The sequence below is a fragment of the Helianthus annuus genome, chromosome 4 (genome assembly GCF_002127325.2).
Source record: "Helianthus annuus cultivar XRQ/B chromosome 4, HanXRQr2.0-SUNRISE, whole genome shotgun sequence".
In the NCBI taxonomy this organism is placed as follows: Eukaryota; Viridiplantae; Streptophyta; class Magnoliopsida; order Asterales; family Asteraceae; genus Helianthus; species Helianthus annuus.
Genome location: NC_035436.2, coordinates 101,001,771 through 101,145,949, shown reverse-complemented (window position 1 = coordinate 101,145,949; position 144,179 = coordinate 101,001,771).

The following is a 144,179-nucleotide window of genomic DNA, read 5'->3' as shown; positions in this document are numbered from 1 at the left end:
CGTAAGCATCAACAGTTTAGTCGTTCGTTACAGTATCAAAGTATGCACAAGTAATCATCCAACCCATTCCCACCCTGGGAACCCATGCCTTGGCTGTGTGAACTCACCTTGGTTTGCTCGGTATGCTAGGTTATGCACTCACAAGAATTTAATCACGTCCTATTGTATGCATGTATAACAAATCAGTTCATGTTCACAATGATTCGCATGCAATTTAATGTTCACATAACAGTCAGTTTGCATATCCGAACAACGCGTATTACTTCACATTAAATCATTCAAAGTATGCTTATAACCACATATCTTTCGGTATATAAGTTATCACAGTTGTCTTTCGGATCAATTGCTATGTTTCGAACCATATGTCATCTTTCGACCAACCTATCTTTCGGTTACAACTATGTTTCGACTAACTATTATCTTTCGGCATACACTACTATGGTTCGGTAAAGTCATCCTTCGGTCAACAGCCATGATTCGAAGGACAAGCATCCTTCGGTCACAGCTATGGTTCGAGCAGCAGATATCTTTCGGTTACAATCAGTTACGTGTTTCCTAAATTTTCTGAATTTGTTACATTGTTTCCAAACATAACCATTATCAATCAACACAATTTCAGTATTCAATTACCTCAGAATCAAATCAAACGGGGAGTTTCATATTAAGTCTCATGAACCCTAACTTAACCACATGAACAATAATATCACCACCGAACCGGCCCTAAATCATTATCATGCGATTCTATTAAAACAACATCAAAGCCTCAAGTATAGACAACCAATCATACTAGCAGAACCGTTCGGATGCATCACATACGTAATCGATTAAACAGGTTAACATCATACAAACAATCCGGTTAACATACGCATCCGATTATCAACTAAATCTGATCAACATACCTATTCAATTAGCATACGTATTCGGTTAATATACAAACAACATATTGCAAAACAATCGATAAATCATGAAGTTATGCATACTCGAAGCATCATCTATTAGCATAATAATCATCGCATACTAACCGGAAATCTGGATTACGGAATGGAAATCCTTCGAACAGAGGATAGGTTTGCTATGCCGTCACACACACACGCAAGGGAACTAGGGTTTTTCAGAAAATAACCGTCTGTTTACATGCATTCACGTATATAAACATATTACAGGAATGGGCCAAGCCCATCAGAATGGCTGGGCCGAAACATGTCGAAAGATATGTTTCGTGTTCGAAGGATGAAGTCTTTGGCCGAATGATATGTTTCGGGAACCTTTAATTCGAAGGTTGATCCTTCGGATTGAAAGTCATCTTTCGTGGTCCTTCGAGTCTTTCGAACTGTGTGCCATTTTCGAGTGATCTAGACTAAGTGTTCTTCATAATAGTTATAATATTATTTTCCATTTCAGCAAGTAGTCACATATACGCAAAATGACAGTACGCTTCATTAAAACACAACGTGTACAATTACAAGTTCACAATCCAAACAACTAAACAGTCAAAGTCAACGCGCATTTAATGCGAAAGTGAAAGTCAGAAACTCGAGTTGTCACATTATCCCCAACTTAAAAGAAATTTCGTCCCGAAATTTGGTACGCACTCACTGAGGAAGCTAGGTAAGTTACATCGTTCACTGGTTTTCCTGGGGTGTCACATCATCCCCCCGTTGATTTGGAATTTCGTCCCGAAATTCAGTAGTAGTAGCTTCAGCCTCAGAAGTGGATGCATTGGTTTCGAATAGCTGGGGGTACTTTTCTTTCATCTGATCTTCGCGTTCCCAGGTATACTCTGGACCACGCTGGGAGTTCCAACGAACTCGAACAAGAGGGATTCTCTTGTGTTTGAGGACCTTAACATCCCGGTCCGTGATTTCAACTGGTTCCTCGACGAACTGCAACCGCTCGTCGATAGTGAGTTCCTTAAAAGGAATGATGAGGTTTTCATCTGATAGGCATTTCTTCAGATTCGACACGTGGAATACATTGTGAACTGCACCGAGTTCAGCTGGTAGGTTCAACTTGTAGGCTACCTTGCCAATCTTTTCTGAAATTTCGAATGGTCCGACGTACCGCGGATTCAGTTTGCCCCGTTTGCCAAAACGTACCACACCCTTCCAGGGTGAAACTTTCAATAAAACCCGGTCCCCGACCGCAAATTTCAATGGCTTTCTACGCTTGTCCGCGTAGGCTTTCTGACGGTCGCGTGCTGCCGCCATGCGTTGTCGTATCTGTGCTATCTTTTCTGTGGCGTCCACAACAATATCTGGACCCGTAATTTGACTATCCCCCACCTCTGCCCAACAGAGAGGTGACCGGCATTTACGTCCGTACAATGCCTCAAATGGAGCGGCTTGAATGCTGGTATGGTAACTGTTATTGTACGAGAACTCCACCAAAGGGAGGTGTTTTTCCCAGCCGTTGCCGAAGTCTATGACACACGCTCGAAGCATGTCTTCTAGAGTTTGGATAGTTCGCTCAGACTGCCCATCCGTCTGAGGATGATATGCTGTGCTCATGTCTAATCGTGAGCCAAAAGATTTGTGCATCGCTTGCCAAAGTTCTGACGTGAATCGTGCATCGCGATCTGAAATAATAGAGATGGGCACTCCGTGCCTCGAAACAACTTCTTTCATGTAGATGTCTGCTAGGGTAGAAAACTTATCCTTTTCTTTGATAGCCAAGAAGTGAGCAGACTTTGTGAGCCGATCAACGACCACCCAGATAGTGTCATTCCCACGCTGGGATCTAGGTAGGCCAGTAACAAAATCCATGGAAATTTGCTCCCATTTCCATTGTGGTATTTCTGGTTGCTGAAGTAGGCCTGATGGTTTCTGGTACTCGATTTTAACCCTTGCACAAGTTAAACACTTGCCGACGTAAGTTGCGATAAGAGCTTTCATGTTTGGCCACCAGTAAGTTGTTCTGATATCGTGGTACATCTTATCCGACCCTGGATGTACCGAGTAGCGAGACTTGTGCGCTTCATCCATCACAAGTTCGCGTAAACCGCCATAAAGCGGGACCCAAATACGCCCCGTCACATAGTAGGCGCCGTCTTCCTTTTGTTCCATTTGTTGCCTTGAACCGCGCAAGGCTTCAGCCTTGACGTTTTCGGGTTTTAGTGCTTCTATCTGAGCAGCTCGTATCTGTGCAGGAAGACTGGACAGAATGGTAAGCTGTAGCGCTCGCACGCGCTTAGGTAGAGTGTCTTTCCGACTGAGGGCATCAGCCACAACATTGGCCTTGCCTGGATGATACTTGATGGCGCATTCGTAGTCGTTCAGAAGTTCAACCCATCTTCGTTGACGCATATTCAAGTCCTTTTGCTTAAGGATATGCTCGAGACTCCTGTGATCGGTGTAAATCGTGCACCTGGTACCGTACAGATAGTGTCGCCATATCTTAAGCGCGAAAACAACAGCTCCCAGCTCTAAATCGTGCGTCGTGTAGTTCCGTTCATGAACCTTGAGTTGCCGAGAGGCGTATGCGATAACTTTATCCCTTTGCATCAATACACAACCAAGCCCTTGTATCGATGCGTCACAATAAACCACGAAGTCATCCGTGCCCTCAGGCAGTGAGAGAATAGGCGCGCTGCAAAGCCTATCCTTTAAGTACTGAAAAGCGGTCTCCTGTGTATTACCCCATCTGTAAACGACACCTTTCTGTGTAAGCATAGTGAGTGGTTGTGCGATCTTGGAGAAGTCTTTAATAAATCGCCTGTAGTAACCTGCCAAACCCAAGAATTGGCGTATTTCTGTCGGTGTACGTGGTGCTGACCAGTTTCTGATCGAATCAACCTTGGATGGATCAACATGAATCCCATCCTTGTTCACCACATGGCCTAAGAAGTGGACTTCACGAAGCCAGAAGTCGCATTTTGAAAACTTTGCATACAGTTGCTCCTTTCGAAGAAGTTCCAAGATAAGGCGTAAGTGCTGCTCGTGCTCCTCCTGACTCTTGGAGTAGATCAAAATGTCGTCGATGAAGACGATAACAAACTTGTCGAGATAGGGTTTGCACACCCTGTTCATAAGATCCATGAAGACTGCTGGCGCGTTCGTAAGCCCGAATGGCATGACAAGAAACTCGTAGTGACCATAACGAGTTCTGAAAGCAGTTTTGGAGACGTCCTCATCCCGGACTCTCAGCTGATGATACCCTGACCTCAAATCGATCTTGGAATAGTAACACGACCCTTGCAACTGGTCGAATAGGTCATCTATGCGCGGAAGAGGATAACGGTTCTTCACCGTCACCTTGTTGAGTTCACGGTAGTCTATACACATTCTGAACGTACCGTCTTTCTTCTTCACAAATAACACTGGAGCTCCCCAAGGCGAAGAGCTTGGACGAATAAAGCCCTTTTCCAAGAGCTCTTGCAGCTGCTTCGACAGTTCTTCCAGTTCGGTTGGAGCTAAACGATACGGTGCGCGGGCTATTGGTGCTGCTCCAGGAGCTAACTCAATCTGAAACTCGACTTGACGATGAGGAGGTAAACCAGGTAAATCTTCAGGAAACACTTGAGGAAAATCACGCACAACTGGTATATCCTCCAGCTTCTTTTCCTTTGCTGATGCGTCAGTGACAAGTGCCAGAATGGCAGTATGCCCCTTTCGTAAACATTTCTGCGCCTTCAAGTAAGAGATGATGCCAACCACAGCACCACTCTTGTCGCCCTGTACTTCGAGAGGTTCTTGACTGGAGCGAGGAATACGAATAACTTTTTCCTTGCATAAGATCTCTGCGTGATGTTGAGATAACCAATCCATGCCGATGACGACGTCGAAGCTACCCAAAACTATGGGTATGAGATCAATCGAGAAAGTCTGACCCGCTAGAACAATACTACAACCCTTGACTACCTGTGTGGCTTCTACACTTTTACCATTGGCTAGTTCTACGACGTGTTTGGTGTCTAGGGGTGTTGGTGTACGTTTTAATAATTTACTCATTTTCAATGACATATAACTTGTATCAGCACCCGAATCAAATAAGACAGTAACATAAATATCGTCGAGAAGAAACTTACCCATAACCACATTGGGATCATTCACTGCATCTCCTCGACCCAACACAAAAGCACGACCACGAGCTTCATTGCCGTTGTTGTTGTTGTTTCCCCCGTTGTTCTGATTATTGTTGTTATTCCCGTTGCCCTGGTTGTTGTTGTTGCGATTCTGGTTCAACTGAGGACAATCGCGTTTGTAGTGACCTTCAGCCCCACACTGGAAACACCCCCGGTTTCCACGCTGTGGCTGCTGCTGCTGATTCTGTGGAGCTGGCGGTGGAAGTTGCTGGTTCTGATTCACTGGTCGCGCGCTTCTACAATCTTTGGCCTCATGGCCCATCTTGTGGCATCTTTGACATTGACTCCTGCGACATCTTCCACTGTGGTGTTTGTTGCACCTGTTACACCACGGGTGATTTCCCTTATAACCACTATGTCCCTGACTGCCCGATGACTGCTGACTCGGACTCTGGTAATCGTTGGTGCGACGTTGCTGAGTTTGGGATTGAACAGACGCTGATCCCCTGCTGGAATCCCCGTCCCACTTTCTTTTATTCTCGCTGGGTGTGGCAGAAGTAGCAGCTGTTGGAGTGACTGAAGTAACAGCTGTAGCAGTAGCGCCGACACGCTTTGGCAGTTTATTCTGATCCACTGCCTGATCAGTGATGCGATGAGCGAGACGCTGGATCTCCTGAATGTTGTTGAGGTTAGCCGAGGTAACGTGGCTCTGAATCTCTGGTACAAGCCCCTTGAGATACAACTCAATGCGCTTGTATGGTGGGTCTACCATGGTTGGACATAGCACAGCCAACTCGTTCGACCTCTTGGTGTAAGCTTCAATCTCTGAACCCACCATCTTCAAGTTGTACAACTCATCCTCCAACTTGTGAATGTCTTCTCTAGTGCAGTATTCTCTCTTGATCAGTTCTTTGAATTCATTCCAGGGTGTGGCGTTAGCAGCTGCCAACCCTAAGATCTGCACTTGTGCGTTCCACCAAGTGAGCGCAATCCCTTCAAGTGTGCCAGTGGCGAACTTCACCCTGCGAGCCTCAGGGCATTCACACATTTCGAAAACCGACTCGATCTTTTCAAACCAGTGGAGGAGTCCGACTGCCCCCTCCGTGCCACTGAACGAGCTAGGACGACAGTCCATGAAAGTCTTGAAGGTACACGCAGGTTGTTGCTGAGCGGGTTGACCTATTGTGTACGAATAGGGCAAAGTTAAGTACGAGAATTAATGTAGGATCTAAAGATCCTAGTGTTTATACTGCAGGGTACACTACCTGCTTGGGCGGCTGCAACTGCCGCAGCAACGAGAGCCTCTAGCTGGGCTTGAGTCATGGTAATTCGTGCGGCCATTGATCTTCACATCAAAGGCAACAATAGTGAGAAAGGTTCGCAAATAGTGCGATGACAGAAGAGTGTAAGCACATAAGTATTCTCATGCAATGACAAGGTGTGAGCAAGGTAATGTAAGCATACTACGAGCAAAGTTCTATGCAAATTCTAGCATGTAGGCAATAAACATAAACCTTATTACCTAGGAAGTTGAGTCTTGCACGTGGAGCGAAGCGTCGTTGTGGATCGTTGAGAGCACTGTTCTGGTTATAGTCTGGTTTTAATAAAACGTTTTCCCATATTAAAACCAAGTTCTCTATAACCAATGGCTCTGATACCAATCTGTCACACCCCCAAAATCCACCTGCGGAGTATCACCGCTTGGGAGCGTGACTGACCAGGATCAAGCCACCAATCATACAGAACATTGTATAAAATAAAAGTAAATGCAATATAGTCCAACCCATTTCCATATGAAAGGTGTTTCCAAAACATAAGTAAGTTGTCATTGTTTAGCGGAAGCGTATTATTGTAAAACCCATAGCAATTAAGTATCAAATATCAAAAGTGTTCAATAAGATGATCAAGATCCAAGCCCCACAACGACCAGCTCCTCCGTGTGCAAGCTCCAATATGTACCTAAGGTCCTGCAAGGCATGCAGCAGATAATCAACAAACTAGTTGAGCGAGTTCACAGTTAATAGTTTAGTTTGGGTAATAGTGCGTTTGTTCAATAAAGTATCATATCGTATCAGTTCCATCGCGGCCTCACAGGCATGTGTGCGAAGATTAGGTTCGTTAGTTCGCGACCGTAGTCTTTACCGACCAGGGTGTGTGCGAAGGCAATTTATCAGTTCGTTCGCGACCATAGTCCTTACCGACCAGGGTGTGTGCGAAGGCAGTTGAGTAGTTCGTAAGCATCAACAGTTTAGTCGTTCGTTACAGTATCAAAGTATGCACAAGTAATCATCCAACCCATTCCCACCCTGGGAACCCATGCCTTGGCTGTGTGAACTCACCTTGGTTTGCTCGGTATGCTAGGTTATGCACTCACAAGAATTTAATCACGTCCTATTGTATGCATGTATAACAAATCAGTTCATGTTCACAATGATTCGCATGCAATTTAATGTTCACATAACAGTCAGTTTGCATATCCGAACAACGCGTATTACTTCACATTAAATCATTCAAAGTATGCTTATAACCACATATCTTTCGGTATATAAGTTATCACAGTTGTCTTTCGGATCAATTGCTATGTTTCGAACCATATGTCATCTTTCGACCAACCTATCTTTCGGTTACAACTATGTTTCGACTAACTATTATCTTTCGGCATACACTACTATGGTTCGGTAAAGTCATCCTTCGGTCAACAGCCATGATTCGAAGGACAAGCATCCTTCGGTCACAGCTATGGTTCGAGCAGCAGATATCTTTCGGTTACAATCAGTTACGTGTTTCCTAAATTTTCTGAATTTGTTACATTGTTTCCAAACATAACCATTATCAATCAACACAATTTCAGTATTCAATTACCTCAGAATCAAATCAAACGGGGAGTTTCATATTAAGTCTCATGAACCCTAACTTAACCACATGAACAATAATATCACCACCGAACCGGCCCTAAATCATTATCATGCGATTCTATTAAAACAACATCAAAGCCTCAAGTATAGACAACCAATCATACTAGCAGAACCGTTCGGATGCATCACATACGTAATCGATTAAACAGGTTAACATCATACAAACAATCCGGTTAACATACGCATCCGATTATCAACTAAATCTGATCAACATACCTATTCAATTAGCATACGTATTCGGTTAATATACAAACAACATATTGCAAAACAATCGATAAATCATGAAGTTATGCATACTCGAAGCATCATCTATTAGCATAATAATCATCGCATACTAACCGGAAATCTGGATTACGGAATGGAAATCCTTCGAACAGAGGATAGGTTTGCTATGCCGTCACACACACACGCAAGGGAACTAGGGTTTTTCAGAAAATAACCGTCTGTTTACATGCATTCACGTATATAAACATATTACAGGAATGGGCCAAGCCCATCAGAATGGCTGGGCCGAAACATGTCGAAAGATATGTTTCGTGTTCGAAGGATGAAGTCTTTGGCCGAATGATATGTTTCGGGAACCTTTAATTCGAAGGTTGATCCTTCGGATTGAAAGTCATCTTTCGTGGTCCTTCGAGTCTTTCGAACTGTGTGCCATTTTCGAGTGATCTAGACTAAGTGTTCTTCATAATAGTTATAATATTATTTTCCATTTCAGCAAGTAGTCACATATACGCAAAATGACAGTACGCTTCATTAAAACACAACGTGTACAATTACAAGTTCACAATCCAAACAACTAAACAGTCAAAGTCAACGCGCATTTAATGCGAAAGTGAAAGTCAGAAACTCGAGTTGTCACATTATTCCTAGTTATAATAATTGTATTTAGTTCTGGAATAATAGTTAGACAACTATTTTAGAGTTATACTTCTCAAGTATCGTATATGCGTATTTCCTTCCCAAGGATGGGGGTATTTATACATGTGCGTTCTTATAATTCCAAAAATATATTATTAAGTCTCACTTAAATAAATATATTTTAATTCGTTTATCTAGAATATTTCATCTCCAAAATATACATATTTTTCCCAAAAATATTATACAAATTTCAAAATATATATATATTTTCCCAAAAATATTATATTTTACTTCACACAATTTCCCCAAAATAATACTTTGTCAAAATACACCATTAAGAGTATTTTCCGAAAACGCGCGTGTTACATTTTAGAGTTCGCGTTGTAAAAACAATACCAATGTAACTTAAATGTTTATTGTGAAGGCGTTGGTATTATTTTGGAGTCGTTACTTCTCAGTGTATTCGGGTTATATTATTTTTACTCTAAAAATAATATATACAGTTCACAAAATGATCATAAACTCACACCAGCGTTTTATTATGAAATATATACTCTCAATATACATTTAACAAGTTTCCTTTACAAAAATTCACCTCCGACACTTGGTTATTTTGTAAAAAAACCATGGCGAAATTTATATTTTGAAACAAGTTGAAAATATATTTATAAGCACTTGTCACCAAAAATACTTTTAAGTGTTATATTTCTAGAAAAATTTCGCCAGAGTTTCCTCTGTAACTGGAGGTGACCACGCTTACTAGCGTATCATTTTCTTTTCATATAACACGTTAGATCTCTTTCAAATAACCAACCTGACATTTGGGCATGCAAAATATTACTTATATCGATTTAGTTTTAAAACACAAAACTGGGCTGTTTTCGGGTAATTTATTAAAATAGTTATCTTATTCCGAAAATTCCCAATTTTTTACAAAATGACTTATACAATCCAGATATTATTGTGTAAAAATATCGTGGTCCAAACCATCACCAATATTTTGTAGAAATTTATTTTCCGGACTGCATTCAGATTTACCTTTTTCTGACTGCAGTTCACGGAATATTTTATTAAAAATTCACCGAGAGTCCGATTTACGAAATTCTAGTTGGAGGATCACGGCGACAACAGTGACCATCTAAAGTATCAATTTTATGATCTAACTCTACACCGAATTCAAGTTATAACAGAAAATATTACTCTCATTTACTGCTGTAAAAATGCAGCTTTAGCTGCTGTTACAAATCGACGCTTTAAAAATAGTAAACGAAGTCCAAAAATTATGATTCCGGTGCCATTAGAACCGTATTTCATACTACATAAACCCAGACTTCAGAAAACACATTTTTCGTTAAGTTAAGGTTCTGTTACAGCCAGTTAAAGTCGGCTGAAAGTACAAATCAGCATGTTGTTTAAAGGTTAAACGTTACTAAAAATGCACTCATACGTTCGCCATCCTTTCTAATACGATGAAAATCAGATCATAAGTCTGTTACAGCAGATTATGGTTTGTTTATTTCAGATTTATCATGATTTCAACATCATTTAACCATATATCTTCTCTAGTTAGTTTAAACTTCAAGACTTTGATGATGTTCTTTAGAGTTCTTATGTTTTTGATCTTTAAACATCACTAACCACCTAAATAACAAGTAAAATACAAGGATCTAAGTGCTTACCACTAGCACAAAGCTAGGAGAGTTCAAGTGAAGAAATGTGGTGGTTAAAAGAAAACGAGAGAGGTCCTTGAGCTTCCGAACACACCACGCTTCATTGTATGATCCCTTACACCTTTGTGTATGTAGAAAATGGTTGAACAAGGCTTTAATGGTGGTGATATGGTGATATGGTGGTAGAATGATGGCAGCCGAGTATCAAAGAGAAGAGGGAGAGAGAGGTGAAAACTTTTGTGTTGAATGAATGAAGATGTGATTACCCGTTAAGCATACTTATAGTCCATGCATCTCTATTGTCCCTTATGTAATATGTCCTCATGATATTAGACATAGGTTAACTTAATAATCATAAAATGTAAGGGTGTGTCCCCTAAGGGGACCGATTCGGTTATGGGGGGAGGGTAATTGGTTGGTTTTGAACTAGTTAGTTAGTAACTAGTTAGTTTAATTAGGTGATTAAACTAGTTACTAGTGTGTAGTGTTTTGTAACGGGTGTTAGGGTATTCGGGGACCCTAACTAGCTCAGAAAAGGAAAAACAGTGTCATTGATAATATTTTTATGTTCCGGGTAAAGTCCGGTTGTTCGGTTGGATACTGATCCGTTAAAGTGCTATACAAGCATTTAAAGTGTCTTTAATATTATTTTTAGTGACACGATGAATTCCCGATACTTTGGAAAATGTCTAGTATTATTTTCCCATGTTTTTGCACTTTACTAGTCATATTAAATGCTGAATTTTGTATTATAGTGCAGAATTTTATATTTAACACATGTTTTAGGCACATCCGGTCACTATAACTATCACCTAGTGACGCCGTTCTACAATCCTCATCTCCCTACACTCCCTACTAGTGTAGTAAACTATTCCGGCTCATACTGGCCTTAGAGACAGTGTCTGTCTGGTGCTGGCTATGTCAGCACGTTTACTGGGTTATCCGTTCATTATGCTACTGTGCTATTGTGCATCAAGTTTGTCACTATAGTTCTGTGTAAGTAATGGAGTGACTGTTAATAAAGTATGATGCATGTATATGTATGTACCAGAATTCAAGTAGCAGTTTAACCACAATTGTAAGCAAGCACAGTAATTAAGCATTAATTAAATATTATTTAATTTGTACGGATACCTGATTTGGTGAGGGTTGTCATAACCCTCACCAAACCAGGTATCCGTACAAATTAATTACTATTTAATTAATGCTTAATTACTGTGCTTGCTTATAGTTGTGAATAAACTATGACTTGAATTCTGATAACATACTTATGCATGCATCATACTCTATTAACTGTCACTACATTATTTACACAAACTACAGTGACAAACTTGATGCACAATAGCACACAGTAGCAAAATGAACGGATAACCCAGTAAACGTGCTGATATAGCCAGCATCGCACAATAGCACAGTAGCAAAATGAACGGATAACCCATTTAACATGCTGACATAGCCAGCACCAGACAGACACTGTCTCTAAGGCCAGTATGAGCCGGGAATAGTTTACTACACTAGTAGGAAGTGTAGGGAGGTGAGGATTGTAGAACTGCGTCACTAGGTAATAGTTATAGTGACCGGATGTGCCTAAAACATGTTTTAAACACAAAATTCTGCACTTTAATATAAAATTCAGCTTTTGAGCTAACTAGTAAAGTGCAAAAACATAGGAAAATAATACTAGACACTTTCCAAAGTGTCGGAAATTCATTGTGTCACTAAAAATAATATTAAAGGCACGATAAATGCTTATTAAGCACTATAACGGATCAGTATCCAACCGGACTTTACCCGGAACATAAAAATATTGTCATTGATATAGTTTTTCTTTTTTTGAGCTAGTTAGGGTCCCCGAATACCCTAACACCCGTTACAAAACATAACACACTAGTAACTTACTTAAACTCCTAATTAACATAACTAACTCTTAACTAATTGGTTCAAATCCAACCATGTACCCACCCCCCATGAACCGATCGGTTCCCCATGTGGGAATAAACCTTCTCATTTTTTCGATTATTTTAATCTCTATTGTTGGAAATCTAGTAGGCACTTTACATATTGGATAATGATGAATTGGTTTATAAAACAACATGAAAGTCTAAGACTTTCATTTCATCTAAAACACATCACAAATTCCACTCTCTCTTTCCCTCTCTTTGTGTTGGGCCGTAAGCTCACCCACACCCATCAACACTTTCCAATTTCCATCTTGCTAAACCACATACACTCAAGTGAGCTAGAGTTCATAGAAGGAGGCTCGGTGCTTACGGAATCACAAGGACCTCTCCACGACGCCATTATCCGTCTATTTTTCGCCTAGATTCTTTCCTAGCCTTGAGCTAGTTGTAAGTGATTCTAAACACCCTCTCGATCTTGTTTGAATTGGTTAATAAGAGATTTAATGGGTAAAAATTTTGAACACCAAAGATCAAAGTTTAAAGTCTTGAAAGTGTGATGAACATGGCGGTTAAAGAATAAATAATAGTGTAAAACTCATGAATCATGTTTTGTTATGATTATTTTATGTTGTTTGATGCTAGTAGTAGTTCGGATCGTCATCTAACCAGGCTAGGTCATGTTCATGAAACATGAACTAGTGTTATGTTAAAGTGTGAAATTGATTAGATGATGAACTCTACTACTTATGAATATGAACTTGTGTAAAAATAGTTTTTCTTGTAAAATGGAGTTCTAGACTAGTAGATCTATAGATCTACAAGTGGTATTTTCGAAGAACCAAGTGTAAGATGAAACCATGTTTAAAAGCCGGATCTTTCTTGAAACAAGGGTGATTTTGTGAACAAACAAGTGTGTAGACACTTGTGTAACAAAAGGTTTTAACAAAGAAATATGTTTGTAACTTTTGACCAAGAAGTTATAAACTGGCACTTTCTTTAAAAATAAGATTTTAAAGAAACCGATTTTATTTACAAAGATAGAAAGATCTACTAAAAATATTGGAAGGTTACTACACACTTTTACATAACCCACAAGTTCATGTGTTTGCGATTTATGTATATTTTTGACTAGTTTGATGTTGGAATATTGTTTGTTGATGTTGAGAAAATTGTTGATTGGATTTTGAAAAGAAAATGATACGCTTGTAAGCGTGGCCACCTCCAGTTACAGAGGAAACTCTAGCGAAATTTTTCCAGAAATATAACACTTGGAAAATATTTTTACAACAAGTGTTATGGATATATTTTTAACTTGTTTTCCCAAATAAATTTCGCCATGATTTTATTACAAAACTTCCAAGTGTCGGAGGTGGGATTTTCGTAAATAAAACTTGCTAAAATATATATTTAGAATATATATATTTTTCATATTAGCACTTGTGTGATTTTATGATTATTTTGTGAACTACGTAAATATTATTTTTAGAGTAAAAATAATATTACTGGAACATACTGAATAATAACGACTTCAAAATAATACTAACGCCTTCACAATAAATATTTAGTTAAACCGGTATCATTATTACCACCCGAACTTTAAATGTAACTTACGTATTTTCAGAAAATACTTTTAGATGTGTACTTTGATAAAAGTATTATTTTGGGAAAATTATATGGAATAAAATATAATATTTTTGGGAAAAATAATTATATTTTGGAGATAGAATGTTTTAGACAAACGAAATAAAATATATTTTATTAAGTGAGACTTAATAATATATTTTGAAGATATGTAAACGCACATGTATTAAAACCCCCATCCTTGGGAAGGAATATATTTACCAAATAATTACGAAGTATAATTACGAAATAGTTGCCTAACTATTTCCCAAAGACATCAAACCTGAAGCTAAGGCATGGCCGCCCGTCTAATAGAAGTTAATACGTGTAGGTCGTTACGCAGCAGGTTGACTGGGAGATTACTATTTCGAGACGCACTTTAGTGAGTTCATGTCCCCCTTTTCTCTTAACTGTTTTCAGTTTTTAAACTGCAGGGGTAAAATACATGTTACTATGATTATGAGTACTTTTACACATGGTATGATTAGCGTAAGGAGGGTTACTACTTAGATCATGTGAGTGGGTAGGCGGGAACTGGAGGCCATTAATCCTCATTGTAGGACCGAGGGACAATAGCGGTAGATCTATCTGGGTGTAGCGAGCCCAGCCCCAGGCCCAACAGTACAGACCTCGGGGTGACTTGGTGCCCGACGCAAAAATCTGCTAGGTTTGAGTCTTCCTACTGCACTTCACCCATATCAATGGCCTTGCAAACCATTGGTGATCTCTTTATTTCCTTATTTGCTACATACCAGGGATTTTTATACTTACAAAGGTTTACATACTCACTACACATGAACTCGCTCAACATTTTTGTTGATTTTTTCAACTTACATGTATTTCAGGAAACTAAGGATCTAGCACGGTATGCTACGTTTTCACGCTGCGTTAGAGTTATGGGATCATCCAAGTTTAGGAGATGTGGCTTTTACCTGGACGAGTCATAGTTCTTAAACTACGTCTGTTTTATGTTTGTGTCCTCTAAACAATGTAGCGCTGTAAACTTGATGCATGTGTCAGCGTATCAAACAATGTTGTGGTATTTTGTTTTTAAGACTTTAATCAATGGATGATCTGCATGATTTTACTTTCATATAGCTTTGTTGTGATTAAGCTATGGTATTAAGAAGTCACACCAAATTAACCCACACTTCCGCAAAGCCAGGGTGTGAGAGCTTGGTATCAGAGCTCTGATCATAGCGAACTAGGATTCTTTCTCGAGTCTAGACTGTGATCACTAGGGCTCTCACGAAAACATTTTTACATTGCATACCACTTAAGTCCAGATCCAGGTCTGAAAACGTTTTTACAAACAAAAGTTGAGCACAGTTTATTTGTTAGTTATGGCTCAGTCTGGGAGGCTGAGGGAGTTGTCTAGTGGGACAAGGGAGTCAGTCTGGGAGGCTGGGAGAATTGTCTAGTGGGACTAGGGAGTCAGTCTGGGAGGCTGGGAGAATTGTCTAGTGGGACTAGGGAGTCAGTCTGGGAGGCTGGGAGAGTTGACTAGTGGGACTAGGGAGTCAGTTTGGGAGGCTGGGAGGCTAGTGGGACTAGGAGGTCTATTTGATTGCTTATTATTGATTGACGTGCTTATATGACTATATGATTGATTATTTGTGCATATGTGTGTTTGTATTACAGACGACATGCCTTCATCCGGCACTAGAGAGTCGGACACCACAGAACCCATGCCTATAGTATCGGACGACCTAGTGTCATCAGAGCACGAGGTGTATACCTCAGATACTACCAGCACGGACGACGATGATTTTCAGCCATTTGCGCTGCCCGATGTCGTTGCTGAGCCCGCTGATGGCCCTATCGCGGGGGATTTGCCGCTCGCGGTGATCCCTGCCCCTGTACCCCTTGCCGCTTACCCTATTGTTGATATGCCCCTTGACGTAGTCACTGACGACGACGTCGACTTGTTTGATGAGGACCCACTCGAGGATGACTTTGAGGGCGAGGCCCACATTGCTGCTGGTGATCTCCTACTTCTAGCTGATGCTCCTATAGAGAAGGCACCCATCCATTCACCTATCCCAGACTCCTTTGAGTCTGTGGCATCTGCACCATCGCACGCGCATGGAGTGCAGCACCATTCGCATGACACAGACCTTGATAGAGCGTCATCCGCTGCACCTGCCCTTGCCCCTAGCTTTGAGTTTGGCCATGATGTTGATGACGATTCGGATCCTGTTTTCCCGTCGGGCTTCGATCCAGATCATGACATTGAGTTTATTCATTTAGATCAGCCCATGGAGGATCCCGTAGCCCCTGTTGACCCTATGTTTGCTGATCCCGCTGATTTCGAGATGGAGTTTGATGATCCGGAGCCTGCAGTGGCCCCCGAGCCAGTAGTTGCTCCTGTTCTCGCACTCGAGCATGACCCTATTCATGCTGATGTACCCGCTGTTGCTCCTTTGGTCGATGATGTACCTGTTGATGATGCACCCGTTTTGCACCACCCATCGTGGGCCTACCTGTTGATGCTCCACCATTGGTGGATGATCATGCTGTTATTGCTCATATTGATGCTTCTCATGTTGCTGATATTCCTGCTGATCCTGTTATTGCCCCTCTTCCTGACCCAGTGCCTGTGGAGCCCGATCATGCACCCTTTGCGACCCATGTTGACCCTCGATATGCGCACACCTGAAATGGGTGGATAGACGATGATGATGACTACCCGCCTTTTGTGGTACCTGTTACACCTACTTCAGCACCTGCTACAACTCCTATTGATGCACCATTGTTTCCCACACTCACCGCTGATGTTCACCGCACCGACTTGCCTATCACATTTCTCCAGGACATACCCCCACCACGTCCTGGGGAGGGTTTATCCCGTCAGCCATTTGGTCAGATACCTTTCATGACTGGAGGAGATCAGTTTGTACCACAGATCTCTCATCATACTGCTGTTCCCCCTGTTGCACCATTTGCTATGCCATCCTTTACTCCATCTAGTGAGCCTTTCTCTGGACTTCGCTACCCATTATGCCACCATCTGATCCTTATCATCCTTATCACATGGGTTATTCTACAGAGGATATTCTCAGGTCTTTCATGATACAGCAGGAGGCACTGACACGTCGTGTGCAGGAGCTTGAGAGAGCTCAGCGATCACATGCCAGTGCCAGGGCCAGACTCACCCTGCGATATCACACCCTCCTCGTCCGTTATCTCCCGCCTCTGCTGCTCGTTTTTGGACTCAGGAGCAGCAGATAGCATATCTGTTGCGTTCTCATCGAGCCATAGAGGAGGATTGGCTTCACATGCGACGTTTGCTCTTTTCTCGTTTTCCCCCTCCTCCACCGCCATCAGCTTAGGGCCATTTCGTACGACACGGGTAGACTTTTGTTGAGAAGACGGCGATTGCACAGATTGCACAACTTTTGAGAGACTGCATTTTGATGATGACTTTTGTTTTTATGTATATTGGATATATTGACACTGATTTGATAGTTTTGGACTAGGGCAATGTGGCCCTTAGTCATGGATGTTGTATGATACAGTTGTGTACTTGTAAACCTTACATTGTGGTCTCGATTTATGACAGTGCAATGGCAGTATTCTCATCATATGTGATGTTTTGATTGATTGTTTATGTTCTTTAACATGAGACGTTATGTGTATGATTTATAACATGAGATGTTATGTGTTGATATTGTTGCTAGATACGTATAATCCTTCTATTTATTACGACCTAGCCAACGTGAACATATCTTTTAGAAAATGCCACCAAGACGCCATACACGCATGCCTACCAACGAGGCAGAACTCCAACAGGTCATCGCTGCTGCCATTGCGTAGTATGCAGCCTCACTAGGAGGAACTAGCGGGAGTAATTCAAACAACAATGGCAATAACAATCCACCTCATGGTAATATTAAGTTGTTGAGACACACCACGATACATTTGGATATCTCTAGCGAGTTTGCTAATACCATTTGTATATTCTAACGTATGTGCAGGGTGCACCTACAAGCAGTTCCTAGACTGCAAGCTAGTAAACTTTGATGGCACCGGAGGTGCTGTTGTCTTTGTCAGATGGGCCGAAAAGACAGAGTCTGTTCTCCGAATGAGCAAGTGCGCTCCAGACCAACAAGTTACTTACATTTCTGGGCTATTCTTGGACGGAGCCCTGTCCTGGTGGAATTTACAAGTACAAACCCTTGGTGAAGCCGCTGCATATGCAATGACATGGAACGAGCTAAAAGAGCTTATGCGAAGAAAGTATTGCTCTCGCGCTGAAATTCGAAAGTCGGAAACTGAGTTTTGGCATCGGAAAATGGAAGGACCCAAAATTGCGGAATATGTTCAAAGATTTCACGACTTGTCTCATGTGGTACCTTATATCGTTACACCAGAATTCAAGCGAATCGAGCGCTTCATTTGGGGATTAGCTCGACAGATCATGAGTATGGTCACTACTTCAAAGCCTGCGATAATCACCGAGGCAATCAATCTGAGCGTAGCTCTTACTGAGGAAGCTGTCCGTTTAAACAAGTTTTCTGATGTTGAGCAAAACAAGAAGGAGACTCACGTAGAGTCGTCCGGGGGTAATAAAAGGATGTTCTCGAATTTCAAACAAGGAACAAGCGGGGTTATTAAGAAAGGAGAGTCAAGCACGCCGGTTCAAGCAACAACCAGTGCTGGGAAGAAAGGAAAAGGGTATATGGGTACACACCCCAAGTGTAACACCTGCCAGCGTCACCATTCTGGCCGGTGTGGGTCAAGAGTATGCGAAGCTTGTGGAAAAACTGGACACTTGAAGGATAACTGCTGGGCTAATGTTGGCTGGGGTGGCCAAGGAGGTTTTGGGAATAGAAACAATAATCATGGAGGAAATGGAAATCGTCCACAGGGAAATAATGGAGGAAATGGAAACCGAGGCAACGACGCGAATCAAGCTGGTAATGCGAACCGAAACAACAATGCACAAGCTGGGAATGGAGCACGAAATGGTCAAAAATGGGTTGTTTTAACTGTGGTGACATTGGGCATTTTAAGAGAAACTGCCCAGAATTAAACCAAGCGCGGGGAAGAGTCTTTAATATCGAAGCGAGGGAAGCGCGCCAGGATCCCAATGTTGTTACTGGTACGTTTCTTATAAACCAACGCTTTGCATCCGTTTTATTTGATACTGGTGCCGATTATAGCTTCGTGTCGTTAGAGTTTAAGAATATGCTTGGGTTAGCCGCTAGTAAATTAGATACCTCGTACTCAATCGAATTGGCAAATGGAAAGTTAGTAGAAGCCAATGAAGTGGTCAGAGGTTGTGTAATCGAGTTGGGAGAATGTGAGTTTTCTTTGGATCTACTACCGGTCAAGTTGGGAAGCTTCGACGTGGTAGTAGGGATGGATTGGTTATCGAGTAACAAGGCAGAGATTGTTTGTCACGAAAAGGTTGTTCACATCCCAACAGAAGATGGGGAAATGATTGTGGTTCATGGAGAAAAGCGCGATACACCTTTAAGAATCATCAGCTGCCTGAAAGCCTGAAAGTGTTTACAAAAGGGATGTGCTGCCTTCCTGGCACACATCGTGGATAAGAAAGCTGCAGAACCAAAGATCGAAGACATCCCTGTCGTGAGGGAATATCCTGAAGTATATCCTGAAGTTTTTCCATAGGACTTGCCAGGATTGCCACCCCAAAGGCAAGTGGAATTCCACATTGACTTAGTTCCAGGCGCCGCGCCTGTGGCAGAGATGCAGGAATTGTCGACACAACTTCAAGAGTTGCTAGACAAAGGATTTATCAGACCAAGCTTCTCACCTTGGGGAGCTCCGGTCCTGTTTGTCAAGAAGAAGGCGGTAGTTTTCGAATGTGTATCGACTACTGGGAATTGAATAAGTTGACGATCAAGAATAGGTACCCTCTGCCAAGGATTGATGATCTATTCGACCAGTTGCAAGGTTCAAGCTTTACTCAAAGATCGACCTTCGATCAGGATACCATCAGCTAAGGATACAAGAGGAAAGTATCCCGAAGACAGCCTTTAGGACTCGTTATGGGCACTACGAATTTCTAGTTATGCCGTTTGGGTTGACGAACGCACCTGCTGTTTTTATGGACCTAATGAACAGAGTTTGCAAGCCATGCTTGGATAAGTTCGTGATTGTGTTTATCGATGATATTTTGATTTATTCAAATACAAAGGCTGAACACGAACAGCACTTAAGAGCTATTTTGGAGTTGCTGAAAAATGAACAGTTGTATACCAAATTCTCTAAGTGCGGATTTTGGTTGCGTGAAGTCCAATTCCTTGGACATGTGGTAAATGGATATGGGATTCATGTGGACCCCACCAAGATTGAAGCGATCAAGAATTGGGAGACCCCAAAGACGCCAACCGAGATTCGACAATTCTTGGGTTTGGCTGGCTATTACCCAAGGTTCATCGAGGATTTTTGAAAAATCGCTCAACTACTGACACTCCTCACGCAAAAGGATAAGAAGTTTGATTGGGGAATCAAACAGGAAGAAGCGTTTCAGCTGTTAAAAGACAAGCTCTGCAATGCGCCAATCTTAGCTCTACCAGAGGGTACAGATGATTTTGTGGTATATTGTGACGCTTCGCGTCAAGGATTGGGTTGCGTGTTGATGCAGCGCCAGAAAGTAATAGCTTACGCTTCGCGCCAGTTGAAAGTTCATGAAAAGAACTATACCACGCATGACTTGGAACTAGGCGCAGTGATATTTGCGTTAAAGATCTGGAGACACTACCTATATGGTACGAAATGTACAATCTTCACAGATCATAAGAGTCTGCAGCACATATTCGACCAGAAAGAGCTGAACATGAGACAAAGAGGATGGGTCGAGTTGCTGAACGATTACGACTGCGAGATAAAGTATCATCCAGGGAAGGCGAATGTGGTCGCCGATGCCCTAAGTCGAAACGAAAGGATCAAGCCCATAAGGGTTAGGGCTTTGGAAATGATCATCCAGACAGATCTTTCCTTGCGTATTCGTGTCGCGCAGAAAGAAGCTCTTAAGGAGAGGAACCTTGAAGAAGAACATCTCCGTGGGATGGAGAAGCAGTTGATACCAAACGAGGAAGGAACATTGTGCTTCATGAAAAGGATTTGGGTTCCTCTATTTGGTGGTTTGAGAAGGGTTATTTTTTATGAAGCTCACAAATCACGGTACTCTATCCATCAAGGAGCGGATAAGATGTACCAAGATCTTAAAGAATACTATTGGTGGCCTAGGATGAAAGGCGATGTTGATGTTTATGTGAGTAAGTGTTTAACGTGCGCCAAAGTAAAAGCGGAATTCCAGAAGCCTTCAGGACTTCTGCAACAACCCGAGATTCCCAAGTGGAAATGGGAACAAATTTCCATGGATTTTATGACGAAGTTGCCAAGAACGCCAAAGGGTCATGACACTATTTGGGTAATAGTGGACCGATTAACGAAATCAGCGCACTTCTTACCTATCAGAGAGAAGGATAACACGAGTAAGTTGGCTTAAATTTACATGAGAGAAATTGTTGCACGTCATGGAGTGCGTCTTTCGATCATCTCTGATAGAGACGGAAGGTTTGTGTCAAGGATATGGAAATCCTTCCAAGAAGCTTTTGGCTCGCAATTGAATCTGAGCACTGCGTTTCACCCGCAAACCGTTGGACAAAGCGAACAGACTATTCAGACATTGGAAAATATGCTGAGAGCATGCATTATGGATTTGGGCGGTAGCTGGGATAAACATTTACCATTGGTCGAATTTTCATATAACAACAGCTACCACACCAGTATTGGTGCCGCGCCATTTGAAGCTCTATATGGCCGCAAGTGCAGATCACCGCTCTGTTGGTTTGATGCGGGTGATAAACAATTGGTTGGTCCTGATGTAGTCTAGGAAACCACAGATAAGATTTCACAAATCCGGGATCGCATCAAGGCGGCTCGCGATCGTCAGAAATGTTATGCGGACCAAAGAAGGAAACCTCTAGAGTTCGAGGTAGGCGATATGGTATTGTTGAAGGTGTCACCCTGGAAGGGTGTGGCACGCTTCGGGAAGCGTTGAAAGTTGAATCCGCGGTATATTGGTCCATTCCGGATTCTAGAAAGAATTGGGTTAGTAGCATACAAGTTGGATTTATCTGCCGAGCTGAACGGTGTTCACGATACATTTCATGTATCAAATCTAAAGAAAAGTCCAACGCAAGATGCTGTTGTCATTCCTGCAGACGAGATTCATATTGACGACACGTTCCATTTTGTTGAAGAACCCGTTGAGTTTACAGATTGGAAGGTGAACAAAACCCGCCGGAGCAGTGTCAAACTCGTCAAGGTTCGTTGCAACGCGAGACATGGTCCTGAATACACCTGGGAGCGTGAGGACCAAATGAAAGAAAAGTGTCACACCCCGACCATGTAAAACATCAAATCGTGGCGGAAACGTCGGGGAGTGTTGTAACAGAATTATTGTTCCACAACCAGGTTAATTTAAATAATATTTTGTTCATTACCCAAGGGTGGAATACATTGTTTCAAACGAGAACCCACAAGTTACATTGTCTTAAAATAAAAAAAAAGAAACAAAGTACATAACAAGTTTTAACTAGTCTAGATCCATTTTATCGTCACTAAGGCCCAAGTCCACCCTAGTGTATCACGATCATCCTATGCATTTGCTCCTGAAACACATGTGAAAATAGGTATGTCAGCATAAAAATGCCTGTGAGATACATAGGTTTTGTAAAAATAGGATCCATGACTTAGGTTTTAGAAAAAAAGTTTAATGAAATGTAGTCATGAACCTTGTTGATTGTATTGTTTGTAAATTATTTGAAAAACGATGGTAAATATGTATTTTTGAAAGAATAATGTATGGTTAAATGAATAACCAAGTAAAATAAGTTGTATAAAACAAGTTGTTTGTAAAACAATGTATTGTGAAAAATATGTTATATAGCTAAACTGAAATGATTTAAACAACACTGCGATGCGTAATATCTTACAAACACTTATATATAGGAAGTACCAGCGGCGTATCCACCATGTTTGTATCATATTACACACGCCTCGTTACTTAAATCACTTACCCAAACAAACCACCAATGTAAACATGTTTATGTTTAACCAAAAGTCAAAGTGTTTAAGCGAAAAACCATGTCTAACGTCAAGTGTAAATCATGTAATGTGTGTAACCATGTCAAAATGTCTATGTCAATGTCAATCATGTCATGTGTAAACCATAGGTGAAAATGCACAAAACAAGTATTGAAGTAAAAATCAGTTTAAATCAACATTATGTTTTGTGGAGATGCATGCTATATTGAATACAAATATTTATGCGGTATTGTGAAAATGCATACATTCAAGCCTTGTGACTGTGGTGATAAACCTTTAAACAAATTAAAGGTCTATCGGTTTTTATGTTTAAATCGAATTCGGTCATTCCTTTCATCCAAACATACCCAGGATGTCAGGAACGGGAGTTGTCAATTCCTATGGTACCACTACCTACTAACAAGCGGCGTGATCAAAGTTAATGAATGTATATTGTCCCACTTAAACAAACCAAATGTCATACCCAAAATATAAACATGTGAAAACAATGCACTAAGTATGTAATCAAATGTACACACATAGCGTGAAATATCATGTTAAAGCAAATGTACTAAGTATGATGAACATACATAGCATGAAAATGGTAAATCAAATGTACTAAGTATGATGAACATACATAGCATGAAAAGGTAATGTAAAACAATGTACTAAGTATGATGAACATACATAGGATGAAAATGTCATGTAAAACAATGTACTAATGAATATAGCAAGTATATAATGCGAAAACATGAAAGCATGAAAGTAACAAGTAGGCACATGTGTTTCACCCCAAAATGTTTGAAAAACAATAAAAGAGAACTCACTTGAGATTGCTTAGAAGTCGTAGGATAACCACCAAGCAATGCTAGAAGATCACGGAATCAAACGGCACCTATATAGGTATCTACATTAATAAACGGACCTATCGGAGGATCGGGTAGTACGAGGTTTTGTAAACCAAATAAGTGTGGGAACTTATGTAATATGGTCTGACAAAGCCTACGTACTAAAACAAAACCTATCCTAAGTGCTCTTGACCCGTTACGACCCGCTTAGGTAGCTTATGCTACTTTAACGCGTCATTCGCGTAAAACGCGTTCGGAATGCCTAACTAGCCCTATGATAAACAAGATATGCCTTAACATGTTCAATATTGTTGTTAAATCAGCTTAGATACCAAAAATTATGTTACATAGGCTTAAAATGATTTTGGCGTAGAAAAGGGTATTTTGGTAATTTACCTAAGGCACATATGTTACCTCTCATACAACTAGTTAAACGATGTGACCATAAGGTATAACCCCGGAAGGTTATTCCCTATACAACTATGGTCACCTAAAATGTTTGGTCGGATCCTAATGATCGACCAAATGGGTCGGGTTCGTAAGCATAAGCGATTGATTAGATCGCTTACCTTACGACCCTTAGACAAGCACAAACTAGAAGCGACGAGCTAAACATGCTAGAACATGTTTAGTGAAGTTAGAAAACAGGTTTGGCATTAAAACAAACGGTATTAAGAACCTAGAGTAGTTTGGTTACAAAATACGCGAGAAAACGCATTTTGGCCGAAACTACGACTCGTCACTGAGCCTAGATAATGTGGTAATCAGTAGGTATAGTCACTAGGGACTATAACCATCGTGATTACGCTCACGTTATGAAGTTCAAACGAACTTCGCGTTGACCATAAACTAGTCAATGCAGAAAGTCAAACACAGTTTGACTTAAACGCTAAAACGAACGAAAAACGCGAAAGAATACTTACAGAAGGTCCCCGCAAGATTGATTTCCAAGTATTTCTCAGGTATGAAGTGGTAATCACTCCAACTTAGAGAAAATCTCAGAAAATCAAGTGAGTTGGAAGTGAATTCATGGGGGGTATTTATAGATTTCGTAGAACCGTTAGGATCGTTTCTTGAAATCTGAGCTTCAATCTCCACCCTCCATGTGTGCCCATTGTTTCAGAAAACCATGGGACATCCAAAACCAGCCCACAAGATGCAAGAAACCATGGGTAAAGGTGTGTAACATCTGGAAATGGCTGGAAATCACATTCTGCTGATCTGGGGAGGCTTTACGGACCGTATGAGGTCCCTTACGGTCCGTAAGGACCTCTGGTGCTGGCAGAAATTTTCACAAAATGGCAGAACAGGCCCCTGTGACTTCGAACTTGATTTTTGATGCGATTTGACACGTGTAAGCCCCGTTAACCTCATTTTAAGGCTCATATATGAAGTTAAAGTATAGGGAACTTAAAATGTGCTCAAAAATATGTCAGATGTCGGTTCGTTTGGCCGTACGATTGTGTTGTTCGGTTAATTACGACGGAAGTCGTAATGGACACAAAAACGGTCCAAATTGCGCGACGAATGGATTTTTGACAAGCCAAACACTAAAACATAATATTTTAATGCTTACATAAATTTTTGGATGTCCGGAAGTGTTCAGAACGTAAGTTATGCGCGAAAATGCAAACTTATGCACTTTTTGACGCTTTTAGTCCCTGAATGAGCATAAAGTTTATTTTAGCACACCGAACCCCTCAAAGCCTATTTCTAAGCTATGTAAAGGATATTTAGGGTGTGTTTAACTTATGATCATGTTCCGGAATGTTCGTTACAGTTCAAATCGGCATACTTTCGCAGTTTGTCAATTTTAGTCCCTGTAAGCGAATTAACTGGATTTTGCCATACCAAAGCCTTCAAAACTTATTTCTAAGTTATGTAAAGATTATTTAAGGTATGTTAAGCATAAATTGATGTTCCGAAGTATTTGTCGCTTTTAACTGATTATGTTTACGCACCAGTTTGTGTGTAATTCTCCAGAAAGCAATATAGAGTTTGAAATCGAATAAAAGTCAAAACATGAAAAACATCAAACATAAATAAACAAACATAGGGATCAAATAACTTTATTTTATTGATAACTAAACTGTTTACAATGATTATAAGCGCAGATGTCACAGTCTCCCCTACTTGTGGGAATTTCGTCCTGAAATTCGTTTAGAGGAAACTCGTGGGAAAAGATGTGGATACTTCGCTTTCATTTGATCTTCACGTTCCCAAGTAAACTCAGGTCCACGTTTAGATTCCCATCGAACTTCAACCAACGGAATGCGCTTGCGTTTAAGCCATTTGACTTCACTATCCATAATTTCCATAGGTTTCTCAACAAAATGTAGTGTTTTATCAACACGGATTTCGTCAAGTGGTATGTGGAGGTTCTCATCAGCTAAACACTTTTTGAGATTGGATACGTGGAAAGTTGGATGAACATTTCCAAGTTCGGGAGGTAATGCAAGTCTGTAGGCTACCTTACCAATTCTTTCGACGATCTTGAATGGTCCAACGTATCTAGGTGCAAGTTTTCCATTCTTTCCAAATCTGATCACACCTTTCCAAGGTGAGACCTTAAGTAATACACGATCACCGACTTGGAATTCTAAGGGCTTGCGTCTTTGGTCCGCGTAACTCTTTTGACGGCTTCGAGCTGCCTGTAAGTTATCACGAACTTTCTTAACCTTGTCAGTTGTCTTTAGAATGAGGTCAGGTCCAGTAAGCTGAGCCTCACCTATTTCATTCCAGCAGACTGGTGAACGACATTTTCGACCATAGAGAGCCTCGAAAGGAGCCATATTGATGCTGGAGTGATAACTATTGTTGTAGGAAAATTCAATCAATGGAAGATGTGAATCCCAACTACCACCAAAATCGATCACACAAGCTCTAAGCATATCCTCTAAAGTCTGGATTGTTCTTTCAGTTTGGCCATCTGTTTGTGGATGATATGTTGTGCTCAGATTGAGTTGGGTCCCCATAGCAGATTGCAAGGTTCTCCAAAAACGAGAAAAGAAACGAGCATCTCTATCAGAAATAATGTTCAGGGGAACACCATGTCGAGATACGATTTCATCCACATAGATTTTAGCCAGATCTTCAGCAGATAGATTCTCACGGATCGGCAGGAAATGCGCTGACTTTGTAAGACGATCAACAACTACCCAGATGGCATCATGACCTTTCTTAGTGCGCGTGAGTTTGGTAATGAGATCCATAGCAATGTTTTCCCATTTCCAAACTGGGATATCAGGTTGCTCCAAAAGACCATAAGGATGCTGGTGTTCAGCCTTAACCTTGAGACAAGTAAGGCATTTTGAAACGTACAAGGCAATGTCTTTCTTCATACCAGGCCACCAATACTGAGTACGAAGATCCTTATACATTTTGTCTGAGCCGGGATGAACAGAATAACGAGACTTATGGGCTTCATCCATAAGCAAAGTGCGAAGATCATCTTGGCTTGGGACCCACAAACGGTCCATGAAATAATATGATCCATCTTCCTTCAGCACAAGATCAGGCTTAATGTGATAGGGTAATTCCTTACCCATCAAGTCTTGTGAAACACAAGCCTGTTGAGCCTGAGTAATGCGTGCTTGGATATCAGATCGAGCTTGAACAGCATATTGAACACGAACACAATGAAGCATAGTACGTTCCTTACGACTTAATGCGTCAGCCACAACATTCGCTTTACCAGGATGGTAGCGAATTTCGCAATCATAGTCGTTTAGGAGTTCGACCCAACGTCTTTGCCTCATGTTGAGTTCTTTCTGATTGAAGATATGCTGAAGACTTTTGTGGTCTGTGAAAACCACTCATTTTGTACCATACAAATAGTGTCTCCAGATTTTGAGAGCGAAGACGACTGCGCCCAACTCAAGATCATGAGTGGTGTAGGTTCTCTCATGTACCTTCAATTGTCTTGATGCGTAGGCTATGACTTTATTACTTTGCATCAAAACACAACCAAGACCCAATTTCGATGCATCACAGTAAACAACAAAATCATCATTGCCCTCAGGCAAAGTTAGAATAGGTGCATCACAAAGCTTCTGCTTCAAGGTCTGAAATGCTTCTTCTTGCTTAGAACCCCATTCAAAGGGTTTATTCTTCTGAGTTAGGGCAGTTAGAGGAACTACAATCTTTGAGAAGTTCTCGATGAAGCGGCGGTAATAACCCGCAAGACCGAGAAAAGAACGAATCACGGTAGGAGTAGTAGGCGTATCCCAATCCTTAATCGCACTGATCTTGGAGGGATCTACATGTATACCTTGTTCGTTGACAATATGTCCTAAAAATTGAACTTCCTTAAGCCAAAATTCACACTTGGAGAACTTGGCAAAAAGTTGCTCTTTCTTTAGGAGTTCCAGAGTAAGACGAAGATGGCGCTCGTGATCAGCTCGCGTCTCAGAATAAATCAAGATGTCATCAATAAAAACGATGATGAACTTATCCAAATAAGGCTTACAAACCCTATTCATTAAGTCCATGAAAATAGCAGGAGCATTGGTCAAACCAAATGGCATGACTGTGAACTCATAATGCCCATATCGAGTGCGGAATGCTGTCTTGGGAATATCCTCTTCATGCACACGAAGTTGATGATACCCAGAACGAAGATCGATCTTCGAGAAGCAAGTAGCACCCTGTAACTGGTCAAAGAGATCATCAATGCGAGGTAGGGGATATCGATTCTTGATAGTAAGCTTATTCAGCTCACGATAATCGATACACATTCTGAAGGATCCATCCTTCTTCTTGACAAAAAGGACGGGAGCACCCCAAGGTGAAAAGCTAGGACGAATGAAACCTTTGTCAGAAAGCTCTTGAAGCTGCTTAGATAGCTCTTGCATCTCAGATGGTGCAAGACGATATGGAGCTCTGGCAATAGGATTTGCACCAGGTACAAGATCAATACGGAACTCGACTTGGCGTGCTGGAGGTAGACCAGGCAACTCTTCAGGAAACAATTCCGGAGAATCCTGAACAACAGGAATATCTTGCATAGACTTACCTTGGTCTTTATCTGCTGTAACATGTGCCAAGAAGGCCACATAGTTCTTTCGCAGATACTTTCGAGCTTGAAAACAAGACATAAGCTTGAGGCTACTAGCAGGTTTTTCACCACGAACCTGTATGTCACACCCCCAAAAATCCACCTGCGGAGTATCACCGCTTGGGATCATGACTGACCAGGATCAAGCCACCAATCATATTGAACAATATAAATAATTGAAGAAATTCATAAACCCAATTCAATACAATTGATGTTCCAACAAAACATAGTTTAAGTAGCGGAAGCAAGTAAGTAACCCAACATAGTTAATAGTTTTGAATGTCATAACAGTTCAACGTAGTAATCACGATCCTTGTCCACAACGACCGCACCTCCATTGCAAGCTCCATAAGTACCTAACGTCCTGCAAGGCATGCAGCAACGAGTCAACAACTAGTTGAGTGAGTTCACAGTTAACAGTTCAGTAATAGTATAGTGTGAGTAGTAGTATGTCCGTTCGTTATGTCATGTATCGTATTAGTTCCATCGCGGCCTCCCAGGCAGGTATGCGAAGATATTAGGGGATGTTCATCCCGAGTATTCTAGACTAGGTTTATCTGTATCGCGGCCTACCAGGCAGGTGTGCGAAGATTAGGAAATTTCAGTTCGCGGCCTTCCAAAGGCAGGTGTGCGAAGTCAGTCATAATATCGCGGCCAACCCTTGGCAGGTGTGCGAAGATCAGTTCAATAAGTGTCACTAGTCTAGTCGTAGTTCTATCAGCGGAGTATGTACAATAGTTCATCAAATCCCATTCCCACCCGGGAACCCCAAGCCTTGGCTGTGTGAACTCACCATGATTTGCTCGGTATGCTATGCTCTAGGGTTTTATCAAACGTCTAAGTCCGTTACACACGACCTAGGATATGTTGCATATGATACGACGTAAGTGTTTGCATCAAATTAGGGTTTGCAAATCATTGATAATCAAGTAACTGTGTGTTGTGTGCTTATTGTGTACATGATGATACCACATAGAATGTTCACACATGCAGGATCATACAGTTGCATTCAATATCATACAATCATTTACATAGAATCATACATCATGTAAGCAGTCAATCCTATTCACATAATTCATGCGTAGCATCCCTGATTTCACGGTTTAATCTTACGTGTATATTAATCTAGTGGCCACTGTTAACACACTTTATACATTTAACAGTGTAAATAACTTCACATGTTTAACGAAGTCAGGAAATCTAAGTGTCATACACAGCTTAACAGAATTAACATTATATATCATGCAGCTCGTTGTTTCAAATTGATCATTACACAACATCAGACAGGGCCTTGCCCTTCATAAAGCTCAGACAAGTGTGGGGGGGGGGGCTTCCCCTATTTAAAAGTCGGACTAGAGGGGTTTGGGGATTAAAAGTCGGACAACGTGGGGTTACAAAGGGCGGACATGGGGTTGGGATTAGAACTCGGACTCCCCATGTCTTCTTGTCAAACTCGGACAACATGTCCTCACCCCTAAACTCGGACCACAAACAAAAGCTTAAGAAACTCGGATACACCTATGCATGAGGAAGCTCGGACCAACATATATATACAAAGTCGGACTCATGAATTATCAATAAAGGTCGGACTTCACAACTCAATAAAAACTCGGACCCCCCTATGCTTATACAAAACTCGGACCTAATATATATATCAGATAACTCGGATCTAATATATATCAAATAATTCGGATAACATGTGAACATGATTAAAGTTCGGACATGATCAAAACTCGGACCTATTGTTTCTCCAAAGTTCGGACAAGACATTTATTTACACAAAGTCGGACTAATGATCATCATGAAAAACTCGGATAATATGCACCACAAAGAACTCGGATTATATGATGTATGCATAAACTTCGGACTATAGCATATGTCAAAACTCGGATCAAGCATGCTCCTTTTAAAACTCAGACAATTATATTCACAAAACTCTGAGTAACATTAATCATACGATCGTAGAGATTATAGCAGTTAGGTTTTCTATGTTCCACAGTTACGTTCATCATTCTAAAAACCCTAACTTCATTCACCTAGATGGCAGATTCACAATCAATTGATCGATGTTTAACAACAGTAATCATCACAAGAACAATCTATCAAATATGCAACTACTCATCATCATAATCACGATTATCCAGAATCAAATCAAAATCACAGAATATAATATGAGGAACTAGGGTTTTCATGCATCAATCAATCAACAATTAATCACAAACAATGATTAAACAATTACCTTGATTCGATTCTAGATGGATTGGTAATCAAACTTGATGCAAAAGAACTTGTGAATCCAAGAGTGATGAGAAGATGGTTGTAGAGAGGATTAGAGAGTACAGTGCTTTTGTTTTTGTGAAAATGATTAGTGAAAGGGATTAGGGTTAACAATGATTAGAGTTTCACTAATTGCTCTATGCATCCCTAAGTATCATATTTTACACATGTACACCATCTCCTAACAATTTCATAGCTTCACCACCAAGTTTACATATTTGACAAGTTTATCACAATTAACACATAACCATGCACAATCACACAATACACTTCATTGTAACAAAACGTATACAATTCCATAGCAACTAATTGTACAATTAATCAACTAAACAAGACAAGAACGTGCAGTAAATGCGAAATAGAATCTTGGAAATTCGAGTTGTCACATTATCCCCAACTTAAAAGAAAATTCGTCCCGAAATTTGGTACGCACTCACTGAGAAAGCTAGGTAAGCTGTATTGTGCACTGGTTTTCCTGGGATGTCACATCATCCCCCCGTTGATTTGGAATTTCGTCCCGAAATTCAGTAGTAGTAGCTTCATCCTCAGTAGTGGTTGCATTGGTTCCGAATAACTGGGGGTACTTTTCTTTCATTTGGTCTTCGCGTTCCCAGGTGTACTCTGGGCCACGACGGGAGTTCCAACGAACTCGAACAAGAGGGATTCTCTTGCTTTTGAGGACCTTAACATCCCGGTCCGTGATTTCAACTGGTTCCTCGACGAACTGCAACCGCTCGTCGATAGTGAGTTCCTTAAAAGGAACTATGAGGGTCTCATCTGATAGGCACTTCTTCAGATTCGACACATGAAATACATTGTGAACTGCACCGAGTTCAGCTGGTAGGTTTAGCTTGTAGGCCACTTTGCCTATTTTCTCAATAATCTCAAACGGCCCGACATACCGCGGATTTAGTTTGCCCCGTTTGCCAAAACGAACCACACCCTTCCAGGGTGAGACTTTAAGTAAAACCCGGTCCCCGACCTGAAATTCCAAAGGCTTCCTACGCTTATCTGCGTAGGCTTTCTGACGGTCGCGTGCTGCCGCCATGCGTTGTCGTATCTGTGCAATCTTTTCCGTGGCGTCCACAACAATCTCTGGACCCGTGATCTGACTATCCCCCACCTCTGCCCAACAGAGAGGTGACCGGCATTTACGTCCGTACAATGCCTCGAATGGAGCGGCTTGTATGCTGGTGTGATAACTATTATTATACGAAAACTCCACTAACGGGAGATACTTTTCCCAGCCGTTGCCGAAATCGATAACACATGCCCGAAGCATGTCTTCAAGAGTTTGGATCGTTCGCTCAGACTGCCCATCTGTGACAACTCGTATTTCCAAATCGACCTCTGTACTTTGATGTAACGTTACGTGCCTATGTGATACTTTGATTTAATGAATGTTATGTTATTATGTGCATCATGTATGTATGTATGTGAATGTTACACGAACCGAACCGCACAACATGTATCAATCGCACAAGGCCATTGGGCCGGATTGATTGTGACCGAACTCTTAAGGGCGGCCCATGCATGGGTTCGGCCCACCCACCTTATACACAACACCTAGGGTATTGTAACCATTCCACACTTTTCATCCTCACACACTCAAACCCTACTTGATCTCTCTTCTCTCACGAAACTGACGGCAAGCATACCCTCCTCACCGAAGCTTTCTTGTAATCGGATCACCCTCTATCTTTCGGTTAGTGTCTTGTTTCATGATTTCGTGTTGATTGATGTTACGATTCCATGTTAGAATGTATTTATAATGATAAGCTAGAACCGATTGATGATGCTTGTTAAACTATTTGTTATCGTTCATGTTGTATGAAAACTAAATGGATACATGTAATCGGTTCATACGTGTGCTTTGAAATATGCTCTTTGGATGTTATTCTATAGATCCGAATTGTAGTATTGATCGGCTAGGGGGTCATTATGTTTAATCTGATTGAACGATTATTAAGTTGTGTTCTTGGACTAAGATTAGAGTTCGTATGAATTACATGTCACAAAGCTTGTTTGAATCGATTAGTTATTGTTCATGCTGCTATCATATTAGGGTTCATATGAAACTGTGATGGAATGGCTTGTTTGATCGATTATATGCTAGATGAATGATTGGAAACTTGTTAATTGAGTGTTATGATAAGTTTGGAAACTTGGATAAGAGTAACCGATCTGCATGAAATCAGGAAATCTGTTACAATTTGATAGTCTCGACACGGTTGCGAGTCGAGACCGTGTGATCTTGACCTGAGCATGATAACCCGAGACCGGCGTTGCGAGTCCAGTTGCGACTCGAGACCAAACAGTCTCGACTGGACCATGACAAACCGAGACCCGCCCTGTTGCGACTCGAGATCTCATTCGTTGCGACTCGAGATCTCGACACCAGCATAACTCGAGACCGATAGTCTCGACTCGAGACTGACTATGTTGCTATTGGACTTTTACTTGGAAATTGTTATCTGATCTTTATTGGACTGTTTAATCTTATTGGGCCGAGAAGAATATTGGATTGTTTTGGGCCGGGTATAATTGGGCTTAGATTTTAGAACGCACAAGTATGATTATGTTGTGCTCTTGACTGTTAACGTGCAATACGTGGTTGCTATGATTAATACGTGCATTACTTGAAGTCAAAACCTGACTTGTGTGGTAACCCTGTTAGGACGTGGTTGACCACTCATAGTTCAAGAAACCCTTTTTGTGTATCTGCCGAGCAAACCAAGGTGAGTTCACACAGCCAAGGCATGGGATTCCCGGGTTGGGAATTGGGTTGGAATGTTTGATATGGAATGATTACTCGTACTTACGCAATCACTAGGCTATAGACCATCGTCCTCAGGATAGTCAGGACACTTACGTAAAACCTACGTAAACTAGTATCTACCATTGTCTCTCGGGTCGGGAGGACACTTACGTAAAACCTACGTAACCTAATACCCACTACTGTCTTCCGGGTCGGAAGGACACTTACGTAAATCCTACGTAAACCCCACGCGTACCACTGTCCTCAGGGAAGGGCACTCACGTAAATCCTACGTGACCTTGTACGTATTCCTGTTCTCGGTTTAAGAAGAACACATGGTTGCAAATAGTCTAGTAAGTACCATATTGGGAAGCCCCCATTAGTAAAGATAAACGTGGGAATCCCCCACTAGTAATACATATATAAGCATGGGAAACCCCCACCATTAGTACATACATGCATGGGAAGCCCCCAACTAGATGAACGTATTCATTACTATTACGAACTTATTTTCTGTGAACTCGCTCAACTAGTTGTTGACTCTCTGCTGCATGCCTTGCAGGACCTTAGGTACTTATGGAGCTTGCACAAGGAGGAGCAGGTCGTTGTGGGCATGGATCGTGAATGCTTAATAAAACACACATGACATTTCATACATTATTATTTATGTTGGGTTTACTTACATGCTTCCGCTACTTAAACAAAGTTTGGTTTTGAACATCAATCATGTCGGGATGAATTACATTATCTACTTTTATTATTAAATGCTATGTTCGATATGATTGGTGGCTTGATCCTGGTCATGTCACGCTCCCTAGCGGTGATACTCCGCGTGTGGGATTTTAGGGGTGTGACAGATTGGTATCAAAGCCATTGGTTATAGAGAACTTGGTTTTAATATGGGAAAAACGTTTTTATTAAAACCAGACTATAACCAGAACAATGCTCTCAATGATCCACAACGACGCTTCGCTCCACGTGCAAGACTCAACATCCTAGGTAATAAGGTTTATGTTTATTACCTGCTTGCTAGATCTATATAGAACTTTGCTCGTAGTATGCTAGATTTCATTGCTTGCTATACGTCGTTACATGAGAATACCTACGTGCTTACGCTTTTCTGTCATCGCCCTACTCGCGAAACATTCTCACTTACGCTACTTTTACAATGAAGATCATGTCTGGACGAATTAACATGACTCAAGCCCAGCTAGAGGCTCTCGTTCAAGCTCAAGTTGCTGCGGCACTTGCAGCCGCACAAGCCGGAGGTATATCCTGTGGTTATAGCACACACTAGGATCTTTAGATCCTACACCCTTAAGATAGCTCTCGTATTTAACTTCGTCCTATTCATACACAATAGGTCAACACGCGCAGCAGCCTGTCTGCACTTTTAAGAACTTCATGGACTGTCGTCCAAGTACTTTCAGTGGCACAGAAGGAGCAGTGGGACTACTCCATTGGTTTGAAAAGCTCGAGTCGGTATTTGAGATGTGTGAATGCCCTGAGGCTCGCAGGGTCAAGTACGCCACTGGCACGTTGGAAGGGATTGCACTAACTTGGTGGAACGCCCAAGTTCAGATCTTAGGGTTGGCAGCTGCTAACGCCACACCCTGGAACGACTTCAAGGAACTCATTAAGAGGGAATACTGCACGCGTGACGACATCCACAAGTTGGAGAACGAGCTTTATCACTTGAAAATGACGGGGTCAGAGATTGAAGCTTACACGAAGCGGTCGAACGAACTGGCCATCTTGTGCCCAACCATGGTAGAGGTTCAGCAACAGTTCACCCCAAGTGTAATAACTGCAACAGACATCACAGCGGCTAGTGCAACAAGGGTCGTTGTCAAAGATGTCTCAAGATGGGTCACGAGGCCAAAGACTGTAGGAGCCCACGGCCTGCAAATCAGAACCAGCAACCGCAACAACCCGCTCCACAGAACCCACAGCAGCAGTGTGACAACTCGAATTTCCAAGATTTCTATTTCGCATTTATTGCACGTTCTTGTATTGTCTAGTTGATTATTTGCACAATTAATTGCTATGGAATTATATACGTTTTGATGCGATGAATCCATTGTTTGATTGTGCATGGTTGTTTGTTAATTGTGAAAGACTTGGTAAATATATGAACTTGGTGGTGAAACTAGGAAATGGTTATGAGGTGGTGTGCATGGTTAGAGAGTAATTAGTGAAATCCTAGATACTTAACCCTAATCTCATTTCACTAATCATTTGCACACAAAACCAAAACACGTACTTGCAATTCTCTAATCCTCTAGCAATCATCATCACCACCATCATTGGCACAAGGCATTCATCACTTTCGATTCCTCTTTTTCTCTAGAATCATTCAAGGTAATTGTTTATTGATTATCGTAATACTTGTAAACCTAATTGATTGTTTGATTATTGTCAATTCTTGATTGTGTATTCATGAAAACCCTAGCTCTCATATGATACTTCTGTGATTTTGTGATTTTGTTTTGATTATGAATTATTGATGATGATGATAGTGTACGTTTGATAGATTGATCCTGAAATGGCTATTGTTATTAGGCATTGATCGATTGATTGAGATTCTGCCGTTCAAGTGCATGAAATTAGGGTTTTAGAACGATGAATGAAACTATTGATCGCAGGAAACGTAACTGTTCTAATTACAAAATATCGAATGATGAAATGTTTGTCTGAGTTTCTATGAGTTTAACAAGGTCCGAGTTTTTAATATATGTGAATGGTCCGAGTTTTATAAGATGAAAGAGTCTGAGTTTGTTATCATATGAAGTCCGATCTTCTTTAAAAGTTTAGTATATGCCCGACTTTTAACTTATGATTACATATCCGAGTTTGATAAGGAGTATCATGTCCGAGTTTTATGTTAATGTGTGGCCCGAGTTTAATGTGCTTGCCCATGTCCGACTATGTTTAAGTGTTAAGTGATCCGAGTTTGTTGATCACTTCATGTCCGAGTTTAATGCTCATGTATGGGATCCGAGTTTGTTGATCACTTCATGTCCGAGTTTAATGCTCATGTATGGGGTCCGAGTTTCATTAAAAGCAAAGGGGTCCGAGTTTTTATCAAACAGCTTGTCCGAGTTTTGGCTTCACAAGCCTAGGCCCGACTTTTTTGAGGGGAGTCACCCCTTGTCCGAGTTTAAACCCCTTTTGTCTTTCTTAATTTGTTCCGAGCTTTAACCCCATACCCCTTGCCCGAGTTTTGAACCTTTGCTTATGATTATCCGAGCTTTAACCCCTCACACTTCATATCAGACCTTTAAACAGGGGAAGCCCCCCCCCCACATTTGTCTGTCTTGGTGTGATGATTACCTGAAACTGAATATATGCTATTACATGATTTAACCTGTTGAGTGTTAATTGTATAATATTCGTTAGATTGTAAAACATGCAACTGTTGTTTAGTTTGATAATCCATAAAGCGTGTTGTTGATTTACTACGTTAGACCGATGAACGTGAATTATAACTGTTAGACGTGGTATGATGATGATTGCCTAAGACACTTCGTGACATATGTTGTATGCGAAATCCTTGAGAACTTAACTGATTGTGTATACGTGCATACTATAGGACGTGATTGAGTATCCGTGAGCACATAGTTTAGCATACCGAGCAAACCAAGGTGAGTTCACACCCTTACTAAGGCATGGGATTCCCAGGGCACGGGAATTGGGATTGAAGGATTGAGATTGAATAGAACTGTACTTATACTATTACTAGACTACCATACCATCGTCCTCGGTTGTGCAGGACACATACGTGCAATCTACGTGCACATATACTTACTACTATCCTCGGTTGTGAAGGATACCTATACATATTACTATCCTCGGTTGTGAAGGATACCTATACATATTACTATCCTCGGTTGTGAAGGATACTTATACTTAATTACTATCCTCGGATGTGAAGGATACCCACATAAGACCTACGTGAACTTATACTTACTACTGTTATCGGATTGTGAAGAACACATATGGTTACGAATAGTCTAGTGGTTATACAACATGGGAAGCCCCCACCAATAGAACGTACTAACGGCCCAGTAGAGCCACCTGTTACAAACGAACTTACTATTACACATTTACTTTCTGTGAACTCGCTCAACTAGTTGTTGATCCTCTGTTACATGCCTTGCAGGTCGTTAGGTATATGGAGCTTGCACAGGGAGGAGCAGGTCGTTGTGGGCATGGATCGTGATTATCATGTTAAACACTTTTGATATTTGATACTTGTTTACGATGGGTTTTATTATACGCTTCCGCTAAACAAAGATAACTTTCTTATGATTTGAAACACCTTACATATGGAATTGGTTTGGTTTAAATGACAACTACTTTTATTATATGTATTGTTCTGTATGATTGGTGGCTTGATCCTGGTCAGTCACGCTCCCAAGCGGTGATAATCCGCGGGTGAATTTCGGGGTGTGACAGATTGGTATCAGAGCCATTGGTTATAGAGAACTTGGTTTTAATATGGGAAAACGTTTTTATTAAAACCAGACTATAACCAGAACAGTGCTCTCAACGATCCACAACGACGCTTCGCTCCACGTGCAAGACTCAACATCCTAGGTAATAAGGTTTATGTTTATTGCCTACATGCTAGAATTGCATAGAACCTTGCTCGTAGTATGCTTACATTACTTTGCTCACTACTTGTTATTCCTTAAGAACACCTATGTGCTTACACTCTTCTGTCATCGCACTATTCGCGAACCTCTCTCACCTATGTTGCTTTTGATGTGAAGATCAATGGCCGGACGTATTAACATGACTCAAGCCCAGCTAGAGGCTCTCGTTCAAGCTCAAGTTGCTGCGGCACTTGCAGCTGCTCAAGCAGGTAGTATACCATGCAGATTAGACTCACACTAGGATCTTTAGATCCTACATTAACTCACGTATTTAACTTTGTCCCATTCGTACACAATAGGTCAGCACGCGCAGCAGCCTGTCTGCACTTTCAAGAATTTCATGGATTGTCGCCCTAGCACGTTTAGCGGCACTGAAGGAGCGGTTGGACTCCTCCACTGGTTCGAGAAGCTAGAATCTGTGTTCGAAATGTGTGAATGCCCTGAGGCTCGCAGGGTTAAGTACGCCACTGGCACTTTGGAAGGAATCGCGTTGACTTGGTGGAACGAGCAAGTACAGATCCTAGGGTTGGCAGCTGCTAACGCCACCCCTTGGAATGACTTCAAGGAACTGATTAAACGTGAGTACTGTACTCGGGAAGACATCCACAAGTTGGAGGATGAGTTTTATCATTTGAAGATGACTGGGTCAGAAATCGAGGCTTACACCAAGAGATCGAACGAGTTGGCTGTGCTATGTCCAACCATGGTGGACCCTCCATACAAGCGTATTGAGTTGTATCTCAAGGGTTTGGCGCCAGAAATCCAGAGCCACGTAACATCGGCCAATCTTGACAACATTCAGGCTATTCAGTGCCTCGCTCACCGCATCACAGATCAGGCAGTGGATCAGAACAGACTGCCAAAGCGTATCAGCGCTACTGCTACCGCTACTGCTTCTACTACACTTGCTACTCCCAGTGAAAGCAAGAGAAAATGGGATGGGGATTCTAGCAAGGGATCAGCTTCAGTGCAGTCACAAGCTCAGCAACGAAAGACAGATAGTTACCAGAGTCCCAGTCAGCACTCCTCAGGCAGCCACAGACAGGGAGGATATCGAGGAAACCTCCCGAAGTGTAACACCTGCAACAAACACCACAGTGGCCAGTGTAATAAGGGTCGCTGTCAAAGATGCCTCAAGATGGGTCATGAGGCCAAAGATTGTAGAAGCCCTCGACCTGCGAACCAGAATCAGCAGCAACCACAAGCACAACAGAATCAGCAGCAGGGCAACAAAGGGTGTTTTCATTGCGGTGTAGAGGGTCACTTCAAAAGGCACTGCCCTCAGCTGAACAGGAACTAGAACAACAACAACCATAACAACAATCAGGGTAATGGCAACAACAACAACAATGGTGGAAACAACAATGGCAATGAAGCAAGGGGTCGTGCGTTTGTGTTGGGGCAGGGTGATGCCAGAAACGATCCAAACGTCGTTATGGGTAAGTTTCTTCTCGACGATATTTATGTCACTGTTTTGTTTGACTCGGGTGCGGATACGAGTTATATGTCTTTGAAAATGAGTAAACTGTTAAAACGTACACCGACACCCCTAAACACCAAACATGTCGTAGAACTAGGAAACGGTAAAAGTGTAGAAGCCACGCATGTAGTCAAGGGTTGTAACATCGTTCTAGCGGGTCAGACTTTCTCTATCGATCTTATTCCTATAGTTTTGGGTAGTTTCGACATCGTCATCGGCATGGATTGGTTATCTAGGCAGCAGGCAGAGATTCTATGTAAAGAGAAGATCATTCGTATTCCTCGTTCGGATAAGGAACCTCTCGAGGTTCAAGGCGACAAGAGTGGTGCAGTAGTTGGCATTATCTCTTTCTTGAAGGCTCAGAAATGTTTACGAAAGGGGCATACTGCCATTCTGGCACTAGTTACTGATGCAGCGTCGAAAGAGAAAAGGGTAGAGGATATTCCAGTTGTACGCGAGTTTCCTCAAGTGTTTCCTGAAGATTTACCTGGTCTACCGCCTCATCGCCAGGTCGAGTTTCAAGTCGAGCTAGCTCCAGGAGCAGCACCTATAGCTCGTGCACCATATCGTTTAGCTCCAACTGAACTGGAAGAACTGTCAAAGCAACTACAAGAGCTTTTGGATAAGGTCTTCATTCGTCCAAGCTCTTCGCCTTGGGGAGCTCCAGTACTATTCGTGAAAAAGAAGGATGGCACTTTCAGGATGTGCATCGATTACCGCGAATTGAACAAGGTCACAGTGAAGAACCGCTATCCTCTTCCTCGCATTGACGATTTATTCGACCAGTTGCAAGGGTCGAGTTACTACTCCAAGATTGATCTAAGGTCAGGCTACCATCAGTTGAGAGTCCGGGATGAGGACGTCTCCAAGACAGCATTCAGAACTCGCTACGGCCACTACGAGTTTCTCGTCATGCCGTTTGGATTAACGAACGCACCTGCAGTCTTCATGGATCTGATGAACAGGGTGTGCAAACCCTATCTAGACAAGTTCGTCATCGTTTTCATCGACGACATTCTGATCTACTCCAAGAGTCAGGAGGAACACGAGCAGCACTTACGTCTTATCTTGGAACTTCTTCGAAAGGAGCAATTGTACGCAAAGTTTTCTAAATGCGACTTCTGGCTTCGTGAAGTCCACTTCTTAGGCCATGTGGTAAACAGGGATGGGATCCATGTCGATCCATCCAAGGTAGATTCGATCAGGAACTGGCCTGCACCACGTACACCGACGGAAATACGCCAATTCTTGGGTTTGGCGGGGTATTACAGACGGTTCATTAAAGACTTCTCCAAGATCGCGCAGCCGCTTTCTATGCTGACACAGAAAGGTGTCGTTTACAGATGGGGTAATACGCAGGAAACTGCTTTTCAGTATCTGAAGGATAGACTATGCAGCGCACCTATCCTCTCACTGCCCGAGGGCACGGATGACTTCGTGGTTTATTGTGACGCATCGATACAGGGGCTTGGTTGTGTATTGATGCAGCGGGATAAAGTTATTGCCTACGCCTCTCGTCAACTCAAGGTTCATGAACGGAACTACACGACGCACGATTTGGAGCTGGGAGCTGTTGTTTTTGCGCTTAAGATACGGCGACACTACCTGTACGGTACCAAGTGCACAATTTACACCGATTACAGGAGTCTCGAGCATATCTTTAAGCAGAAGGAATTGAATATGCGTCAACGACGATGGGTCGAACTGCTTAATGATTACGAATGCGCTATCAAGTATCATCCAGGCAAGGCCAACGTTGTGGCCGACGCCCTTAGTCGGAAAGACACCTTAACTAAGCGCGTGCGAGCGCTACAGCTTACTATTCAGTCCAGTCTTCCTGCACAGATACGAGCTGCTCAGATAGAAGCTTTAAAACCCGAGAATGTCATGGCTGAAGCCTTACGCGGCTCAAGGCAACGCATGGAACAAAAGGAAGACGGCGCCTACTAAGTAACGGGGCGTATTTGGGTCCCACTTCATGGCGGACTACGGGAGCTTGTGATGGACGAAGCGCACAAGTCTCGCTACTCGGTACACCCAGGGTCGGATAAAATGTACCACGATATTAAAACAACATACTGGTGGCCAAGTATGAAAGCCCACATCGCCACCTATGTTGGCAAGTGCTTGACCTGTGCAAGAGTCAAGGTTGAATATCAGAAACCCGCAGGCCTACTTCAACAGCCTAAGATACCTCAGTGGAAATGGGAAGAAATTTCCATGGATTTCGTTACGGGCTTACCTAGATCCCAGCGTGGGAATGATACCATATGGGTGATCGTGGATCGACTCACCAAGTCTGCACACTTCCTGGCTATTAAGGAAACGGATAAGTTCTCCACTCTTGCAGACATCTATCTTAAGGAAGTTGTTTCAAGGCACGGGGTGCCCACCTCCATCATCTCGGATAGGGATGCACGATTCACGTCAGAGCTATGGCAAGCAATGCACAAAGCGTTTGGCTCTCGTTTAGACATGAGCACCGCATATCACCCCCAGACGGATGGGCAGTCTGAGCGCACAATTCAAACTCTAGAAGACATGCTTCGAGCGTGTGTTATCGATTTCGGCAACGGCTGGGAAAAACACCTCCCTTTAGTGGAGTTTTCATACAATAACAGTTACCACACCAGCATACAAGCCGCTCCATTCAAGGCATTGTACGGACGTAAATGCCGGTCACCTCTCTGTTTGGCAGAGGTGGGGGATAGTCAGATTACGGGTCCAGAGATTGTAGTGGACGCCACAGAAAAGATTGCACAGATACGACAACGCATGGCGGCAGCACGCGACCGTCAGAAAGCCTACGCGGATAAGCGTAAGAGGCCATTGGAATTTCAGGTCGGGGACCGGGTTTTACTAAAAGTCTCACCCTGGAAGGGTGTGGTTCGTTTTGGCAAACGGGGCAAATTAAATCCGCGGTATGTCGGACCGTTCGAGATCATTGAGAAAATCGGCAAAGTGGCCTACAAGTTAAACCTACCAGCTGAACTCGGTGCAGTTCACAATGTATTTCATGTGTCGAATCTGAAGAAATGCCTATCAGATGAGACCCTCATAGTTCCTTTTAAGGAACTCACTATCGACGAGCGGTTGCAGTTCGTTGAGGAGCCAGTTGAAATCACGGACCGGGATGTTAAGGTCCTCAAACACAAGAGAATCCCTCTTGTTCGAGTTCGTTGGAACTCCCGACGTGGCCCAGAGTACACCTGGGAACGCGAAGACCAAATGAAAGAAAAGTACCCCCAGTTATTCGAAAACCGCGCAACCAATGCTGAGACTGAAGCTACTACTACGGAATTTCGGGACGAAATTCCAAATCAACGGGGGGATGATGTGACACCCCAGGAAAACCAGTGAACACTACAGCTTACCTGGCTTCCTCAGTGAGTGCGTACCAAATTTCGGGACGAAATTTCCTTTAAGTTGGGGATAATGTGACAACTCGAATTTCCAAGATTTCTATTTCGCATTTATTGCACGTTCTTGTATTGTCTAGTTGATTATTTGCACAATTAATTGCTATGGAATTATATACGTTTTGATGCGATGAATCCATTGTTTGATTGTGCATGGTTGTTTGTTAATTGTGAAAGACTTGGTAAATATATGAACTTGGTGGTGAAACTAGGAAATGGTTATGAGGTGGTGTGCATGTGTAAAATATAATACTTAGGGAGGTAGAGAGTAATTAGTGAAATCCTAGATACTTAACCCTAATCTCATTTCACTAATCATTTGCACACAAAACCAAAACACGTACTTGCAATTCTCTAATCCTCTAGCAATCATCATCACCACCATCATTGGCACAAGGCATTCATCACTTTCGATTCCTCTTTTTCTCTAGAATCATTCAAGGTAATTGTTTATTGATTATCGTAATACTTGTAAACCTAATTGATTGTTTGATTATTGTCAATTCTTGATTGTGTATTCATGAAAACCCTAGCTCTCATATGATACTTCTGTGATTTTGTGATTTTGTTTTGATTATGAATTATTGATGATGATGATAGTGTACGTTTGATAGATTGATCCTGAAATGGCTATTGTTATTAGGCATTGATCGATTGATTGAGATTCTGCCGTTCAAGTGCATGAAATTAGGGTTTTAGAACGATGAATGAAACTATTGATCGCAAGAAAAGTAACTGTTCCAATTACAAAATATCGAATGATGAAATGTTTGTCTGAGTTTCTATGAGTTTAACAAGGTCCAAGTTTTTAATATATGTGAATGGTCCGAGTTTTATAAGATGAAAGAGTCTGAGTTTGTTATCATATGAAGTCCGATCTTCTTTAAAAGTTTAGTATATGCCCGACTTTTAACTTATGATTACATATCCGAGTTTGATAAGGAGTATCATGTCCGAGTTTTATGTTAATGTGTGGCCCGAGTTTAATGTGCTTGCCCATGTCCGACTATGTTTAAGTGTTAAGTGATCCGAGTTTGTTGATCACTTCATGTCCGAGTTTAATGCTCATGTATGGGATCCGAGTTTGTTGATCACTTCATGTCCGAGTTTAATGCTCATGTATGGGGTCCGAGTTTCATTAAAAGCAAAGGGGTCCGAGTTTTTATCAAACAGCTTGTCCGAGTTTTGGCTTCACAAGCCTAGGCCCGACTTTTTTGAGGGGAGTCACCCCTTGTCCGAGTTTAAACCCCTTTTGTCTTTCTTAATTTGTTCCGAGCTTTAACCCCATACCCCTTGCCCGAGTTTTGAACCTTTGCTTATGATTATCCGAGCTTTAATGTGACAACTCGAACTTTAGACTTCCTTTGATGTAACGTTTGTGCACGATATGTGATTTTATAAACCCGAATGATTAATTGATCCCATGATATATGCTATGTTATATGCATTATGTGTGTATGTATGTCGTATGTATGTGAACCGGCCACACAAAGCCCTTTGGGCCACTCCTTGTTCTCGGGTCCATTAGACAACCGAGTGGGCTCGGCCCACTCCCCACTCGCAACACACACAAAACCGGAACTAGGGGATTGTTTTACCACTTTTGCAAATCACAAACACACACACAAACCCTAGAAGCTTTGCTCTCTCTCTCTCGTTTACTTGGAACCCGGCGGCGAACAACACTTCTCGGCTCACCCTCTCTTTGATTCCAACCGGTTAGTGTACATTGTTATTTGATTGTATATGATGATATTGTGATCTATGCGTTTACATGATGATTTTATATGATTCTTGAACATTACATGATGTAATTCGGATGATGATAGTATGATGTTTATGCTTGTGTGTTAAGTGATGTTTTGATTACATGTTTAGATCGAACCGAGTAGAATTTGCATGATGATGAACTAGGGCCGGTTAGATATTGTGGTTATGTTGGTCCTCGTATTGATTGTTATATAATCGGATTTGTTGTTGATGATGTTAATGATAATGTCTTGTTGATTGGCTGTGAAGTTATGCAATTCGAGTTTAATGATCATGAAATCGGATCATAATATGATTGAGTGTTATGATTATTGTTATTGTTCATAAGTGTGATTATTAGGGTTCATAAGAATTGATGATTTATTTCCCTGTTTGATCGATGAATTCTTGAATGACAAACTGTTAGTTGATAATTGATCTTTGGAAACTGTCAACGATGATTGAATTGCCTAAATGAATTGCATGAAATCAGGAAAGTCGTTACACACACGGTTGCGACTCGGCATTGCTCGTTGCGAGTCGGAACTCCACTCGAGACCAAAACCGCACGAACCGCAACCACGGTTGCGAGTCAGATTGCGACTCGTAACCAGACCAGGATGAACCGAGACCACTTGTTGCGACTCGTATCCAGTCGTTACGACTCGAGATCCCCGTTGCGACTCGTAACCCCGTTGCGAGTCGAGACCATCGTTGCACATGCACACTATTGGGCCTTCACTGTCACGGGCCCAATGATTTGATTTATGGGCTGTTTATTAATGGACTTGTATGTGTTTGCTATTTGGGCCGATTGAGAATCTGGACTGTTTTGTTATTGGGCTGCTTATGTCTTTGGGCCGGGTATGATTGGACTTAGAACAATTGAATCACGCATGCTATGTCTTATCTGCTTACGTGCGTACATGTTTGCCATGACTATACGTGATTACTATATACGTGCTATATACGAACCTGACTCGTATAATAACCATGATAGGACGTGGTTGACCATTTACTTGCTACTTATATTCCTTGTGTATCTACCGAGCAAACCAAGGTGAGTTCACACAGCCAAGGCATGGGATTCCCGGGTTGGGAATTGGGTTGGATATGTTGAATATGGAATGATTACTCGTACTTACGCATTCTCTAGACTATAGACCATCGTCCTCAGGATAGTCAGGACACGTTACGTAAAGCCTACGTAACCCAGTATTTGCCATTTGTCTCCCGGGTCGGGAGGACACGTTACGTAAAGCCTACGTAACCCAATACCATCTACTGGCTTCCAGGTCGGAAGGCCACGCTGCGTAAAGCCTACGTAGCCCCCACGCGTACCACTGTCCTCGGGGAAGGGCACGTCACGTAAAGCCTACGTGACCCTGTACGTTTTCCTGTTCTCGGTAAAGAAGAACACATGGTCGGAAGTTAGTCTAGTAAGTACCGTTAATGAGAAGCCCTCATTAGCCAGGATAAACATGGGAAGCCCCCACCTTTAGTACACACTAGTATGGGAAGCCCCCACTAGCTATACTTATGCATGTTATGAACTTACTTTCTGTGAACTCGCTCAACTAGTTTGTTGATTATTTGCTGCATGCCTTGCAGGACCTTAGGTACATATTGGAGCTTGCACAAGGAGGAGCAGGTCGTTGTGGGATGTGGATCATGAACATTATTGAACTTATAACTTTACTTGGGTTTACTTTACATTGCTTCCGCTACTTAAAACAGTATTTGGTTTTGAAACATCAATCATGTCATGGTGACTTACGTTGATTACTTTTATTATTAAATGCTATGTTTGATATGATTGATGGCTTGATCCTGGTCAGTCACGCTCCCAAGCGGTGGTTTTCCGCGGGTGGATTTTGGGGGTGTGACAGATTGGTATCAGAGCCATTGGTTATAGAGAACTTGGTTTTAATATGGGAAAACGTTTTATTAAAACCGGACTATAACCAGTACTGTGCTCTCAACGATCCACAACGACGCTTCGCTCCACGTGCAAGACTCGACATCCTAGGTAATAAGGTTTATGTTTATTGCCTGTTTGCTAGAAACTGCTTAGAACTTTGCTCGCACTACGCTTAGATACACATGCTTTGATTACATGAGAACACCTATATGCCTACGCTTTTCTGTCATCGTCCTACTCGCGAACCATTCTTACGTATGCTACTTGTTACTATGAAGATCATGTCTGGACGAATCAACATGACACAAGCCCAGCTAGAGGCTCTTGTTCAAGCCCAAGTTGCTGCGGCAGTTGCAGCAGCTCAAGCAGGTAGTATATCCTGCAGTATAGGCACACACTAGGATCTTTAGATCCTACATTAACTCTCGTATTTAACTTCGTCCTATTCGTACACAATAGGTCAACACGCGCAGCAGCCAGTCTGCACTTTCAAGAACTTCATGGACTGTCGTCCAAACTCTTTCAGCGGCACAGAGGGGGCAGTGGGACTCCTCCATTGGTTTGAAAAGCTAGAATCAGTATTCGAAATGTGCGAGTGCCCTGAGGCTCGCAAGGTCAAGTTTGCTACTGGCACTCTGGAAGGAATAGCACTGACTTGGTGGAACGCCCAAGTCCAGATCTTAGGGTTGGCAGCTGCTAACGCCACCCCATGGAACGACTTTAAGGAACTCATCAAGCGTGAGTATTGCACGCGGGAAGACATACACAAGCTGGAAGACGAGCTGTATAACTTGAAAATGGTTGGATCGGAAATCGAAGCGTATACCAAACGGTCGAATGAGCTGGCCGTTCTGTGTCCTACTATGGTGGACCCTCCATACAAGCGCATTGAGTTGTATCTCAAGGGATTGGCGCCAGAAATTCAGAGCCACGTGACGTCGGCTAACCTCGAAAACATCCAGGAAATCCAGCGTCTCGCTCACCGTATCACTGATCAGGCGGTGGATCAGAATAAACTGCCCAAGCGTGTTAATGCTACCGCTAATGTCACCACCTCGGTTACTCCTGCTACATCTGGTGACAGTAAAAGGAAATGGGATGGAGATTCTAGTAAAAGTACAGCATCTGTTCAGCCACAAGCTCAGCAGCAGAAGATTGATCACTATCAGAGTCCTAGTCAGCAATCCTCTAGTGGTCACAGACAGAGGAGATATCAGGGCAGTCAGCCTAGGTGCCACAACTGCAACAGGCATCACCACGGCCCGTGTAACAAGGGTCGTTGTCAAAGGTGTCTTAAGATGGGTCATGAGGCCAAAGACTGTAGGAGTCCACGGCCTGCGAATCAGAATCAGCAGCCTCAGCAGCCAGCTCCACAGAACCAGCAGCAGCAACAGCAGCCACAGCGTGGAAACCGGGGATGTTTCCAGTGTGGGGCTGAAGGTCACTTCAAACGCGATTGCCCTCAGTTGAACCAGAATCGCAACAACAATAACCAGGGCAACGGCAACAACAACGGCGGAAACAACAACAACAACGGCAATGAAGCTCGTGGTCGCGCTTTTGTGCTAGGTCGAGGCGACGCAGTGAACGATCCCAACGTTGTTATGGGTAAGTTTCTCCTCGACAATATTTACGTTACTGTTTTGTTTGATTCGGGTGCGGATACAAGCTATATGTCTGTGAAAATGTGTCAACTGCTAAAACGTGCACCAACACTTTTACCCACCAAACATGTAGTCGAGTTAGCTAACGGTAAAAGTCTAGAAGCCACGCACGTAGTTCAGGGTTGTAATCTTATCTTAGCTGGTCAAGCCTTCTCTATCGACCTCATTCCCATAGTTTTGGGTAGCTTCGACATCGTGATTGGGATGGATTGGTTTTCCCAACACCAGGCAGAAATCTTATGCAGCGAAAAGGTTATTCGCATTCCTCGTTTGGGCCAGGAACCTCTAGAAGTTCAAGGCGACAAGAGTGGTGCAGTGGTTGGCCTCATCTCTTTCTTGAAGGCTCAGAAATGCTTACGTAAGGGTCACACAGCCATTCTGGCTCTTGTTACAGACGCCTCAGCAAAGGAAAAGAAATTGGAAGACATTCCAGTTGTACGTGATTACCCTCAGGTGTTTCCTGAAGACTTACCTGGCTTACCGCCTCATCGTCAGGTCGAATTTCAGATCGAGCTCGCTCCAGGAGCAGCACCCATAGCTCGCGCACCATATCGTCTAGCTCCATCGGAATTGGAGGAACTGTCAAAGCAACTGCAGGAACTCTTGGAAAAGGGTTTCATACGACCAAGCTCTTCGCCTTGGGGAGCTCCAGTACTTTTCGTGAAAAAGAAAGACGGTACGTTCAGGATGTGCATCGACTACCGTGAACTCAACAAGGTGACGGTGAAGAACCGTTATCCTCTTCCGCGCATCGACGACTTATTCGACCAGTTGCAAGGGTCGTGCTACTACTCGAAGATTGACTTAAGGTCAGGGTATCATCAGTTGAGAGTCCGGGATGAGGACGTCTCCAAGACAGCCTTCAGAACTCGTTATGGTCACTACGAGTTTCTTGTCATGCCGTTCGGGTTAACGAACGCGCCTGCTGTATTTATGGATCTTATGAACAGGGTGTGCAAACCCTATCTTGACAAGTTCGTCATAGTATTTATCGACGATATCCTGATTTACTCCAAGAGTCAGGAGGAACACGAGCAGCATCTTCGTCTTATTTTGGAACTCCTTCGGAAGGAACAGCTGTACGCCAAGCTTTCTAAATGCGACTTCTGGCTTCGTGAAGTCCACTTCTTAGGCCACGTGGTAAACAAGGATGGGATCCATGTCGATCCATCCAAGGTAGATTCGATCAGAAACTGGCCTGCACCGCGTACACCGACAGAAATACGCCAATTCTTGGGTCTGGCAGGTTACTACAGACGGTTTATTAGAGACTTTTCGAAAATTGCTCAGCCGCTTACGTTACTGACACAGAAGGGTGTTACCTATCGCTGGGGAGAGCCCCAGGAGACTGCTTTTCAGCACCTAAAGGATAGACTTTGCAGTGCACCTATCCTCTCATTGCCAGAAGGCACAGAAGACTTCGTAGTATATTGTGATGCATCCATTCGGGGACTTGGATGTGTGTTAATGCAGCGCGACAAGGTTATCGCTTACGCTTCTCGTCAACTCAAGGTTCATGAACGGAACTACACGACGCACGATTTAGAGCTGGGAGCTGTTGTTTTTGCGCTTAAGATATGGCGACACTACCTGTACGGTACCAGGTGCACGATTTACACCGATCACAGGAGTCTCGAGCATATCCTTAAGCAGAAGGATTTGAATATGCGTCAACGACGATGGGTCGAGTTACTTAACGATTACGAATGCGCCATCAAGTATCATCCAGGCAAAGCCAATGTTGTGGCTGATGCCCTCAGTCGGAAAGACACTCTACCACGGCGCGTGCGAGCGCTACAGCTTACGATTCAGTCTAGCCTTCCAGCACAGATACGAGCTGCTCAGACAGAAGCACTGAAGCCCGAAAACGTCAAGGCTGAAGCCTTACGCGGCTCACGACAACAGATGGAACAGAAGGCAGACGGCGCCTACTATGTAACGGGCCGGATTTGGGTCCCACTTTATGGCGGTCTACGCGAACTTGTGATGGACGAAGCTCACAAGTCTCGCTACTCGATACATCCAGGGTCGGATAAAATGTACCACGACATCAGCACTACTTATTGGTGGCCTAGTATGAAGGCCCACATTGCTACGTATGTAGGAAAATGCTTGACCTGTGCGAGAGTCAAGGTTGAATATCAGAAGCCAGCTGGTCTACTTCAGCAGCCTAAAATACCACAGTGGAAATGGGAAGAAATTTCCATGGACTTCGTTACAGGCCTACCTAGATCCCAGCGTGGGAACGATACGATATGGGTCATAGTTGATCGACTCACCAAGTCTGCACACTTCCTACCGATTAAGGAAACGGACAAGTTCTCCACTCTCGCAGACGTCTATCTTAAAGAAGTTGTCTCGAGGCACGGGGTGCCCACGTCTATCATTTCGGATCGCGATGCACGATTCACGTCAGAACTTTGGCAAGCAATGCATAAATCTTTCGGCTCAAGGTTAGACATGAGCACAGCATACCACCCTCAGACGGATGGACAGTCTGAGCGTACGATTCAAACACTGGAAGACATGCTTCGGGCATGCGTTATCGATTTCGGCAACGGCTGGGAAAAGCATCTCCCTTTGGTGGAGTTTTCTTACAATAACAGCTACCACACTAGCATTCAAGCCGCTCCATTCGAGGCATTGTACGGGCGTAAATGCCGGTCACCTCTCTGTTGGGCAGAGGTGGGGGATAGTCAGATTACGGGTCCAGAAATTGTAGTGGACGCCACGGAAAAGATAGCACAGATACGACAACGCATGGCGGCAGCACGCGACCGTCAGAAAGCCTACGCGGACAAGCGTAGAAAGCCATTGGAATTCGAGGTCGGGGACCGGGTTTTATTGAAAGTTTCACCCTGGAAGGGTGTGGTTCGTTTTGGCAAACGGGGTAAACTGAATCCGCGGTACGTCGGACCATTCGAAATTATCGAAAAGATTGGCAAGGTAGCCTACAAGTTGAACCTACCAGCTGAACTCGGGGCAGTTCACAATGTCTTTCATGTATCGAACTTAAAGAAGTGCCTATCTGATGAAAACCTCATCATTCCTTTTAAGGAACTCACTATTGACGAGCGGTTGCAGTTCGTCGAGGAACCAGTAGAAATCACGGACCGGGATGTGAAGGTCCTCAAACACAAGAGAATCCCTCTTGTTCGAGTTCGTTGGAACTCCAAACGTGGCCCAGAGTACACCTGGGAACGCGAAGACAGGATGACAGAAAAGTACCCCCAGTTATTCGGGAACAAGGCAACCACTACTGAGGCTGAAGCTACTACTTCGGAATTTCGGGACGAAATTCCAGATCAACGGGGGGAGGATGTGACACCCCAGGAAAATCAGTGAACAGTACAGTTTACCTAGCTTCCTCAGTGAGTGCATACCAAATTTCGGGACGAAATTTCCAATTAGTTGGGGATAATGTGACAACTCGAACTTTAGACTTGCTTTGATGTAACGTTTGTGCACGATATGTGATTTTATAAACCCGAATGATTAATTGATCCCATGATATATGCTATGTTATATGCATTATGTGTGTATGTATGTCGTATGTATGTGAACCGGCCACACAAAGCCCTTTGGGCCACTCCTTGTTCTCGGGTCCATTAGACAACCGAGTGGGCTCGGCCCACTCCCCACTCGCAACACACACAAAACCGGAACTAGGGGATTGTTTTACCACTTTTGCAAATCACAAACACACACACAAACCCTAGAAGCTTTGCTCTCTCTCTCTCGTTTACTTGGAACCCGGCGGCGAACAACACTTCTCGGCTCACCCTCTCTTTGATTCCAACCGGTTAGTGTACATTGTTATTTGATTGTATATGATGATATTGTGATCTATGCGTTTACATGATGATTTTATATGATTCTTGAACATTACATGATGTAATTCGGATGATGATAGTATGATGTTTATGCTTGTGTGTTAAGTGATGTTTTGATTACATGTTTAGATCGAACCGAGTAGAATTTGCATGATGATGAACTAGGGCCGGTTAGATATTGTGGTTATGTTGGTCCTCGTATTGATTGTTATATAATCGGATTTGTTGTTGATGATGTTAATGATAATGTCTTGTTGATTGGCTGTGAAGTTATGCAATTCGAGTTTAATGATCATGAAATCGGATCATAATATGATTGAGTGTTATGATTATTGTTATTGTTCATAAGTGTGATTATTAGGGTTCATAAGAATTGATGATTTATTTCCCTGTTTGATCGATGAATTCTTGAATGACAAACTGTTAGTTGATAATTGATCTTTGGAAACTGTCAACGATGATTGAATTGCCTAAATGAATTGCATGAAATCAGGAAAGTCGTTACACACACGGTTGCGACTCGGCATTGCTCGTTGCGAGTCGGAACTCCACTCGAGACCAAAACCGCACGAACCGCAACCACGGTTGCGAGTCAGATTGCGACTCGTAACCAGACCAGGATGAACCGAGACCACTTGTTGCGACTCGTATCCAGTCGTTACGACTCGAGATCCCCGTTGCGACTCGTAACCCCGTTGCGAGTCGAGACCATCGTTGCACATGCACACTATTGGGCCTTCACTGTCACGGGCCCAATGATTTGATTTATGGGCTGTTTATTAATGGACTTGTATGTGTTTGCTATTTGGGCCGATTGAGAATCTGGACTGTTTTGTTATTGGGCTGCTTATGTCTTTGGGCCGGGTATGATTGGACTTAGAACAATTGAATCACGCATGCTATGTCTTATCTGCTTACGTGCGTACATGTTTGCCATGACTATACGTGATTACTATATACGTGCTATATACGAACCTGACTCGTATAATAACCATGATAGGACGTGGTTGACCATTTACTTGCTACTTATATTCCTTGTGTATCTGCCGAGCAAACCAAGGTGAGTTCACACAGCCAAGGCATGGGATTCCCGGGTTGGGAATTGGGTTGGATATGTTGAATATGGAATGATTACTCGTACTTACGCATTCTCTAGACTATAGACCATCGTCCTCAGGATAGTCAGGACACGTTACGTAAAGCCTACGTAACCCAGTATTTGCCATTTGTCTCCCGGGTCGGGAGGACACGTTACGTAAAGCCTACGTAACCCAATACCATCTACTGGCTTCCAGGTCGGAAGGCCACGCTGCGTAAAGCCTACGTAGCCCCCACGCGTACCACTGTCCTCGGGGAAGGGCACGTCACGTAAAGCCTACGTGACCCTGTACGTTTTCCTGTTCTCGGTAAAGAAGAACACATGGTCGGAAGTTAGTCTAGTAAGTACCGTTAATGAGAAGCCCTCATTAGCCAGGATAAACATGGGAAGCCCCCACCTTTAGTACACACTAGTATGGGAAGCCCCCACTAGCTATACTTATGCATGTTATGAACTTACTTTCTGTGAACTCGCTCAACTAGTTTGTTGATTATTTGCTGCATGCCTTGCAGGACCTTAGGTACATATTGGAGCTTGCACAAGGAGGAGCAGGTCGTTGTGGGATGTGGATCATGAACATTATTGAACTTATAACTTTACTTGGGTTTACTTTACATTGCTTCCGCTACTTAAAACAGTATTTGGTTTTGAAACATCAATCATGTCATGGTGACTTACGTTGATTACTTTTATTATTAAATGCTATGTTTGATATGATTGATGGCTTGATCCTGGTCAGTCACGCTCCCAAGCGGTGGTTTTCCGCGGGTGGATTTTGGGGGTGTGACATTTAACCCCTCACACTTCATATCAGACCTTTAAACAGGGGAAGCCCCCCCCCCCCACATTTGTCTGTCTTGGTGTGATGATTACCTGAAACTGAATATATGCTATTACATGATTTAACATGTTGAGTGTTAATTGTATAATATTCGTTAGATTGTAAAACATGCAACTGTTGTTTAGTTTGATAATCCATAAAGCGTGTTGTTGATTTACTACGTTAGACCGATGAACGTGAATTATAACTGTTAGACGTGGTATGATGATGATTGCCTAAGACACTTCGTGACATATGCTGTATGCGAAATCCTTGGGAACTTAACTGATTGTGTATACGTGCATACTATAGGACGTGATTGAGTATCCGTGAGCACATAGTTTAGCATACCGAGCAAACCAAGGTGAGTTCACACCCTTACTAAGGCATGGGATTCCCAGGGCACGGGAATTGGGATTGAAGGATTGAGATTGAATAGAACTGTACTTATACCATTACTAGACTACCATACCATCGTCCTCGGTTGTGCAGGACACATACGTGCAATCTACGTGCACATATACTTACTACTATCCTCGGTTGTGAAGGATACTTATACATATTACTATCCTCGGTTGTGAAGGATACCTATACATATTACTATCCTCGGTTGTGAAGGATACTTATACTTAATTACTATCCTCGGATGTGAAGGATACCCACGTAAGACCTACGTGAACTTATACTTACTACTGTTCTCGGATTGTGAAGAACACATATGGTTACGAATAGTCTAGTGGTTATACAACATGGGAAGCCCCCACCAATAGAACGTACTAACGGCCCAGTAGAGCCACCTGTTACAAACGAACTTACTATTACACATTTACTTTCTGTGAACTCGCTCAACTAGTTGTTGATCCTCTGTTACATGCCTTGCAGGTCGTTAGGTATATGGAGCTTGCACAGGGAGGAGCAGGTCGTTGTGGGCATGGATCGTGATTATCATGTTAAACACTTTTGATATTTGATACTTGTTTACGATGGGTTTTATTATACGCTTCCGCTAAACAAAGATAACTTTCTTATGATTTGAAACACCTTACATATGGAATTGGTTTGGTTTAAATGACAACTACTTTTATTATATGTATTGTTCTGTATGATTGGTGGCTTGATCCTGGTCAGTCACGCTCCCAAGCGGTGATAATCCGCGGGTGAATTTCGGGGTGTGACAAGCAGCAGCCACAGCGTGGAAATCGGGGATGTTTCCAGTGTGGGGCTGAAGGTCATTTCAAACGCGATTGTCCTCAACTGAACCAGAATCAGAACCGCAACAACAATAATAACCAGGGCAACGGGCACAACAACGGTGGGAACAACAACAACAATGGCAATGAGGCAAGGGGTCGAGCTTTCGTGCTAGGACGAGGAGACGCAATGAACGATCCCAATGTGGTTATGGGTAAGTTTCTCCTCGACGAGATTTATGTTACTGTTTTGTTTGATTCGGGTGCTGATACAAGTTATATATCGCTAGAAGTCAGTAAATTGTTAAAACGTGCACCAACACCCCTAAACATCAAACATGTAGTAGAACTAGCTAATGATAAGAGGTTAGAAGCCACACAGATAGTCAAGGGTTGTAGTATCGTCTTAGCCGGTCAAGTTTTCTCTATCGACCTTATTCCCATAGTCTTGGGAAGCTTCGACATCGTCATAGGGATGGATTGGTTATCCCAACATCAGGCAGAGATCTTATGCAGTGAGAAGATTATTCGCATTCCCCGTTCTGGTCAGGAACCTCTCGAAGTTCAAGGCGATAAGAGTGGTGCTGTGGTTGGCATCATCTCTTTCTTAAAGGCTCAGAAATGTTTGCGGAAGGGTCACACCGCAATCTTGGCACTTGTCACCGATGCATCAGTAAAGGTAAAGAAATTGGAAGACATTCCAATAGTTCGCGATTTTCCTCAAGTGTTTCCAGAGGAATTACCTGGTCTACCGCCTCATCGCCAGGTCGAGTTTCAAATCGAGCTAGCACCAGGAGCAGCACCGATAGCACGTGCACCGTATCGATTAGCTCCATCAGAATTGGAGGAACTATCAAAGCAGCTGCAAGAGCTCTTGGAAAAGGGCTTCATTCGTCCAAGCTCTTCGCCTTGGGGAGCTCCAGTGTTATTCGTGAGAAAGAAAGACGGTACGTTCAGAATGTGCATCGACTACCGTGAACTGAACAAGGTAACGGTGAAGAACCGTTATCCTCTTCCACGCATAGACGACCTATTCGACCAGTTGCAAGGGTCGTGTTACTACTCCAAGATAGACCTACGGTCAGGGTATCATCAGCTGAGAGTCCGGGATGAGGACGTCTCCAAAACCGCATTCAGAACTCGCTACGGTCACTACGAGTTTCTTGTCATGCCGTTCGGGTTAACGAACGTACATGCCGTATTTATGGACCTTATGAACAGGGTGTGCAAAGCCTATCTTGACAAGTTCGTCATTGTCTTCATCGACGACATTCTGATCTACTCCAAGAGTCAGGAGGAACACGAGCAGCATCTACGACTTATTTTGGAACTCCTACGGAAGGAACAGCTGTACGCTAAGTTTTTGAAATGCGACTTCTGGCTTCGTGAAGTCCACTTTCTAGGCCACGTAGTGAACAAGGATGGGATCCATGTCGATCCATCCAAGGTAGACTCGATCAGGAACTGGCCTGCACCACGTACGCCAACGGAAATACGCCAATTCTTGGGTTTGGCGGGTTACTACAGACGGTTTATTAAAGACTTTTCAAAGATTGCTCAGCCGCTTACACTACTGACAAAGAAGGGTGTCACCTACCGTTGGGGCAACACGCAGGAAACTGCTTTTCAGCACCTAAAGGATAGACTTTGCAGTGCACCTATCCTCTCATTGCCAGAGGGCACGGACGATTTTGTCGTCTATTGTGATGCATCCATCCAGGGTCTTGGATGCGTGTTAATGCAGCGCGACAAGGTCATTGCTTACGCTTCGCGCCAACTTAAGATACATGAACGAAATTACACGACGCACGATTTAGAGCTGGGAGCTGTTGTTTTCGCGCTCAAGATATGGCGACACTACCTGTACGGTACCAAGTGCACAATTTACACCGATCACAGGAGTCTCGAACATATCTTCAGACAGAAGGAATTGAACATGCGTCAACGACGATGGGTTGAACTACTTAACGATTACGAATGCACCATCAAGTAGCATCCAGGCAAAGCCAATGTTGTGGCTGACGCCCTCAGTCGGAAAGACATTTTACCTCGGCGCGTACGAGCGCTACAGCTTACGATTCAGTCTAGCCTTCCCGCACAGATACGAGATGCTCAGGTAGAAGCATTGAAACCCGAAAATGCCAAAGCTGAAGCCTTACGCGGCTCACGACAACGAATGGAACAGAAGGCAGACGGCGCCTACTATGTAACGGGGCGTATTTGGGTCCCACTTTATGGCGGTCTACGCAAACTTGTAATGGATGAAGCTCACAAGTCTCGCTATTCGGTACATCCAGGATCGGACAAAATGTACCACGACATCAGAACTACTTATTGGTGGCCTAGTATGAAGGCCTACATCGCTACTTACGTTGGCAAGTGCTTGACCTGTGCGAGAGTCAAGGTGGAATACCAGAAACCAGCGGGTCTACTTCAGCAACCCACGATACCGCAATGGAAATGGGAAGAAATTTCCATGGATTTCGTTACAGGCCTACCTAGATCCCAGCGGGGGAATGATACCATATGGGTGATCGTGGATCGACTCACCAAGTCTGCACACTTCCTAGCTATAAAGGAAACGGATAAGTTCTCCAACTCTCGCAGACATCTACCTCAAAGAAGTTGTTTCGAGGCACGGGGTGCCCACCTCCATCATTTCGGATCGGGATGCACGATTCACGTCAGAACTATGGCAAGCGATGCACAAATATTTCGGCTCACGGTTAGACATGAGCACAGCGTATCACCCTCAGACGGATGGGCAGTCTGAGCGTACGATCCAAACTCTCGAAGACATGCTTCGGGCATGCGTTATTGATTTCGGCAACGGCTGGGAAAAGCATCTCCCTTTGGTGGAGTTCTCGTATAATAACAGTTATCACACCAGCATACAAGCCGCTCCATTCGAGGCATTGTACGGACGTAAATGCCGGTCACCTCTCTGTTGGGCAGAGGTGGGGGATAGTCAGATTACGGGTCCGGAGATTGTAGTGGACGCCACAGAAAAGATTGCACAAATATGACAACGCATGGCGGCAGCACGCGACCGCCAGAAAGCCTACGCGGACAAGCGTAGAAAGCCCTTGGAATTTCAGGTCGGGGACCGGGTTTTACTTAAAGTCTCACCCTGGAAGGGTGTGGTTCGTTTTGGCAAACGGGGCAAATTAAATCCGCGGTATGTCGGGCCGTTCGAGATCATTGAGAAAATAGGCAAAGTGGCCTACAAGCTAAACCTACCAGCTGAACTCGGTGCAGTTCACAATGTATTTCACGTGTCGAATCTGAAGAAGTGCCTATCAGATGAGACCCTCATCGTTCCTTTTAAGGAACTCACTATCGACGAGCGGTTGCAGTTCGTCGAGGAACCAGTTGAAATCACGGACCGGGATGTGAAGGTCCTCAAAAACAAGAGAATCCCTCTTGTCCGAGTTCGTTGGAACTCCAGACGTGGCCCAGAGTACACCTGGGAACGCGAAGACCAGATGACAGAAAAGTACCCCCAGTTATTCGGAACCAATGCAACCACTACTGAGGCTGAAGCTACTACTGCGGAATTTCGGGACGAAATTACAGATCAACGGGGGGAGGATGTGACACCCCAGGAAAACCAGTGAACGATACAATTTACCTAGCTTCCTCAGTGAGTGCGTACCAAATTTCGGGACGAAATTTCTTTTTAGTTGGGGATAATGTGACAACTCGTATTTCCAAACCGACCTCTGTACTTTGATGTAACGTTACGTGCCTATGTGATACTTTTATTTAATGAATGTTATGTTATTATGTGCATCATGTATGTATGTATGTGAATGTTACACGAACCGAACCGCACAACATGTATCAATCGCACAAGGCCATTGGGCCGGATTGATTGTGACCGAACTCTTAAGGGCGGCCCATGCATGGGTTCGGCCCACCCACCTTATACACAACACCTAGGGTATTGTAACCATTCCACACTTTTCATCCTCACTCACTCAAACTCTACTTGATCTCTCTTCTCTCACGAAACTGACGGAAAGCATACCCTCCTCACCGAAGCTTTCTTGTAATCGGATCACCCTCTATCTTTCGGTTAGTGTCTTGTTTTATGATTTCGTGTTGATTGATGTTACGATTCCATGTTAGAATGTATTTATAATGATAAGCTAGAACCGATTGATGATGCTTGTTAAACTATTTGTTATTGTTCATGTTGTATGAAAACTAAATGGATACATGTAATCGGTTCATACGTGTGCTTTGAAATATGCTCTTTGGATGTTATTCTATAGATCCGAATTGTAGTATTGATCGGCTAGGGGGTCATTATGTTTAATCTGATTGAACGATTATTAAGTTGTGTTCTTGGACTAAGATTAGAGTTCGTATGAATTACATGTCACAAAGCTTGTTTGAATCGATTAGTTATTGTTCATGCTGCTATCATATTAGGGTTCATATGAAACTGTGATGGAATGGCTTGTTTGATCGATTATATGCTAGATGAATGATTGGAAACTTGTTAATTGATTGTTATGATAAGTTTGGAAACTTGGATAAGAGTAACCGATCTGCATGAAATCAGGAAATCTGTTACAATTTGATAGTCTCGACACGGTTGCGAGTCGAGACCGTGTGATCTTGACCTGAGCATGATAACCCGAGACCGGCGTTGCGAGTCCAGTTGCGACTCGAGACCAAACAGTCTCGACTGGACCATGACAAACCGAGACCCGCCCTGTTGCGACTCGAGATCTCATTCGTTGCGACTCGAGATCTCGACACCAGCATAACTCGAGACCAATAGTCTCGACTCGAGACTGACTATGTTGCTATTGGACTTTTACTGTTCCAAGCCCAACTGTTTGGGCCGAATACTTGGAAATTGTTATCTGATCTTTATTGGACTGTTTAATCTTATTGGGCCGAGAAGAATATTGGATTGTTTTGGGCCGGGTATAATTGGGCTTAGATTTTAGAACGCACAAGTATGATGATGTTGTGCTCTTGACTGTTAACGTGCAATACGTGGTTGCTATGATTAATACGTGCATTACTTGAAGTCAAAACCTGACTTGTGTGGTAACCCTGTTAGGACGTGGTTGACCACTCATAGTTCAAGAAACCCTTTTTGTGTATCTACCGAGCAAACCAAGGTGAGTTCACATAGCCAAGGCATGGGATTCCCGGGTTGGGAATTGGGTTGGAATGTTTGATATGGAATGATTACTCGTACTTACGCAATCACTAGACTATAGACCATCGTCCTCAGGATAGTCAGGACACTTACGTAAAACCTACGTAAACTAGTATCTACCATTGTCTCTCGGGTCGGCAGGACACTTACGTAAAACCTACGTAACCTAATACCCACTACTGTCTTCCGGGTCGGAAGGACACTTACGTAAATCCTACGTAAACCCCACGCGTACCACTGTCCTCAGGGAAGGGCACTCACGTAAATCCTACGTGACCTTGTACGTATTCCTGTTCTCGGTTTAAGAAGAACACATGGTTGCAAATAGTCTAGTAAGTACCATATTGGGAAGCCCCCATTAGTAAAGATAAATGTGGGAATCCCCCACTAGTAATACATATATAAGCATGGGAAACCCCCACCATTAGTACATACATGCATGGGAAGCCCGCAACTAGATGAACATATTCATTACTATTACGAACTTATTTTCTGTGAACTCGCTCAACTAGTTGTTGACTCTCTGATGCATGCCTTGCAGGACCTTAGGTACTTATGGAGCTTGCACAAGGAGGAGCAGGTCGTTGTGGGCATGGATCGTGAATGCTTAATAAAACACATATGACATTTCATACATTATTATTTATGTTGGGTTTACTTACATGCTTCCGCTACTTAAACAAAGTTTGGTTTTGAACATCAATCATGTCGGGATGAATTACATTATCTACTTTTATTATTAAATGCTATGTTCGATATGATTGGTGGCTTGATCCTGGTCATGTCACGCTCCCTAGCGGTGATACTCCGCGTGTGGGATTTTGGGGGTGTGACACCATCCGTCTGAGGATGATATGCTGTGCTCATGTCTAATCGTGAGCCAAAGGATTTGTGCATCGCTTGCCATAGCTCTGACGTGAATCGTGCATCCCGATCCGAAATGATGGAGGTGGGCACCCCGTGCCTCGAAACAACTTCTTTAAGATAAACGTCTGCGAGAGTGGAGAACTTATCCGTTTCCTTAATAGCCAGGAAGTGTGCAGACTTGGTGAGTCGATCCACGATCACCCATATAGTATCATTCCCACGCTGGGATCTGGGCAGGCCAGTAACAAAATCCATGGAAATTTCTTCCCATTTCCACTGTGGTATCCTGGGTTGCTGAAGTAGACCCGCTGGTTTCTGATACTCCACTTTGACCTTTGCACATGTCAAACACTTGGCAACGTAAGTTGCTATGTGGGCCTTCATACTAGGCCACCAGTATGTAGTTCTGAGATCGTGGTACATCTTATCCGACCCTGGATGTACCGAGTAGCAAGACTTGTGAGCTTCGTCCATTACCAGCTCGCGTAAACCGCCAAAAAGTGGGACCCAAATACGCCCCGTCACATAGTATGCGCCGTCTTCCTTTTGTTCCATTCGTTGCCTTGAGCCGCGTAAAGCTTCAGCCTTGACGTTTTCGGGCTTCAATGCTTCGATCTGAGCAGTTCGTATCTGTGCAGGAAGACTGGACTGAATAGTGAGCTGCAAGGCTCGTACGCGTCTAGGTAGAGTGTCTTTCCGGCTGAGGGCATCAGCCACAACATTGGCTTTGCCTGGATGGTACTTGATAGCGCATTCGTAATCATTAAGTAGCTCGACCCATCGTCATTGACGCATATTCAATTCCTTCTGCTTGAAGATATGCTCGAGACTCCTGTGATCGGTGTAAATTGTGCACTTGGTACCGTACAGGTAGTGTCGCTATATCTTAAGCGCGAAAACAACAGCTCCCAGCTCTAAATCGTGCGTCGTATAATTCCGTTCATGAACTTTGAGTTGTCGCGAAGCGTAGGCAATAACTTTATCCCGCTGCATCAATACGCAACCAAGCCCTTGTATCGATGCGTCGCAATATACCACAAAATCATCCGTGCCCTCTGGCAATGAAAGGATAGGTGCGCTGCATAATCTATCCTTCAGGTACTGAAAAGCGGTTTCCTGGGAGTCTCCCCAACGGTAGGTGACACCCTTCTGTGTCAGTAGTGTGAGTGGTTGCGCGATCCTGGAGAAGTCTTTGATGAATCGCCTGTAGTAACCCGCCAAACCCAAGAATTGGCGTATTTCCGTTGGTGTACGCGGTGAAGGCCAGTTCCTGATCGAATCTACCTTGGATGGATAGACATGAATCCCATCCCTGTTCACCACATGGCCTAAGAAGTGGACTTCACGAAGCCAGAAGTCGCATTTGGAAAACTTAGCGTACAATTGCTCCTTTCGAAGGAGTTCCAAAATCAATCGTAGGTGTTGTTCGTGCTCCTCCTGACTCTTGGAGTAAATCAAAATGTCGTCGATGAAAACAATGACGAACTTGTCAAGATAGGGTTTACACACTCTGTTCATAAGATCCATGAATACGGCAGGCGCGTTCGTTAACCCGAATGGCATGACAAGAAACTTGTAGTGACCGTAGCGAGTTCTGAAAGCGGTTTTAGAGACGTCCTCATCCCGGACTCTTAGCTGATGATACCCTGACCTCAAGTCTATCTTGGAATAGTAACTCGACCCCTGCAACTGTTCGAATAAGTCGTCTATACGCCGAAGAGGATAACGGTTCTTCACCGTCACCTTGTTCAGTTCACGGTAGTCGATGCATATCCTGAAAGTGCCATCCTTCTTTTTCACGAAAAGTACTGGAGCTCCCCAAGGCGATGAGCTTGGACGAATAAAGCCCTTTTCCAAGAGCTCTTGTAACTGCTTCGACAGTTCTTCCAGTTCGGTTGGAGCTAAACGATACGGTGCGCGGGCTATGGGTGCTGCTCTAGGAGCTAACTCAATCTGGAATTCGACTTTGCGGTAAGGCGGTAAACCGGGTAAATCTTCACGAAACACCTGAGGAAAGTCACGTACAACTGGAATATCCTCCAACTTCTTTTCCTTTACTGATGCGTCAGTGACTAGTGCCAGAATTGCAGGGTGCCCCTTTCGTAAACATTTCTGCACCTTTAAGAAGGAGATGATGCCAACCACAGACTCTTGTCGCCTTGAACTTCGAGAGGTTCTCGACTAGAACGAGGAATACGAATGATCTTTTCCTTGCATAAAATCTCCGCGTGATGCTGGGATAACCAATCCATACCGATGACAACGTCGAAGCTACCCAAAACTATGGGTATAAGATCAATCGAGAAGGTCTGACCAGCTAAAACGATGCTACAGCCCTTGACTACATGTGCGGCTTCTACACTTTTACCATTCGCTAGCTCTACGACATGTTTGGCGTTTAGGGGTGTTGGTGTTCGTTTTAACAATTTACTCATTTTCAAAGACATATAACTTGTATCAGCACCGGAATCAAATAAGACAGTAACATAAATATCGTCGAGAAGAAACTTACCCATCACCACATTGGGATCATTCACTGCGTCACCCCGACCTAGCACAAAAGCACGACCCCGAGCTTTGTTGCCATTGTTATTGTTTCCCCCGTTGTTGTTGTTGTTGTTCCCGTTGCCCTGGTTATTGTCGTTGTTGCGATTCTGGTTCTGGTTCAATTGAGGGCAATCACGTTTGTAGTGGCCTTCAGCCCCACACTGGAAACATCCCCGGTTTCCACGCTGTGGCTGCTGATGCTGATTCTGTAGAGCTGGTGGTGGGAGTTGCTGGTTCTGATTTGCTGGCCGTGAGCTTCTACAATCCTTAGCCTCATGACCCATCTTGAGGCATCTTTGACAACGTTCCCTGCGACATCTTCCGCTGTGGTGTCTTTTGCACTTATTACACAGTGGGTGAATTCCCCGATATCCACCCTGCCCCTGACTGCCAGATGATTGCTGACTCGGATTCTGGTAGTCATTTGTCTTGCGCTGCTGAGACTGAATAGAAACTGATCCCTTGCTGGAATCCCCCTCCCATTTTCTCTTGTTGTCACTGGGAGTAGCAGAAGTAGTGACAGCAGTAGTGCTAGCCTTGACACGTTTTGGCAGCCTGTTCTGATCCACTGCCTGATCTGTAATACGATGAGCAAGGCGCTGAATAGCCTGGATATTATCAAGATTAGCCGATGTCACATGGCTCTGGATCTCTGGCGCTAACCCCTTGAGATACAACTCAATGCGCTTGTATGGAGGGTCCACCATAGTTGGACATAGCACGGCCAACTCGTTCGACCTCTTGGTATAAGCCTCGATTTCTGACCCAGTCATTTTCAAATGATAAAACTCATCCTCCAGCTTGTGGATGTCTTCCCGAGTGCAGTATTCACGCTTAATCAATTACTTGAAGTCATTCCAAGGGGTGGCGTTAGCAGCTGCCAACCCTAAGATCTGCACTTGTGCGTTCCACCAAGTTAACGCGATCCCTTCCAAAGTGCCAGTGGCGTACTTGACCCTGCGAGCCTCAGGGCATTCACACATTTCAACCACAGATTCTAGCTTCTCAAACCAATGGAGGAGTCCCACTACCCCCTCGGTGCCACTGAATGAGCTTGGACGACAGTCCATGAAGTTCTTGAAAGTGCAGACGGGCTGCTGAGCGTGTTGACCTATTGTGTACGAATAGGACAAGGTTAAACACAAGAGTTAATGTAGGATCTAAAGATCCTAGTGTGAGTCTAAACTGCAGGGTATACTACCTGCTTGAGCAGCTGCAAGTGCCGCAGCAACTTGTTCATTAACAAAAGCCGTCAACTGGGCTTGGGTCATGTTGATTCGTCCGGCCATTGATCTTCACATCAAAGGCAACATAAGTGAGAAAGGTTCGCGAATAGTGCGATGACAGAAGAGTGTAAGCACATAAGTGTTCTCAAGCAATAACAAGTAGTGAGCAAAGTAATGTAAGCATACTACGAGCAAAGTTCTATGCAATTCTAGCATGTAGGCAATAAACATAAACCTTATTACCTAGGATGTTGAGTCTTGCACGTGGAGCGAAGCGTCGTTGTGGATCGTTGAGAGCACTGTTCTGGTTATAGTCCGGTTTTAATAAAAACGTTTTCCCATATTAAAACCAAGTTCTCTATAACCAATGGCTCTGATACCAATCTGTCACACTCCCAAAAATCCACCTGCGGAGTATCACCGCTTGGGAGCGTGACTGACCAGGATCAAGCCACCAATCATATTGAACAATATAAATAATTGAAGAAATTCATAAACCCAATTCAATACAATTGATGTTCCAACAAAACATAGTTTAAGTAGCGGAAGCAAGTAAGTAACCCAACATAGTTAATAGTTTTGAATGTCATAACAGTTCAACGTAGTAATCACGATCCTTGTCCACAACGACCGCGCCTCCAGTGCAAGCTCCATAAGTACCTAACGTCCTGCAAGGCATGCAGCAACGAGTCAACAACTAGTTGAGCGAGTTCACAGTTAACAGTTCAGTAATAGTATAGTGTGAGTAGTAGTATGTTCGTTCGTTATGTCATGTATCGTATTAGTTCCATCGCGGCCTTCCAGGCAGGTATGCGAAGATATTAGGGGATGTTCATCCCGAGTATTCTAGACTAGGTTTATCTGTATCGCGGCCTACCAGGCAGGTGTGCGAAGATTAGGAAATTTCAGTTCGCGGCCTTCCAAAGGCAGGTGTGCGAAGTCAGTCATAATATCGCGGCCAACCCTTGGCAGGTGTGCGAAGATCAGTTCAATAAGTTTTACTAGTCTAGTCGTAGTTCTATCAGCGGAGTATATACAATAGTTCATCAAATCCCATTCCCACCCGGGAACCCCATGCCTTGGCTGTGTGAACTCACCATGATTTGCTCGGTATGCTATGCTCTAGGGTTTTATCAAACGTCTAAGTCCGTTACACACGACCTAGGATATGTTGCATATGATACGACGTAAGTGTTTGCATCTAATTAGGGTTTGCAAATCATTGATAATCAAGTAACTGTGTGTTGTGTGCTTATTGTGTACATGATGATACCACATAGAATGTTCACACATGCAGGATCATACAGTTGCATTCAATATCATACAATCATTTACATAGAATCATACATCATGTAAGCAGTCAATCCTATTCACGTAATTCATGCGTAGCGTCCCTGATTTCACGGTTTAATCTTACGTGTATATTAATCTAGTGGCCACTGTTAACACACTTTATACATTTAACAGTGTAAATAACTTCACATGTTTAACGAAGTCAGGAAATCAAAGTGTCATACACAGCTTAACAAAATTAACATTATATATCATGCAGCTCGTTGTTTCAAATTGATCATTACACAACATCAGACAGGGCCTTGCCCTTCATAAAGCTCAGACAAGTGTGGGGGGGGGGGCTTCCCCTATTTAAAAGTCGGACTAGAGGGGTTTGGGGATTAAAAGTCGGACAACGTGGGGGTTACAAAGGTCGGACATGGGGTTGGGATTAGAACTCGGACTCCCCATGTCTTCTTGTCAAACTCGGACAACATGTCCTCACCCCTAAACTCGGACCACAAACAAAAGCTTAAGAAACTCGGATACACCTATGCATGAGGAAGCTCGGACCAACATATATATACAAAGTCGGACTCATGAATTATCAATAAAGGTCGGACTTCACAACTCATTAAAAACTCGGACCCCCCTATGCTTATACAAAACTCGGACCTAATATATATATCAGATAACTCGGATCTAATATATATCAAATAATTCGGATAACATGTGAACATGATTAAAGTTCGGACATGATCAAAACTCGGACCTATTGTTTCTCCAAAGTTCGGACAAGACATTTATTTACACAAAGTCGGACTAATGATCATCATGAAAAACTCGGATAATATGCACCAGAAAGAACTCGGATTATATGATGTATGCATAAACTTCGGACTATAGCATATGTCAAAACTCGGATCAAGCATGCTCCTTTTAAAACTCAGACAATTATATTCACAAAACTCTGAGTAACATTAATCATATGATCGTAGAGATTATAGCAGTTACGTTTTCTATGTTCCACAGTTACGTTCATCATTCTAAAAACCCTAACTTCATTCACCTAGACGGCAGATTCACAATCAATTGATCGATGTTTAACAACAGTAATCATCACAAGAACAATCTATCAAATATGCAACTACTCATCATCATAATCACGATTATCCAGAATCAAATCAAAATCACAGAATATAATATGAGGAACTAGGGTTTTCATGCATCAATCAATCAACAATTAATCACAAACAATGATTAAACAATTACCTTGATTCGATTCTAGATGGATTGGTAATCAAACTTGATGCAAAAGAACTTGTGAATCCAAGAGTGATGAGAAGATGGTTGTAGAGAGGATTAGAGAGTACAGTGCTTTTGTTTTTGTGAAAAAGATTAGTGAAATGGATTAGGGTTAACAATGATTAGAGTTTCACTAATTGCTCTATGCATCCCTAAGTATCATATTTTACACATGTACACCATCTCCTAACAATTTCATAGCTTCACCACCAAGTTTACATATTTGACAAGTTTATCACAATTAACACATAACCATGCACAATCACACAATACACTTCATTGTAACAAAACGTATACAATTCCATAGCAACTAATTGTGCAATTAATCAACTAAACAAGACAAGAACGTGCAGTAAATGCGAAATAGAATCTTGGAAATTCAAGTTGTCACATTGTAGTATCTCCTCTGACGAAAGCGGCACATGAACGATCCTCTCAAAACAAACTACCTCTGCGTGATGCTTGGCTAACCAATCCATACCCACAATAATGTCGAAGCTTCCAAGTTGCATAGGCGTGAGGTCAATAGGAAAAAGATGGTCGTTGAGGTTCAACTGGCAGTTGCGAAGAACAAAATCAAGAACAATGGGTTCACCATTCGCAACTTCTACTGTCAAAGGCTTTCCTTGTTTCGTTCTAGACACGCGAAGCAAAGGCTCAAAAGATAACGACAAAAAACTCTTATCGGCCCCTGAATCAAAAAGAACAGATGCAGGTTCATTATTAACTAAGAACGTACCGTTCACCACCTCGTTGTCTGCTTGCGCCTCAACATCATTCATATTAAAAGCTCCTCCACGAGCCTGAGCCTGAACTGGATTTGCATTAACTAGCCTTGGACACTGGTTTCGATAATGGGTCAGGTCTCCGCAATTAAAGCACGAGCCAGGAGGATAGTGAGGTCGTGCAGCTTGTGCTTGCTGTTGAACAGGTAGTTGAGCTCCCTGTTGGGCTGGATTTCTAGCAGAACGACAAACCTCTGCAAGATGACCCGATTTTCCACAGTTGGTACAGAAACGACACGGGAGTTGCTGTTGATGGTGACTATTGCACCTATTGCACAAAGGTGCATTCCCTTCATACCGCTTCTTTGCGGGAGGCTGCGCTGGCTGATTGGGAGCCGCTTGGTTCTGTTGGGCAGTGATGGCAAAATTTTGGGAAGCCTTTCGCTTCCTGGATGTGACAACTCGAATTTCCAAGATTTCTATTTCGTATTTATTGCACGATCATGTATTGATTGCCATGAAGTTATTTATGTTTTGATTGTTTGATTGTATTTGTGAAACTTGTCAAATGTGTAAACTTGGTGGTGGAATTATGAAATAGTTATGAGATGGTGTACTATTGTAAATTATATTAGTTAGGGGTGTAGAGAGCCATTAGTAAACTTGATTATACTTAACCCTAATCCCCTCCCTAATCATTCACTAATCACTTTCACCAAAACCAAAGAACGTACTCTCATTTCTTGGGCTCTAGCAATCATCACCACCATCATCACTAAGATAATCATCACGAGTTTGATCACTCTACTCATCTAGAATCATTCAAGGTAATTGTTTAATCATTGTTGTGATTAATTGTTGATTGTTTATTGATTTCTTGATTCTTGTGTTCATGGTAAACCCTAGTCTTCACATGATGCTTCTGTGTTTTTGATTGATGATTGATTGTTGTGTTATGAAGATTATAAGTCAGATAATCAATTGATTGATGATTGTGATATGTGAGAGGTAGACATAAAGGTCATTGCTTTGATCTGTATATTGCAAATGTATGAATTAGGGTTTTCATGTTCGTATGATGCCAATACGTAACTGTTCTGATCCTATTGTTTCTGTGCAAATTGAAGTTCACGTATGTAACAGTCTGAATTTAATGATATTGTTGTCTGAGTTTGTAAATAAGAATGCAAGGTCCGAATTTAATCACTTGTCTTGGTCCGAGTATAATCATGAATTGTAAGTCTGAGTTTAATATGTAATCATGTGGTCTGAGTTTAATGCTTATGTGAGGTCCGAGTTTCATAACACCTTGCATGCTCTGAGTTTATTGATGTGGGTTGCCCGAGTTTAATAAGATACCACATGACCGAGAATAATATGATATCACAAAAGAGTTTAATATATGTTACATAGTCCGAGTTTAATATATGTTACATAGTCCGAGTTTAATGAAATGTTATATGGTCCGAGTATAATGTTGATGTACGTTGGTCCGAGTTAGTAATGTAATGGACCGAGTTTAATAGATGAAAACAAGCCTGAGTTTAATATGATACATGTCTGAGTTTAAATTCATGATTTATGTCCGAATTACCTGATGGAGGGTGTCCGAGTTTAAGCTTAGAACCCTCATGCCGAGTTTAAAGTTGTTTGGGCCGAGCTTATTGAGTGGTAATGTGGACCGAGTTTGATGAATTGTGGATTTATTTGTCTGAGTTTAACAGGATGTCATTGGGCCCGAGTTTAATTAATGGACTCAAGGGTCCGAACTTCTTGAAGCTTTGCCTGATCTTTGAATGCTTATGACATATGATCTGAATTGTTTGTATCTGTCAAACTGTTAGGTGCTTAACACTATCAAATTGGTAAACACTGTGTAGTATGTTAACGGAACAAATCTGTGCATGTAAATTCTAATAACTCTGATCAACGCTGTAACACAACTGCTAACGAATAATTAGGTCAAAGCAAACTGAGAAAACTCTTGATATAGGACCTGATTTGCATGAATGTGATTAGTTGCTTACGTGTACTATGATGTTACGTGCGTATTGTTTCGAACATGAACTGATATTATACGTGCACACGATAGGACTTGATTGAAATACTTGTGAGTGCATAACATAGCATACCGAGCAAACCAAGGTGAGTTCACACTCTTACCAAGGCATGGGATTCCCGGGGTGTTGGGAATGGGATTGAAAGGTTGATTAGATACTCTATTGACACTATGACTAGACTACCACTTTACTATCCTCGGTTGTGAAGGATACCTATAGTTACGAGTAGTCTAGTGGTTATGTAACGTGGAACACCACCACCAGTAACGTGGAACACCACCACCAGTAACGTGGAACACCACCACCAGTAACGTGGAACACCACCACCAGTAACGTGGAACACCACCACCAGTAACGTGGAACACCACCACCAGTAACGTGGAACACCACCACCAGTAACGTGGAACACCACCACCAGTAACGTGGAACACCACCACCAATAGAACATACAATCGGCCCAGTAGAGCCACCTGTTACAAACGAACTTACTATTACGCATTTACTTTCTGTGAACTCGCTCAACTAGTTTGTTGATCATTCTGTTACATGCCTTGCAGATCGTTAGGTACTTGGAGCTTGCACTGGAGAAGCGGGTCGTTGTGGACGAGGATCGTGGCTTTTCTGTTGAGCTATTATGACACTTAAAACTGTTAACTACTACTGGTTTATTTACTATGCTTCCGCTACATTTTGAAACGATGATTTGTTTGATCACCTTTTGTATTGAATGGATGGTTTTCAGTTATTTTACTTTTACTTTATACAATGTTCTATATGATTGGTGGCTTGATCCTGGTCAGTCACGCTCCCAAGCGGTGATACTCCGCAGGTGGATTTTGGGGGTGTGACAGAGTGGTATCAGAGCCATTGGTTATAGAGAACTTGGTTTTGATATGGGAAAACGTTTTTATTAAAACCAGACTATAACCAGAACAGTGCTCTCAACGATCCACAACGACGCTTCGCTCCACGTGCAAGACTCAACTTCCTAGGTAATAAGGTTTATGTTTATTGCCTACATGCTAGAATTTGCATAGAACTTTGCTCGTAGTATGCTTACATTACTTTGCTCACAACTTGTTATTGTTTGAGAACACATACGTGCTTACTCTTTTCTGTCATCGCCCTACTCGCGAACCATTCTCACTTACGTTACATTCGCTATAAAGGTCATGGCCGGATATATCAACATGACACAAGCCCAGTTGACGGCTCTCATCAACGAACGAATTGCTGCGGCACTTGCAGCCATACAAGCGGGAGGTCAACACGCTCAGTCCCCTGTTTACACCTTCAAAACTCTCAAGGATTGCCAGCTTTGTACCTTCAGTGGAACTGAGGGGGTTGAAGGCCTCCTCCATTGGTTCGAGAGACTCGAAACTGACTTCGAGGTGCATGATTGCCCCGAGTCACGTAGGGTAAAGTTTGCTGCTGGAGCACTCGAAGGTGCTGCATTTACCTGGTGGAAAGCACAGGTTCAGATGTTAGGGCTGGCAGCTGCTAATGCCACCCCCTGGAACGAGTTCAAGGAACTGATTAAGGAAGAGTTTTGTAGTCGTGAAGACATCCACAAACTAGAGGTAGAGTTCCTCAACCTACAGATGGTGGGGTCTGAAATTGAAGCTTATACGAGGAGATCAAATGAATTAGCCACATTTTGCCCTACTATGGTAGACCCTCCCACCAAACGCATCGAACTGTATCTCAAGGGTCTGGTGCCCGAAATTCAGAATCATATGACCACAGCTAACCTTGGCACTATCCAGCAAGCCACTCGATTGGCTCATCGTCTCACAGACCAGGCTGTAGAACAGAACAAACTACCGAAACGAGCTAAGACTGATACTGCATGTGCTTCTAGAGATAACAAACGCAAGTGGGATGAAAACCTGAGCACGGGATTAATTTTGGTCCAGCCTCTGACGCAGCAGCAAGAGATAGATGACTACCAGAGCCCCAAACAGCAGTTTTCTAGTGGTCATGGGCAGAAAAGATATCGAGGAATTCACCCATGGTGCAACAAATGTAACAGACACCACGGTGGCCAGTGCAACAGGGGTCGTTGCCAGCGGTGTCTCAAGATTGGTCATGAAGCAAAGGATTGTCGAAACTCACGTCCTGTAACCCAAGAACAACAACGACTGCCTCAACCTTCACAGAACCAGCAACTGCAACTACCAGCTCCACAGAACACACAGCAGCAGCCACAGCGTGGGAACGGGGGATGTTTCCAGTGTGGGGCGGAAGGTCATTTTAAACGCGATTGCCCTCAATTAAACCAGGATCAGACTCAAAACCACGACCATGGAAACAGGGATGACAACGAGGAAAGTGTTGGGGGAAGCAATGGAAACCATGACGCCGGGGCAGCGTGTACATGATTGGTCAGGGAGATGCAATGAACGATATTTGAACTTATAACTTATCTTGGGTTTTCATTATTATGTTTACGCTACTCAAACAAAGTTTGGCTCGAACATTAATCGTATTGAGTTTTATGAATTATTTTACCTACTATATTTTATGTTTGATATAATGGATGGTTGATATTATTGAACGCACCTGCCATAATTATGGGCCTTACGAACAGAGTGTGCAAACCCTATCTTGACAAGTTCGTCATCATCTTCATCGACGACACTTTGATCTACTCCAAGAGTCGGTAAGAGCACGAGCAGCACTTACGTCTTATCTTGGAACTTCTTCGAAACGAGCAACTGTACGCAAAGTTTCCAACATGCGACTCCTGGCGTCGTGAAGTCCACTTCTTAGGCCACGTAGTGAACGAGGACGGGATCCATGTTGATCCATCCAAGGAAGATTCGATCAGGAACTGGCCTGCACCGCGCACACCGACAGAAATACGCCAATTATTGGGTTTGGCGGGGTACTACAGACGATTTATTAAAGACTTTTCGAAGATCGCGTAGCCACTTACACTACTGACACAGAAGGGTGCCACCTACCGTTGGGGAGACCCCCAGGAAACCGCTTTCCAGTACCTAAAGGATAGGCTTTACAGTGCACCTATTCTCTCATTGCCAGAGGGCACGGACGATTTTGTAGTCTATTGTGACGCATCGATACAAGGGCTTGGTTGCGTATTGATGCAGCGGGATAAAGTTATAGCCTACGCTTCTCGGCAACTCAAGGGTCACAAACGAAACTACACGACGCACGATCTAGAGCTGGGAGCTGTTGTTTTCGCGCTTAAGATATGGCGACACTACCTGTACGGTACCAAGTGCACAATTTACACCGATCACAGGAGTCTCGAGCATATCTTCAAGCAGAAGGAATTGAATATGCGTCAACGGCGATGGGTCGAACTGCTTAATCACTACGAATGCGCTATCAAGTATCATCCAGGCAAGGCCAATGTTGTGGCTGACGCCCTTAGTCGGAAAGACACCCTACCAAAGCGCGTGCGAGCGCTACAGCTTACTATTCAGTCTAGCCTTCCTTCTCAGATACGAGCTGCTCAGATGGAAGCCCTGAAACCCGAAAACGTCAAGACTGAAGCCTTACGCGGCTCAAGGCAACGCATGGAACAAAAGGAAGACGGCGCCTACTATGTGACGGGGCGTATTTGGGTCCCACTTTATGGCGGTTTACGCGAACTTGTAATGGATGAAGCTCACAAGTCTCGCTACTCGGTACATCCAGGGTCAGATAAAATGTACCACGACATCAGTACTACTTATTGGTGGCCTAGTATGAAGGCCCACATCGCCACCTATGTTGGCAAATGCTTAACCTGTGCGAGAGTCAAGGTTGAATATCAGAAACCAGCTGGTCTACTTCAGCAGCCTAAGATACCGCAATGGAAATGGGAAGAAATTTCCATGGATTTTGTTACAGGTCTACCTAGATCTCAGCGTGGGAACGATACAATATGGGTCATAGTTGATCGACTCACCAAGTCTGCACACTTCCTGCCGATCAAGGAAACGGACAAGTTCTCCACTCTCGCAGACGTCTATCTTAAAGAAGTTGTTTCGAGGCACGGAGTGCCCACCTCTATTATTTCGGATCGCGATGCACGATTCACGTCAGAGCTATGGCAAGCAATGCATAAATCTTTCGGCTCACGTTTAGACATGAGCACGGCATATCATCCTCAGACGGATGGGCAGTCTGAGCGAACGATTCAAACACTTAAAGACATGCTTAGGGCATGCGTTATCGATTTCGGCAACGGCTGGGAAAAACACCTCCCTTTAGTGGAGTTTTCATACAATAACAGTTATCACACCAGCATACAAGCCGCTCCATTCGAGGCATTGTACGGACGTAAATGCCGGTCACCTCTCTGTTGGGCAGAGGTGGGGGATAGTCAGATTACGGGTCCAGAGATTGTAGTGGACGCCACAGAAAAGATTGCACAGATACGACAACGCATGGCGGCAGCTCGCGACCTTCAGAAAGCCTACGCGGACAAGCGTAGAAAGCCCTTGGAATTTCAGGTCGGGGACCGGGTTTTACTAAAAGTCTCACCCTGGAAGGGTGTGGTTCGTTTTGGCAAACGAGGCAAACTCAATCCACGGTATGTCGGACCGTTCGAGATCATTGAGAAAATTGGCAAAGTAGCCTACAGATTAAACCTACCCGCTGAACTCGGTACAGTTCACAATGTATTTCACGTGTCGAATCTGAAGAAATGCCTATCAGATGAGACCCTCATAGTTCCTTTTAAGGAACTCACTATCGATGAGCGGTTGCAGTTCGTCGAGGAACCAGTTGAAATCACGGACCGGGATGTTAAGGTCCTCAAACACAAGAGAATCCCTCTTGTTCGAGTTCGTTGGAACTCCCGGCGTGGCCCAGAGTATACCTGGGAACGCGAAGATCAAATGAAAGAAAAGTACCCCCAGTTATTCGAAACCAATACATCCACTACTGAGGCTGAAGCTACTACTACTGAATTTCGGGACGAAATTCCAAATCAACGGGGGGATGATGTGACACCCCAGGAAAACCAGTGAACGATTTAACTTATCTAGCTTCCTCAGTGAGTGCGTACCAAATTTCGGGACGAAATTTCTTTTAAGTTGGGGATAATGTGACAACTCGAATTTCCAAGATTTCTATTTCGTATTTATTGCACGATCATGTATTGATTGCCATGAAGTTATTTATGTTTTGATTGTTTGATTGTATTTGTGAAACTTGTCAAATGTGTAAACTTGGTGGTGGAATTATGAAATAGTTATGAGATGGTGTACTATTGTAAATTATATTAGTTAGGGGTGTAGAGAGCCATTAGTAAACTTGATTATACTTAACCCTAATCCCCTCCCTAATCATTCACTAATCACTTTCACCAAAACCAAAGAACGTACTCTCATTTCTTGGGCTCTAGCAATCATCACCACCATCATCACTAAGATAATCATCACGAGTTTGATCACTCTACTCATCTAGAATCATTCAAGGTAATTGTTTAATCATTGTTGTGATTAATTGTTGATTGTTTATTGATTTCTTGATTCTTGTGTTCATGGTAAACCCTAGTCTTCACATGATGCTTCTGTGTTTTTGATTGATGATTGATTGTTGTGTTATGAAGATTATAAGTCAGATAATCAATTGATTGATGATTGTGATATGTGAGAGGTAGACATAAAGGTCATTGCTTTGATCTGTATATTGCAAATGTATGAATTAGGGTTTTCATGTTCGTATGATGCCAATACGTAACTGTTCTGATCCTATTGTTTCTGTGCAAATTGAAGTTCACGTATGTAACAGTCTGAATTTAATGATATTGTTGTCTGAGTTTGTAAATAAGAATGCAAGGTCCGAATTTAATCACTTGTCTTGGTCCGAGTATAATCATGAATTGTAAGTCTGAGTTTAATATGTAATCATGTGGTCTGAGTTTAATGCTTATGTGAGGTCCGAGTTTCATAACACCTTGCATGCTCTGAGTTTATTGATGTGGGTTGCCCGAGTTTAATAAGATACCACATGACCGAGAATAATATGATATCACAAAAGAGTTTAATATATGTTACATAGTCCGAGTTTAATATATGTTACATAGTCCGAGTTTAATGAAATGTTATATGGTCCGAGTATAATGTTGATGTACGTTGGTCCGAGTTAGTAATGTAATGGACCGAGTTTAATAGATGAAAACAAGCCTGAGTTTAATATGATACATGTCTGAGTTTAAATTCATGATTTATGTCCGAATTACCTGATGGAGGGTGTCCGAGTTTAAGCTTAGAACCCTCATGCCGAGTTTAAAGTTGTTTGGGCCGAGCTTATTGAGTGGTAATGTGGACCGAGTTTGATGAATTGTGGATTTATTTGTCTGAGTTTAACAGGATGTCATTGGGCCCGAGTTTAATTAATGGACTCAAGGGTCCGAACTTCTTGAAGCTTTGCCTGATCTTTGAATGCTTATGACATATGATCTGAATTGTTTGTATCTGTCAAACTGTTAGGTGCTTAACACTATCAAATTGGTAAACACTGTGTAGTATGTTAACGGAACAAATCTGTGCATGTAAATTCTAATAACTCTGATCAACGCTGTAACACAACTGCTAACGAATAATTAGGTCAAAGCAAACTGAGAAAACTCTTGATATAGGACCTGATTTGCATGAATGTGATTAGTTGCTTACGTGTACTATGATGTTACGTGCGTATTGTTTCGAACATGAACTGATATTATACGTGCACACGATAGGACTTGATTGAAATACTTGTGAGTGCATAACATAGCATACCGAGCAAACCAAGGTGAGTTCACACTCTTACCAAGGCATGGGATTCCCGGGGTGTTGGGAATGGGATTGAAAGGTTGATTAGATACTCTATTGACACTATGACTAGACTACCACTTTACTATCCTCGGTTGTGAAGGATACCTATAGTTACGAGTAGTCTAGTGGTTATGTAACGTGGAACACCACCACCAGTAACGTGGAACACCACCACCAGTAACGTGGAACACCACCACCAGTAACGTGGAACACCACCACCAGTAACGTGGAACACCACCACCAGTAACGTGGAACACCACCACCAGTAACGTGGAACACCACCACCAGTAACGTGGAACACCACCACCAGTAACGTGGAACACCACCACCAATAGAACATACAATCGGCCCAGTAGAGCCACCTGTTACAAACGAACTTACTATTACGCATTTACTTTCTGTGAACTCGCTCAACTAGTTTGTTGATCATTCTGTTACATGCCTTGCAGATCGTTAGGTACTTGGAGCTTGCACTGGAGAAGCGGGTCGTTGTGGACGAGGATCGTGGCTTTTCTGTTGAGCTATTATGACACTTAAAACTGTTAACTACTACTGGTTTATTTACTATGCTTCCGCTACATTTTGAAACGATGATTTGTTTGATCACCTTTTGTATTGAATGGATGGTTTTCAGTTATTTTACTTTTACTTTATACAATGTTCTATATGATTGGTGGCTTGATCCTGGTCAGTCACGCTCCCAAGCGGTGATACTCCGCAGGTGGATTTTGGGGGTGTGACACTGGAGCCCTTTGATGAGCCAGAATCCTTCCCCTTCTTAACTTTCTTGCTATCCCCTTTGTCAGACGCCTGGTTCTTGCCCTTGTCACCCTTCCTATGCAATTTACCCTTTCTGATCTGCGATTCTGTCAGTGTTGCAGATAGTTCGATTGCCTGACAAATAGTGGTAGGTTTACTACCAGTAACGATGTCTTGCACAGAGTCAGGTAGACCATCGATGTATCTTTCGATAGCCTTGTCAAGTGGGGTGACCATTGTTGGGCATAACAAACACAACTCTTCATATCTATCAGTATACGCCCGGTGCTCAACACTAACCTGTTTCAGATCGTCAAACTCCCTTTCCAACTTTCGTAGCTCATGACGAGGACAAAACTCACTCATCATGAGAGTCCTCAATTCAGCCCATGTTTGTGCTAAAGCGACTTCAGCACCTCGATCTCTCATAACCCCGTTCCACCATGTTAACGGCCTCTTCTGAAAAACACTTGAAGCAAACTCAACTTTGCGATTATCAGGACACTGAACATGACGGAAAGTATTCTCAATGCTCTCAAACCATTGAAGGAGCCCAGTTGCCCCCTCAGTACCACTGAACTTGAGTGGTTTAGCCGAATTGAAGCTCTTGAAGTTACAAGGAGCGTTCTGATTGATGTTGGCTTGGATAAACTGAGCAATAAGATTCGGGAACGCAGCAGCCATATGCTGTGCAATGATTTCTGCCAGTTCGGCATTGGGTAGCTGATTTTCGCGTCGAGGAGGCATGCTAAAAAGAGGAAAACATGAGAGGAAACGAGTGAGATGATTAGATGAAAAGAACGAGACGAAACGAAATCAACAAAGCAAGGATGGTGGTCATTTGTCCGTATCACAAAGCAAACAAACGACACACAGTGACTAATCAAAGTAAATGGGCTCATAAATAATGCTTAGCGAAGACATGCTCGCCTATAAGGGAACACTCACCCCAGGAGTTCCCAGGTAAGAGTGACTGGTCCGATTATGTGGATTTGTACGAACACTCTAGCCATAGACAGAAAACCCAGGGTACAGGCATTCACCCTTCCAGTTTGCACGTGTTCACACTATTTAGAACCCAAAACTTTGACGAGATTTTGAAAACTTGGAAGGCACAAGGCCAAAAGAATCATTCAAAAACAAATGATAAAGTTTCAAAATCAAATTGAAAAACCAAAAAGGGTTCAAAACCATATAATAAATCATTTGAAAACAGAAGATTGTTTTTCAAAAATCGTTTTAGAAAACTGGGTTCTTGTTTTGGTGATCACCTAAGGATAGGTGAAGTTCATGTTTTAAAATCTAAACACAAGACAACTTGTGTTGGGGTCCTAGAAAGGTTATAGTCTAGGTCAAAGCATTACTAATAACCTAATTCCCTATAACCATTGGCTCTGATACCAACTCTTCTGTCACACCCCGACCATGTAAAACATCAAATCGTGGCGGAAACGTCGGGGAGTGTTGTAACAGAATTATTGTTCCACAACCAAGGTAATTTAAATAATATTTTATTCATCACCCAAGGGTGGAATACATTGTTTCAAACGAGAACCCACAAGTTACATTGTCTTAAAATAAAAAAAAGAAACAAAGTACATAATGTGACACCTCGGATCTTTCCGGATAACCTTTCGATGTAACAAACGTGTACGTAATCGACTAACAGTAAAAATATATGAAAAACTATTTGTTATTATGTGTTATGTGCCGATTTACTTATGTGTATGTATATATATATAAGTGTTATATATATGTGAACCAAACCTGAGACCCGACTCGAGACCACGGTCTCGAGTGAACAGTGAAGCACTTGGGCCGGATCAGGCCTTGTAACCGAGAAACCCAACCCGGAACCCCCCTAGCCCAACTCGGTGCACTATATAAACCCAACCCCACCTCCCTTATCCATTTTACACACTCTCTTCTCACACTCTCATACTCTCCCCTTATCTCCTCTCACTAAACCCTAGCAAACCAAGACCAAGGTCACCTCCTCTCCTCTCCTCCTTCTCGGAACCAAATCGGAGACATCAAGCTCTCGGATCAACTCAACATCGCACTAGGAAGACCACCCTTCACACCCTTCATCAACCGGTTAGTTTGTGGCCTTGTTGATTTTGAATAACTCTTGAATGTTGGTAGTGATTGTTTATGTTCGTTACTATGAAATGCTTGTTTGATGATCTAAGAGATTGCTTGAAGGTGATTTAGTGTCTTAATGAAAATTATCCGGTTTTGTGTTTAATGGTTTTTGTTATTCGGATAATGCTAGGTGCTTGTTAGGATGATTTTTGACCGAATGGTATGCATGATTTCTTGATCTCATGAGTTTTGATTTGTGATGAATCATGCTAGATAGGAACCGAGAATATAATGCCGATTGTGTCAAAACTGTTTGTGTTAAGAATGTGTTCTTTGATCTCAAAGTTTTGTGCTTAAATGATGAATATGGTTGAATGTTGTTTGATTATGGTATGAACATCATGAAGGAAAGTTGAATGTGTCAAATATTTTGAAAATACTGATTTTGATCCAAATTTGTGCACAAATCGACCAACAAACATGTTTTAGTGGAAATAGTACAGCAGTTACATGAAAATGCAATTTCATTGGATAGTACAAGTCTGCAGGTTCTAGAAGGGATTGCCATGCACGTTATCACGGTTGCGAGTCGCAACCTTTGGTTGCTACTCGAAACCACGCATGACCGGTCGAGACCTCCCAGTTGCGAGTCGCAATCAGCACGCATCAAACCTAGTTGCGAGTCGCAACCACACCTGCTAAGTCGCAATCTCCGGTTACGAGTCGTAACCAAAACGTGACGGACCGAGACCGCAGTTGCGAGTCGCAACCTCGGTTGCGAGTCGCAACCACCTTAGTTTCGACTGGGCTGTTCTATGTTATTGGGCCTTGACTGGTTGTCTTGTTGTTTTGGGCTTCAACTGTTGGGCCTCCTATTGACTGGACTTCACTTTGATCTGCTACTGCATGTGTATATGTTACTGTTTGTATTTCTGCCTGTAACTGTTTGTATACGTGCATGCTATACGTGTTTACTTGTACCCGACTTGACCCATACTTGGTAACCATGCTAGGACGTGGGGACCAACATACTTAACCAAGTAACGTATCATACCGAGCAACCCAAGGTGAGTTCACAACTTAAAAGCATGCGTCCCGGTGGTTTGGGACACGAGACTGAAACAACCCTATCCCCTTGTAAAGGGGATACCGTCTACATTCCTTCCCTAGTTATTGGGAAACAAACTTACTTTATCTTCCCTTGTATTGGGAAACCTTTTTTAGTTAATTACTGTTTATACGGATTGCAACTAACGGCACTAAACGCAACTCTATCACTCAAGTCCCTACTACATAATACCGATTAGTCGCCGGTGCCAGGCGAACGGGTTATTAGTTGATAGCGCTATTTAGGTTTTACCAGCCTCACACCGTGCCATGGTATGGGATCGGTCGTGAACTAATGTACTCAGGCATCCGTCAATGATGATAGAACATTGACATCGGGGCATCCTGCGGAAACGCATTCGGTTACCTAGTGTTCGGTATTGGAAAACAGTTTAGTCGCTAACTTTTGGGGTAGCTCCCCATGGCATGTATAAACGGATAAATTAACTGGTGAAACGAGTTTTTGGAATTTAAAACTGGACAACTAGTGAACTCACTCAGCATTATTGTTGACCCCTTTACTGCATGCTTTGCAGGTGGCCAGTGACTGGAGCAGCTACTTGGGATGTGTAGTGGTCGTCTGCCCGTGTGTTGGGCATTTATTATGCTTACCTTATGAACACTGTTTAAAAACTATTTAATTATGCTTCCGCTACTTGTTACTGTTTAAACTTTAAAACCTTTAACTCTGAACTTGATATTTGCTAATTTTTATGGTTAGCAAGTATTGCTTTAATATTAACCAATGCTTAGTATAATTGGTGGCTGGATCCTGGTCAGTCACGCCCCCGAAGCGGGTGATATCCGCGGGTGGATTTTGGGGGTGTGACACATAACAAGTTTTAACTAGTCTAGATCCATTTTATCGTCACTAAGGCCCAAGTCCACCCTAGTGTATCACGATCATCCTATGCATTTGCTCCTGAAACACATGTGAAAATAGGTATGTCAGCATAAAAATGCCTGTGAGATACATAGGTTTTGTAAAAATAGGATCCATGACTTAGGTTTTAGAAAAAAAGTTTAATGAAATGTAGTCATGAACCTTGTTGATTGTATTGTTTGTAAATTATTTGAAAAACGATGGTAGATATGTATTTTTGAAAGAATAATGTATGGTTAAATGAATAACCAAGTAAAATAAGTTGTATAAAACAAGTTGTTTGTAAAACAATGTATTGTGAAAAATATGTTATATAGCTAAACTGAAATGATTTAAACAACGCTGCGATGCGTAATATCTTACAAACACTTATATATAGGAAGTACCAGCGGCGTATCCACCATGTTTGTATCATATTACACACGCCTCGTTACTTAAATCACTTACCCAAACAAACCACTAATATAAACATGTTTATGTTTAACTAAAAGTCAAAGTGTTTAAGCGAAAAACCATGTCTAACGTCAAGTGTAAATCATGTAATGTGTGTAACCATGTCAAAATGTCTATGTCAATGTCAATCATGTCATGTGTAAACAAAATGTCATGTATGGTAAGTGAAATATGTATCAACTAAACCATAGGTGAAAATGCACAAAACAAGTATTGAAGTAAAACTCAGTTTAAATCAACGTTATGTTTTGTGGAGATGCATGCTATACTGAATACAAACATTTATGCGGTATTGTGAAAATGCATACATTCAAGCCTTGTGACTGTGGTGATAAACCTTTAAACAAATTAAAGGTCTATCGGTTTTTATGTTTAAATCGAATTCGGTCATTCCTTTCATCCAAACATACCCAGGATGTCAGGAACGGGAGTTGTCAATTCCTATGGTACCACTACCTACTAACGAGCGGCGTGATCAAAGTTAATGAATGTATATTATCCCACTTAAACAAACCAAATGTCATACCCAAAATATAAACATGTGAAAACAATGCACTAAGTATGTAATCAAATGTACACACATAGCGTGAAATATCATGTAAAGCAAATGTACTAAGTATGATGAACATACATAGCATGAAAATGTCATGTAAAACAATGTACTAATGAATATAGCAAGTATATAATGCGAAAACATGAAAGCATGAAAGTAACAAGTAGGCACATGTGTTTCACGCCAAAATGTTTGAAAAACAATAAAAGAGGGGACTATGTACTCACTTGAGATTGCTTAGAAGTCGTAGGATAACCACCAAGCAATGCTAGAAGATCACGGAATCAAACGGCACCTATATAGGTATCTACATTAATAAACGGACCTATCGGAGGATCGGGTAGTACGAGGTTTTGTAAACCAAATAAGTGTGGGAACTTATGTAATATGGTCTGACAAAGCCTACGTACTAAAATGAAACCTATCCTAAGTGCTCTTGACCCGTTACGACCCGCTTAGGTAGCTTATGCTACTTTAACGCGCCGTTCGCGTAAAACGCGTTCGGAATGCCTAACTAGCCCTATGATAAACAAGATATGCCTTAACATGTTCAATATTGTTGTTAAATCAGTTTAGATACCAAAAATTATGTTACATAGGCTTAAAATGAATTGGCGTAGAAAAGGGTATTTTGGTAATTTACCTAAGGCACATACGTTACCTATCATACAACTAGTTAAACGATGTAACCATAAGGTATAACCCGGGAAGGTTATTCCCTATACAACTATGGTCACCTAAAATGTTTGGTCGGATCCTAATGATCGACCAAATGGGTCGGGTTCGTAAGCATAAGCGATTGATTAGATCGCTTACCTTACGACCCTTAGACAAGCACAAACTAGAAGCGACGAGCTAAACATGCTAGAACATGTTTAGTGAAGTTAGAAAACAGGTTTGGTATTAAAACAAACGGTTTTAATACCCTAGAGTAGTTTGGTTACAAAATACGCGAGAAAACGCATTTTGGCCAAAACTACGACTCGACACTGAGCCTAGATAACGTGGTAATCAGTAGGTATAGTCACTAGGGACTATAACCATCGTGATTACGCTCACGTTATGAAGTGCAAACGAACTTCGCGTTAACCATAAACTGGTCAATGCAGAAAGTCAAACCCAGTTTGACTTAAACGCTAAAACGAACGAAAAACGTGAAAGAATACTTATAGAAGGTCCCCGCAAGATTGATTTCCAAGTATTTCTCAGGTATGAAGTGGTAATCACTCCAACTTAGAGAAAATCTCAGAAAATCAAGTGAGTTGGAAGTGAATTCATGGGGGGTATTTATAGGTTTCGTAGAACCGTTAGGATCGTTTCTTGAAATCCGAGCTTCGATCTCCACCCTCCATGTGTGCCCATTGTTTTAGAAAACCATGGGACATCCAAAACCAGCCCACAAGCTGCAAGAAACCATGGGTAAAGGTGTGTAACAGCTGGAAATGGCTGGAAAGCACATTCTGCTGATCTGGGGAGGCTTTACGGACCGTATGAGGTCCCTTACGTGTGACAACTGGCACAAAACCGGTAACTTCCGTACACTTTGATTATTATTGAATGACTACAATTATGTGCCTAAATGTCAGCATTGACTGATTACATGTTAAACAAGTGAATTCATGCACGTTGTATACTACAGAATACTGCTTTATGCATAAACAAGAGCGTTACGTCAAAAATATTAGTAAACTCACCGGTAAGACACACTGTGTGAACAGAACTGCAGAAAGCAGTCAGACATTAGAATGGAGGCCTAGGTGTAGGTCCTACGACAAGAATACATTAAAACCCAAGAATACATATAAGGGTTTAATTTATAGACATTGCGAAAGCAAAAATAAGCACAAAAAGCACCCGAAACGCACTTTAAGTGCACAATTTGTATAATTCAGCAATAATTCAGCATTTAAGCATATGAATGTTATGCAAAAATGTCGTTTTATTATCTAGAATATTTCCCTAAGTGTTGGGAATCGAAAGGGTACAAAAAAGGGGTACATAAAAGACACTAGAAAGTGTAATTTAGCACTTTAACGAACCGGTGTCTAACTGAACAACCGGATTTAACCCGGAACATAAAAATATTGACATGACATTGTTTATATTTTTTCTGAGCTAGTTAGGGTCCCCGAAAACGCTAACACCCGTTATAATAAATAACACACTAAATAACCTATCCTATTTACTAATTAAACAATCTAGTGCACTAACTATTAGAGTTGGAATCCAACCATGTGCCCACCCCCCCCCCCAACGATCGTTCCCCCATATGGGGACACACTTTTACCAATTTCGATTATTTAATTGATGTTGTCAAATATCATGGGTACACTTTACTTAGTGGATAAAGGACTTGAATGATAAATAGGACCAAGAGGTTAACCACTTCATTCACTAATCACTTAACAAAAAAAAAAGTTGCTCTTTCTTTCTCTCTTGGCTACCTACGGCCGACCACCAAACACCCACCCACCATCACTTCAAGTTTGATTCTTGTAATTTTTACATTTACACAAAGGTGTAAGGTGACATATTAGAAGGATTGGTGCACTCGGATTGCGAAGAACCTCACCACATTGCTTTTATCCACCTATTTTTCGCCTGGAATCTTCCCTAGCCTCGAGCTAGAGGTATAATGCTTAAAACTCATTCTCGAACATATCTAAGGTGGTTAATAAGATTTATAACGGTTAAAAGTCGGAAACTTGCATTTTGAATCTTTAAAGTTTACTAAAACATGAATCTTGTGGGTTAAAAGCATAATACTTGTTTAATAGTTGTAGTACTTGAAAGTGATGATTATTTAGGCCCGATCTACGTTGTGGTAGCTCGGATCACCGTTTAACCCGACTTTGTTAAGATCATAGATCTTGACATAAGCTTGTTTCGGACGGTACAAGGGTTAAAAGGTGAAACTCTACCACACGAGAAACATGAACTTGTGTAAAAGTATTTTTACTTGTAAAATAGTGTTTAAAACTAGCCGATCTATGAATCTACAAGTGGTATTTTCAAAAGACCAAGCGTCAAAAGAAACCACATGTTCTAAACCGGATCTTACACAAACAAAAGTGATTTTGTGAACAAACAAGTGTATGGACACTTGTGTAACAAAAGTTTTAACAAAGAAATAATTTTCGTAAAAACCGACTAGAAGTTGTGAAACTTTATATTCTTTAAAAATAAGGTTTTTAAGAAACTAAACTTATTTTTAAAGATAACAAGACTTACTAAATGTGCTAGTAAGTTACTATACAATTTTAGTAAATAACCAAGTTCATGAAATGGAGAAATTAGTGATATTTGTGGATGATTATTGTTGATAAGTGTTGTTGATGATTGTTGACGATTTAAAAGAAAATAAACACATGTTTTGAAAACATGGGAAACCTCCATTTTTAGGGGAAACTCTGCCAAAATTTTTATAAATTTTGACACTTAGAAAAATATAAGTTTTTGAGAAACTTATTCCCTAAAAATGTATTTAAGACTATTACCAAGGTTTCCCTAATTTTTGGTGATAAGAAATGAGGATCTCTTCAAGAATAAAAATGGATATAAGTATGTATATCTTTGAGAGAAAAATATATATTATTTTATCACCAACTTTTGTGCTAAGTGTATATAGTATGTGTTATACGTGCTAACGTATTAAGACGTAAAAATACACTAAATACTCATGAGGAGTATAAACATGAAATTACACATACAATATACAAGACACATAATTTGGGTGCAAAGTGCAAAACACAAAAGACTTATATTTATTTGTGAGAAAATAATATAAGTAAGACATTTAGTTAAAAATATAAAATATTTTTAACACAAGAAAATATACACAAAAGTGAGTGACTGAACTTGTGCGACGCAAGTCTAGTGACTAACGTTAAGAAAACGCGTATAGGTTACGACGTTAATTAAGCAAATCTGGTGAAGTTTACGACACAAGGAACGCAAAGTTGTGAGTTCATGCTCCCCCTTTTCTCTTAACTGTTTTCAGTTTTATAACTTCGGGGGTGAAATACATGATACAAATATTTTTATGTTTAACAAATGGTATGAAAATAAAAAGCACGCTTGGTGAGAACGAGTACCAAGTGTGTAGCGATATAAGAATACAAGAAACACACTTGGTGAGAAACGAGTACCAAGTGTAATGTGATATAAGAATACGGGAAGCGCGCTTGGTGAGAAACGAGTACCAAGTAGGATGCGCTATGAAAAATGATGCGAGAAATCGTGTCACGAATAGGGTACAGAAGCACCATTAATCAACAATATACCTAGACCGCAGAACAAAAGGTTAGATCTAACGGGTGCCGGGCAGCCACACTCTCGATGAGGGCGAGTATCGAGTAGTGCTTTTGTGTCTCAGAATATACCAATTAAATGCCTAAGGTTTGGTGACTTCCTATGTCGTGTCACATGTTAATGGCTTTGCAACCCATTAACAATCCTGATACATACAGGAATACTTAATCTACATAAAAACTCATACCATTCTAAAACTTGATGAATACTTGAGTACGTGGGGTACTCAAGAAAGGCATGGATTATACTTGAGTACGTGGGGTACTCAAGAAGCATTTGAATCATACATGAGAACGTGGTGTATTCATGAAACTGGATTTATGAAAACTCGATTTATTCACAAACTATGTTTTCATACAAAGTATACAAAAATGCAAACCAAAACGGCATGAATTCACACCAACATTATGTTGACGTTTTTCCAAAACTCACATGTATTTCAGGTAACTAGGATGGATGTGCGCGTGGTTTCACTTATGCTCGTGGATGTCGCTTGTGTTTGCTTTTAAATAAAGTGTAAACCTTTTAAGACAATGTTTTATGTTAACTCGCGATGTAAACGCTAACATTTCAAATCATGGTATTTGAAGTTATTTTCATGAGCATGTAGTATGTTTACCTTTCGTATGCAATGAGAACCTTTCATGATCACACCTCGTGCTTCCGCCGCAGAAAGGGGTGTGACAGATTGGTATCAGAGCTGCGATTGTAGTGAACCAGGATTCCTTCTCGAGTCTAGTCTACAATCTCTAGGATCCTATCACGAAAACAATCTTTCAAAGAGTTTTCATTGCATAAAACGTCCCGCGACATCCACTGCCTGAAACTGTTTACATGAGTCTAGAAAAGACACTTCGAGACTTAGGGTGCACGAGAGTAGCACTCGTCTGTGACTGAGAAATTACTTGCAATTATGTGTGATAATTAGCATATACTAGATGTAGAATGTCACAGGTATACGTGACTTTACCTGCAACGATGGCCCATCTGAAGGAAGAGATACGAGGATGAAACGAACTGTGCGGACTGTGCAAGGAGTTACGTAATTATGGATGCATACATAATTATGGAATTCAGTGCACAGAAATCACAGCAAGTCTTGTCACGTATAGATTCCCTCAGTACAAGCCTACTAAGTACTCTGCTAGAGTAATAATTATTTGATGTTAATTATGTGGTATATACCTGTGAATATATATACTACTACTGTCCAGTATGACGACGTCAAAACAAATGCCTAACCCTGCTGCGTTATGTTCTGTCAGAACATGGCACCTAGGAAAGCTGTGAATGCTCGCAATGATGATCAACCTCCTCCTCCCCCACTGCCAAGAACTGCTGAAGAGCTGCACGCTCTACTGGAAGACAGAATCTCTGCTGCTATCGCCCAGTACGAGGCGAACCGTACCCAAGACAGTGGAGGGCCAAGCAGTGCCAGGCGTAACAGACATGGAGATTCGTCCGGTGGAAACGCAGTTCAAGGTAACCTTAGAACAATTTACTAAGCATGAAGAAATTTATGAACGGTCTTTGTTTCATTATTTCTTCGATTGCTCATAAGTGAATTGGTTGGGTTAATTACAGGCTGCACCTTCAAGCAGTTCCTCGACTGCAAACCTATGAACTACGATGGCACTGGAGGAGCAGTAGCCTTTGTGCGTTGGACGGAAAAGACTGAAGCCACAATCCGCATGAGCAAGTGTACCGCAGATCAGCAAGTCACTTTTGCTACTAGGCTGTTTGTCGACGAAGCACTGACATGGTGGAATTTGCAAGTTCAAACGCTGGGTGATGAGGCTGCGTACGGCATGACTTGGGATGAATTGAAGGAGAAGATGAGAGAGAAGTACTGCTCTCGTGCCGAACTCCAGAGGTTAGAGACAGAGCTCTGGCACTTGACTATGGATGGTGCTGATATCACTGGGTATACTCGAAGGTTCCATGATTTGTCTAGGGTGATTCCTTACATGGTAACCCCGGAATTTAAGCGCGTTGAACGCTACATTTGGGGTCTGGCCCCAGAATTTCGTGGCATGGTAACTTCAGCTAAACCCCAAACAATCACCGAGGCTGTAACTCTGGCTGTCAGCCTTACTGAAGATTGTGTTCGTATGGAGAAATTATCGCTGAACCCCACTGAAAAGACCGTGACGCATGCCGAGTCGTCCGGTGACAAGAAAAGGAAACATGCGAACCTGAATCAAGTAACTCGCAACAACAAGGGTTCCAACAAGAAACGTGACACCAACCCCTCTAAGGAGGCAAAGACTTCGGCCAAAGGATACCAAGGCACCATGCCTAAGTGCCAAAAATGCAAGTATCATCATGATGGAGCTTGTCGCATTCCAAGGTGCGACAAGTGTGGTAGATTGGGTCATCGAACAGAAGACTGTTGGAGTAAGGGAAAGAATCAAAATGGAAACGGTGCTGGTAACAAGAATGATAACGGGAAAGGGCAGAACCAAGGATGCTTCAAGTGTGGAAGCAACGATCATTTCATGAGAGACTGCCCAAAGAAAGACAATGCTCAGGCTCGGGCATTTGTGATTGGAGCAAAGAACGCACGCGAGGACCCTAACGTGGTCACCGGTACGTTTCTCATTAACAATCACTTTGCATCCATATTATTTGACACTGGCGCCGATTATAGCTTCATGTCTGTGGAATTTAAGCGCATACTCGGAATAGAATCTAGTAGATTAGAAGTTCCATATTCCATAGAATTAGCCGATGGAAAACTTGTTGAATCGGGCGAAGTTGTTAGAAACTGCACACTCGAACTTGGAGAGCGAAAGTTTAGCATCGACCTCTTACCTATTCAATTGGGTAGCTTTGATGTAGTAGTCGGAATGGACTGGCTATCCAAGAACAAAGCTGAAGTTATTTGTCATGAGAAGATCATTCGCATCCCTTTGGCGAATGATGAAACTCTCATCGTACATGGAGAAAAGCGAGACGCGCCTCTTCGGATCATCAGTTGCATGAAGGCATAGAAGTGCTTAAGGAAAGGATGTGTTGCCTTCCTAGCACACGTTATAGATAAGAAGGCTGAGGAACCGAAACTCGAAGATATTCCTGTGGCGAAGGAATTTCCTGATGTGTTCCCTGAGGATCTGCCAGGACTACCTCCGCAACGACAAGTCGAATTCCGTATAGACTTGGTTCCGGGAGCTGCTCCTGTAGCCAAGGCACCGTATAGACTTGCGCCATCCGAAATGCAAGAACTATCTACACAACTCCAGGAGTTGTTGGATAAAGGATTCATAAGGCCAAGCTTCTCGCCATGGGGAGCTCCAGTTTTGTTCGTGAAGAAAAAGGATGGAACCATGCGGATGTGTATCGATTATAGGGAACTGAACAAACTAACGATCAAGAATCGGTACCCACTACCGAGAATTGACGACTTGTTTGACCAGTTACAAGGGCCAAGCTACTATTCCAAGATCGACCTTCGGTCTGGATACCACCAGCTGAGAATCCAAGAGGAAAGCGTACCAAAGACTGCATTCAGAACACGCTATGGGCATTACGAGTTTCTTGTGATGCCATTCGGGCTGACGAATGCACCAGCGGTCTTTATGGATCTGATGAACCGCGTATGCAAACCATATCTCGATAAATTTGTGATTGTATTTATCGATGATATCTTGATTTACTCTCGGACGAAAGAAGAGCACGAGCAACACCTCAGAACCATCTTGGAGCTACTGAAAAAGGAGAAACTTTATGCAAAGTTCTCAAAATGCGAATTCTGGATTCGCGAAGTACAATTTCTTGGTCACGTTGTGAATGAGAAGGGCATTCATGTAGACCCTTCCAAGATTGAAGCAATAAAGAATTGGGAAGCTCCCAAAACCCCGACTGAAGTTCGGCAATTTTTGGGCTTAGCGGGCTACTATAGGCGATTCATCGAGAATTTCTCGAAAATAGCTCAGCCGCTAACTGCTCTTACGCAGAAAGACAAGAAGTATGACTGGGGTGTTAAACAAGAGGAAGCTTTTCAGCTACTCAAAAACAAGCTATGCGATGCACCAATATTGTCACTACCCGAAGGCACGGAAGACTTCGTGGTATACTGCGACGCCTCGCGACAAGGACTGGGATGCGTGCTCATGCAACGCCAAAAAGTCATCGCTTACGCTTCAAGGCAATTGAAGGTACACGAAAGAAATTATACCACTCACGACATGGAGCTGGGCGCAGTGGTATTCGCCTTGAAAATCTGGCGACACTATCTATATGGTACTCGATGCACAATCTTCACAGATCACAAAAGCCTGCAACACATATTTGATCAGAAGGAATTGAATATGCGCCAGCGGCGATGGGTCGAGCTGCTAAATGATTACGACTGTGAGATTAAGTACCACCCAGGAAAGGCAAACGTTGTAGCAGACGCATTAAGTCGAAAAGAAAGGGTTAAGACCCTAAGAGTTCGAGCGTTAGAAATGACCATTCGAACGAACCTCACTGCACGCATTCGTGATGCACAACAAGAAGCTCTTAAAGGAGAGAACCGTAAAGCTGAATACCTCCGAGGTGCATTGAAGTACATGGCACCAAATGAAGAGGGAGCCTTATACTTCAAGAAGCGTATTTGGGTTCCACTCTATGGTGGCATACGAGAAGTCATCCTTAATGAAGCCCACAAATCGAGATATTCGATCCACCCAGGATCGGACAAGATGTATCAAGACTTGAAAGAGTACTATTGGTGGCCGAGACTCAAAAGCGATGTTGCTGTCTATGTTGGAAAATGCCTAACCTGTGCTAAGGTTAAGGCCGAATATCAAAAACCGTCCGGTCTACTACAACAACCAGAGATTCCCGTGTGGAAGTGGGAACAAATCTCGATGGACTTCATAACGAAATTACCCAGGACCCCGAGAGGGCACGACATGATATGGGTAATAATTGATCGGTTGACGAAGTCTGCGCATTTCCTACCAATCCGTGAGAAGGATAGCACTGGAAAGCTTGCAGAAATATACGTAAGAGAAATTGTGGCACGTCATGGAGTGCCTATCTCAATCATTTCAGACAGAGATGGACGCTTTGTCTCAAGAATCTGGCAATCATTTCAGGAAGCCTTTGGATCTCAGTTAGATCTAAGCACGGCATTCCATCCGCAAACAGACGGCCAGAGCGAACGGACTATACAAACGTTAGAAGATATGCTTCGCGCATGTGTCATGGATCTAGGCGGTAGCTGGGATACTCACCTACCATTAGTTGAGTTTTCCTACAATAACAGTTACCATACAAGCATAAAGGCCGCGCCGTTCGAAGCTCTGTATGGCCGCAAATGCCGATCGCCCTTATGTTGGGCAGATGCCGGAGATAAACGTATGGTTGGTCCTGAACTTGTTCAAGAGACAACCGACAAGATCGCGCAGATCCGAGAGCGCATTAAGGCGGCTCGAGATCGACAAAAGAGCTACGCTGATCCGAAAAGAAAATCAGTAGAATTTGAGGTGGGAGACAAAGTGTTGTTAAAAGTCTCACCATGGAAGGGCGTAGTCAGATTTGGAAAGCGTGGAAAGCTAAATCCACGATACATCGGACCATTCAGAATCTTGAAGAGAATTGGTACCGTGGCGTACAAGTTGGAGTTACCGGAAGAACTTAATGGAGTACATGATACGTTTCATGTATCCAACCTGAAGAAGAGTCCAACACAAGAAAACGTGATCATCCTGGTGGATGAAGTGCATATTGATGAAGCCCTCCGATTTACAGAACAACCCGTTGAGGTTACTGACTGGAAAGTCAACAAGACGAGGAGGAGCAGTGTGAAACTTGTCAAAGTACGCTGGAGCTCTAAGCACGGACCCGAGTATACATGGGAACGTGAAGACCAGTTCAAGGAAAAGTATCCCCACCTATTCAAAGAGAATCCTGCGAGGGTTAGTTCATCCTGAATTTCGGGACGAAATTCTTTTAACGGGGGGAGACTGTGACAACTGGCACAAAACCGGTAACTTCCGTACACTTTGATTATTATTGAATGACTACAATTATGTGCCTAAATGTCAGCATTGACTGATTACATGTTAAACAAGTGAATTCATGCACGTTGTATACTACAGAATACTGCTTTATGCATAAACAAGAGCGTTACGTCAAAAATATTAGTAAACTCACCGGTAAGACACACTGTGTGAACAGAACTGCAGAAAGCAGTCAGACATTAGAATGGAGGCCTAGGTGTAGGTCCTACGACAAGAATACATTAAAACCCAAGAATACATATAAGGGTTTAATTTATAGACATTGCGAAAGCAAAAATAAGCACAAAAAGCACCCGAAACGCACTTTAAGTGCACAATTTGTATAATTCAGCAATAATTCAGCATTTAAGCATATGAATGTTATGCAAAAATGTCGTTTTATTATCTAGAATATTTCCCTAAGTGTTGGGAATCGAAAGGGTACAAAAAAGGGGTACATAAAAGACACTAGAAAGTGTAATTTAGCACTTTAACGAACCGGTGTCTAACTGAACAACCGGATTTAACCCGGAACATAAAAATATTGACATGACATTGTTTATATTTTTTCTGAGCTAGTTAGGGTCCCCGAAAACGCTAACACCCGTTATAATAAATAACACACTAAATAACCTATCCTATTTACTAATTAAACAATCTAGTGCACTAACTATTAGAGTTGGAATCCAACCATGTGCCCACCCCCCCCCAACGATCGTTCCCCCATATGGGGACACACTTTTACCAATTTCGATTATTTAATTGATGTTGTCAAATATCATGGGTACACTTTACTTAGTGGATAAAGGACTTGAATGATAAATAGGACCAAGAGGTTAACCACTTCATTCACTAATCACTTAACAAAAAAAAAAGTTGCTCTTTCTTTCTCTCTTGGCTACCTACGGCCGACCACCAAACACCCACCCACCATCACTTCAAGTTTGATTCTTGTAATTTTTACATTTACACAAAGGTGTAAGGTGACATATTAGAAGGATTGGTGCACTCGGATTGCGAAGAACCTCACCACATTGCTTTTATCCACCTATTTTTCGCCTGGAATCTTCCCTAGCCTCGAGCTAGAGGTATAATGCTTAAAACTCATTCTCGAACATATCTAAGGTGGTTAATAAGATTTATAACGGTTAAAAGTCGGAAACTTGCATTTTGAATCTTTAAAGTTTACTAAAACATGAATCTTGTGGGTTAAAAGCATAATACTTGTTTAATAGTTGTAGTACTTGAAAGTGATGATTATTTAGGCCCGATCTACGTTGTGGTAGCTCGGATCACCGTTTAACCCGACTTTGTTAAGATCATAGATCTTGACATAAGCTTGTTTCGGACGGTACAAGGGTTAAAAGGTGAAACTCTACCACACGAGAAACATGAACTTGTGTAAAAGTATTTTTACTTGTAAAATAGTGTTTAAAACTAGCCGATCTATGAATCTACAAGTGGTATTTTCAAAAGACCAAGCGTCAAAAGAAACCACATGTTCTAAACCGGATCTTACACAAACAAAAGTGATTTTGTGAACAAACAAGTGTATGGACACTTGTGTAACAAAAGTTTTAACAAAGAAATAATTTTCGTAAAAACCGACTAGAAGTTGTGAAACTTTATATTCTTTAAAAATAAGGTTTTTAAGAAACTAAACTTATTTTTAAAGATAACAAGACTTACTAAATGTGCTAGTAAGTTACTATACAATTTTAGTAAATAACCAAGTTCATGAAATGGAGAAATTAGTGATATTTGTGGATGATTATTGTTGATAAGTGTTGTTGATGATTGTTGACGATTTAAAAGAAAATAAACACATGTTTTGAAAACATGGGAAACCTCCATTTTTAGGGGAAACTCTGCCAAAATTTTTATAAATTTTGACACTTAGAAAAATATAAGTTTTTGACAAACTTATTCCCTAAAAATGTATTTAAGACTATTACCAAGGTTTCCCTAATTTTTGGTGATAAGAAATGAGGATTTCTTCAAGAATAAAAATGGATATAAGTATGTATATCTTTGAGAGAAAAATATATATTATTTTATCACCAACTTTTGTGCTAAGTGTATATAGTATGTGTTATACGTGCTAACGTATTAAGACGTAAAAATACACTAAATACTCATGAGGAGTATAAACATGAAATTACACATACAATATACAAGACACATAATTTGGGTGCAAAGTGCAAAACACAAAAGACTTATATTTATTTGTGAGAAAATAATATAAGTAAGACATTTAGTTAAAAATATAAAATATTTTTAACACAAGAAAATATACACAAAAGTGAGTGACTGAACTTGTGCGACGCAAGTCTAGTGACTAACGTTAAGAAAACGCGTATAGGTTACGACGTTAATTAAGCAAATCTGGTGAAGTTTACGACACAAGGAACGCAAAGTTGTGAGTTCATGCTCCCCCTTTTCTCTTAACTGTTTTCAGTTTTATAACTTCGGGGGTGAAATACATGATACAAATATTTTTATGTTTAACAAATGGTATGAAAATAAAAAGCACGCTTGGTGAGAACGAGTACCAAGTGTGTAGCGATATAAGAATACAAGAAACACACTTGGTGAGAAACGAGTACCAAGTGTAATGTGATATAAGAATACGGGAAGCGCGCTTGGTGAGAAACGAGTACCAAGTAGGATGCGCTATGAAAAATGATGCGAGAAATCGTGTCACGAATAGGGTACAGAAGCACCATTAATCAACAATATACCTAGACCGCAGAACAAAAGGTTAGATCTAACGGGTGCCGGGCAGCCACACTCTCGATGAGGGCGAGTATCGAGTAGTGCTTTTGTGTCTCAGAATATACCAATTAAATGCCTAAGGTTTGGTGACTTCCTATGTCGTGTCACATGTTAATGGCTTTGCAACCCATTAACAATCCTGATACATACAGGAATACTTAATCTACATAAAAACTCATACCATTCTAAAACTTGATGAATACTTGAGTACGTGGGGTACTCAAGAAAGGCATGGATTATACTTGAGTACGTGGGGTACTCAAGAAGCATTTGAATCATACATGAGAACGTGGTGTATTCATGAAACTGGATTTATGAAAACTCGATTTATTCACAAACTATGTTTTCATACAAAGTATACAAAAATGCAAACCAAAACGGCATGAATTCACACCAACATTATGTTGACGTTTTTCCAAAACTCACATGTATTTCAGGTAACTAGGATGGATGTGCGCGTGGTTTCACTTATGCTTGTGGATGTCGCTTGTGTTTGCTTTTAAATAAAGTGTAAACCTTTTAAGACAATGTTTTATGTTAACTCGCGATGTAAACGCTAACATTTCAAATCATGGTATTTGAAGTTATTTTCATGAGCATGTAGTATGTTTACCTTTCGTATGCAATGAGAACCTTTCATGATCACACCTCGTGCTTCCGCCGCAGAAAGGGGTGTGACATTACGGTCCGTAAGGACCTCTGGTGCTGGCAGAAATTTTCACAAAATGGCAGAACAGGCCCCTGTGACTCCGAACTTGATTTTTGATGCGATTTGACACGTGTAAGCCCCGTTAACCTCATTTTAAGGCTCAAATATGAAGTTAAAGTATAGGGAACTTAAAATGTGCTCAAAAATATGTCGGATGTCGGTTCGTTTGGCCGTACGATTGCGTTGTTCGGTTAATTACGACGGAAGTCGTAACGGACGCAAAAACGGTCCAAATTGCGCGACGAATGGATTTTTGACAAGCCAAACACTAAAACATAATATTTTAATGCTTACATAAATTTTTGGATGTCCGGAAGTATTCAGAACGTAAGTTATGCGCGAAAATGCAAACTTATGCACTTTTTGACGCTTTTAGTCCCGGAATGAGCATAAAGTTTATTTTAGCACACCAAACCCCTCAAAGCCTATTTCTAAGCTATGTAAAGGATATTTAGGGTGTGTTTAACTTATGATCATGTTCCGGAATGTTCGTTACAGTTCAAATCGGCATACTTTCGCAGTTTGTCAATTTTAGTCCCTGTAAGCGAATTAACTGGATTTTGCCATACCAAAGCCTTCAAAACTTATTTCTAAGTTATGTAAAGGTTATTTAAGGTATGTTAAGCATAAATTGATGTTCCGGAGTATTTGTCGCTTTTAACTGATTATGTTTACGCACCAGTTTGTGTGTAATTCTCCAGAAAGCGATATAGAGTTTGAAATTGAATAAAAGTCAAAACATGAAAAACATCAAACATAAACAAACAAACATAGGGATCAAATAACTTTATTTTATTGATAACTGAACTGTTTACAATGATTACAAGCGCAGATGTCACAGTCTCCCCTACTTGTGGGAATTTCGTCCCGAAATTCGTTTAGGGGAAACTCGTGGGAAAAGATGTGGATACTTCGCTTTCATTTGATCTTCACGTTCCCAAGTAAACTCAGGTCCACGTTTAGATTCCCAGCGAACTTTAACTAACGGAATGCGCTTGCGTTTAAGCCATTTGACTTCACGATCCATAATTTCCACAGGTTTCTAAACAAAATGTAGTGTTTTATCAACACGGATTTCGTCAAGTGGTATGTGGAGGTTCTCATCAGCTAAACACTTTTTGAGATTGGATACGTGGAAAGTTGGAAGAACATTTCCAAGTTCGGGAGGTAATGCAAGTCTGTAGGATACCTTACCGATTCTTTCGACGATCTTGAATGGTCCAACGTATCTAGGTGCAAGTTTTCCTTTCTTTCCAAATCTGATCACACCTTTCCAAGGTGAGACCATAAGTAATACACGATCACCGACTTGGAATTCTAAGGGCTTGCGTCTTTGGTCCGCGTAACTCTTTTGACGGCTTCGAGCTGCCTGTAAGTTATCACGAACTTTCTTAACCTTGTCAGTTGTCTTTAGAATGAGGTCAGGTCCAGTAAGCTGAGCCTCGCCTATTTCATTCCAGCAGACTGGTGAACGACATTTTCGACCATAGAGAGCCTCGAAAGGAGCCATATTGATGCTGGAGTGATAACTATTGTTGTAGGAAAATTCAATCAATGGAAGATGTGAATCCCAACTACCACCAAAATCGATCACACAAGCTCTAAGCATATCCTCCAGAGTCTGGATTGTTCTTTCAGTTTGGCCATCTGTTTGTGGATGATATGCTGTGCTCAGATTGAGTTGGGTCCCCATAGCAGATTGCAAGGTTCTCCAAAAACGAGAAGAGAAACGAGCATCTCTATCAGAAATAATGTTCAGGGAAACACCATGTCGAGATACGATTTCATCCACATAGATTTTAGCCAGATCTTCAGCAGATAGATTCTCACGGATCGGCAGGAAATGCTCTGACTTTGTAAGACGATCAACAACTACCCAGATGGCATCATGACCTTTCTTAGTGCGCGGGAGTTTGGTAATGAGATCCATAGCAATGTTTTCCCATTTCCAAACTGGGATATCAGGTTGCTCCAAAAGACCATAAGGATGCTGGTGTTCAGCCTTAACCTTGAGACAAGTAAGGCATTTTGAAACGTACAAGGCAATGTCTTTCTTCATACCAGGCCACCAATACTGAGTACGAAGATCCTTATACATTTTGTCTGAGCCGGGATGAACAGAATAACGAGACTTATGGGCTTCATCCATAAGCAAAGTGCGAAGATCATCTTGGCTTGGGACCCACAAACGGTCCATGAAATAATATGATCCATCTTCCTTCAGCACAAGATCAGGCTTAATGTGATAGGGTAATTCCTTACCCATCAAGTCTTGTGAAACACAAGCCTGTTGAGCCTGAGTAATGCGTGCTTGGATATCTGATCGAGCTTGAACAGCATACTGAACACGAACACAATGAAGCATAGTACGTTCCTTACGACTTAATGCGTCAGCCACAACATTCGCTTTACCAGGATGGTAGCGAATTTCGCAATCATAGTCGTTTAGGAGTTCGACCCAACGTCTTTGCCTCATGTTGAGTTCTTTCTGATTGAAGATATGCTGAAGACTTTTGTGGTCTGTGAAAACCACGCATTTTGTACCATACAAATAGTGTCTCCAGATTTTGAGAGCGAAGACGACTGCGCCCAACTCAAGATCATGAGTGGTGTAGTTTCTCTCATGTACCTTCAATTGTCTTGATGCGTAGGCTATGACTTTATTCCTTTGCATCAAAACACAACCAAGACCCAATTTCGATGCATCATAGTAAACAACAAAATCATCATTGCCCTCAGGGAAAGTTAGAATAGGTGCATCACAAAGCTTCTGCTTCAAGGTCTGAAATGCTCCTTCTTGCTTAGAACCCCTTTCAAAGGGTTTATTCTTCTGAGTTAGGGCAGTTAGAGGAACTACAATCTTTGAGAAGTTCTCGATGAAGCGGCGGTAATAACCCGCAAGACCAAGAAAAGAACGAACCACAGTAGGAGTAGTAGGCGTATCCCAATCCTTAATCGCACTGATCTTGGAGGGATCTACATGTATACCTTATTCGTTGACAATATGTCCTAAAAATTGAACTTCCTTAAGCCAAAATTCACACTTGGAGAACTTGGCAAAAAGTTGCTCTTTCTTTAGGAGTTCCAGAGTAAGACGAAGATGGCGCTCGTGATCAGCTCGCGTCTTAGAATAAATCAAGATGTCATCAATAAAAACGATGATGAACTTATCCAAATAAGGCTTACAAACCCTATTCATTAAGTCCATGAAAACAGCAGGAGCATTGGTCAAACCAAATGGCATGACTGTGAACTCATAATGCCCATATCGAGTGCGGAATGCTGTCTTGGGAATATCCTCTTCATGCACACGAAGTTGATGATACCCAGAACGAAGATCGATCTTCGAGAAGCAAGTAGCACCCTGTAACTGGTCAAAGAGATCATCAATGCGAGGTAGGGGATATCGATTCTTGATAGTAAGCTTATTCAGCTCACGATAATCGATACACATTCTGAAGGATCCATCCTTCTTCTTGACAAAAAGGACGGGAGCACCCCAAGGTGAAAAGCTAGGACGAATGAAACCTTTGTCAGAAAGCTCTTGAAGCTGCTTAGATAGCTCTTGCATCTCAGACGGTGCAAGACGATATGGAGCTCTGGCAATAGGATTTGCACCAGGTACAAGATCAATACAGAACTCGACTTGGCGTGCTGGAGGTAGACCAGGCAACTCTTCAGGAAACAATTCCGGATAATCCCGAACAACAGGAATATCTTGCATAGACTTACCTTGGTCTTTATCTGCTGTAACATGTGCCAAGAAGGCCACATAGTTCTTTCGCAGATACTTCCGAGCTTGAAAACAAGACATAAGCTTGAGGCTACTAGCAGGTTTTTCACCACGAACCTGTAGTATCTCCTCTGACGAAAGCGGCACATGAACGATCTTCTCAAAACAAACTACCTCTGCGCGATGCTTGGCTAACCAATCCATACCCACAATAATGTCGAAGCTTCCAAGTTGCATAGGCGTGAGGTCAATAGGAAAAAGATGGTCGTTGAGGTTCAACTGGCAGTTGCGAAGAACAAAATCAAGAACAATGGGTTCACCATTCGCAACTTCTATTGTCAAAGGCTTTCCTAGTTTCGTTCTAGACACGCGAAGCAAAGGCTCAAAAGATAACGACACAAAACTCTTATCGGCCCCTGAATCAAAAAGAACAGATGCAGGTTGATTATTAACTAAGAACGTACCGTTCACCACCTCGTTGTCTGCTTGCGCCTCAACAGCATTCATATTAAAAGCTCGTCCATGAGCCTGAGCCTGAACTGGATTTGCATTAACCAGCCTTGGACACTGGTTTCGATAATGGGTCAGGTCTCCGCAATTAAAGCACGAGCCAGGAGGATAGTGAGGTCGTGCAACTTGTGCTTGCTGTTGAACAGGTAGTTGAGCTCCCTGTTGGGCTGGATTTCTAGCAGAACGACAAACCTCTGCAAGATGACCCGATTTTCCACAGTTGGTACAGAAACGACACGGGAGTTGCTGTTGATGGTGACTATTGCACCTATTGCACAAAGGTGCATTCCCTTCATACCGCTTCTTTGCGGGAGGCTGCGCTGGCTGATTGGGAGCCGCTTGGTTCTGTTGGGCAGTGATGGCAAAATTTTGGGAAGCCTTTCGCTTCCTGGAGCCCTTTGATGAGCTAGAATCCTTCCCCTTCTTACCTTTCTTGCTATCCCCTTTGTCAGACGCCTGGTTCTTGCCCTTGTCACCCTTCCTATGCAATTTACCCTTTCTGATCTGCGATTCTGTCAACGTTGCAGATAGTTCGATTGCCTGACGAACAGTGGTAGGTTTACTACCAGTAACGATGTCTTGCACAGAGTCAGGTAGACCATCGATGTATCTTTCGATAGCCTTGTCAAGTGGGGTGACCATTGTTGGGCATAACAAACTCAACTCTTCATATCTATCAGTATACGCCCGGTGCTCACCACTAACCTGTTCAAGATCGTCAAACTCCCTTTCCAACTTTCGTAGCTCATGACGAGGACAAAACTCACTCATCATGAGAGTCCTCAATTCAGCCCATGTTTGCGCTAAAGCGACTTCAGCACCTCGATCTCTCATAACCCCGTTCCACCATGTTAACGCCCTTTTTTGAAAAACACTTGAAGCAAAATCAACTTTGCGATTATCAGGACACTGAACATGACGGAAAGTATTCTCAATTCTCTCAAACCATTGAAGGAGCCCAGTTGCCCCCTCAGTACCACTGAACTTGAGTGGTTTAGCCGAATTGAATCTCTTGAAGTTACAAGGAGCGTTCTGATTGATGTTGGCTTGGTTAAACTGAGCAATAAGATTCGGGAACGTAGCAGCCATATGCTGTGCGATGATTTCTGCCAGTTCGGCATTGGGTAGCTGATTTTCGCGTTAAGGAGGCATGCTAAAAAGAGGAAAACATGAGAGGAAACGAGTGAGATGATTAGATGAAAAGAACTAAACGAAACAAAATCAACAAAGCAAGGATGGTGGTCATTTGTCCGTATCACAAAGCAAACAAACGACACACAGTGACTAATCAAAGTAAATGGGCTCATAAATACTGCTTAGCGAAGACATGCTCGCCTATAAGTGAACACTCACCCCAGGAGTTCCCAGGTAAGAGTGACTGGTCCGATTATGTGGATTTGTACGAACACTCTTGTGACACCTGTGTCACCACGAACGCCAAACAAATGCCAAACCTATGAAACATTGTGTTTCATACCTGGGATTTGTATAAATATGTGTATCCTTTGCACATATCAATTCTTGTTCAATTCCGAGCTTTAAATCGCTTTCTGGAAAGTTATATGCGCACTGGTGCGTAAACGTAATCAGTTTAACGCGACAAACACTCCGGAATAGTGAAATAGGCTTAACATACCTTAAATGACCTTTACATAACTTAGAAATAAGTTTTGGAAGGTTTGGTATGGCAAAAACAAGTTTATTCGATCGCAGGGACTATTTGCGTCAAACTGCGAAACTATAACGATTCGTATGGTGTCGAATAGTCCAGAACTTGATCATAAGTTAAACATACCATATATAACCTAATCATAGCTTAGAAACAAGCTTTGAGTGGTTCGGTGTGCGAAAACATGCTTATATGATCTTTTAGGGACTAAAAGTGTCAAAAACGGCGTAAGTTTGCATTTTCGCGCATATCTTACGTTCTGGACACATCTGGACATCCAAAATTTTTGTACACACTAAAATATTTTTATTTTAGTGATCTTCATGCAAAAATTCCATTCGTCGCTTAATTTGGATCGATTTTGCGTTCGTTACGACTTCCGTCGTAATTAACCGAACAACGCGATTTTACGATCAAACGAACCGACATCCGAGATATTTTTGAGCATGTTTTGAGTCCCCTATGCTTTAACTTCATTTTAGAGCCTTGAAATGAGGTTAACGGGGTTTAAACGCATCGAAAAAGGCTTTAAACGCGTGCAGGGACCATTTCTGCCATTTTTGAAACTTTGCTGAATCAGACACGCCGTAGCATAGCGCGAGCCCTATGGCCTATGCCGTCGCGCTACGCGAGTGCCTCATCTGGACAGAATGTTCATTTTCAGCAACAGTTTGCAAATTCAGGGGCTGTTTGTGCAATTTCTTTGTGTGGTGGGCAAGTTTGTGTGTTCACCAAGGCTCTAATCAGCTTGTAACACATGTATGGCTAGGATTAATGCTTAATGGCTAAGAAACACAAGTGGAATGATCTTGTTAATCCACTACAACTATAAATAGCCATCAACTTCATTCATTCCATGCTCATACCTCATTCTTCTCCTCTCTAATCTGCGTTGGAGCTCTCTTCTAAGCTTTTTGGGACTTGTCTTCTTTGTAGAAAAGATAGCAAGGACTATTGTGAGCCTTCTTTCATTCTTTTATTTGCTTTTTCCTTGTAGTGCAGAAAGTCAAACAGTTTGGCCAACAGTTTGACTTTCGGTTTTGACCATCAATTGGTCAAGTCAAGGTTCAATTGAACTTTGACACGTGATTGTAATCACGATAGTTATAATCCTTCGTGATTATAGCCGCTGATTACCACGTTAACTAGTTGTAGTGTCGAGTCAAAGTTTCGGTCAAAATGCGTTTTAGCACGCATTTTGCAACGGAACTACTTTAGGGTATCAAAACGCTTTGTTTTGATACCAAATCAGTAGGTTAGACATGTTTTGACATGTCTAACTCGACACTATTAGTTTGTGCTTGTTTAGGGTCGTAAGGTAAGCGGTCTAAACAACCGCTTATACTTCCGAACCCGACCCGTTTGGTCGATCTTTAGGATCCGACCAAGCACACTTAGTGATCATGGTTACATAGGTAATAACCACTGAGGTTATACCTTATGATCACATAGGATTGGTTAGTCGTATGCTAGTTAGCTTGTATGCCCATAGGAAATGACCAAAATGCCCTTTTGAAGCTAAAATCCGTATTTTGATTATGTGAACATATTTTTGACATATAATCTGAATTAGTAACATGTTTAGGGATAATTGGGCATGTAAGACTTGACATAGCACATAGTTAACCATCCGAATCTAGTTTTACGCAAACGACGCATTATAGTGGCTTATGTTACCATAATGTGTCGAAACGGGTCAAAAGCACTTAGGTAGGCCTTTCAATCAGAATGTTAGGTCTATTAAATCATGCCATATGAGTTGCAATACTCATTTGATTTATAGAACTTCATTCTATCCTATCTTCCGATTTAGGATCCGATTGTTTAACATAGTGATCCATACTAGGTGCCACTTGATTCCTTGATTTCCCGAGCTTTGTTAGGACACTTAATCAAGGATACTTGCAATCTCAAGTGAGTACATAGTCCCCTCTTTTACTGTTTTCAATTGTTTTGGGGTGAAACATATATGCCTATCTGTTATTTTCCTGATTTTAAACTATATGATTACACATGCTTAATACATATTCTTTGACAAATTAAACATTTACCTATGGTTTAAACACTGATTTTCCAAAACTTAATAAACAAATTGTTGGATTGTACCATTTTTATACATTCACCCAGCCGATTGGTAGTATGATATAGCGCTATAGGACTAGACACCCCATTCCTGTTGTATGGAATGTCAGAAACCAAATTTTAACCAAATAGAAATTGCCTTTGTGGTGTTTCTATAGTCTCCAAAGTGTAGTTTGATACACTAAGGCTTTGTTGAATACCAATCACACTCTCTTTGTATATGTCGATATACTACAAAAGTACAGTTTGATGTGCTCTCAAATGTGATCTACCAAAGTATATTTTGATATACTATGTACAAAAATCCAACATATGTTTTAACACACCTACTTTGTTATTTTTAAACCAAAGCATAGTTGATATGCTATTTTTAAACCAAAGCATAGTTTGATATGCTACTGTTTACCAAAGTATAGTTTGATATACTACCAACTTTGTTATTTTAAACTAAAGTATATTTTGATATACTATCTAAAGCATAGTTGATATGCTACTTTTAACCAAAGCATAGTTGATATGCTATTTACAGACCAAAGTATAATTTGATATACTACCAATACTTTTATTCTTAAACCAAAGTATACTTGAGATATACTACCGAAACTATTATTTTAATTACTAAAGTATATTTTGATATACTATCCATTTAACTATTTCAAAACTAAAGTATACTATGATATACTATTTGTACAAACTTTTCAAAACCAAAGTATATTTTTGTCTATACTATAAACCCGTTTTCCAAAAACGACACATTTTCAGAAACAAAACTTTTACATTAGATTCATGGCTATTTTGAAAAACATAAAACCTTTTCTCATATTATCTAAAGCCATGAATCTAATACACAAAATCCTATGTTACTCACAGGCATTTTTATGCTGACGTACCATATTTTCATATATGTTTCAGGTACTGCTATGTGATGATTGTTGATGCACGCTACATATAGGATGGACTTGTGCCTTAGCGACTTAAAACTGAGAAACAATTATTTGTTTTATTTTAAATTGTACCAAAACATTGAACTCAATAATTCAATAAAACAAAACTATTTGATCCATGGTTGTGAAACAATGATTCTGTTACAACACTCCCCGACGTTTCCGCCACGTTTTGTTGTTTTACGTGGTCGGGGTGTGACAGAAAAGTTGGTATCAGAGCCAATGGTTATAGGGAATTAGGTTATTAGTAATGCTTTGACCTAGACTATAACCTTCCTAGGACCCTATCACAAGTTATCTTGTGTTTAGTCTTAAAACAATACACGTCACCTATCCTTAGGTGATAACCACAACGAGAACACAATAACAAATCCGCTTCGAAAATTAATCATCTATCCTTGGATGATTGATTACTAGGTTTTGAACCCTTCCAGTTTGATTCATCTTTAGCTTTGTGCCTTTTGAGTTTTCAAAATCCCGTCAAAGTTTGAGTCTAAATAATGTGAACATGTGCAAACTGGAAGAGTGAATGCTTGTACCCTGAGTTTTCTGTCTAAGGCTAGAGTGTTCGTACAAATCCGCAGTATCGGACCAGTCACTCTTACCTGGGAACTCTTGGGGTGAGTGTTCACTTATAGGCGAGCATGTCTTCAGTGATACATTATGTTGACCCATTTACTTTGATTTGTCATGGTGTCATTTGTTTGCTTTAAGTAACAAACAAATGGTCACAATCCTTATGCCTTGTCGATATTCTTAACATCCAGTTTTGAATATCCAATGACATCTCACTAGTTTTTCCCTCATGTTTCTTTGCCCTTTTAGAATATGCCTCCTCGACGTGATCAAGCTCAGGATGCCGCCTTGGCAGCCTTAATCGCTCAGCAATTCGCTGCTGTACTCCCGAACCTTATCACCCAGATAAATCAGGCAAACAATAACAATGTTCAGTGCACCTTTAAAACATTCAACTCAGCTAAGCCACTCACATTTACTGGGTCTGAAGGGGCCACGGGGCTCCTACAGTGGTTTGAGAGTCTCGAAAGCACGTTTCGTCATGTACAATGCCCAAACGAGCGAAAAGTTGAGTTTGCGTCGAGTGTATTCCAGAAAAGAGCACTCACATGGTGGAATGGCATAATGAGGGATCGAGGTGCCGATGTAGCAATGGCACAAACCTGGGAAGAGCTTCGGGCTCTAATGATGAAGGAATTCTGTCCTCGTCATGAGCTTAGGGCTTTGGAACGGGAATTTGATGATCTCAAACAAGACAGCGGTGAACATCGAGCCTACACTGATCGATACGAGGAATTGAGTCTGTTATGTCCTACCATGGTTACGCCCTTGGATAAGGCGATTGAAAGATACATCGATGGTCTTCCTGACCCAGTTCAGGATATTGTTACTGGTAGCAACCCTACTACCGTCAGACAAGCCATTGAACTATCTGCTACCCTAACTGAATCTCAAATCAGGAAGGGTAAGCTTTTCCGAAAAGGCGATCTGAAACCCTCTGACAAATTGGCACAAGAAAAACCAAAGGATAAACAGATCGAGTCCTCTAAGAAGTCGAAGAAGCGTAAGGCTTCACAAAACTTCGCAGTGGTCGCTCAGAATGATCAGGTTGCACCTAATCAGCCAGCACAGCCTCGTGCTAGGAAGAACTATATTGGTACTGCACCCTTGTGCAACAAATGCAACCGTCATCATGTGAATCAAACACCGTGTCAGAAGTGTACCCACTGTGGGCGTTTGGGACACTTGGTCAATACATGTCGCCATGTTATCCAAAACCAAAATGCTGCGAATCCTGCCGTTGTTCGAGCACAGTTTCCTCCTGGATCGTGCTATAACTGTGGTGACCTTACTCACTACAGGAACAATTGCCCAAGACTTGTTAATACAAATCCAGCACGTGGACGAGTATTCAACATAAACGAAGCAAATGCAAATGACAATGCAGCAGGGAACAATTAGTCTGTTGTATTTCCTTTGTTTGTTATCTTTTGACATTTGGGACAATTCAGTTATTATAAATAAAATGGTTGTTCCAATTTTATTTCCAAAACTGATCCGATTGTATGTTGGCATACCCCTATAATACCGACACCAAAGAACCATGTTCTTTCCAGAACAAACTACTCGTATGGTTCCTTCATTCTATGATCATTTGTGATCTCCCCAAAAAAAAAATCCTAAGTACTAGTTTCTTTTAAGAAACAAAGTACAGGTGCAATCCTTAATCAGATACTTGAAGTACCATTTCAAATCTTTGATTTGATAAAGGTGCTATCGTAAGTCCTTAATTGGATTCTTTATTTATCCTAATACGAATGTTATAACACGACAGAAACAAATTCCAAATCCTTATAAGATCTTCCTATCTTCATAGTTAGAATCTTGAGGATATTTTAAAGCACTAATTGAAGTCCGTGATTGGATTTCTAGTGTACTTCAAATTCACAAACGAGCTAATAACTAAATTAACGAATACACAATTTTTGGTGATTTTGTGTTTATGTGTAATTCCAAAGCTTGTTATCTAAGTCCTGGTGGAATCTTCCGTATTTTCATATGTTAGATTCTCAGAAGGGTACTCAAAGTACTGTCTTAAATCCTTAAGGGGCTTCTATGCAAATAGTAAGAACCTTGGATTCCAAAGTGCTGATTCAAAACGATTATTTGGTTCCGAGTTATAAAGATCCCTTAAGTGGTCTATTTAAAGAGATCATACAACGGTCTAGTTAAGGAAGATCATGTGTTGATCTGGTTAAAAGGATCGTTCATTGATCTAGTCAAGTCATTTCATGGTTATTCGATTGATTTTACCCTACACATTATGAGATGAACTGTGCGGACTGTGCAAGGAATTACGTAATTATGGATGCATACGTAATTATGGAATTCAGTGCACAGAAACCACAGCAAGTTTTGTCATGTGTTAAGACCTATAGTGATAAGAATAACGAGACGGGAACAATGTAAAAAGGGCATGGTGGATACGCCGCTGGTACTTCCTATATATAAGTGTTCCTTATTACATTGCGAAGGTAGCGTTATTTAAATTACTAGAAGTCCTGAACCTTGGCCAATGTCATTTATTTTGCGATCTCCGACTCTAATTTCGAGCACACACAAGTTTCCTATAATAGTCTTCATAGGAAACGTTCTCCTATCCGTTGTTCGAAACCCCATGTTTTTGTTACTACAACAACGACATTTTGGCAGTTAACAGATTCGCTAAGAATCCAAACGTGACCTAGAGTTCTACTTTGGAAACTAAGGATTCACTTGAAAGCGAAACGATCACAGTTGTCTTCACAAGTTTCCTCTAGAATTAAATTTCGGGACGAAATTTCCTAAAGTAGGGGAGACTGTGACACCTGTGTCACCACGAACGCCAAACAAATGCCAAACCTATGAAACATTGTGTTTCATACCTGGGATTTGTATAAATATGTGTATCCTTTGCACATATCAATTCTTGTTCAATTCCGAGCTTTAAATCGCTTTCTAGAAAGTTATATGCGCACTGGTGCGTAAACGTAATCAGTTTAACGCGACAAACACTCCGGAATAGTGAAATAGGCTTAACATACCTTAAATGACCTTTACATAACTTAGAAATAAGTTTTGGAAGGTTTGGTATGGCAAAAACAAGTTTATTCGATCGCAGGGACTATTTGCGTCAAACTGCGAAACTATACCGATTCGTATGGTGTCGAATAGTCCAGAACTTGATCATAAGTTAAACATACCATATATAACCTAATCATAGCTTAGAAACAAGCTTTGAGTGGTTCGGTGTGCGAAAACATGCTTATATGATCTTTTAGGGACTAAAAGTGTCAAAAACGGCGTAAGTTTGCATTTTCGCGCATATCTTACGTTCTGGACACATCTGGACATCCAAAATTTTTGTACACACTAAAATATTTTTATTTTAGTGATCTTCATGCAAAAATTCCATTCGTCGCTTAATTTGGATCGATTTTGCGTTCGTTACGACTTCCGTCGTAATTAACCGAACAACGCGATTTTACGATCAAACGAACCGACATCCGAGATATTTTTGAGCATGTTTTGAGTCCCCTATGCTTTAACTTCATTTTAGAGCCTTGAAATGAGGTTAACGGGGTTTAAACGCATCGAAAAAGGCTTTAAACGCGTGCAGGGACCATTTCTGCCATTTTTGAAACTTTGCTGAATCAGACACGCCGTAGCGTAGCGCGAGCCCTATGGCCTATGCCGTCGCGCTACGCGAGTGCCTCATCTGGACAGAATGTTCATTTTCAGCAACAGTTTGCAAATTCAGGGGCTGTTTGTGCAATTTCTTTGTGTGGTGGGCAAGTTTGTGTGTTCACCAAGGCTCTAATCAGCTTGTAACACATGTATGGCTAGGATTAATGCTTAATGGCTAAGAAAAACAAGTGGAATGATCTTGTTAATCCACTACAACTATAAATAGCCATCAACTTCATTCATTCCATGCTCATACCTCATTCTTCTCCTCTCTAATCTGCTTTGGAGCTCTCTTCTAAGCTTTTTGGGACTTGTCTTCTTTGTAGAAAAGATAGCAAGGACTATTGTGAGCCTTCTTTCATTCTTTTATTTGCTTTTTCCTTGTAGTGCAGAAAGTCAAACAGTTTGGCCAACAGTTTGACTTTCGGTTTTGACCATCAATTGGTCAAGTCAAGGTTCAATTGAACTTTGACACGTGATTGTAATCACGATAGTTATAATCCTTCGTGATTATAGCCGCTGATTACCACGTTAACTAGTTGTAGTGTCGAGTCAAAGTTTCGGTCAAAATGCGTTTTAGCACGCATTTTGCAACGAAACTACTTTAGGGTATCAAAACGCTTTGTTTTGATACCAAATCAGTAGGTTAGACATGTTTTGACATGTCTAACTCGACACTATTAGTTTGTGCTTGTTTAGGGTCGTAAGGTAAGCGGTCTAAACAACCGCTTATACTTCCGAACCCGACCCGTTTGGTCGATCTTTAGGATCCGACCAAGCACACTTAGTGATCATGGTTACATAGGTAATAACCACTGAGGTTATACCTTATGATCACATAGGATTGGTTAGTCGTATGCTAGTTAGCTTGTATGCCCATAGGAAATGACCAAAATGCCCTTTTGAAGCTAAAATCCGTATTTTGATTATGTGAACATATTTTTGACATATAATCTGAATTAGTAACATGTTTAGGGATAATTGGGCATGTAAGACTTGACATAGAACATAGTTAACCATCCGAATCTAGTTTTACGCAAACGACGCATTATAGTGGCTTATGTTACCATAATGTGTCGAAACGGGTCAAAAGCACTTAGGTAGGCCTTTCAATCAGAATGTTAGGTCTATTAAATCATGCCATATGAGTTGCAATACTCATTTGATTTATAGAACTTCATTCTATCCTATCTTCCGATTTAGGATCCGATTGTTTAACATAGTGATCCATACTAGGTGCCACTTGATTCCTTGATTTCCCGAGCTTTGTTAGGACACTTAATCAAGGATACTTGCAATCTCAAGTGAGTACATAGTCCCCTCTTTTACTGTTTTCAATTGTTTTGGGGTGAAACATATATGCCTATCTGTTATTTTCCTGATTTTAAACTATATGATTACACATGCTTAATACATATTCTTTGACAAATTAAACATTTACCTATGGTTTAAACACTGATTTTCCAAAACTTAATAAACAAATTGTTGGATTGTACCATTTTTATACATTCACCCAGCCGATTGGTAGTATGATATAGCGCTATAGGACTAGACACCCCATTCCTGTTGTATGGAATGTCAGAAACCAAATTTTAACCAAATAGAAATTGCCTTTGTGGTGTTTCTATAGTCTCCAAAGTGTAGTTTGATACACTAAGGCTTTGTTGAATACCAAATCACACTCTCTTTGTATATGTCGATATACTACAAAAGTACAGTTTGATGTGCTCTCAAATGTGATCTACCAAAGTATATTTTGATATACTATGTACAAAAATCCAACATATGTTTTAACACACCTACTTTGTTATTTTTAAACCAAAGCATAGTTGATATGCTATTTTTAAACCAAAGCATAGTTTGATATGCTACTGTTTACCAAAGTATAGTTTGATATACTACCAACTTTGTTATTTTAAACTAAAGTATATTTTGATATACTATCTAAAGCATAGTTGATATGCTACTTTTAACCAAAGCATAGTTGATATGCTATTTACAAACCAAAGTATAATTTTATATACTACCAATACTTTTATTCTTAAACCAAAGTATACTTGAGATATACTACCGAAACTATTATTTTAATTACTAAAGTATATTTTGATATACTATCCATTTAACTATTTCAAAACTAAAGTATACTATGATATACTATTTGTACAAACTTTTCAAAACCAAAGTATATTTTTGTGTATACTATAAACCCGTTTTCCAAAAACGACACATTTTCAGAAACAAAACTTTTACATTAGATTCATGGCTATTTTGAAAAACATAAAACCTTTTCTCATATTATCTAAAGCCATGAATCTAATACACAAAATCCTATGTTACTCACAGGCATTTTTATGCTGACGTACCATATTTTCATATATGTTTCAGGTACTGCTATGTGATGATTGTTGATGCACGCTACATATAGGATGGACTTGTGCCTTAGCGACTTAAAACTGAGAAACAATTATTTGTTTTATTTTAAATTGTACCAAAACATTGAACTCAATAATTCAATAAAACAAAACTATTTGATCCATGGTTGTGAAACAATGATTCTGTTACAACACTCCCCGACGTTTCCGCCACGTTTTGTTGTTTTACGTGGTCGGGGTGTGACAACTCTAGCCTTAGACAGAAAACCCAGGGTACAGGCATTCACCCTTCCAGTTTGCACGTGTTCACACTATTTAGAACCCAAAACTTTGACGAGATTTGGAAAACTTGGAAGGCACAAGGCCAAAAGAATCATTCAAAAACAAATGATAAAGTTTCAAAATCAAATTGAAAAACCAAAAAGGGTTCAAAACCATATAATAAATCATTTGAAAACAGAAGATTGTTTTTCAAAAATCGTTTTAGAAAACTGGGTTCTTGTTTTGGTGATCACCTAAGGATAGGTGAAGTGCATGTTTTAAAATCTAAACACAAGACAACTTGTGTTGGGGTCCTATAAAGGTTATAGTCTAGGTCAAAGCATTACTAATAACCTAATTCCCTATAACCATTGGCTCTGATACCAACTCTTCTGTCACACCCCGACCACGTAAAACATCAAATCGTGGCGGAAACGTCGGGGAGTGTTGTAACAGAATTATTGTTCCACAACCAAGGTAATTTAAATAATATTTTATTCATCACCCAAGGGTGGAATACATTGTTTCAAACGAGAACCCACAAGTTACATTGTCTTAAAATTAAAAAAAAGAAACAAAGTACATAACAAGTTTTAACTAGTCTAGATCCATTTTATCGTCACTAAGGCCCAAGTCCACCCTAGTGTATCACGATCATCCTATGCATTTGCTCCTGAAACACATGTGAAAATAGGTATGTCAGCATAAAAATGCCTGTGAGATACATAGGTTTTGTAAAAATAGGATCCATGACTTAGGTTTTAGAAAAAAATTTTAATGAAATGTAGTCATGAACCTTGTTGATTGTATTGTTTGTAAATTATTTGAAAAACGATGGTAGATATGTATTTTTGAAAGAATAATGTATGGTTAAATGAATAACCAAGTAAAATAAGTTGTATAAAACAAGTTGTTTGTAAAACAATGTATTGTGAAAAATATGTTATATAGCTAAACTGAAATGATTTAAACAACGCTGCGATGCGTAATATCTTACAAACACTTATATATAGGAAGTACCAGCAGCGTATCCACCATGTTTGTATCATATTACACACGCCTCGTTACTTAAATCACTTACCCAAACAAACCACCAATGTAAACATGTTTATGTTTAACCAAAAGTCAAAGTGTTTAAGGGAAAAACCATGTCTAACGTCAAGTGTAAATCATGTAATGTGTGTAACCATGTCAAAATGTCTATGTCAATGTCAATCATGTCATGTGTAAACAAAATGTCATGTATGGTAAGTGAAATATGTATCAACTAAACCATAGGTGAAAATGCACAAAACAAGTATTGAAGTAAAACTCAGTTTAAATCAACGTTATGTTTTGTGGAGATTCATGCTATACTGAATACAAACATTTATGCGGTATTGTGAAAATGCATACATTCAAGACTTGTGACTGTGGTGATAAACCTTTAAACAAATTAAAGGTCTATCGGTTTTTATGTTTAAATCGAATTCGGTCATTCCTTTCATCCAAACATACCCAGGATGTCAGGAACGGGAGTTGTCAATTCCTATGGTACCACTACCTACTAACAAGCGGCGTGATCAAAGTTAATGAATGTATATTGTCCCACTTAAACAAACCAAATGTCATACCCAAAATATAAACATGTGAAAACAATGCACTAAGTATGTAATCAAATGTACACACATAGCGTGAAATATCATGTAAAGCAAATATACTAAGTATGATGAACATATATAGCATGAAAATGGTAAATCAAATGTACTAAGTATGATGAACATACATAGCATGAAAAGGTAATGTAAAACAATGTACTAAGTATGATGAACATACATAGCATGAAAATGTCATGTAAGACAATGTACTAATGAATATAGCAAGTATATAATGCGAAAACATGAAAGCATGAAAGTAACAAGTAGGCACATGTGTTTCACCCCAAAATGTTTGAAAAACAATAAAAGAGGGGACTATGTACTCATTTGAGATTGCTTAGAAGTCGTAGGATAACCACCAAGCAATGCTAGAAGATCACGGAATCAAACGACACCTATATAGGTATCTACATTAATAAACGGACCTATCGGAGGATCGGGTAGTACGAGGTTTTGTAAACCAAATAAGTGTGGGAACTTATGTAATATGTTCTGACAAAGCCTACGTACTAAAACCAAACCTATCCTAAGTGCTCTTGACCCGTTACGACCCGCTTAGGTAGCTTATGCTACTTTAGCGCGTCGTTCGCGTAAAACGCGTTCGGAATGCCTAACCAGCCCTATGATAAACAAGATATGCCTTAACATGTTATATTGTTGTTAAATCAGTTTAGATACCAAAAATTATGTTACATAGGCTTAAAATGAATTTTGTCATAGAAAAGGGTATTTTGGTAATTTACCTAAGGCACATACGTTACCTATCATACAACTAGTTAAACGATGTGACCATAAGGTATAACCCCGGAAGGTTATTCCCTATACAACTATGGTCACCTAAAATGTTTGGTCGGATCCTAATGATCGACCAAATGGGTCGGGTTCGTAAGCATAAGCGATTGATTAGATCGCTTACCTTACGACCCTTAGACAAGCACAAACTAGAAGCGACGAGCTAAAAATGCTAGAACATGTTTAGTGAAGTTAGAAAACAGGTTTGGTATTAAAACAAACGGTTTTGATACCCTAGAGTAGTTTGGTTACAAAATACGCGAGAAAACGCATTTTGGCCGAAACTACGACTCGTCACTGAGCCTAGATAACGTGGTAATCAGTAGGTATAGTCACTAGGGACTATAACCATCGTGATTACGCTCACGTTATGAAGTTCAAACGAACTTCGCGTTGACCATAAACTGGTCAATGCAGAAATTCAAACACAGTTTGACTTAAACGCTAAAACGAACGAAAAACGCGAAAGAATACTTACAGAAGGTCCCCGCAAGATTAATTTCCAAGTATTTCTCAGGTATGAAGTGGTAATCACTCCAACTTATAGAAAATCTCAGAAAATCAAGTGAGTTGGAAGTGAATTCATGGGGGGTATTTATAGATTTCGTAGAACCGTTAGGATCGTTTCTTGAAATCCGAGCTTCGATCTCCACCCTCCATGTGTGCCCATTGTTTTAGAAAACCATGGGACATCCAAAACCAGCCCACAAGATGCAAGAAACCATGGGTAAAGGTGTGTAACAGCTGGAAATGGCTGGAAAGCACATTCTGCTGATCTGGGGAGGCTTTACGGACCGTATGAGGTCCCTTACGGTCCGTAAGGACCTCTGGTGCTGGCAGAAATTTTCACAAAATGGCAGAACAGGCCCCTGTGACTCCGAACTTGATTTTTGATGCGATTTGACACGTGTAAGCCCCGTTAACCTCATTTTAAGGCTCAAATATGAAGTTAAAGTATAGGGAACTTAAAATGTGCTCAAAAATATGTCGGATGTCGGTTCGTTTGGCCGTACGATTGCGTTGTTCGGTTAATTACGACGGAAGTCGTAACGGACGCAAAAACGGTCCAAATTGCGCGACGAATGGATTTTTTACAAGCCAAACACTAGAACATAATATTTTAGTGCTTACATAAATTTTTGGATGTCCGGAAGTATTCAGAACGTAAGTTATGCGCGAAAATGCAAACTTATGCACTTTTTGACGCTTTTAGTCTCGGAATGAGCATAAAGTTTATTTTAGCACACCGAACCCCTCAAAGCCTATTTCTAAGCTATGTAAAGGATATTTAGGGTGTGTTTAACTTATGATCATGTTCCGGAATGTTCGTTACAGTTCAAATCGGCATACTTTCGCAGTTTGTCAATTTTAGTCCCTGTAAGCGAATTAACTGGATTTTGCCATACCAAAGCCTTCAAAACTTATTTCTAAGTTATGTAAAGGTTATTTAAGGTATGTTAAGCATAAATTGATGTTCCAGAGTATTTTTCGCTTTTAACTGATTATGTTTACGCACCAGTTTGTGTGTAATTCTCCAGAAAGCGATATAGAGTTTGAAATCGAATAAAAGTCAAAACATGAAAAACATCAAACATAAACAAACAAACATAGGGATCAAATAACTTTATTTTATTGATAACTGAACTGTTTACAATGATTACAAGCACAGATGTCACAAAAAGTACCCCCAATTATTTCCCAAGACCCCTACAACTAGAAGCAGAACTTAAAATTTCGGACGAAATTTTTCTAACGGGGGGAGAATGTGACAACCCTCACCAAACCAGGTATCCGTACAAATTAATTACTATTTAATTAATGCTTAATTACTGTGCTTGCTTACAGTTGTGAATAAACTACTACATGAATTCTGATAACATGCTTATACATGCATCATACTCTATTAACTGTCACTACATTATTTACACAAACTACAGTGACAAACTTGATGCACAATAGCACACAGTAGCAAAATGAACGGATAACCCAGTAAATGTGCTGATATAGCCAGCATCGCACAATAGCACAGTAGCAAATGAACGGATAACCCATTTAACATGCTGACATAGCCAGCACCAGACAGACACTGTCTCTAAGGCCAGTATGAGCCGGGAATAGTTTACTACACTAGTAGGAAGTGTAGGGAGGTGAGGATTGTAGAACTGCGTCACTAGGTAATAGTTATAGTGACCGGATGTGCCTAAAACATGTTTTAAACACAAAATTCTGCACTTTAATATAAAATTCAGCTTTTGAGCTAACTAGTAAAGTGCAAAAACATAGGAAAATAATACTAGACACTTTCCAAAGTGTCGGGAATTCACTGTGTCACTAAAAATAATATTAAAGGCACTATAAATGCTTATTAAGCACTATAACGGATCAGTATCCAACCGAACAACCGGACTTTACCCGGAACATAAAAATATTGTCATTGACATAGTTTTTCTTTTTCTGAGCTTGTTAGGGTCCCCGAATACCCTAACACACGTTACAAAACATAACACACTAGTAACTTACTTAAACTCCTAATTAACATAACTAACTCTTAACTAATTGGTTCAAATCCAACCATGTACCCACCCCCCATGAACCGATCGGTTCCCCATGTGGGAATAAACCTTCTCATTTTTTCGATTATTTTAATCTCTATTGTTGGAAATCTAGTAGGCACTTTACATATTGGATAATGATGAATTGGTTTATAAAACAACATGAAAGTCTAAGACTTTCATTTCATCTAAAACACATCACAAATTCCACTCTCTCTTTCCCTCTCTTTGTTTTTGGCCGTAAGCTCACCCACACCCATCAACACTTTCCAATTTCCATCTTGCTAAACCACTTACACTCAAGTGAGCTAGAGTTCATACAAGGAGGCTCGGTGCTTACGGAATCACAAGGACCTCTCCACGACGCCATTATCCACCTATTTTTCGCCTAGATTCTTCCCTAGCCTTGAGCTAGTTGTAAGTGATTCTAAACACCCTCTCGATCTTGTTTGAAGTGGTTAATAAGAGATTTAACGGGTAAAAACTTTGAACACCAAAGATCAAAGTTTAAAGTCTTGAAAGAGTGATGAACATGGTGGTTAAAGAATAAACAATAGTGTAGAACTCATGAATCTTGTTTTGTTATGATTATTTTATGTTGTTTGATGCTAGTAGTAGTTCAGATCGTCATCTAACCGGGCTAGGTCATGTTCATGAAACATGAACTAGTGTTATGTTAAAGTGTGAAAATGATTAGATGATGAACTCTACTATTTATGAACATGAACTTGTGTAAAAATAATTTTTCTTGTAAAATGGAGTTCTACACTAGTAGATCTATAGATCTACAAGTGGTATTTTCGAAGAACCAAGTGTAAGATGAAACCATGTTTAAAAGCCGGATCTTTCTTGAAACAAGGGTGATTTTGTGAACAAACAAGTGTGTAGACACTTGTGTAACAAAAGGTTTTAACAAAGAAATATGTTTGTAACTTTTGACCAAAAAGTTGTAAACTGGCACTTTCTTTAAAAATAAGATTTTTAAGAAACCGATTTTATTTACAAAGATAGAAAGATCTACTAAAAATATTGGAAGGTTACTGCACACTTTTACATAACCCACAAGTTCATGTGTTTGCGATTTATGTATATTTTTGACTAGTTTGATGTTGGAATATTGTTTGTTGATGTTGAGAAAATTGTTGATCGGATTTTGAAAAGAAAATGATACGCTTGTAAGCGTGGCCACCTCCAGTTACAGAGGAAACTCTGGCGAAATTTTTCCAGAAATATAACACTTGGAAAATATTTTTACAACAAGTGTTATGGATATATTTTTAACTTGTTTTCCCAAATAAATTTCGCCATGATTGTATTACAAAACTTCCAAGTGTCGGAGTTGGGATTTTCGTAAATAAAACTTGCTAAAATATATATTTAGAATATATATTTTTCATAATAGCACTTGTGTGATTTTATGATTATTTTGTGAACTACATAAATATTATTTTTAGAGTAAAAATAATATTACTGGAACATACTGAATAATAACGACTTCAAAATAATACTAACGCCTTCACAATAAATATTTGAGTTACACCGGTGTTTTGGTCAAAAATCACACAAGGATAATGTAACCAAACTTTATGTAAACGGGGTATGATGCTTGGTTAATTATAAAAGTAAAGGATCACTTCTATGAGAAATATGCAAAGACACAATGATTTATTCGAGGAAAAAGCCCTTGATCAATGTATGATCTCCGGCATAAAAAACCTCGGGTGATGGCAACTACCGATCACCAATTTCAATATAAGAAAAATATAGTTACAACTTCGGATGATAATGAGCTGAGTACAAGGATCACTATAGTTTCGAGTGTCTAAGCGTGTGAGAGTTGTGTTGTGTGTTGTCGTGTGTTCTTCCGAATGAGGAAGAGTGTTATATATACAAGTGTAGGTGACCTATTTTAGGTAAAAAGACTAATAATCAGCTCATTACCCCTTTAGAAATAAAAGACAATCTAGCCTAAATTGCCGCCCTTAAATCAAGCTAAGTTTCCATATCCTTTGCAACGTCTATCTTTGATTAAGCTCGTGCTATAATTGTGAAGACGCGTCCCTTGATTATGATGCTAAGAGCGTATCCTGCTAGATGTTCCTGCAAAATAATGTTGTATTACACGAAGGTAACTGTTAGCATGAGGATCCTTTTAATGGTCCATGATCCTGATCCTGAAGTCTTGCTGAGGATCACTGTCTGCCAAAGAAACAAGGATCACTGATTAGGATCACGTATAAGGATCACGTATGATAAAAATCCAGCCCTAACAATTGCCCCCAAAATATAAGGAGTTTATTGTAAATTAATGAGTTATATTTTGCTCTGATCTTATCTTCAACGGACTACTCGGATAACTAGCCGTTATAAGCGGACTAGCCGTTGTGATCATTACGTCAATGAAGTGACATCCCTGCAAATCATGATTATAAATAGGAGATAGGGTTGGGATCACTCTGCATTTAAATTCGATATAACTTCCCTTTATAATTTCTACCGAAGATTGATCAGGTATTCTCTTTTCTTTTTCATTCTTCCTCCTCTTACTCTGTTTTTCTGCTCCCTGTTTTTATTTTGCTGTGAGGATGTTGCTCCGAAACTCTCCCCATAAGGATCACGAGAAGAGCAGTCCCCTGAAAAGCCAAGGGATCATTAAGGACTCTCCTACGGAGAGATGTTGCTTTACCGATGCTCATGTTGATAGGATCCGTCACTGTTTTCCGGCGGATACCGTCTTCAAGTCTTTTACTCCCACCGCTCTGAGTGATTTCATCTCCGACGCCTGGGTGGCCTTTCCTGCGACTCCGTTTACCATAGGATATTCATACCCTTTTCCAGCCTTCACCCAGTCCTTCTTTTCTCTGACCGGTATGTCCTATATCCAGGCCATGCCGATGATCTGGAGGGTTCTGTGTACCCTTGAGAGGATCATCGAGCAGGAGGGGATTGACTTAGGGATGCCGGAGTTGGCCGAGTTATATGATCTTACCACATTTGGTTCCTGTCGATACTTGTTGAAACGGAAAGCTGGAGAGGATCACCCTGTTTTTAAGGTCACAAAAAATGATACCAACTGGAAGCGACGATTCTTCTTTGTTAGGAGAGATACCATCCCTAACGGGGAGGATCTGCCCAAGGAGTGGGCTACTCATGGTAGGATAGAGGATCCTCGAAGGATCACCATTAGACTTGTCTCTTATGATGAGGATCACTAACGTCTTTTTTGTCTTTTGTGTTTTTTGTGTTTTTTCAGCTATATCCGTTACTCATCTCAAGTTAACTCCTGCTGCAAGAGAGAGAGTTTTAGCTTTCAAGAAGCTTGATCCTGAGACCAGAAGTTTTCAAGTCACCATCCAAGATTCACAAGAAGTATCCTCCGCATCTGCCACAATGTCAAGTAAGTATCCTTATCAAAAAGTAAGTTCTATGCAAAAGTATTAAATTAGTTAGGAGACTTATCTTGTTTTGATTGTGTAGGCGCTGGGAAATCTGCTAAGTCCGCCAAGTCTGCCTCCTTGTTTGGGGTTGATGATCTTGCCAACGTCAAGTCTTCGAAGAAGAAGACTCCTGCTGCTAGTCCCTCTGCTTCAGCCCCTAAATTACCCATTAGGGGTACGGGAAAGAAGAGGAAGACTTCTGAGGATCTTCAAGGATTTCCCCTGATTCGTCAGCAGTTTCTTGATTCTGTCAACGAGGTTAGGATCACTGCCCCTGTTGGTTATCCTGATGGTTTTTGAGGATCACCTGTGTCTGACGTCATATTTCTTGTTGTTTTTGCAGAAACTTACTGAAATAGAGACTTATGTTAACCACGTTGAAGATCAGGATCGCCAAATTGCCGACCTCCAACAGATGGGTGTGCTGAAGGATCTCAAGATAGCCGATCTTGAGAAGGAGCTCCGGGCTACCAGGGATGAAGCTGTCAAAGCATTGATCAAGTTTGACTACGAGAAGCATGATATCACCCAAGATGCTAAGGTCTCTGCTGCGATAACCATGTATAAGATCCAGCTGCAAATGGCTGCAGAGGCTCAAGATCCTTCCTTTGACAAAGGTACATGGGACGTGGAAGGTTGGAAAGCAAGGCTGGCAGAGTTGGAGGACGATGATGATGCTGAGGATATCCCTATGCTTGAAGGTGGAGATGCTGGTAAGGATCAGGGTGAAGCAAGTGGAGCTGGTGGTGATGGTGCAGCGAAGGTTTGAACTGCAAGATTGGGCAATGATGGAAATTTCTAGACATAGCCGGAGCCCAATTTTTAAATTTTGGTAGTAGTTGTAATCTTTGAACAATAGTTTTTAGGGTTAAGGATCCTGGATCCTTTGGACAATAGGTAGGATTACAAAAGGTGGAAGGATCCTCTGTTTGGGGGATGAAGCCTTTGTGATCCTGCAGCTTTTACTTTCCTGCACCTGCTAAGACCGCAAAGACAATGGACACCCTTTGCCAACCCATGTGGACGGGCCACGTTTTGCTGGTAGAAATGTGGGTTGGCAATTTTGACAACTTTTTTGAAAGGGTTAAAGATCCTTTTGTTAATAATATAACCTTAATCTTTCTGGCTTATCTCGTGTTGTTGTCCTTTAATTATCTTCTTATTTCTCAATTGTTTTTGTAGTATATTTGTTAGAGTAACAAGAGTTGAAAATATGTTTAATAAATTTAGGATATGATCCTAGATCAAATATCCTGACATTGAAAATTTTCAAAGTACTTTAGTTCAAGGATCATAGGTTCGGTTGTCAAAGTGTAAGGGTTGGTTAGGATAATGAGTATAATAAAAATAGTCAAGGATCATACCTGAGGATCCAAGTTAGGATCTTAACCTTCGATCAAGATAATCGTAGATAAGATTTTGATGGATAATAAGGATTAAGGATCCTTATGTGTTTTAACTTTGACAATCCTGAAAAATGAAACATAACTTGGGACTAAGCCAATGTAAAAAATAAATTAGTAACTGGGGACATACCCAAAGGATAACTGAGAATGATCCCGGAGGATCACTGGGGACAAGCCCAAAGGATAACTGGGGACAAGCCCAAAGGATAACTGGGGACAAGCCCAAAGGATCGTATGTAAACTGGAGTATGGCCCTTACTGGCGACTATCCAAACTTTGTGACATGAAAATGTCAAAACCTTAGCTAACGTGAAAACGTTAGAAACCTTAGGAACGGATGTATGGTACGTCTACCATTATACGTAGGATCCTAAATATAGCCAGTACGATGAGGTTGTCAGCCCCGGAAGTGGGTACTGGTCCCAAAGACGTGAACTATATCAGGATCATCGTGCGCTTCTGGCGGAAACTGGGGATAATCCCAAGGATAACTGGGGTTGGACCCAAGGATCTGCGTTGCTTTTGAAGATCTTTGACGATATGCTGTAGATACCTGAACTATCATAACTCAAATGGTTCGTGAGAAGAGGATGAAGGATACAGGATCCTTATCCTTTGGTAAAAAGTAAGGAAATGTAATAGTTTTAGGATAAGGACATTACCAGAGTAAGGATCACTGACATCACCAGGATCCTTTGAGGATACTTCAATGTAAGGATCACATGCTTGAAGGATCACGTTCACATAAAGTATCTCTTTAAGTGAACAGCATTCCAGGCTCTTGGTAATAAGTTTCCTTCCATGGTCAGCAATCTGTATGCCCCCTTTCCTGCTTCAGCCTCAATCAAGTAAGGGCCTTCCCACTTTGATGCTAACTTTCCGTCAGCAGGATTAATAGTGTTTTGGAATGTTTTTCTCAACACCATATCTCCGATTTGGAACTTCCTTATCCTAACATTTTTGTTGTAAGCACCAGCCATTCTTTGTTGGTAGCTTGCCATCCTTATCCTAGCCAAATCCCTGATTTCCTCAATAGTATCCAAATCCTGAGCCAGGATTGTAGCATTCTCTTCAGGATCACGAGCACTTGTTCTAGCGGTTGGGATCACCATCTCTGTTGGAATCACTGCTTCTGCCCCAAATACTAAAGAAAACGGTGTTTGACCAGTAGCATTCTTGGGAGTTGTCCTATCAGCCCATAGCACATAAGGTAACTCCTCTGCCCATTTCCCCTTCTTGGATCCTAGCTTCTTTTTCAGATTGTTGATGATGATCTTGTTGGATGATTCTGCTTGACCATTAGCTTGTGGGTGAACTGGTGTTGATGTTATCATCTTGATTCCCCAACTGTCACAAAAGTTAGTGGTTCTGCTTCCAATGAATTGGGAACCATTATCACATACAATTTCAGAGGGAATGCCAAATCTAGTTATAATGTTTCTTTTAATGAAGGATATGACTTCCTTTTCCCTGACTTGAGCAAAGGCTTCAGCTTCTATCCACTTAGAAAAATAGTCAGTCATGGCAAGCATAAATACTTTTCCACCAGGTGCTTTAGGAAGCTTGCCAACTATATCCATTCCCCATCTCATGAATGGCCAAGAAGATGGTATTGGGTGTAAAAATTCAGCTGGTTGATGAAGGATATTGCTGTGTCTTTGGCAAGGATCACATTTCCTGGCATATTCTACAGCATCCCTTTTCATGGTTGGCCAGTAGTATCCTGTTCTTAGGATCCTTGAGAATAATGCCCTGCCCCCAGTGTGGTTTCCACAATCTTCTTCATGGAAGTCTCTCAACACTTCTTCAATTTCAGGATCCTCAATACATCTTAAATATGGTCCTGCAAGGGATCGTTTATATAGCACATTGTTTAAGATTGTAAATTGAGATACCTTGATCCTGAAAGCTCTAGGATTTTCTCCCATTGGAATCTCCCCGTGTTGCAAGTATTTCATGATTGGTGAGACCCATGATCCTGCATAAGATTGAGCTTCTTCACTAGGGATTACTGCAGTATCCTCTTCTATTTCCATGGCCATTTGATTTTCAGTAGCAGGAGCCAGGATATGGATGATAGGGATACTTATGTCTTCTGGAATTTTTAAGGATGATCCTAAGTTGGCCAATGCATCAGCTTCCGTGTTATCCTCCCTTGGTACCTGCGTTAAGCTGAAAGAAACAAAAGAGAGTGCCAATTCTTTGACTATCTCTAAATATTTGGTTAGTTTTTCACCTTTAACAGCATAAGATCCATTAAAGTGATTGGTGATCAATAATGAGTCTACATATACTTTAAGATATTTTACCCCCATATCCTTAGCAATTTGCAAGCCAGCAATTAAGGCTTCATATTCAGCCTCGTTGTTAGTTGCTTGGAACTCACAGGCTATGGAGTGGGGTATTATGTCCCCCTGTGGCGATTTTAGTAGTATCCCGAGCCCTGTGCCCTTGACATTTGAGGATCCATCAGTGTGTAGTATCCAAGGATCCTTGGTCTCATCCAGCTGTTGGACTTCCAATTCTGCTTCTTTTTGTAGATCACTACTGAAATCAGCCACAAAGTCAGCTAGTGCTTGGGATTTAATGGCTGTTCTTGGCTCATATCTTATATCATGGGCACTAAGCTTTACTGCCCACTTAGCCATTCTTCCTGACATCTCTGGTTTCCTGAGGACATTCTTAATTGGAAAGTTAGTTCTAACAACAATAGTATGGGTTTCAAAATAATGCCTTAACTTAGTTGATGCCATGATTAATGCAAGAATAAGTTTTTCGAGGTGTGAGTACCTGGATTCGGCATCAAGTAAACTCTTACTTACATAGTAGATAGGATATTGTGTACCTTCGTGATCCTTCACAAGGACAGCACTTACAGCGGTTGAGGATACCGCAAAATATAAGGATAACACATCTCCTTTTTCGGGTTTTGATAATGCTGGTGCTGAGGACATATATTCTTTAAGGGCTTGTAAAGCATTCTCATGTTTCTCAGTCCATTCAAACTTCTTGTTCTTCCTTAGGATATCGTAAAATTCTTTACATTTTTCTGAGGATTTTGATATGAACCTGTTCAGAGCTGCTATCCTTCCTGTTAGCCTTTGCACATCCTTAGCATTGGCAGGGGATTTGATGTTTACTAGTGCTTTAATTTGCTCCGGACTTGCTTCAATGCCTCTCTGAGTTACCATATATCCTAGGAATTTACCTGCCTTAACACCAAAATGGCACTTTGAAGGATTAAGCTTCATGTTATATTTATCAAGGATATCAAATGCTTCTTCCAAATCCCTTAGGTGATCCTCAGCTTTCTTTGATTTGACTACCATATCATCTATGTATACTTCCATAGTTTGTCCAATTTGATCTTTGAACATCATATTCACCAGCCTTTGATATGTTGCACCTGCATTTCTTAATCCAAAAGGCATGGCAATATAACAATACAAACCTGTTGGGGTCATAAAGGCTGTATCCTCTTGGTCAGATGGTTCCATCTGAATTTGTTGGAATCCAGATGATGCATCCATAAAGGTCAACAGTTCATGCCCCGCTGTTGCATCCACCATGGAGTCAATGTGGGGTAATGGGAAAGGATCCTTGGGACATGCCTTATTCAGATCAGTGAAATCGACACATACCCTCCACTTTCCATTTTTCTTTTGGACAACGACCACATTGGCTAACCATTTTGGATACTTTACCTCTCTGATCATACCTGCTCGAAGTAGTCTCTCTACTTCTTCTTGGATAATGGCATTCCTTTCTGGTGCAAACTTCCTCCTTTTTTGATGGATTGGTTTGATAGACCTGTCAATGCCGAGTTTATGAGTTATGATATCCTTAGATATACCTGTCATATCTTCGTGCTTCCATGCAAAGGTAGACTTTCTTCTCTTGAGGAAGGATATCATGTCTTTTTTCATTTTGCCAAGGATCCCTGATCCGATATAGATTTTTGATTCAGGATCACTAGGATCCAAGAGGATTTCGTCCACATCTTGTTCCCTTGCCTCCAAGACATTCCTCGGAGGATACTGTAATTGCTATTGCTCCCTTGGCTTCGAGGTTGGCTTCATGGATGAGGTATAACAATCCTTAGCCTCCTACTGATCACTGTCGATCTTGATTATTCCCCATGGGCTAGGGAGCTTCACACATTGATGGTAGGTGGATGGGACTGCTTTCATATCATGTATCCAAGGCCTGCCAAGGATAACATTGCAACAAGACAAACAGTCAATAACGCAAAATTTCTGGTAATTATGTAATCCTTCCACGTAGATTGGGAGTTTTATGTCCCCCAGAGTTTTCTTCGTTTCTCCACTGAATCCTACAAGCACGGAGGATCTTGGTGTGATGTCTGATTCTGGAATACCCATTTTCTTCAGAACATCAAGCTGGATAATGTTCACTGAGCTTCCTCCATCGATAAGGATCCTGCGGACAAAATGGTTAGAGATAAAGAGAGTAATAACCAAACTATCATGATGAGGATCCTGAATGTTAATGCGATCCTCCTCATCAAACGTTATCCTCTTCCCCTCTGAGACACTTGATGTCCTAATAGGTCTTTCTCCATTATCCATTTTTGACTCCTTTGCATGCCTTTTGGCCGCCGAGAAGGATGTACCACAGATGTCTGATCCTCCGGAAATAAAGTTGATCACTTGTGCATTTGCCGGAGGTGCTGGAGCCTTTTCAGGGATCCTTTCAGGATCCTGAGTCCTTTGCTTTTTTCTTCCTAACAATTCTTTCAGGTGCCCCTTGCTTAATAGATATCCAATCTCTTTTCTTAAAGCTATGCATTCTTCAGTCAGATGCCCGAAATCCTCATGGTATGCACACCATTTTGACTTGTCTTTAGTCCCGGATGGTTTATCATTCTTCCTGGGCCACCTAGCTTTTTCACCTAGATTCTGCATTGCAAGGATCAGTTCATGATTATCTACGGAAAAACAATATTCTGAGATTGGAGGATAATCTTCATCATCCTCTTCTTGGTCAACAGCATGCACATTCTTGTTCTCATTTCTATGGTAGGATTTGAATTTGTTGTTCTTGAAGGAGGATCATTGCTTCTCCTGTTTTGAGGATCCTACTTGTCTCTCCTGGATCCTCTTGTCATCCTCTAGCCGGATGAACCTGAGTGCTCGAGTTCTTACTTCATCTAGATTCCTGCATGGTGTCATAACAAGATCATCATAGAATAATGAATCCTTAAGCAGTCCCATTTTGAAGGCTTCAACTGCCGTGGCCATATCCAAGTTGGGAATGTCCAAGGATTCTTTACTAAATTTAGTTATATAATCCCTTAATGATTCATTATGATTTTAAGTTATCCTGTACAAATCACTAGTTAATCTTTCAAATTTTCTACTACAAGAGAATTGGTTATTGAATAAATTAACTAAATTAGCAAATGAAGTAATAGAGTAGGGGGGAAGACTTAGCAGCCACTTAAGAGCTGATCCAGTAAGAGTGGATCCAAATCCTTTACATAGGCATGCTTCTTTCAGTTTTTCTGGGATAGGATTGATCTCCATCCTCTCCCTGTATTGTGCTATGTGCTCCTCTGGATCCGTTGTACCATCATACAGCTTCATAGTAGGGATATGGAACCTTTTGGGTACCTCTGCATCACAAATTGGTGGTGCAAAGCGAGATACCTTATGGCTTCCATCTGCAATCTCTGGGATAGGCTTGACTACCCCTGGAACGCTTGAGATCATATCTTTTAGTTTCTGCAATTCCCTGGCCATAGCATGATTGACACCTGTATCCTGCATGAATCCATGGTTAGTGGTAGGATAATTATTTAAAGTGTTACCTCCCATTGGGTTCAAGTTAGGGAATCCATATTGCTGGGATTCTGGAACAACGGAGGGACCAGTGGAAGCAATGGTCTTCATTGGAATGAAGTCCCCTTGATGGACATCTAGACTTCCTGTTTGCAAACTTTTTAGGGATCCTGGCACCTGGAAGGATCCTGGTATCTGGGATGATCCTGAAACGAAGGAGGATCCTTGACCCTGGGATGATCCTGGAACAAAGTAGGATCCTTGAAACTGCTGTACTCCCGGATAGGCTCCCGAATTCATGAGGGATCCCATATGCTGGGGATAGGATCCTGCCGGCTGAAAGTGTGAGCCAGATGCCTGAGTCATTGCTGTCGATCCGAGGTGCAGTCCTCTTGATTCTCCCATAATTTGCACGTCTGGAATTCCTGATGGCTGAGAAGTAATCATTGGAGTATCAAAGCTCAAAGACTTGGGCATCAGTGGGGAATGATCCTCTGCCGTTTTCTTCTGTCTTTTGAGATCTCCAATTTCCCTGAGGATCCTTTCATTAGTTTCATCCTGCCGCTGCATACGATCCTTCATCTGCAAAATCAAAGTAAATACATCACTAGTACTGGGAATATAAGAATTCATAGCAGAAGGAGATGGAGTTTTAGAATTAGTAGGAGTTTGTCTCTTCTCAGCATTCTTCTGGGATCCTGCCGGTGGTGGAGGCAGAATGTTCTGGGACGAGGTGACTGCAGACATTGCCGTGGACATGTTTTTCAATGATGAAGCCATGTAATTCTATGAAATGATTTCGAACAAAAAGGTTTTCTAATGTAACCAAACTTTATGTAAACGGGGTATGATGCTTGGTTAATTATAAAAGTAAAGGATCACTTCTATGAGAAATATGCAAAGACACAATGATTTATTCGAGGAAAAAGCCCTTGATCAATGTATGATCTCCGGCATAAAAAACCTCGGGTGATGGCAACTACCGATCACCAATTTCAATATAAGAAAAATATAGTTACAACTTCGGATGATAATGAGCTGAGTACAAGGATCACTATAGTTTCGAGTGTCTAAGCGTGTGAGAGTTGTGTTGTGTGTTGTCGTGTGTTCTTCCGAATGAGGAAGAGTGTTATATATACAAGTGTAGGTGACCTATTTTAGGTAAAAAGACTAATAATCAGCTCATTACCCCTTTAGAAATAAAAGACAATCTAGCCTCAATTGCCGCCCTTAAATCAAGCTAAGTTTCCATATCCTTTGCAACGTCTATCTTTGATTAAGCTCGTGCTATAATTGTGAAGACGCGTCCCTTGATTATGATGCTAAGAGCGTATCCTGCTAGATGTTCCTGCAAAATAATGTTGTATTACACGAAGGTAACTGTTAGCATGAGGATCCTTTTAATGGTCCACGATCCTGATCCTGAACTCTTGCTGAGGATCACTGTCTGCCAAAGAAACAAGGATCACTGATTAGGATCACGTATAAGGATCACGTATGATAAAAATCCAGCCCTAACAACCGATATCATTATTACCACCCGAACTTTAAATGTAACTTACGTATTTTCAGAAAATACTTTTAGATGTGTACTTTGATAAAAGTATTATTTGGGAAAATTATATGGAATAAAATATAATATTTTTGGGAAAAATAATTATATTTTGGAGATATAATGTTTTAGACAAAGAAAATAAAATATATTTTATTAAGTGAGACTTAATAATATATTTTGAAGATATGTAAACGCACATGTATTAAAACCCCCATCCTTGGGAAGGAATATATTTACCAACTAATTACGAAGTGTAATTACGAAATAGTTGCCTAACTATTTCCCAAAGACATCAAACCTTAAGCTGAGGCACGGCCGTCCGTCTAATAGAAGTTAGTACGTGTAGGTCGTTACGCAGCAGGTTGACTGGGAGATTACTATTTCGAGACGCACTTTAGTGAGTTCATGTCCCCCTTTTCTCTTAACTGTTTTCAGTTTTTAAACTGCGGGGGTGAAATACATGTTACTCTGATTATGAGTACTTTTACACATGGTATGATTAGCGTAAGGAGGGTTACTACTTAGATCATGTGAGTGGGTAGGCGGGAACTGGAGGCCATTAATCCTCATTGTAGGACCGAGGGACAATAGCGGTAGATCTATCTGGGTGTAGCGAGCCCAGCCCCAGGCCCAACAGTACGGACCTCGGGGTGACTTGGTGCCCGACGCAAAAATCTGCTAGGTTTGAGTCTTCCTACTACACTTCACACATATCAATGGCCTTGCAAACCATTGGTGATCTCTTTATTTCCTTATTTCCTACATACCACGGATTTTTATACTTACAAAGGTTTACATACTCACTACATATGAACTCGCTCAACATTTTTGTTGATTTGTCCAACTTACATGTATTTTAGGAAACTAAGGATCTGGCACGGTATGCTACGTTTTCACGCTGCGTTAGAGTTATGGGATCATCCAAGTTTAGGAGATGTGGCTTTTACCTGGATGAGTCACAGTTCTTAAACTACGTCTATTTTATGTTTGTGTCCTCTAAACAATGTTTATCTTTTGTAGCGCTGTAAACTTGATGCATGTGTCAGAGTATCAAACAATGTTGTGGTATTTTGTTTTTAAGACTTTAATCAATGGATGATCTGCATGATTTTACTTTCATATAGCTTTGTTGTGATTAAGCTATGGTATTAAGAGGTCACACCAAATTAACCCACGCTTCCGCAAAGCCAGGGTGTGACACCTGTTACAGCTGCTGAAACATTGTACAGCGAAAATGAGACGGGAACTCATCAAAAACCACCGAAACTGATGTACATTGAAGATTTTCAGGGTTGGAAAAATCGATTCGAGAACTGGGTGCAAGCTTACAAATTTGATGCATGGTGTTCTTTGTTGAAAGATTACGAGAAACCAAAGAATAAACGTGGGCTTGTTAAAGCTTTTTGTGACTTTTCAGAAACTGAAAAATTGAAATACACAAGTGAAAAGATGATGATTAGCATTCTCCAGCAAGCAGTTAAAGAAGATATCTTTGTGTTACTTCAACATTCGGGTACAGCTAGATCAATTTGGGAGGCTTTGATTCAGAAATTCAGAGGGAGTGCAGATATGATCAAAAACAAAAAGGCTTTATTGAAGAAATCATTTGATATGTTGACTGCTTTTGATCATGAAACAACAAAGCAGACCATTGATAGATACTGTCATCTGGTTCTGGAAATGGGAAGGTTGGACATTAAGAAAGAGGATGATGAGTGTGTCGATAAGCTAGCTGAGGCTTTACCCCAGCAGAAGTGGGGAACTTATTTGATGGTTGTGAAACTCATGAGAAACTCTGAGAGTATGAATTTGGCACAATTCATTCAGAAGATTGAAGAACAGGAGTTGGATATTCAGAAGACTGCTATCATGACAAATCTAAATGCTAAACAGGATGTCAGTCTATATTACCGTGGAAACAAGTTTGAGGCTACTCCCAGCCAGATTCCAAAGATTAGTACTGCTTTTAGTGCTGATGGTTCTTCAAGTCCAAATGTTAGCACTACAACTCAAAGTGGTGGATATTCTTCATCATTTTCAAGTTTTGATCCAAACAGCACAACACCAATCCCTCAACAGCAGAATTCTACAAATCTGCAGTGTAATGTCACATTGAACATTCAGAATGGTCAACATCTTTCTCCAGAGCTGGCTAAACAACACATGGCATCTCTTGTCGCCATGTTAGAGTCGTATGAAAGCTTAGTTGCAGGAAGAATTGGAAATCCGATGCTTACAAAAGAAGATTATGACCAAATTGATGCAGAGGAACTTGAGTTAATGGATGTGAAATGGTGTTTGGCTAGTGCTTGTAGGAGAGCAGAAAAGTTTCAACAAATTACTGGCAGAGATGAGTTTCGAGGAATGGCTACTTCTCCTTTGGGTTTTGACAAGTCTAAAGTAACCTGTTTCCGTTGTAAAGGAAAAGGTCATTTTAAACGAGAGTGTAAAAACCAAGAAACAACTGGGAATCAAGAAAAGAACAACTATTATCAGAAATCAATTTTTCATCAGATTGATCAACAACCTCAACAAAAGGATCAGAAAACTGCTCATGGAAAAATGATCGAAGAAGCAAATAAGAAAGCTTATTTTGGGATAATAGATCAAGATGATGAGTTTGTTGAAGAGGGATTTAGTTGGGACAATTACATGCCTGGAATAGCTCTTGTTGCTAAAATTCTGGGTGAAGAAGAGGATAATAAAAAAAATTCCGATTTTTCCAGATTTAGGAAGTGATGTTGATACTGACGATGAGTTAGAATATCTTAACAAATGTAGAAAAAGCATTGATCCTGACAGTTTTAATTTTTTCGATGCAGATAAAGTTGAGATGCTGAATCAAAAGAAGATTGACAGATTGAAGAGAGAGCTAGAAGCAGCAAAGTTACTCGCTGATGAAAAGGCAAAGACAGAAGCTGGAGAAACAAAAGATGAAGCAGTGACTGAGAATGTAACAGAAAAAATCATTGAAGTGGAGAAAGTTGTAGAGAAAGTAGTTGAAGTTGAAAAGGTTGTCGAAGTAGAGAAAATTGTCGAAATTGAAAAAATTGTTGAAGTCCAGAAACTTGTTGAAGTTGAAAAGACTATTGAGATTGAGAAGATAGTTGAAAAAGTGGTTGAAGTTGAAAAACCATGTTTGAAATGTTCAGAATTTTGCAAAGCTTGTGATGAGAAAGAAAAGAAGATTGCTGAGTTGGAGAAGATTAAAGAAGATTTATTGTCTGACGTAAAGTATGTGAAAGAGTCCTATGATGTACTGAACAGAACTGTTGATAGTCTGAAAAGGACAAATTCAGAAATCGAAAAAGCAAATGACAAAATAAGCGCAACATTAATGACAAAGCAGAGCGTCATCAATAAGTATATTTAAGATTGTGCTAAACTGAAGCAGGAGTTGGAACTTGAGAAGATTGAAAGTGAAAGAATTAAACGATTACTGTTGAGTTATACTACCTGTGATTATTTGATTGATCGTGTTATCCTACTGTTACAGGTCTTGAGGCATTCAAGAAGGAAAAGACAAAAGATACTGATACTGGTAAGAAACCAAGTGCCAAGTATAACAGATGTCCGCCTCCTATCTTTGAGAGTTATTCTCCCAGGAAACCAAATGAGGAGCAAGTAGACAAGGCTCTAAACATCAAATTAAAGTCTGAAATCATTGATGAATTACCAGACAATATTGATGTTACATTCACAGCATCTGACACTGATCACGTGTCTGAGTTAGTAAAGAAAGTTGTCGATCAGGTGTTGGATATGGATGAAGAGTCAAAGTCGGAGTCTAAGTCAGATAGTTCGAGTTCGTCTGAGAAGAGTCCGAGTTCACCGGCTAAAAGGGTTTACAATAAGGAATTCTTGTTATCAAAATCTAATTTGAGTGATGGCTCAATCAAAGTAGCTTATACTTTAAATGATTCAGACAAATTATATTCTGATAATGAATTTCCAATAAGAAGTGTAAAAACTGAAATGATCAAACAGGTTTTCAAATTAACAGAAATTAATATTTCTGAAATAAAAGATTTAAATCTTGATGGAAAACCTAACAAATACACTTCTTCAAGAACTCAACAAAGAGTTAATAGAAAAATGAGTTACGGTTGTGGTTATGGTTTTCAAAAGAAACCAAAGCATAATGGTAATCTCAAAAAGAAAGGTCTTGGTTTCACTTCATTAGAAAATTATAAAAATCAGAAAACTTATAAACCAAACACAAAATTTGTTGCAGGTGGAAGTTCTGAAGATGAACAGAAGAAACCTTTCTGGAAGCAGTCAAATCAAGAGTTTCTTGCTGAAGTAAAGAAGAATGTGAGAAAGTTTGCTCAAAGAGTTGATAGAAGAACCTGTTTCAAATGCCAAGAAGTTGGACATATTTCTTGGAATTGTCCCAAGTCCAACTACAAAGAACAGGGAGTTTCTTCTAACCTTGTTTCAAGGAGAAAATGTGTTGATGATCAGAAACAATCAAGTGAGAAACTTAAAATGAAAAATTCTAATTCTGAAAAACGTGAAAGTTCAAAACAGTTTTATAAAAGAAAAGGTGATATGAACAAGCAAAAGTGGGTGGTTAAATCTGAGAGTAATTCTGACAATGAATCTGATTCCATAAAATCAGAGGAGTCTTTGGTTGAGAAAAAGATTGTGGATTTCGTTCCTGTGATGAACGATGAAAATTTTCCTTCATTGTCAAAGGAAAATATGAAGAAGAAAGTTGGTAAGGTTAAAATCTCAAATCAATTCTTCACTGATAAGGGAGATTTTGATGTTGAGAAGGCTTTCAATGGGAAAGTCAAACATATTTTCGGTAAGATGGTTGATAGGAAGGTAAAAGGTGCCAAAGAATTTTACAAATCGAAGTGTTGGTGGGACAGATGTGTACCAAAATCACCCAAGGCTGGTCAGGCTTGGGTGGATATAATGTTTGATTAAACTCCTGACTTGCCGGAGCTCCCAGGTTGGTAAGAGTGGAGCAGGAATCGACATCTTTCTTGATATATATTTGATTGGTTATCTTCCAAGTGGTACAGAGGTTTATTCTGTCAAAGTGATTAGTCAAGGTCATTAATTTGAACTTGATAAAATCCTCATTCTTGTGATTAAAAACAATGTGATGAAATGAACCCCAACCTACAAGTGGTTACAACACAACTTATTTTCCGAAAAAACCATTTTGATTAAAACAAACTTAAGTGTTTTGAAATCTAAATGGGAAAATAGTTTGTTGCGAGGGGGAGTTTTGATTGTTTACGCCAAGTGGATGTCAAATTGAGGTGATTTGATATCGGTTGTGAATTTTTCTTGTATAGTTTGTTTTCAAAATTTATTTCTACAAAGTGGGTCAAGAGCTCAATTTGTTTTCAAAAATCCAAAAACATTAGAAAATTTGAAAAAGGCAATAACATGATAAAAATCAAAACGAGTTTTGTTGTCAAAAAGAGGAAATGATAGTACATCAGTGGACGGTCACAACATGCTAAAGAAATGGAAAGTATAAATGTGATAAACAATCTCACTACGGATATGCCAGTAGGTTTTTGCACATTTAGTAGATTGTGACGAGATATAAACCAAAATTCAAACTTGCTTAATTTGTGGGTAACATTTCTCGGATATATGGGTAACCCCCAAAATCTTGTTTGAAAGGTCCCTCTTTCTGAAATATTAGGTCTTTATGCTTAGTGATATCTGGGGTATTATCCCGGGACTTCTGCTGAATGGAAATTCTGACCTAGTCCCCGTATAATACTTTCTGCAAATGCTTTGAAATATAAGCTAGCCCTCAGCAAAAATGATGAAACAATAAAATTGATAATCATTTCTGTTGTAAAAAAGATCCTCTAAAGGGGACACACCAAAAGTCGAGCCGTCATCTCTCTGCTGAACAGAAGTTCTGACCTGAGCAATCACGGTTTCGCATCTAACCCCTTACGGATATCATCTAGGTATACTCACCTGTAAGACTAAATATTGGGATCTAGATACGGGAGTATATTCAAGAGGTGGGACACGCGGATAAGCTTAAGTGCTTAAAACATTAATCTCGTATCTCAAAACAGTTGAACTTTGTGTCAAAATTTAAGTGGACCAGTATACTGACAATCTAAGTGAATTGTTTAGAGCTTAAAATGTTTAAAGCTTAACGGTGTTGGTGATTTGTCTTAAACACTGATATGAACCTCTTACACAAACTCACAAAAATATTGTATGTAAATATTTCTTTTCTGCATTTCATTTTAATTATCTCAAAAATCCAAAAAGATTTTTCGGTGTGTTTTAGCATAAATTTTGAAAATATAAAAAGATTTTAGACAACTGATGTTGAAAAGCTGATTTTCAAAATTCCGAGTGCTAAACATGACGAACAGGTTTGGGAAAGATTGTTTGAGGATGTTTGAAATGTAATTGTTATACATACAAGTGGTTTATTAGAGTCTTACATGATAAATCTTTTATTCAGATTGTGTATATAAGTGATTAGTAGGGCTTCTAAAATTCCTATATCTTATTTTTATGAGACTTATGTTTTGGGTAGAGAATGTGCAGGTGAACCAGGTTGAGATACCTGAACCTATGAGTATGTGAGCAGAGTAAAAGCCAGACTACGATCCCAGAACTAGTTGAGGGGGAGTCTGAAAGCTCAAGAGCCAGACTCAGATCCTGGAAGTTAGACTGGTGCTGATTGAAAGAGTAAAGCCCAAAGACTGATAAAGACTGAAGACGTTGAAGACTCGACACTGAAGACTCGTCAATATCCGAGGGGGAGTCTGTTGGTGCAAACATCTATCGACTTCATCTTGTATCGTGTCTAGTATTAGGATTGTTAGATCAGGGCGCGTTGTACGAGAAAATAGGAAGTTTAAGGTTGTGTTTGATCTGATTCCGCTCGAAGAGGTGATTCTGCTTGAAACTATCATGAGACACTTTCAAGAGAAATCAGATTGTTGAGATTCCACTTGAACTGTCTCATGACACTTTCAAGTGGAACCCATCCCCTATATAAACCTTCCGAGCGTAATCAGTTGGAACGATCTTGTTTTCCGGTACCGAACTACTGCCGAAGTGCCGTTTGACTGTAATCAGTGTGAAATCAATATACAAGGCAAATTTAAGTGAAACTTGCTGTTTTTCAAGCCCGTTTCTTTGTTTCTGCCTCTGAAACGGATAAGAGCTCTTCCGATTGACTCGTTTGGGTCAGCACTCGATCCTACACGGTCTTTAGTAGAGGTGTATAAATCGGGTTTCTTCTAAAAACTGGTCCGATTATTCTTTTTTTTCAAATCAATAACCGTTTTTTAATAACCGGTTTCTATAACAGACTCCAAATTGGGAGTCTGTTAGTGCATTACGTCTATTGACTTCGTCTTGTATCATGTAATAGAATAGGATAGGATAGGATTCCAGTGCACGAGGTTCGAGAATGAAAGTTTAGGGTTTAAGATGTTGATTTCGCTCGAAAGTGTAAAAGGGCCATTTGGAGCGAAATCAGAAAGTATTGATTTCACCCGAAACCACCCTTGGTCACTTGGAGCGAAATCACCCCATCTATATATAGTGCACTGTTCATTTCATTTGGTACGCGACTTCCGAATTTGTAACGAAGTGCTGCCAAAGTCTGTTCAGGTTGTAAACAGTGTTAGAATCAATATAAGTGACAGATATTAAAGTATCAAGCTGTTCCACATCCGTTTCACTGATTCCGCCTTTGATACGGATATAAAGCTCTTCTGAACGACTCAGCCGGGTCAAACAACGATCCTACAAGTGGTATGAGAGCTCAGGAAGAAGAGTTTAGCTTGATATCATCTTTATTCTGACTTTTACACCTTCTTTTTCAATCTGGACAAGTTCCTACGGTCAAAATGAAATGAAAATTTCACCGAACATGCAAAACAGTACAATAACAAAGCCTTCAAAGTTTGAGATCAAAAACGGACTAAAAATGACAGAAATTGGACAAAAACCAGATTTCGCTCGAACGTACATCATTGATTCCGCTCGTAGATGACATCAGATTTCGCTCCAAAACGTGATTCGGCCTGAAACTTTCAGTTAATTCCACTCCAAAGCTTGATTCCGCTAGAGAATTAACCTAATTTCGCTCCAAAACATCAAAGTTCTAATTCCGCTCGAAAATCAAATGTTGATTTCGCTCCAAAGTGTCATTCAAGTGATTTCGCTTGTGGTGTATAGTTCTGATTTCGCTCCAAAGAATCAAACTGTGATTCCACTCCAAAAAGACAAAATCAAGATTTCGCTTGAAAAGTGAAATTTCGTGTCGAGATCATTGCACGTTCACCGAGTGTTAGTCTGTTTCAGTTTATTTGATATTGTCTATACTGATTGTGTTTGTTTGATTGTCTTTTCAGGTTTACATCATGGCTGGGGAATTTTAGAACACGTTTTTCAACGCATTCACGTCTGAATCGTCCGAGATTACAAATGTCACACCAAAGACCATCACGAAGGCAATCAATGAGAACATCAAGCATGATAACTTTTACGGAACACACTCAAAGCCACCAACTCTGGAGAGTATTGGGGACTATACATGGTGGAAAGAATGGTTTATTAACTGGGCAAAAGCATATGCGCATGAAAGCTGGTTTTGTTTAGAGTTTGGTTACGAATGACCAAAGAATGATAAAGGCGAAGAACTTCCATTCAAGAAGTTACCAAAAGATGACAAAGCAGAATACGCAGCTGAACAGAGAATAATTGCTTTGATCCAGACAGCAATCAGAAATGATATATTTGCCCTGCTTACTCATGATGGGTCGTCAAAATCAGTCTGGGAAGTTTACGAGTTAAAGCTGAGGGGGATAAACAGATTAGAAAGAATAAGATTGCATTGCTTAAAAAAGAATTCGATTTATTCGATAGCCTAAAAGGAGAGACTGTGAGACAAATGATTGAGAGATTCTGTCATCTTAAAATTGATCTTGAGAGATTTGAGATAGTAAAAACAAGAGAGAACTAATAGACAAAGTAATTGAAGCGTAGTGGCAAACGTTTGTGTTTATTTTGAAAAATGATGCATTATATGACACGATTTCTCTTGATGCATTGTTTGAAAAGATTGAGAGTCATGATCTGGAGCTACAAAAGCAAAGCAAGATGACTGGTGCCTCATAACAACAGAACGTTGGCTTGTACTACAAAGGCAGTGTACCTTCAGAGAACGGCGTTGGTTCACCAAAAACAGCATTTAGTGGTGAGAAGATGAAAGAACCACAAACAACGTCAACAAGTCATCATTCTGGATATCATTCATCTTCAAAGTCAAGTTCTGATGAAACCGAGGAGATTCTGTGCAACATTGCTCTTAAACTGAAGAATTCTCCTGCAATGAGCATTAATGCAGCTAAGCAGCAAATGAGTTTCCTAGCATCTGTTCTAGAATCATATGAAGGTCTTGTAGCTGGAAAAATTGGAAACTCCGAGTTAACCAAAGAAGACTACGACCAGATTGATCCAGAGGAAATGGAACTCATTGACATTCGCTGGTGTTTAGCTAGTTGTATTCGCAGAGCTCAGAGGTTTATGGAGATTACTGGGAAACAATCTCTTGGAGGTGCATCAACAAAGCTTGGATTTGACAAATCCAAAGTGACATGCTTCAAATGTAAACAGAAAGGTCACTTCAAGAGAGAATGCACAAATTCTGCAGTTGGTGGAAATGAACATCCGTTCAATGATGATTACTACCGAAAGGCGATCTATCACCAAAGCAGAGAAGATCCGAAACTGATTGAAGATAAACCGAAGTCAAGGGCTTGTGCAGTCTTCCATGATGATGAAGGATTTGATTGGAGCCAGATTTGTCCAGAAGAAGATCGACTTGATTATCGATTCAAGATTAGAACAAAGGATGATACAAAAACACTTCCAAAGAAACATGATTATTATGCATTTGTTGCTGAGATTCAAGATGAAAACAAAGACAAAGAAACTGCTGAAATCCGTGAAGAAAAAGTTGAGGTCAAAGAGAAAACTCGAGAAGAGATCTTGAGTGAGAAGACTTACAGAGAAAGAAACGTGGTTTACAACAGAATGGATGACATGCAGGAAGAGTATGAAAGTGCCGTCAGCAACAGAAGATGGGATAAGAAAAGAGAGTGTTACTACAACAGAGAAGGAGAACCAGTTGTTCCAAATAAAGACATAATTTTTGATGATGTTCTTCTCATCATTCCTCTGAGAGCCGAATACTATAGTAATGTGATGAAAGATGACACATATGCTAAAAGGCATGAAAAGGAGATCAGATATGCTATGTTATCGTGTCTGAGAAAAAGTGATGAAGAGAGAATGAAGAAAAATGTTGAAGAAATGGTGAACAATCTGAAGAAAGTTGCTGAAGAGGTTAAAACAGTAGCTGTTAAAGTTGAGACTGTGAAGGAAATCAAAAGTGAAGAGGTTGTTGAAAATGAAAAGGTTGAGCAAGTTGTTACTAAAGAACAACAGATTGAAAAAGATGTGAAGAAAGAAGAAAAAGAAGAAAAGAATGAGAATTTGGTAGTTGGTAATGATGGTGATGAAGTCAGTATTGAAGAAAAGCAAGATGATGTTGAGATGAAGCAGACAGAAGCTGCTGAAAACACCGAGGTGCGAATCACTGAGGTAAATTCTGATTCTGAAAACTTGAAACTGGTTGATCAGTGCAAGAAATGCATGGAACCGTGCAGAGCTTGTACTGAAAAAGATGAGCAATTAAAACAAGAGATCTTGAATTCACAAAGATTGAAAACATTTTCAAAGAAAAATGCAAAGAAATGCTAGAAAAAGAAAAAAGTTTTTAAAGAAAATGATGAAAAACTTTCAGAAAAAAGTAACAAATTGGAAAAAGAAAATGAAGTTTTGAAAGAAAATGTTTTGAAAATGACAAATGAATGTGAACAAAAAGAAATTGCTTGTCAAGAAATGAAGAAAGAATATGACTCTATGAAATTAGCTTATCATATTACGAAAGAGTCATATGAAAAAAGTGAAAGATGAAATGAAATATGCTCAATCAAGAATGAATTATCTTTCTGAAACAACTAAAGAGATTAAACGAATGTATTATATAAAACAAGATGTTGTTAATTCTTACATTGAGGATGTTGCTAAGCTAAAGCGACAGATTGCTGATTTAGAACAGGATAACAACAAGTTAAAAAGTTACCACGTGTCGTCATATGTGATTGAACGTATTTTCAATATAAAACCGGAAGATGGTGAGTCTGAGCAAAACAAGAAAGGCATTGGCTCAGAGTTTCATCAAGTTCTACCACCGGAAAAGTTTGCATTTTATGATGAGGAAAAGGTCGAAAAAGCTTTCAACAAGGTAGACCAATTGCCAGACAACATTGACATAACCTATTCCAAATCTGATGATTCCCATGATTCAGAGGTGGTAGGTAAAGTCGTTGAAAGTGTGTTGAAAGAAGAGTCGATTGTTACAGGTAAATCTGAATCACAGGATGAAGATGAAGGAAATCTTCATGATGGAGATCTGAAAAACACAAAATCCGAAAAAAAATTGAATGATGATTCAAAGGGATTGGTTTATACCATGATTGCATTAGACAAATTATTCTTAGATGTTGTTTTCCCGATTCAGAATGTGATTTCAGAAAAGGTTGATAAAGTTTTCAAAATGGTTGAGATTGAGAAGTCTGAGATTTCAAAGTTTGTCGGTAACAGTCGTAAGGTTTCGTATAACAAACCTGGTTACAAGAAACAGAATCCAAACAAAAAATGAAACGCCAAATTATCAGGCAAAAATGAGTTTTGTTCAAGGAGACAGTTTAGCAAAAGAGAAATAACTTAAAATTGGACGACAGTCTAATGCTGAGTTTGAGGCACAAAAGAAAAAGCAACAACCGCAGGTCAAAGATGTGTCCATGAGAACATGTTTCAAATGTGATCAAAAAGGACATCTTGCATGAAAGTGTCTAAATCTAAAACCTGTGGATGTTGACAAAAAGAAGATTGATGCTGAAAAACAAAAATCTGAGAATATGAGACAAACGTTAACCAGATTTGATTCAAAACAAACTTGGAGGTACAACACAAACAAGTTTGCTTCGAATCAAAATTGGAAATCAAACCCGAATAGGTTCGATTCAAGACAGACCTGGAATACTCACGCACCCAGATTCAGAACAACACAAAGTTGGAAAACTTCAGTTGATATGACAAAACCCCAAGAGTTTTGGAAACCAAAAGTTGTTGTTCAAAATCAAAGTGTTCAAAAAGATTCACATTTTTACAAACGTGGAATTCCAAAAGGTCAGACATGGTCTGTTAAGAAACATGTTGATTTGGTAATAGATGAGATAGTTGAAGTTAAAATTGAGAAAGTTTTTGTGAAAAATGATAAAGAATTTCCAGCATTGAATGAAAATTATTGTTTTGAAATGCCTAAGGTTCAACAGACCTGGGCTAAATTGTTTAAGTAATTCAGTTAGTTGAACGTGCAGGTGCTCAAGAATACCAAAGATTGTGAAAATGGAAACTGGAGCAGCCTGGCACACCGAGAAGAGGAAGACGCTGATGCTGGACCCTGGTTTGGTTGAACAGGGAGTTTATATGTTTTTCTGTGCATAAATAAACAATATTTTTAAAATCCTAAAAAAATTGAAAAATTAAAAAACAAAAATATGTTTTTAGTTTGTTAAAATTTGAAAAACCAAAAATATGTCTGTTTTTAATTTTTGTCAAAATTAGAAAATTACAAAAATATATGTTGATTGAATACGCCGAAACCCTCACGGCTGAACAAGCATGATTACTTTCACCAGATTGAAAAACGGTTTTCAAACTGTAAAAATCAATGTGTTGTAAATCATGGGGGTACTTTATGTTAGTTTTTCTGCTAACTGTGCTAAATAGTATGTTATATTTTCTGTAATTCGGTACATGAGAAGCAGAACATGGATGGCGAGACAAAGCTATCAGCATCATGTTGTCAAATTTCCTTTAATGGTTTTACATTTTAGGGGGAGAAAAATTGTCAGAAAATACAAAAACATTAGAAAATTTGAAAAAGCCAAAAACATGATAAAATTTAAAAAAAAAATTAAAAAAAAAATAGAGTTTTGTGTAAAAAGAGGAAATGATAGTACATCAGTAGACAGTTACAGTATGCTAAAGAAATGTAATGATTAAATAGCGTTAAACAGTCTCACTGATGATATGTCGATAGGTTTTTATACATTGAGTAAACTTTTTTAGGATATAAACCTAAATTCAAACTTACTTATTTTGTGGGGAACACTACTTGGATATATAGGTAACCCCTGAAGTCTCGTTTGAAAGGTCCCTCTTTCTGAGATACTAGGTCTTTATACTCAGTGATATCTGGGGTATTATTCCGGGACTTCTGCTGAATGGAAGTTCTGACCTAGTCCCCGAATAATACTTTCCGCATTGCTTGAAACATAGCATCGCCCTCAGCATAAAAATGATGAAACATTACGAAATGCTAATCGTGTGCTGTTGAAACAAAAAGATCCTCTAAAGGGGACACACCGAAAAGTCGAAGCAGTCATCTCTCTGCGTATACGGAAGTATCGACCTGAGCTCTCACGGCCCTCGCATTTAACCCCTTACAGATATCATCTGTGGTATACTCATCTGTAAGACTGAAAATTGGGATCTGGATACGGGAGTATATTCAAGAGGTGGGACACATGAATACGTTTAAGTCTTAAAACATCTAATTCGTATCCTGATTCAGTTGAAATTTGTGTGAAAATTTAAGTGGATCTGTATATCGACAATCTA